The sequence below is a fragment of the Arvicanthis niloticus genome, chromosome 18 (genome assembly GCF_011762505.2).
Source record: "Arvicanthis niloticus isolate mArvNil1 chromosome 18, mArvNil1.pat.X, whole genome shotgun sequence".
Lineage (NCBI taxonomy): Eukaryota > Metazoa > Chordata > Mammalia > Rodentia > Muridae > Arvicanthis > Arvicanthis niloticus.
Genome location: NC_047675.1, coordinates 33,326,135 through 33,457,863, shown reverse-complemented (window position 1 = coordinate 33,457,863; position 131,729 = coordinate 33,326,135). Strand labels below are relative to the sequence as shown.

Here is a 131,729-nt window from a genome sequence, read left to right as displayed (position 1 = left end):
CTCTGTGTAGCCCTGGCTATCCTGGAACTCAGTCTGTAGACCAGGCTGGCCTCGAGCTCAGAAATCCGCCTGCCTCTGCCTCCCAAGTGCTGGGATTAAAGTCGTGCCACCACTGCCCAGCCATTTATTTATTTTTATTTTACATACATTGGTGTTTTGCCTGCATGTATGTCTGAAGGAGGGCTTTAGATTCTCCTGCAACAGGACTTAGAGTTGTGAGCTACCATCTGGGTGCTGGGATTTGAACCTGGATCCTCTGGAAGAGCAGCCAGGGCTTATAACCACTGAGCCATCTCTCCAGCTTCAACTTTTTTTTTTAAATTAAATTAATAAAAATTGACACAGGGTCTTTTTTTTTTTTTTTTTTTTTTTTTTTGTTTGTTTTTTGGTTTTTCGAGACAGGGTTTCTCTGTGTAGCCCTGGCTGTCCTGGAACTCACTCTGTAGACCAGGCTGGCCTCGAACTCAGAAATCCGCCTGCCTCTGCCTCCCAAGTGCTGGGATTAAAGGCGTGCGCCACCACCGCCAGGCTGACACAGGGTCTTATTATGTAGCCCTGGCTGGCCTGGAAGTCACTCAGAGTGACCCACCTGCTCTTACCGCCTGAGCACTGCTGGGATTGACGTGGTGAGCCATCATACCCAGCTGTCTCCTAAAGTCTTGAGTGAGTTGATGATTTGTGCTGGAGTCATGGCTATCCACAGCCACAGTGGGAGCATATGCAGAGTCATGCTGAGGTGGCGAGGACCAGAAGCCTGAGACAATAGCACCGATGGGGTGGCCTCATTCGTCCTTCTCCCTGGGGGCCGTTCATTAACTCACTGGGACCCAGGAGAGGAGCGGCTGACACTTGTTTTCTTTTTCAGAATAAGAAGACCTTGCTTTCCATCACCACTGGGGGCAGCAGCTCCATGTACTCTCTTCAGGGTATCCACGGGGACATGAACATCATTCTCTGGCCAATTCAGGTAGCTGCTTGTTGGTGAACTTCCAGAGGAGTTTGTTAGCTGAGTTTTCCTCAGAGTCCAAACCTCCAGATAGTAACTAAAAACTGACCTGAGGTGTGAGGAGAACAGCCTGGCAACAGGGCAGCCGCTCCTGAGCCTCCTTCAGGAGCTTGTGCGATGACCCAGGGCACATGGTCCAACAGTCTCTCCTAACTAATGTGCACAGGGGCCTCAGCGCGTGCAGCCAAGGCCTTGGCTTTCTCCAGTCCTCCTTAAATTGTATCTGCAACCCCAGAACATTTTAATAAAAAAATGTGTGTGTGTGCCTGTGTGTGTGTATGCATGCATGTGTGCACTTGTGTGCACATGTATATGTGTGCCTGTGCGATTGTGTGTGTGTGTGTGTGTGTGTGTGTGTGTGCATCAGAGGTTAACTTTTGGGAGTCTGCTCTCCCTTTCCACCTTGTTGATACCAGGATTTCCTTGTCTTTTGTAGTACTGTGTGGTCAAGGCTCACAGGCTTTGAGCTTCCGGGCAATTCTGTCTCTGCCTCTCATCTTGCCTTGGCATGCTGGGATTGCAGATTCATGCTGCTGTATATAGACATATACATACACATACATATGGATGAACACACACACACACACACACACACACACACACACACACACATATGATTTTTTGAGACAGGGTTTCCTTGTATATCTATATAGCTTTAGCTGTTCTGAAACTCATTCTGTAGACCAGCCTGGCCTCAAACTTGGAGATCCACCCACCTCTGCCTCCTGAGTGATAGGATTAAAGGCGTGCACCACCACCAACCAGCTGCATTCACTTTTTTACATAGGTTCTGGGCTCTCTCTCCATCGGGCTTACAAGGCTAGTACCTTTACTTTCTGAACCCTGTTTTTTTTTTAGGCGTGTAAGGGGGTTCATGTATAGTCCCAAGGTGGACTTGAACTTGTTCTCCTGCCTCAACCTGTTGGGTGGTGGGTTTAAAGGCATAGACTGCCATATCTGGCTCTCCAGGACAAGAATCAAGTTCATTGAGCTTAGAAGTGGGCTTCCGGGTCAGACCCCGAGGATTATGTCCACCCAGAACTTGGGGCTGCAGAGGAGAGTGAGCGAGCTGGAAGGGCCATTTGTAAAGACTGAGCTCATCACGTGGAGAGGCAGACAAGTGCACATCCACGCGCCCTCGCATGAGCCCGTGCCAAGGAGCAAACGGTCTCCCTAATGTAATACAATTTCCGGCTCTTTTGGCAGAGGATCCAGGTTGGCACAGTTTCAAGGTTTTTACTCATTCAAGCTCTGCCAAGGAGGCTGAGCCAGGTGACAGCCAGGGAGGGCGGGTGGAAGGTAAGAGAAGGACCTGTGTCGATTCCCCAGGGCACCTCAGGCCTCTGCCTGCACTTTCTCCCATTCACAAGCCCAAATCACCCTCTTAAAAGGTTTTTGTTTTTTTTTTTAATTTAAGTTTTATTTTATGAGTTGTGCCGACCGTCTGTGTACCGTGTGTATGCATTGTTCGTGGAGGCCAGAATTGCACACTGGATCCCCTGGAACAGCAGTTCTAGATGGTTGTGAGTCACCACGTGGGTCCTGGGAATCAAACTCAGGTCTTCTAGAAGAGAAGCCAAAGCTCTTAAAACACCAAGGCATCTCTCCAGCTGCAAGTTTTTTTTTTTTTTTTTTTTTTTTTTTTTAGATTTCTATTTATTTATTTTATTGCTCTGGGTGTGTATGCTACATTTATGTGGGTGCCTACAGAGGTCAGAAAAGGTCATTTAATCCCTTAGAACTGGGGTGACAGGTGAGTCCCTCCATATGGGTGCTGGGAACCAAGCTGGGTTCTCTGAAAGAGCAGTAAGTCTTAACCGTTGAGCCAGCTCTCCATCCCCTAGATCAACTTCTGACGCCCATTTATAGTTCAGACTTAACTCCTGTGACTCATCTGTGTTCTGTTTCTCTCCAGAGTGGCATCCTACATTTCTGTGGCTTCCAGGTCTTAGAACCTCAGCTGGTCTATGGCATTGGCCACACCCCGCCAGATGCCCGCACACAGATCCTGGAAGGATGGAAGAGACGTCTGGAGACTGTCTGGGAGGAGACACCACTCTATTTTGCTCCAAGCAGCTTGTTTGACCTAAACTTCCAGGCAGGATTCTTACTGAAACAAGAGGTTCAAGATGAGCAGAAAAATAACAAGTTTGGCCTCTCTGTGGGCCATCACTTGGGCAAGTCCATTCCGGCTGACAACCAGATCAAAGCTAAAAAATAAGATTTTTTTTTTTTCTAACATGTAGTTAGACCCAGGTTTCATTTTTCCCAGCTTGCCTAACTTGCTTTCATTTTTTCCCCTTTGCTCCACCAGGATAGGAAAAGGAGTATTTCGCTTCATGCATTTTTGGATAGTTCTCCTGTGGCTGTGACAGCAAAATGAACCAAGTCAGATTAGGGGCCTCAGGTGGCCTGGGAAATGAATCAGGGAGAGGTGTAGAAGCGTGCTGGAAAATACTCTTCTAAGTCATTTATGCCATATGTGCCCTTTTCTTATGGCTAGCCCTGGCTAGATGGCACCCAATCCTCCATCGGTTGGTTGCCTTTAATTACCTCTCTGTGGTTTAGTGCAGAAGGGAATTGCTCAAAGAAAACAATGGCTAAGGGAGTAACTTGTTTAGCAGTTAGCACTTAGCTAAAGCCTGTTTACATACACCATGGTTTCAATTACTGTGCAGTGACTGACATGCCGCCCAGGGGGATTGCTCTCCAGCTCCTCTGTCTTGTACACAGCACACCCAGGGCCTGGGAACTGAATACTAAAACAGGTCTCCCGCTCACTCTTTCTATTTTTTTTTTTGTCAAAATAAATGAATATATTATACATCAAATGGTGGTGCATGCCTTTAAGCCCTACAATGCTTAAAAACAATAGCCCCCTACTGACCCAGAGAGGTGGCTTCAGCAGCTGAGTGCAAGTTGGTGTTCTAGCAGAAAACCTCCATAAAGGCTAACAGCGGGTTCTAACTCCAGTTCCAAAGGATCCAGTGCCCTCTTCTGGCTTCTTCAGGCACTGCATGCACACAGTGCACAGACAGACATGCAGTCAAATAAATAAATAAAACAGGTAGACACATAAAAATAAGTCCTAAATGTCAAAATGAAAACCAGTAGCCTTCTACCAAAGCAAAAATACAAATGCATGTCCGGAAGGTAATATTGCAAAACCAATGACATGCCTTTTGTTTGTTTGTTTTAAAATATCTGTTTTATTTTTGATTCTGTGGGGTGTGTGTCCCTGAGTGTTTGTGGATATGTGTGGGCAAGTGCCCACAGACTCCAGAAGAGGGCCTTCTAGCACCCAGAGCTGGAGTTCTAGGTGGTTGTGAGCCACTCGAAGTGTGTGCTGGGAAACCAAACTCAGGTCTTCTGCAAGAGCAGCAACTGCTCCTAGCTATGAAACCATCTCTCCAGCCCTGATAATTACATTCAGTTTAATGAAATGTGTGGATATCTTGTAGGTCTTATAGTAAATAATTTTAAGACTCTCTCTGTGTGTGTGTGTGTGTGTGTGTGTGTGTGTGTGTGTGTGTGTGTGTTGGTGTCTAACAAACAGTCTTATAAATGTGATACAAGCACCCTACTGTTGGACTACATTCTTAGTTCCCGATTTTGGCATGAAATTAAGTTTTATTTAGGTGTGTACACGCAGGTGAGTGTGGCATGCCTGTGGAGAATAGAAGATGGAGTCACATCCTGGCTGGAATTACGGGCGCTTGTAACCCCACTGATGGAAGCGCTCAGAACTGAACTCCACTTGGGTCCTCTGCTAGAACAGCAAGGGCTTCTAAATATTGAGCCACCTCTCTCTAGTTGCTTAATTTAAAATTTTGAAATGCACACTGGGCATGATGGTGGGACTATCATCCCAGCACTCAGGAGACCGAGGCAGGAAGGTAAGAAATTTAAGACTATCCTGAGCTACATAGTGAATTTGAGACCATCTTGGGCTACATGAGACCCTGTCTCTAGAAACAAACAAGCCTTGAAGTGTAGTATCTCCACTCTGTGTGCAATCCAAGGAGATGTCAATAGTGCGCCCTCTTGTGGCAAATGGGAAGAAAGTATACAAAACTAGGTGGCCAGAAAATTTGCAGACCTGACAATGCTGGCTGCTTTGAAATTCATTTTAGCAAATCAACTCACTTCTTCTGGTACCAGGCTGATTAAGTCAGAGTTATCTAGAGGAGCAGAATTTATAGAAGGAATCTAGATAGATAGATAGATAGATAGATAGATAGATAGATGATGGACAGACAGAAAGTGGATGTGTTAGATTGGTTTGCAGGCTGTGTCCAGCTTCTCCAACAATAACTGTCTACCAAAAGAAGGTCCAAGAATCCAGTTGAATTTTTGTCCATGATATTAGATATTGTTAGTCCCATGGGTTGAGAATAAAACCACTGTCACAATCTTTCAGCCAAATTTGAAGCAAGCTTTAATTAAATACTTGGCTAGGAGGATGGACTCTGGCCAGGTCTACTTCAGGGTTTCCATGAAACGGCCATGAGTCACATTTTAAAGAGGCTTAAGAAGGCAACCCCCATAATGCCATTGTGTGATCTATCACGTGTGATCGAGCTCATCTGGTGCAGTCGAGTTAACTAAACTTGTTTAGGGGAGTGAAAACACGTGGCTTGTTATTGCTCAGACATAACAGCTTCTAGCATTTCAGGAAATGTCTGCCCTTGGGCAAAAGGCTTACAGGTTAGAGGCATTTTTGTTTCATGGATTTCTCTCTTTCTTTTTAAAATGATTTATTTTACTTATGAGTACACTGTAGCTGTGTTCAGACACACCAGAAGAGGACATCGGATCCCATTACAGATGGCTGTGAGCCACCATGTGGTTGCTGGGAATTGAACTCAGGACCTCTGGAAGAGCAGCCAGTGCTCTTAACCAGTGAGCCATCTCTCCAACCCTCATGGATCTCTTAGGAACAGTAAATTAAAATGTAATCTTGGCTCCCACAGTGTCTCAGCTGATCCTCAGTATACACCAGAATTCCAAAGAAGGAGGCTATTGTGCCAGAAGGAATGGATTTGCCAGTGAGAGTGAAGGCAAGCAGGCCAAGAAAGCACCAACTGTCCATGAAGTCCGTGCTTGTCAGATAGTCTAAGAGAGACTGGTTGTCAGGAGGATGAACACTCCAGACATGGGGATGTCTTTAATGAAGTTCAAGGAAGGGGAAATTAGGGACCAGGGCTACAGCAAAGAAACTGGGAGACTGCCAGGTCAGGTACTAACTGGGGCCAGAACAAAGGGGGCTGTGGGCTTTCCATAAGGAAAGACCCTGGAGGCTTTGAGCAGAGGTGTACTAAAGCTTGTTTGAAAAGGGGGAAATTCTGGTTGATAGGTGAGCAATTCTGGTTGATAGGTGAGGATGGGCTTGGCCTTCCCAGGATGTTGTTACAACAGTAAAGGGACCAGGCATGTTTGACCAGATCAAAGGTTAGGCTTAACAGGATTTAGTGATGTATCAGAAGTAGGTGGAGTCCACAACTGCAAAGGTCTATTGGCCTATTCAATTGGAAAGCAGAGATTCCATTTGCTGCAGTGAAGAAGGCTCTGGAAGGAGCATTTGGGATGGGGATGGGGATGGGGATGGGCATCGGTGGGACTAGCATTTGGCTTCCCTCATGTTATGTTTGAGGTGTCTGCTAAGACAGTTGACACACAAAGAAGAGCATCTCAGCAACATATGTAGAACTTAAGGAATTTGCTGGTTAGTGGGACACACAGAATGTTCTACAGAGATGGTCTTAAAGCTGTAGGAGACCCACTGACGCTCTCGAAGGCTCTTCTCTACTCGAGGTCAGGATGAGTTTGAAAAGAGGTTTGCACAAAACACAGCTCTCCCTCAAGTTTATTCTAGAGCCAAGTTTGAGTGACTATGGATTAAGGGTGTCTCAAACTCCCTGTTCCAATACACTTTCATTAAGTTATAAACTTTATGGTAACAGAACAAAGTTATAGAGCAAGGCACCTAAAAAATTCACTGGTGGAAACATCAGAGAGGCTGGCTACAGCCAGGCACAGGAATCTCAACTATAGGCCTCAGACGCTGTTAAATCTGTGTGCCAGTAAGGTTTTTGTTTTTGTTTTTGTTTTTTTCCAACCGGACACAAGTTAGAGTCCTCTGGGAAGAGGGAATTCAGTTGGGGAGTTGCCTCCTTCAGAGTGCCTCTTGGAAAGTTGGGAGGGGGGGAGGCCTGGACTAACATTTTGCATAATGATTGGTGTGTGAGGGGGCCCAACTCACTGTGGGTGATCCCACCCCTGGGCAGGTAGTCCTGGATCAGTTAAGAAAGGTAGCTGAGCTAGCCGGTAAGCATCTCTCTTCCATGGTCTCTGCTTTCCACTCCTGCTCTGGCTATCCCAGATGGATTACAACTGTAAACAGAAATTAACCCTTTCTGCTCCAACTTGCTCTTAGTTGTGGTGCTTTATCACAGCAACAGAAAGCAAGCCAAGGCATTTATCAGGATGTTTGATCTGACACAGAGGTGGGGTAAGAAATGGCTCTCTTTAGCGAGTTGAAGATAGTCCAAAAGAGACTAATTAGCCTCCTGACCTGCACCAGTCTCCACACTCACTGAAGTTTGTATTCAGACAGCCTTGGTAGACACAGGAATTCTTCTTCACACAAGGGAAGCAGAGAAGTAGACTTAGGCTGTCCTGAGAGCCAAGAGAAGAAAGTGCCAAGGAGGGAGGCATTGAGTGTGTCAAATACTATAGATAAGCTAAGTAAATGAGGTCTGAGGACAGACCACCAGGCTTGGTCACTCCTTAGTAATTTGGCCAAAGGCTATTTCAGTAGAGAGGTACTGGTAAGACTTATGCCAGGCAGGTCCAAGGAGATAGGAGAGAAAGTGAAAGCTGTATAGAAGATATGTGACCAAAGAGAATCACTCACCTAATGTTGAACCAGACTATCTTCCAAGTCAAACTATCACCATCTTCAATTCTGCTGGGCCAGCTTGCAAGAGAGTCTCCCAACCGGGCTTGTAGGCTATTTACCTTCTTTCATAGGACAGGCTAAGTGGAGTCATGGGACCCTCATCTGAGTATCTAGTTATTCCTCCCACACAACTGTAAGCGATTCTGACTTAACTGCACATGTTCCTGGAGAGGCTAGAGATACAGATAGGAAAGAATGAGGGGGGAGGGGCGGATTCACCTAATGCAGTCCTGGGGAAAGTGCTGCAGACCTTTCAGAGTGGCTACTTTACAGTCACTATACTCTTGACACCGTAACTCCTCACCCACTGCTCTGTAAGTAAGCCTCATAAACATTGATTGCCCTCAGTGAACCCCCAGGGAGTCACACATGCTAGGAACTCAGGAGAAGGGATGGGTGTTGTTGACACCTCACCAAGGAAGGGGGTTTTATTTATTTTTGATTGAGAGAAGTTTGTTATAGATTTCTAGATAGGGAAAGAGCAGTCAAACCATCTGAGTCTTGCATGGTAGTCAAGCTATGACTTGAGCTGCATGGCAAACGGGAGGGGAACTTCAGAGACAGTAAGGAAGCATAATAGGAAATATGGGAAATATGTATGCTTAGGCTCCAGGAGAAACAGGCAGAAGGAAAGCATATGCAAAAGTTCCACCTGAGTCAGGACTCAGAAAGGAGGCTGTGTTGGCACTAGTTCTTATGTTATCTTACCAGAGGATATTATCATTTGAAAGAAGGAACTGCAACAGAAAATACCACCAGAATGGCGAGGCAGGAAGCATGTGGTGCATTTTCTTACTTAGTGACTGATGTGAAGGACCCAGCCCACTGTGGGTGGTGCCATCCCCTAGGCTGGTGGGCCTGGGTTCTATAAGAAAGCAGGCTGAGCGAGCCAGTAAGCAGCACCCTCTCATGGCCTTTGTATCAGCTCCTGCCTCTTGGTTCCTGCTCTGCTTGAGTTCCTGCCCTAATTTCCCTCAGTGATGTACTATAAACTGTTGGCTGAAATAAACCCTTTTCTCCCTAAGTTACTTTTAGTCTAGTGTTTTATGACAGTGATAGGACCAAACAGAACTTGACTCCTGAGGGTTAGGGGATAGGAATTCTTTTCCTGATGTTTTAAGAAAATTGCACACCAATGAGATAAAAAGCCTTGGTGCTAAGGATAATTAAAGGACTATATCTTTTTAAACAAATAAACTTTATTCTTGGGAATTTCGTACACACATACAATGAAATATATCCACCCCAATGTTCCCCCCTCCAACTCCCTCTTCATATCCTCCAACAAGCCCCCCCTCACAATTTCCTGTCTTGCTCTATTTCTTTTTGTGATAACCCACTAAGTCCAACTAGTGCTGGTTTTGCATGGGTGCAGGGCCTTCCACTGGAGCACAAGAAATCTGCCAGGGAGCAGCTATCACCTGCTAATAGCAACACAGTAAGGGGTGAAGTCTGAAGAGCACTTCCCCCATCTATGCTAGAACTTTGGCTGGCTTGATCTTGTGTAGATCTTAGCTGCTGTGAGTTCACAGTTACTGTATCATAGGACTGGATCTTTCAATAAAGGAAAATGGTACCTAGTGTATGAGACATTAGAATAGGATGGCATCACTAGTAATGCTAACACTGTATTTACTGTGAACCAGGAACTAAGTAAAGTAATACACATTACTGGCTTAGCTCTGGTGACAGCCCTAAGGGGACAGTCTCTTTTACAGGAGTATTTGTGTACATACAAATTGGTGTATGGGTTGCAAAGTGTGGAAGTCAAGGCTCCATACAGGACTAAATTCAAGAGCCATTGCTTTTGTTTTGATATTTGTGTTGTGTGCACGCATGCAAGCTTTGCCATGATTCATTTCTGGAGGCCAGAGGACAACCGTACAGAGTCACTTCTCTTGTTCCATGGTTTTCTGGGTTCTGGGGATTGAACTCAGACTATCAGGCTTATGAGACAAGCACCTTTACCAGACAAATCATCATGGCGGTTCATATTTTTGTTTTTGAAAGACTAATTTTACTTATGCGTGTGTGTGAAGTTGACACTTGGAGTTTCTTTGGAAAGTTAGTTATGTCAAATGTTTTGCGGGGCACACAGGTCAAAGGATGTTTTGCTATAACAGACACAGGTGAAAGGATGTTCTGATAGAGCAAACATGTGAAAGTACCTGAAATGAAAAAGAAACATGACCCTCAGTGGGAAGACAAGCACTGAGCATTGATTTTTTTTTTTTTTTTTTTTGCTCCACCTCGCTTAGCGTTGTTGAGCTCAACCTGTAGTAGGCCAACTATTAAAACTTGCCCAAAAACTGCTCCTGCAGCAGCTTGCCACATCTGTGGCCCCTCCTCAGGCCAGTTGGGGCTTCTTCAGGATTGAACTACAGCTGCTGGTTCATGTATGATGTGTGCCTGCTGAGGGGACTGGATTGAAGTGGCAGGCTTATGTGTGGTATCTGCCTGCCTACAGGACTGGGTCTGCAGCTGCTGAGACATATTTGGTATTTGCTACGGGTCTAAACTGCTGCCAAAGAAGATCAAGCTCGTCCCCAAAGAACTGCTGCTTAACAGGTTCACTTCCCCCACCCTAGTAACTTTTCCATTACCTCTGCTGGGTAGTGGGCTAAAGGAGAGGTTCTTATTAAAAGTTGCAAAACATGTATGCCTACGTTATGTGTATATGCTTGAAAGTGCCTGCAGAGGCCAGAAAGGGGTGTCTGACTGCATGGAACTGGAGTTACTAGCAGTTATGGGGCAGGAACCAAACTCAGGTCCTCTGCAAAGAAGCATGAGCTCTTAACTGCTGAGCCATCTTCCCAGCCACCTTTTCATCTTGGTTATTATAACTTTTCAGCGCTGTTTAAGCTTATTAATGACAAATGTTTACATTTTCTGATTTTATGTGCACGTGTGGTGTTTGTACATCTCTGTGTGCATGTGTACATGCAGGTGCATCAATGTTTGTGTGTGGAGGGCAGAGGTTGACTTCAGGTCTGTTTTGATTGCTCTGTACCTCAATCCCTTATCAGGTTCTCCACTGAAGCTGGAGCTCAGAGATTCAGAGGCTGGTCAGTGAGCTCTTGGGAAACCGTTTCTACTTCCCCAGTTCTGGGGTTAGATGCTATCACATCTAGCTTTTTCTGAGGTGGCAGCATCTCAACTGAGTCCTCATCTTTGTTGGCACACACTCTACTGGCTTGCCTTGAAATCACAGAGATCTGCCTACTTCTGCCCACTATGCCCTGCTTAGGCAGTTCTTCATATACTATTTTCACAACATCCTTGTATCACCTATATTACTATCTTACTGTTTTTCTTTGATTCACCCTTTCCCACATCATCTGGTTAGTGGACATATTAATTCTTTTTTGAGATGCTGTGAACTGAACGCAGGGCTCTGCACCTGCTATGTAAGTGAGTACTTTAACCAGAGGCTCCATGCTGAGTCCCTCACACATGGTTCCCATCACTTCCCCAGCTGTTTCCAGTCTCCACCATTTCCCCACATTGCTGATACACTCAGGCTAACACAAAGTCTGAGGAGAAAAGATTGCCACCCACTGCAAAATGAAAACTTTCAATGTTTTATTTTTGACTGCAGCTGTTTACAGAAATATAATTGCGAGTATACAAATGTTCCAATAGAAGCAAAATATCTTTTTAATATTTAACAAGTTATCACAGATAGCTAAAAACATAGATGCAAATGAAATTCCCCCAGAGAACAAACTGAGAATATCGGGTGTCAGTGCTCTGAAACTCCAACTGTGAAGCCATATACACAATGTCACTCTTATGTCACTGCAGACAATACAAGAAGGCAGGTCAGTGGTTGATCAGTGTGCTCAAGCAGGTAAAATTAAACAAAAACTCAAAATGGCAGAATGGCAGCTAAATCACTTGAGAACATGTGAATGAAATATTCCAAGTTACTCATTAAAACAGGAAGTAAAAGCAGAGAGTGAAACTCAGTCAAGTTGCCAGGAAAGCAGCAGTCACTTGGAGCTTATCCTTAGAGGGAACAAAGTGAACAGATACATTCATTAGATAGAAGGGGTTAGCTCAATTGCACTGCAGAATGTCTCTAACGAGTGAAATTGTGATCACTTCAGTGCAGGACAGCTCTTTTTTCTTTTCTGTCTCTCTGTCTCCCTCTTTCTCTTTCTTTTTGGTACGGGGATTACACCTACCTTGGGCCTTGTGTATAAAAAAGCCCTACCGCTGAGCTCTAACTCCAACCAGGACGGTTTTTATTGGTCACAGAAGTTTGATTCTAAACTCACTCTCAAGCATCTGGGGTTATGTGTGAGTGTAAGCTTTCCTGAGGCTCACTAGCTAAAATAGTAACAGGCCACCCCTACAAACCATGCATATTATCACTGCTGGGCCGGGTTCTGGGTAGGAGAAGGAGCAATGTGAGAAAGCAGGTAGGGGTGACATGGGTTGAATGCAGGATCTTTAAAGGAGGTATTAGATACCTGGGTTAAATGACTTGTGTAGAATGCTCTGGATCCAGTGACAGAGGGGAAGGGAGGGTGTCTCTACAGCATCCCAACAGCTTGCCTACTTACTTTCCAGCACCAGTTTGTAGAGTAAGCCACTTAGACTGCTAGTGTGGGACAGATAGCAGTGATTCTCAGAAAGCAAGTATTCATTTAGTTTTATTCTGAAAAGTGAATCTCTCTTTCATGAGTTAACTCATCAGTGATTTGTAAACAGTGGAAAGAAGATTAATAATGGAAGTGCTGAATTCTAAAGGAAAAAAAAAAAAAAAAACCAAACTTGCTTAGCTTGTATTTATTAGGATGCACACAACTGAAAAGGGATATACCCAAATTATAAAATGCACTGTCTTATTATTTTGTTAAATACTTCACCTGAAGTGTGAGTTCCAAGGAGAACCATCACTTGACTACAGTGTTCAAATGTCAAGTAAGCTACCTGAAAAGAATCCTTATCTATTAAGAGAAGAAATTAAACAAGGTGCTATGTTGGCCTGGCCAGCCATCTATCTGAGGTCTCAGATACAAGAAAAATGGTATGGAATGGCAATTCTGTTCTGAGAGCTGGTCTAGCCAGAGCAAAACCGTGTTCTGCTGGTAAATTAAGAGGCAACAAAGAGAAAACTTGTATTACACTGCCCACAATGTACCCATGTTATGCATAAACAGGAGACTGTAGCACCCATCAATTATTTTTGCTAAGTAAATGTCACAACAATTAAAGAAATACAGAACATTGCACCTATATACTGAAATCAGTCAGTTAATGTAAACTTTTTAGTCAGTGGTAGGGAAATGCCAAACTAAGTTAAATGAATTATTAATAACTACACTATATATACAAAAAAAACACATGCATTTCTTAGGCAGTACTGAGAATAAATTATTATTGTTGATAAATGATCACAGACAACCAGGTAAGGCTGAATATACATAAAGAATAATTATCTCTTATAGAGTGGGAAAGGAATTCTCTAGCTTTCACTAGATAGAGCTCATACAAGTGGCTCTGAAGCTAAGGATGCATTGGACTCACCTGGGGACTTGGGGCAGACAGACTGCTGGGCCCCACTTCAGATCTAATTCAGTATCGCCTGGGCTAATGCCCAAGAATGTGCAGCTCTAACTAGCTCCCTGCTCATACTGATGCTAGCTGCTGGGTGGAGGGCCATACTGGTTTGCATAAACCACATAGGTAAAAACTATACACTGTAGCATTCTTATATAAGAGACATGAAATACACAGGAAGGGGAATGGTTCTAAGTAGCTCTCCAAGACACTCATCAGCCAGTCAAACATTTTACTATTTCTAAAATGGTCTGCAAAATGTAGTCATTTCCCTACAGCTACATTTCAAGGTCTTAAGTCCTTTAGAGAATAGTATTTCACACTTATTGTAAGTTCCTTTAAATAAGCAGGCACCTAACACACCAAGCCATCTATCCAAAATCAATGTGCAGTATTCTGAATAGTTAAGATGTATTCTTGGCTTTGTTTGGAATGATTAAAGTGCACATTAGAGTATTAAAATACTGCACACATATGCCATCTTCGGTCCACCAGCAGCTGCAGACATACCTGCATGGGAACACAGTTCTGTTCCCGAGTCTAAGTTACTACTGTCCTGAACTTGTGAATTTGTTGCTGATGGCCCTTTCTTCAAGCACCACCATAAGGAGCTGGATCAGAAACAAAAATGGACAAAACCAGGACACTCAATCCAACAGTATCTGACACCAAGACATTACCTTAGCTTTCCCATGACTCAAATGACTTCTAAGTTTTTTTCTGACATCAAGTTTTCCAAAGTCAAGTAACTAAAGCTCTGATAGAAAAGAAATAAACTACTTTGCCATGTTTAATTAGGGGGAAAAAAAAATCAATGTTTTTTTCATGCCTTACAAAACCTGTTTTAGTGACTGCTTTTTCCCCAGCCAATTAGGATCAAAGAAGAAGCTGAGAGTAGTGCCTTCATAACACTTAATACACATTTTTGTGCATGAAGTCTCACAGACAGCCAAATTTTTATTCTTATTCAGGTGAGACTCATCTATAATTTGTTGGGATGAGAAAATTAGACTTGATTCATACAAGCCTGAACAGTATGCACTTACTTTCCCAAGCAATTCTGCCAAAGCGCTTTCTCTGTTATTTTTAAGTCAAAGGAACTGACAAAGTCATCTTCTATGGTGACCAAGAAATGGAGAAAAGAATGACCACATGGAAGAAGTACAAGTTGGGACCTGATAAAACCAGTTGTTCACCATTTTGGCAATAGTGGAAGGTGGAGCTGTAAGAAGGGGGCACTGGCATGGTAAAAAGGCACTTTTCCATAACATTTAATCTACATATAAAATATTAATGTAAAAAATTGCCTGAAAGAGCAAGAGCAGTAAAAACAGAATTTTATTAATATATGAGGCTTAGAATGGCATGAAAACAGAGAGCTAAAAAGTAATTAGGGTATTGGGACAATTTACAAATGATACTGTAGAGAGTCAGTCTCCTACATCATGAATGTCACCTCCACAGTTTAACTCTAGTGACAAAAGCAGGCAGAAGGGGAAAGGTCTCAGTACGTGTGATGGATGGTGAGTGCTAATCCTCTTGCCAATGTGTATACCCAAGATATCTCTCTCTCTCTCTCTCTCTCTCTCTCTCTCTCTCTCTCTCTCTCTCTCTCTCTCTCTCTCCCTCCCTCCCTCCCTCCCTCCCTTTTGGTGGTGCTTGGGATCAAAATCAGAGCCTTGCACATGCCATGTAAACTCTCTACCTCTGAGCCACACCCCCAGGCCTGGGTTATTTCTCTGTCTACTGAATTAGTTCTTCTTTTTCACTGAGCCCCTCCAGGTAACCGAAAGCATGCAGATATAAAATGGCCATCTTGGCTCGAGATGGAGCCTGTGCTATAGATGCAAAGTAAAGCCACAAGGTTGCCTGTAACTTTCAACTAATTACACATCAGGAAATAGGGATAACAAAAATTTTAACTAGGAAGATGAAAAATTCTCAGGCTAGCCCTGTGAATAAGTATAACTCTGCTGAATTTAAGAATTATTCAGGGGCTGAAGAAATGGCTCAGCAGTTGAGAGAACTGACTGCGTTTCCAGAGGTCCTGAGTTCAATTCCCAGCAACCACATACTGACTCATAACCATTTGTAATAGGATCCGATGCCCTCTTCGGTATGTCTGAAGACAGTGACAGTCAATGTACAAAAAAATAAAAATAATAATAATAAAAAAGAACTATTCACTGTGGTTCTTATTTGCTGACAGATTTTATTTTCCCAAAACAAGCATTTATACTGGTTTAAAAGGGGGGTCCAGGTAAGGTGCTTCATACCAGTAGGCCCAGGACTTGGGCAGCATAGTGCAACCTTGCTGAAAAAATAAAAACAAACTCTCAAAAAGGTCAAAAGAAATTAATCCCTTTCATTCTGAAAGGACATATGCACAATTTCTTCCTTCTATTTTTTTCTGGGTACATTAGTCAAAATTCTGATAGGCAATAAATCTACTATAATGCAATTATAAACTATAACTCACAATATTATACAAAGAGGGGGCAAGGAAGGATGGAGAATGGGAGGGGAGGAAAGAGGCCTCTTGTTAATACTGCTTCTATAATAAAAGCCCTTTTAAACACTTGGTCTAAGGAGATGGGGTAAGACAGGTCTACATTGGCTAAATACCAAACAGCAACATGATGCTAAAATCAGAAAAGCCCACAGCAATGCTTAGGAACAAAGTATCTAATGTCTTCTCCTTGGTGTGAAATGACAAGAAGGAATAACTTGCACAGGCACATGCGCACATGCATACACACAGGTGTGTGTGTGTGTGTGTGTGTATGGAGAGAGGAAGAGAGGAAGAGAGGGAGAGAGGAAGGGAAGGAGGGAGAGGAGAAAGGGAGGGAATAAGAGAGAAAGAGGAGAATGAGAGAGAGAGAGGGAGGGAGGGAGGGAGGGAGGGAGGGAGGGAGGGAGAGAGAGAGAGAGAGAGAGAGAGAGAGAGAGAGAGAGAGAGAGAGAGAAAGCTCCAAGCATTTCTGTGAATTGCTGAAAGCAAGAGCCAAATGTAATGAAGGAATAAAATGTAGTTCACAGTTTATTTAGGTCCTTCTGCCAGATATAAATTTAATAAATCATGATTCCCAAGGCCTTTGTTGACTCACGGAGTCTTCCTGTTGGCAGCTGTAACTTGTAACAGTAACTGGGAAGCTGCATTCTTAGCACAAATATCAACCACTGAGCTAACTCTTCAATAAGAAGACAAATTCTTTTTGTAACTCAATCATATGTTCAGAACATTGTACTTAACATGGACCTTTAGGGGCAGGGAACATTCAACAATGTGAGAAAGCAAATAGGCTCCGTCCATTTGAGCAGAAAGATGGTAGCACAGCACAGCCCTTGTATAAATAACCACAGAAATGACGAGACTGAAAATGGGGTTTCTACCTCCACCCACTCAAAGCACTACAGTTCAGGTGATGTTCTGTTCTAAACTTAAAGATTATGAAACAGAAATTGGTCCCGGTGACTTGGCATTGCCAATCAGCATTTACAAGGGTAAGCTGCTAGTACAAACGAACAGAAGCCACCACACAAGCCAGGCTTCTTGCTGCCACATCATCCATGGCATGGTAGTATCAACCATTCTAATTTGACCTTGGCGAACAAACAGATTCCTGAGTCTCCTACATGATCTCAGAAAATAATTCAGAAAACTCAGAAGTAAATGTGGTTTTAAACTTTGACTTCTGTTTTTCTTAACATCTGCTAGGTCTGCTTTTTTATGACACTCCAGACAATAATCCAGTGTCTGTTTGACTTTTAAAAACTGAAGCACTGAATTGTGTGGCTGACCCTTGTTGTAACCCGAACTATGTTGGGTGATTTTTCCCTATAGGAACTGGGGGAGAAAGGAGATATTGAGGAAATACTTTTGGTTTAGAGAATTTATAAAGTAGTTCTGGATATTAAAAGATGGGGAAATGTTATTAAAATTACAAACATGTTTTTTTTTAGTGTCTTTATAAATAAAAGGCATAGGATACAGAAAGCCAATTAATAACAACAACAATAATAAAATATTAAATATATAGTGAACGAAGACAGAGTGGCTCATTCTTGTCAAACACCATTTGACACACTGTCTCAAATGAATTTCCTTGCTCTTTAACATCTTGCTGAGTGAAAGATCCAGCAAACACACAGTAAGTTGCCTTCAGCTCCCTAGTAACATCTAGGAACTGCCTGATGGAATGGCTACAGATAAACAGGCCATTTGCTTCAAAAGGTGCTTAAATACTCAAGAAAGACATAACAAACCCCCCTCACTGTTATCAGACGCCACGTTGTGGTAGAACATCAGACAAACTCACAAATTTACCACAAAAATGTGTGGCAAAAAAGAATAGTTTATATATGTATATATATATATATATATAAATTTCTATATTTATGCCAATGTACTCATTTAGTACAAATAGCAAAATAGTATACCATTTCCTAAATATAAAATATAGCTTTCCAAAAAAATGAAACACACATTAGATATAAACCATCCAAAACTTGAACGATTGAAAACTGTTTTCAAAATTAAATGACCAGAGTAGGTCTCTTTCTGGAAAGTTCCCTTCATATTGGCAAGAAGCCTGTACTACTGAAAACGTAATCCAATGCCTCTCAGAGAGAGAAAGGAAGGACCAGGGCAGAGGGAGAAGGACAAAGAGAAAAAGCAAATGACAAGAACCACAGTCAGGGGATCTGGCCATATAAACTAAACCAACACCAAGCTCCACACAATTCAACACATGCTGAGGATAGGGGGAACAAAAAATTAAAGGAAAACTAAGGAAAAAGGCAACAACCATGAACTGGCTGATTTTTAAAAGCTTAGAAAGTAAAAGAATTGAACATGAAACCAAAGCATATCAATATACAGAAGCTGCATACATGATGACCTAACGCTGCATTGACACTTTCCACATGCTGAAGATAACGAGACGTAAGCATGTGTCTGGATATAAGTGGTAGTGAGAAGCAAGCCCCCACGGGTGGCAAGAACACCCAAAACTCTACAACTAACGTTACAAATGCAAGTTCTGGAGTGTGTAACTTTGCTCTCTGTAGATGTAACATAAGTTAACTCTTCTTTAAATCAATGATATGACCCTGTAGAGCCCAAGGCTGTGGGAACCATCACATTAAGTGACCATTTCAACTGTAAAGCACTGAGGTGACTCGTGAATAGTCACTGCAGCTTGGGGACAAGTGAGAAATGCTTATTTGCCAAATTAAAATTTATACTATCATCAGAGGGAAAACTTTGAAGACTTCAGAACAGCACCGTTCATGGAAGAAAAAAAAAAAAGAGAATCGATTTTTCCCAGGAATTAAATCCCAATTAACTCCTAAAAGAGTATTCCTGGCCCTGTGCTGCTGACTGCCAGGTCACTGGATCAACTTGGCTGCCTTCTCTAATTACTACAGGGTCATAAAGCCAGTAGAATATTAATAAAACTACAAAGAAAAAATGAGGACAACAGTACAGGTGATGCACATAAGAAGGGAATACTAGCCTAACGCTGGGTAAGAAGAAAACAGGCTCAAAGTACTGTCAGTTTAAGCTACCGGAGGAGAATATAAGAGCATAATACGTCATATATTACCCCCTTCATTTTCATAGAACAAAATATTTTTATGCAGTTATGGCTAAATCCCTTAGTAGAAATACAGAGAACTAACAACTCTCTGAAAAATGAACTCAGTAACATACCAGCTGTACCCATTTTGTAAGCATATCATCTGCTTGTGTGTGTGCGGAGGAGTCCTCATATCTGCAGAGTTCTTAGTACAGCTTCTTTTCAGTAAATTACTCCTTCAGCTTCTCCATGAAAACTGAAAGAAACTCCTTCACTTTGGCCAACAGCCATGTTTTTTTCCATCAAGAAAAGCACAACCTTAGTCATTACTGAACTTTACTTTGTCCTAAGCCACTACTTGACTAAAATAATGCAGGAAAGGAAGTAAGAATGTAAGTAAACATGACAAATATGATTTCCTAATAGCAGTAATAACTGAGAGGCCCAGCCTTGCATTTAAAAACAGAGGACAAAAGCAACAATTCTGTCAGCTGGAAAAATCAAACAGTCTCTCAGTCATCACTGTTATTAGAAACAAAAAGCACATTGGTGGCAAATCACTGCAACAGGCAGCATATTCTTACAGCCAGGAAGTCTATCCATTTACTCAAACATAGTTCTTCATAATAGTTCAATAATCTTCATGGAACCACAAGTTCCCAGGACATCTCGGAATCATCATTCATAACTTTCTTCATGGAATTTCTGAAGAAAAAAAAAATCAGGATCTCATTAGGGAAAAAAATTTTGTAAAGTGTCTGTCACCAGGAATGACTCCAACTGTCCTATGTAGGAGCTTCGTCATAGTCAATCCTTCTTGCTTTTTTGATGGCATTGGGTACTGAACCTAGGGCGTCAAATATGCTGGGCAAATACCCAAGTAAGCTACAGTCCCAGATTCTAAGATGTAGTCTTGTACAGAATTGTCTTTCTTGCACTCCTTTTCTACTATGATTGGATCTGGAACTTTATAAGCTAGCCTGCTATTCTGTCACTCTAAAGAAGAGACGTTCTCAGCCAGAAGGAATGCCCAGTACTTCCTACCTAACCTATGCTATCATTCTGAGTCATTTACTCAAACTGAAAGTCCTCCTTTAACTAACCGTAAAGGCTAACAGTGCTATTAGCTCAAATCTGTTGTGAATAAAATTTAGTAATGTTCTTCACAGAGAGACCAAAGGTAATACTTACATGTCTCACTAAAAGGAGCCGGTTAAATTGTTCCCTTGGCTTTGCAATGAAACAAGCAAATCAATCTTTTCCATGTTCTGACTGCTATTCACAGAGGAGGCCAGTGGGGAAGTCTCTGGCATTTGCTGAGAAAGAAGTGTTACAGAAGATTGGCCCTCATTTTGTGGTTGGCCCGGCTGATTTATGGCCATCAGCTGATCTGGCAATGTAGCTGGTCCGGAAGTTAAAAGCTGACTACAATCTGAAAAGACAGCAAAATCAGAAACATCTGATTAGTTAAGATTTCTGAAAAAATACTTTTTAGCTGCCAGGGGAAATTTATTACTATGCTGATCTACATTACATTACTAAAACTAAAGTACTTGACAGTCTAACAAAATGGTTTTCACAGGACAACACTGGACTCTATCTTGGGATTCCCCTAAACATATATAAAAGTACTACTGAAATTGGGTATGATGGAGCACACCTTTAATCTTAGTATTTGGAAAGTAGAGCAAGTAAACCTTGTGAGTTCAAGGCCAGTTGGTCTACACAGTGAGTTCCAGAACAACCATGACTAAAATACTGAGGCCTTACCTCTAAATGCATACATACAAAATGCATACATACATACAAATAAAAGTATTACTTAATTTCTTGACATAACAGATGAAAACTGGGTGCCTAGTTCTTTAGAAACAACTTAATTGGCTAAGATATTTTCTGTAGTTCTTACTTCATTTTCCTTTCAAATTAATGTCATAAAACGGCACACACATTTTTACTCTTCATTTCATTTAACCCTCTCAACATCTTGGTGAGGTATAAAACTATCACTTTTTTTTGGTTTCTGTTTCTGAGATTAGGTCTCAGTACTCTCAGCTAGCCTCAAACACACTATGGAGCCACAAATGAGTCTGAATTCCTGATCCTCCTGCCTACACCTCTAAAGGGCTAGGACGACAGGCATGTACCATTATGATCAGTCTAAAGTGATTACTTTTGAAAAATATGGAAATTCAAGTAACTTGTCCAAGCCTCAGTCTGTAGCTGGTAGAATTCCACTTTGCTTTGAAACTACTGTGCTTTGGGCTTCCTTATAATGATCTGAACATTTCAACTGAGTACTGAAAAATATGGGTTCCTTACTATTTTGAATGCCAAATAAGAACATTCCTGAAGTCTGCTGGGATGAGCCAGGAGAATTTTGTAGTTGGCTTATTGTGCCTCCTGTAGTGTTGTGAAATAGAGTAGCCTGTGGCTGGGGTGAAGAAGTGCTTCCTTGGATTCCAGGGATGTTGTTCTGCGGGGAATAAAGAGGAGACTGCTGCATGTCTGGTTGGTTTATACTGCTTTGCAATGCAGACATGGATGCTGGAGAGAGGAAGAGTGTTACTTGCTGCTCTTGAGAACTAGGTGACCCTTGAACCAACTGGATCTGAGGAGAGCTATGAAACAAGGAGGTCTGTGGTGACTCAGACTGCGTAGGACCTGGGTTCTGAAGTGAGGAAACCGTAGGCTGATTCTGAAATTGCATGGGTTGCTGCTCTTGGTTCATTGGGGCCATATTACTTTGCTGGTGAAAAATTGACTGGTTCTGCTGCTCCTGACTAGCCACTGGGGTCTGGTTTGGGCTAAATATCATGTTTGGTGGTGGCTGCTTCTGGGAGGCCATTGTAGCCATGGCATTCTGATTACTGAATAAAATGCTCTGTTGTTGCTGTTGCTGCTGCTGTTGCTGCTGCTGTTGCTGCTGCTGCTCCTGGGATGGAGAGTTACTCTGCATGCCAACTATTGGGCGCTGTGTTTGGAAAATTGGGCCTTGCTGGTTCTGAGGCATTGGATTAGGAGGAAGGGAGCCAAGGGCCACTTGAGGCTGAAATAAACCTTGCTGAGAGGGTTGTGCCTGTTCCTGGGAAAGAATAGGGGTCTGGATGTGCGAGATTGGAGGCTGCTGTTGAAAAGCAGCTTGCTGCTCAGTGTTTGATGTTGACTGAAGTGGAGAAATTGAGTTCTGTGCTGCAAAAAATGAAATCTGCTCTTCTTGGGCTACCGTGTTAGTCTGAAGATTACTGATAGAACTTTGGGAAAGAAATATGTTGGGTGACTGCTGGTCTTGAGGAACTGAAGAGCCCTGTAATACAGTGATGGTATTCTGAGAGTGAAACATTGAAGGTTGCAGTTGTTCAGAGGATGCTGTGGAAGTCTGACTGTGGACAATAGGATTTGGACTATGAAAAATTGAACCTTGAGTTTCCTGGGAAAGGTTCTGAGCATCAGCAATAGGATTCTGAGGATGAAAGAGCTGAGCCTGTGAATGAGAAGACTGCTGTAAAAAGTTCCCAGACTGAAGTGACATCATCTCGCTCCCTTGCTGGAACAAGCTATTCCCTTGTTGCTGGGTACCATTATTCTGAACACTTATTATATTTTTTGTAGATGAAAAAAGGTTTACTTGAGGTTGGCTGTCCCCACTGTGCTGCATTTGGACCATTGTCTGAAAGACACTGTTCTGAATCTGTTTTGCTTGCGCTCCAGTTTCTTCTCCATCTCCTGAACTTGGTGTCTGAAACATAGTAGAGCCAGGGGTTGCAACCTGCGGTGTGGTGGTTGTGGAAGTTTCATTTCCAGAAACTGCAGGGGGAGAAGAGAACAACTCACACTGCATTTGCATGTCCTCATTGGTAGGCAGTGCACTCATTATGTGAGAAGACTGCTGGTAAACTGGAGACTGCTGAAGGCTTCCATTTGCTGAAGCAGCTGAAGGAAATAGTTCTGACTGAATCTGGGCTGCTGCTTGGCAAATGCTCTGCTGCATCTCCATCACCATTGCAGCGGATGACTCCATCACTTGCTGCTGCTGCTGCTGCTGCTGCTGATTAGACAGTGTATTTTCAGTCTGTTGATGGACACTGTCAGCCCTCCCAGGTAGTAAGTTATCTGGTCTGGTGTGAACTGCGGACTCTGTTGAGGAAAACATTCCAGGGCTTACACTATTTTGAATTTGACTGACTTGGAAAATGTCTGCATTAAGCTGTTCTTGAACATTCTCATTACCATCTGGAGTAGAAAACAGAACAGACGATAACTGTTGTTGTGCCTCTAAAACCTGCTGGACCAAGTCAACACTTCCACTGCTATCACCAGCACTGCTGCCTGTGAAACTTCCTGCTTGCAGCTGCTGAATCGTGCTCTGGAGTTGGCTCACACTATTTGGCGATGGAAAAATACTTGACGGTATCTGCTGTTGTAATGTCTGTGCTTGTTCTTGTAGTGGGGACTGCTGCTGCTGTGATGCCTCAGTCAACTGTGACAAGTTAACCACTGTGTCTGACTGTAGTGTGTCTCTGGACTGAGATTCTCTTGTCTGAAATGGTGCTGCCTGTTGCAGAAGTGCATCGCTGCTGGGCAGCTGACTAGGAGCAGAAACTGTTGGGAAAGTCCCGGGCTGTGAGATGTCTTGTGTTTGGATAGTTGTCAGGCTCTCTGGGTTGTACGCCTTGGGCTGAAGCTGCTGCTGATTTTCATTTTCAGGAGGTAAGTGGGAAGATGACGGTGACGAAAAGGATGCATTTCCCGCTATGTTAGAAATAGTTTCTAAAGTTTGCTGGGTTGATCCAATTGTCTTTGTAGTCTAAAAAATAAAAAGCCACAAACAATATGTACATATAAATATTAAGTAATCATATACATTACTCCAAAAATTATTTCTAAGGATACACGCAGAATAAGTTTTCTACTCTACATAATTAATAGAAGTCAGTGTAAGACTGACTCTTTATGACAATGTCTGACTCTCAGTATTGTAAATATAATCAAACAAGCAGAACAATCAGTTATTGATATGTTTAGCCAAATTAAGAATAATAAGAGAATATTAGTCTGATAGCTTGTGTGTAACCAAGCTCAAGACACTTCCATATTGTGGATCATCAGTAACACTGCAATGGGGAAAACAAGAGAAGAGAATTAAAATGTTTCTACTTCTGAAAATGCCAAAACTGGTGTTTTAATTAAATCAATTAATTTTGGGGGCACGGGCTTTCTCTGTAGCCCAGGTTGGCCTTAATCTCACATCTTTGATTCCTTAGTCCCCAAACTAACTTGTAGTACTTTTATAAATACACCTCATAGGAATGAATTCCTCCTCTTATCAAAATGTGTCCTGAAATTACTTTGCAAGCAATTTTACTGATCTATAAAGCATTTGCTCTCAAAAGCAAAATTTAACCATATCTGATGGAAAACAGATGCCAACAGAACAAGAAAGGGGAATACAGCAATTTTTCGTATGTGAGATAGATATAGGGCATTTGTTACATAACTCACCTGAAAAATTGGGGAAGATCTTTTCTCTGATGTTACTTCCATTGGAGTCACATCTTCAGTCTTAATCATACTGCTTGATATGAGTGGAGTGATCAGGGCATTAGGAAGGATGGGTACCTTATCTACGTTACATCCAGTTGTTTTCATTGCTACACACATAAAAAAGAAAAGTTGTAAACCATAAGAAACAATCTGTTTACTATAGGCCATGGTTTAAATTTAGTTTGTTTGTTTGAAGTAGTCTCTATACAGCCTAGGCTGGCCTCAAACTTGTCATCTTCTTACCTCAGCCCCTAAGAGCACAAAGTATATGTGTACTACACCCCCATACCTGGGTTAAATGTCTATTTTAGATAGATTATATCATGATTATAATACAGGATACATTTACTCCTACCCTATTTTTGAGAAACTCTCGTATAGTCCAGACTGGCCTCAAACTAGATATGTAATCTAGGATGACCTTAAATTTTCAATCCTCCTGTCTTCGCTTGGAATTACATATGTGGGCCACTATGCCTGCTATATGCAGAGACAATTAATGAGCCCGGGGGCTTAATGCATTCTAGGCAGGCATTCTGCCGACCGTGTTACATTCCTACTCCTACCTAACTTCCTTTTACTGAAGTGTGATTGGTCTGAAGATTCTTGGTATGGACTGAGAAGGCAGGCTTATTTATGTGGTACCATGCTGGGGAATGAAACATAGGGTCACCTGCAATCTAGAGGAGAGCTCCACCACTCAAGAAATACCTACATCTTATAGGTCAAGTTATAAACTAAACTGGTTCAGCTATCAGCTGTATCCCATAAGCCATATCTAAGTGTCTGGAGTTACACACCATGCAACAGGGATCATGTCTTAAGAGTATTTAGCATATAGATTGGTAATCTTCAGGAAGTTAAAAACTCAGGTATAATCCAGCATTCCAACTTTTTGAAGACTGAGATTACTGAAGTATTTCTCAGCAAGAATTCAAGAATACATAAAGTAATTTACAAATTTTGTTCTCTGAATCAGTGTTTTAGAAACTTGAACAATTTAAGGTGGTACATTAAATGCATTTCTAAACCATTTTCTACCTCTACCAACCACCTTCTTTTTTTCTTTTTCTTTCTTTGGTTTCTTGAGACAGGGTTTCTCTGTATAGCCCTGGCTGTCCTGGAACTCACTCTGTAGACCAGGCTGACCTCAAACTCAGAAATCCACCTGCCTCTGCCTCCCAAGTGCTAGGATTAAAGGCGTGCACCACCACCGCCTGGCTTCTTACAAACTTTCAAATGCTATTATTTTCATCTTTATTCAGTTTATTTCCAAATTTCCTTTTGATACCTCTGTTCTCTTTAACAAATAATTTATTTATTTTTACTTATACATATGAGTGTTCTGCCTGCTAGCAGGTATGTGCACCATGCAATCATAAATGTCAAGACAGGGTACTGGATCCCCTGGAACAGATGGTTGTGAGCTGCCATGAGTGGTGGAATGGAACCTGGATCCTCTGCAGGAGCAGCAAGTGCTCTTAATTATTAAGCCATCTCTTCAGCCACCTGCACTCTTCTTCGAGATAGACTCTCATGTTTTCCAAGGTGGCTTAAACTCAAATCCAAAGATAACCTTGAACTTCTGATACTCCTGCCTTTATTTTTCAAACCCCGGGATTACAGGTGCACAACAGCACACCTGATGTATGCAATGGTGGAGAGCCAACCCAAGGCCTCATGCTGTTTGTCAGCAAGCACTTTGCTTACTATAAGCCACATCCTCAGTTCAGAGCTCTCTCATTCCTGTTTTCTGAGTGCAGGATTAAAGCTGTGTGCTGTCACCATCACCAAGCTCAAAACTTCCTCTTAATGTGAAGATTTTCCTAGTCTCTTTATTACTGATTTCTTTTTTCACCCCCTCCCTTTCTGAGACACGGTCTATGAATTCACTATTAGATCAGCGTGCCCTCAACCTCACGGAGAGCCTCCTGTCTCTACCTTTATTGTCCATTTTTTACTTGATTCCACTATAAATTGGAAGACATCATTTCCTCCAGTTTCAATAAAATATAACTAGCAACAACAACAAAAAAATCTGTAGTTTTCTGTTCTGTAATTTCTATTTGGTTCTTTTATGGTTCCTAATATAACAAATGATTTAAAAACTTTCAAAGCCACATTGGATTTGTGTTAGGAGATGGAGTTCCACTTAAACTAATTTAAGCATGTTTAACATGCTAATCTTGTTTACGTGCACAGGTTCTGGCTTACCTAAGTACACTGTAGTTTTAGTGACAACTCAGTTCTATTTTGGGTTATCTGGTCTGGCTACTCCTAACTCTACCTGATCAGTGTTTGATGCTGCCTAACTAGTGGAAAGTACTTCCCTGGGCTACTGGTGTCTTTGGAGAAGTAAGGAAAGCATTTCTTCTGTATGTTTCTTTGGTATCACAGTGCCAGCAAGGCTTTCTAATCTATCACTGCTGGTGTTATTAGGGTAGAGAATCATCTACATGGGCTGCCTCTGCTACCTCTGGGTATGTGTCACAAACCGGGGTACTCATATCTAGTTGGCTTTCTGACACTAGGCTGGTATTTTTGTGTTTTTCTTTTAGAAGGGGTCTCTATAGAGTCCTCCCTGGCTGTCTTACTATGTAGACCAGGCAACTCACAAAGATCCACCTGCCTCTGCCTCACAAGTGCTGGCACTCCACACCCAGCTCTAGTTAGCTTAGACTGGCTTTTGTCAGTAAGTAGAGAGCTGTAAGATTCCCAGCTCAGATGTTCTACTTAGGTGGAGTGCTAGAAGCTGCTGGGCTGGGGAAGAGTAAGGAAATACTGAGCTTGCATGCACCATCAGTACAGAGAAGGCGGACTTGCTGGTGTGTGGTATGGCACAGGGATGATGCATTGAGATCCACTGTTGCCATTTCTGGAGGCAGACTGACTCATGAATTATAAAATTCTGCCATTATATAATCTATATCTTCATAGATAAAGGCATAAAGGCATCATTCAGCACATACTATAATTGTGGACCATAATCTGTCTTACCACATTGTAACAAACTTAAGTCTGTTTATAACCATTGCTTCTTTTGTACCTGGGTTTTTTGAGACAGTCTTAGTATAAAGGCTAGATGGGTCTTGAGCTCATGAAATTCCTGTCTCAGATACTAGAGCACTGACACTGTAGGCATGTACTATCACTCCTGGTTTTCACTGTTTTGTTGTTTTGTTTTATTAAATTGGTAGAGAAGTAAATAAGCATGTCAGACTTAGGAATGGTTAGATCCCAAAGTAACTCTTCAAACACCCGCAGTTCATATCTCAGTCTCTTCAGTGTCAGTATCAAGTACAAACCTTTAAAGAAGGAAGCATCATAATCTCTGCTTTATTCTTTTTGGCATGACTTATTCTCATTACTTTTATGGGATTTGGGCTTTATTTTTTTTTCTATTTATGTAATTGTATTGTGTGTATGTGTGGGTACCAAAATGCCATGGTATGTGTGAAGGTCAACAACTGTGGGAGCTGGTTCCCTTCTTCCATAATCCCCAGGTGTGTTTTGAGGATTAAACCCAGGTCATCAGGACTGGTGGCAAGTACCTTATCCACTGAGCCATCTTGAAGGCCCAAAAGGGTTAAACTGAAGAAACTGAAGAAATCAAACTCCTATACTCAAACATATTAGTTGGCATTTTGAGTTGTAGCCCTTGGTGATCTTGAACTCATGATCCCTTGAACTCATGTAATCCTAAGTATGCACCATCATGTCTGGTCTATTATGGGTTTTTGTTTAGTTTTTTTTTTTTTTTTTTTTTTTTTTTTTTAACTATACCTATATGCTAAATAAAGGAAAATATCAAGTTGAAAAATAAGTCTGCATCAGTAAAGTTAAACAAGTATTTATTTTATAATTTGGAAAACACCTTGCTAAGTAACATATTAGATCAGAGAAAACAAAACACTAAGGTTTTGCTAGTAAATACATAGAAGGGCAAAATTATTTTTTGAGAAGAATCAACTTGGTACCTTTCATGGCTTCTTCAAAAGAGCAAGGTCTTGCTGGACTAGATATCTCCTTTTTCACATTTACATTCAAAGCACCAGCTGCTGATATTAAAAATAAAAGTAAAATATTTTGTCCAATTTATTCATCCTAGTAAAATACATATTCTAATACTCTTTAATTGGAATAATTTCTCAGCATGTCATTGATTTGTTTACTAGAACCCTAGGTTAATTTTTTATAACCAGCAGACTACTTTCTAAAATATACTCACTTCCAAGTAGATAAAATATATAATCACTTACCAAAATAGAAAACTTTAAGAAACCTTTTAACACATGAATCAAGACTGACACCAAATATCAGACATTTAACACTTAAGGCTACATTAGAGCACTAGTAAGAAAAAAGGCTATCATTTACCTATAAAAGTTTATTAAAAAGTACAATCTGGAAAACATTTGTCAATATTTAAAGTAAATTAAAACACATGATGAACATACTAGGTCTCATATTATGACTATTCTTTCAGTAAAACTTTGAAAAAGAATCTTTGCTAGCACTAACAGAGAACTGCAAGGCTGCTATACCTAGTCATGTTGCTTAAATCTTCCATAACAGTTTCTGACTTAAGGAGCTGAAGAACAGAGATCATTTCTAATAATGTTAAACTGCAAATGAGTAGATTCTGCTTCAAATGATCATTATTTTTACTACTGTCATTTTTTAAATTTCATGGATACCCCTCCTTGTTTTTTGTCTTTGTTTTGAGATAAGGTTTCCTAAACCTGGTAGTTCTCAACCCATGGGTAGGGACCTTCACAGGGTCATATGTAAGATATTCTGTTTATCAGATATTTACATTATGATTCACAACAGTAGCGAAAATTACACTTAAGAAGTAGCAACAAAATAATTTTATAGTTGGAGGTCACCACCACATAAGGAACTGTATTAAAGGGTTGCAGCATTAGGAAAGTTGAGAACTACTGTGACCTAGCCCAACTAGAAGGTCATAGATTTAGTCAGCCTGGCCGGATAGTAAACTTCAGTCTCCATCTCCCCAGTGCAGTGATTACTACTGTACTTGTGTGAACCACAATGTAGGTGTTGGGAATTGAACCTGGGTTCTCTGCAAGAGCAACAAGTGCTCTTAACCTCTGTGCTGGCTAGTCTTATGTCAACTTGACACACAAACTAGAGTTATCTGAAAGGAAAAAAACCTCAATTGAGAAGATCCAGATGTAAGGCATTTTCCTAATTAGTGATTGATGGGAGAGGGCCCAGACCATTATGAGTAGTCCCATCCCTGGGCAGGTGATCCTGGGTTCTATAAGAAAGCAGGCTGAGCAAGCCAGGGGAAGCAAGCCAGTAAGTAGCACTCTTCCATGGGCTCCTGCCTCCAGGTTCCTGCCCTGTTTGAGTTTCTGTCCTGACTTCCTTTGCTGATCAACAGCAATATGGAAGTGTAAGCCAAATAAACCCTTTCCTCTCCAACTTGCATTTTGGTCGTAAAATTACATTTACTTATTGTTTATGTGCGTGCATACATATGTGGGGGTCAAATTGGTTCTCCTCTACCACACAGGTCTCAGGGGCTGAACTCAGGCTCCTAGGTCTTTACCATACTGAGCAATCTTGCTGAACCTAGCCTGCTACTTTTATCAAAAACACATTCTAATTTTTACTTGTCAAGGCTGGTTTGTTTTGTTATGAAGTAAAGTATTCCTATGTGGCCCAGGATGTCCTCAAACTGGCAATCTTAATGCATCAGGCTCCTGACTGCTGAGGTGACCAACTGGAATCACCCAGTCTGGCTTTCAGTGTTTTAAGCATTAAAAAAAATTACTAATGTGGGGATGAGCATGCCATGGTCCTCAACTTACTTATTTTGCATTCATAAACATATCCAAAATGAGATTTGAGCTGGTTTACATTTAATTCATTATTTCTCATAACAATAGCAGACAGTTATTTCCTTTTTTATTTTTGGGGTTTTTTTTGTTTTTTTTTTGTTTTTTGTTTTTTTGTTTTTTTTTTTTTTGATTTTTCGAGACAGGGTTTCTCTGTGTAGTTCTGGCTGTCCTAGAACTCACTCTGTAGACCAGGCTGGCCTCGAACTCAGAAATCCGCCTGCCTCTGCCTCCCAAGTGCTGGGATTAAAGGCGTGCGCCACCACTGCCCGGCTGACAGTTATTTCTAATTGAATAAAAAGAAAAAATTCAGAGCTGGAGAGATGACTTCCTGCTCTCACAGGGGACTCAAATTCAGTTCCCAGCATCTACATGGCCACTCCCAACCTATTGTCTATAACTCTAGTTTCAGGGGACCCAACACCCAGGCCAGGAAACTCTAATGATCTACTTGTCTCTGCCTCCCCAGAACTGGGGTCACAAGAGTCTTGGGCTTTTTATGTAGATTCTGGGAATTAACTCAAGCCCTTATCCTTACAAGGCAAGCACTTTCCAGTCTGAGCTATCTCTCCTCAGCTCTGCCCTCATTTTTTTTTTTTGGGTGCAGTAATATTTGGTAGTATTTGTCTTTTTATAAAATATTACTCATCTCAAAATTAGTCTAGACTTAAAACTTCCTCAATGAAATAGAATTTAATTATTCATTTAGTTCAGAACTGTTCATTTTGACATACCTGGATCTGGAGTGTAAGTAAATGGCTGGACATCATGAGATCTCCCAGCATTAGTCACAACATATATTCCCACTGATACAGGCAAAGTTATATGTTGGTCATGATATGGAGGAACTTTCACAATAAGATGATTCTAATTAAGGAAAAGTATAAGAATCAGAAAGAAAGTCAATGTTTAAGCAAAAAAAAACCTTAAGTACATTTCCTGTTATCTGAACAATTTAGAAGTTTGATTAGAAAAAACTACATTAGATTACATTAGATTTTGGAGTCAGGTCTTGCTATGGAGCTCAGACCTGCCTCAATCATACAACCACATGCTGAGATTAGGTGTGGGTCACTACAGCAAACACAAAAGGATGCTTTAAAGCTCAGGTTGATAAGCACATGTCATTCATATTAGTATGTTGTTCACGGTAAAGCCCTACTGTTTACAACAGTCTACAAAGTCCCTGCTTAGGCAACTTCATCTCATTCCTCCTCTCCCCAGGGTCCTTTTAATTACTAACCTCAGCTTTATCTCAGACTTGTTCTCTCCAACTATAGTATTTTCATCTTCTCAGATGGCAAGTTCCTTACCCATACCCAGGTCTCATACACAAATGCCACCTTCTCAGAGGCCTTCTTTTCCGTTCCCTGTGCATTCTTTATAGCAGCATTCTCCTCAGCCGACACATCATTTTCACAACAGTACTTTTAACCACATGAAATTACTGATTGCCTTTTGTCTTTCTTGAACAACAAAATAGAAGCTCCACAAAGATCTAGGGTGTTCTGTACTCATATGTCACTTGTGAACTCGTACCACCCTGGCCTGAAAGTCTTACTCCTGCTTCAACCTCTACATCCTGGGTTTCACAGGTGTGTGCACCACCATGCCCAATTCCAAAGTCTTGTTTATTTCAACACATTTTTCCTCTCTCTAATATTCATTGCTGTGTTCCATTTACTACAAGCTCTAGGTCAGATCTCCAGGATACCAGTTCTAATTCTATTTTAAGAAAATATTTCCCCAAAAGGCACAGAACCAATGACCTATTACACTATGATTTAGTTTGCTTATAAACTCATTTGCAAACAAAAAGTCCAAGTCTGGGCTGAGATGGCTCACTAGGTAAAAATGCTTGCTGAAAAGCACAATGACTTAGTTTGATCCCAGAACCTATACAAAGGTAGAAGGAGAACTGACTCCACAGAGTTGTCCTGTGACTACCACTGCACACACACACCACACACACCTACACTCTTACAATAAACAGACAAAACCAAACCGTCTAAGGACCTCTAGCATTACACTTGTCAAACAAACCTGATGACTTGAATTTGATACCTGGATCACATGGTAAAGAATACAGCCAAGTCTATAAATCTCTCTTGACTTATACACTACATGTCATATGTGCCTATACATACACATGATATATAAAACACTAATAGTAAATTAAAAATTTTTTTACTATTTATCATTATCTTATTTTAAATATATTATTTATATTATATAAGCATATCATAAATTTAATTGTTCAATTATTATTTCATTATTGGACTAAAGATGGATATAACTCAGTTGGCAGGGTGCTTGCTTAGCATGCATGAAGCCCTGAGTTTAATCCTCAGTACTGTAGAAACCAGGTTAATACATGTTTGTGATCCCAGCACTTGGGAAGCAGAGGCAAAACCTCACGGTCATGCTTGGCTATAGAGCGAGTTCACAACCAGACTAGACTACATGAGACCTTACATCAAAAGAAAAAAAAAAGGACATGGGGGTAGGTAACACCCTATTCCTCAGAAGAAAAATAGACAAATGGATAGAAGGGAAGGAGGGAGAAAAGAAACAAGTGGGAGGGAGAGATAAGAAAGGGCAATAAAGGGGAGAGAGTACTAAAATAAATTGAATTAATCTAACCAATGTGTCAGAACCCAAAACATGTACAAAGGGAGACCTGTCTAAATAGAAACAACAGCAAACTAAAGCACGTTCACAGCACACAAAAGTATCCTATGGAGTAATAGGGCTTTAATCGGCAGTGAAAATCGGTACTTAAGAAGTCAATTAGAATTAGGGGTTGTTGAAGTGCTCCCTGAAAGAACAGACTTGAGAGCAGAACTCCCTTCTCCCTCAGGGAGAATGGAGTAAGCTGGCAGCCTTCTGTGGGCATCTTCACAAGCCTGGTGTTGGGGTCTGACTGACAATAGTGCTCTAGAGGCCATGACTGCTGGTCATGCAGAGTGGGGTTACCCAATTATTTGAAGGAAAAAATAAATGTCAGTAACTGGAAGGAACCTCAAATAATTGAGCTAAGTTATCTGAACAAAAATGAATTAATTGCTGAGTAAAAAACAAAGATATTAAAAAGTTTAAATTATACCTGATGGAATAATTCCATGTCAATTTCAGCTTCTGATTTCCAAGAGTTTTCATCTGATAGAAATAAAAACAGTGACATAAATTTTTTTAACTTTTTCATTTTGTAGTTATAACTGTATTTTTATAACAAATGAAACATGGAACACTCTTTATCACTTATATGTCTACTTACCAGAAACATTTTCCTGGAAAATAACTTTTGTTCCTTTCAGAAAGTTCTTCCCAATTAAGAACACTTCTTCCTCTCCTTTCACTGAACAGCTATGCAAGCTTTTCTTTAAGATCTCAGGAACTCCTGCTGGCTGAGCTGTGGATATACATATGTAAGTTTTTCTTCCAAAAAAGAGCCACCAACCCTTAATTCTTATCTGAAAACAACTTGTAATCATGAATCCACTTTTATGAGTTGTTTTTGTAGATCATTAATTTTTGGGTTTTTTTTTATTATTATTATATTTTATTTATTTTAGACCACCTGTCTCTCTGTGTAAGTGTGCATGTACACAAACCACAGTGGGTGGGTGATCAGAGAACCTATGAGAATCAGTTCTTCACTTCCATTATCCAGAGTATAAAACTCAAGTTGTCAGGTTTAATTCCCAGCACCCACACAACAGTTCACAAACTCCTGTTCCAGGGAATCTGATGCTTTCTTCTGGCCTCTGGCTACCAGGCATGGTATGGTACACACACACACACACACACACACACACACACACACACACACTCTCTCTCTCTCTCTCTCTCTCTCTCTCTCTCTCTCTCTCTCTCTCTCTCTCAGGTAGAACACCCAAGCACACTAAATTAGATAAAAATCTATTTTAAAAAATTAGTGTGTTAGGCCTGGTGCGATGGCTCTGATGACCTGATTAGAGTTCCAGAATTCCCATTCATCACTACAATCTTCTAACTTCAGGTGTACACAGTGGCATACATACAACCAAACACAGACACACATGTACACATAAACACAGACACAAACACACACGTAAAATTTGGGTGTTTGCTAAGGTAAAGAATGACTGTAATAATTTGACAAAACTAATACAATTAAAAAAGAAAAGGTTTTAAATGACCAAGGAAGACTAGCAAGGTCATAGTATCTATAATAAGATAACAGGACATTCAACTGAATGGAACATCATCTTTTTTCTGTTTTGAAATCAAATATAAGGTATATTTAAAAAAACTACAAAAGTAAAAGGCACATAACACTATCATTGAACTTAAAGGCACACTTTCACTTGTTTTCTTTCTATACTAAGGTTAGGGGTAGGAGTTTGGTTTCTCATTCACAAGCATTGTGCTGTACAACCACAACTTAAAACAAGAAATATGACATGCCTTTCTTTACACAGTTTTTCCTCATTTTACTTCAGTATTCCAATAGCTCATGGGAGAGATGCTTGGAAACCCTAAAGCTTGGCAACTGACTTCTGGAATCCTATTTAAATGACTTATTTGAGGGGGATCCTGCTTGGAAACCAATCCAGGCCACTTTAAGTATCACAATCTCCAGGTCAAATTACATAAAATATTTAAAAATGACATTAAGGTTTATTTATTCAGTGTATGTACATCACACCTGTGGGAGTCAGTCCTCTCCGCCATGTGGGTTTCAAGGATCCAGCTTAGATCACCAGGTTTGGCAAAAAGTGCTTTTACTTGTTGAGCCATCTTGAAGCCCTCAAATTGCTTAAATTTTTTTAAAATTTAATTTTATATGTTTTGCCTGAATGTGTATCTGTGCACCATACATATGAAGTGCCCATGGAGATGGAACAGGGCATCAGATTCCCTAGGACTGAAATTACAGATACTTGTAAGCTGCCCTTTGGGTGCAAGGAATCAAATTTAGGTCCTCTAGAAGATTAACCAGTGCTCTTGTTTGTTTGTTTGTTTGTTTGTTTGTTTTTCGAGGCAGGGTTTCTCTGTGTAGCCCTGGCTGTCCTGGAACTCACTCTGTAGACCAGGCTAGCCTCAAACTCAGAAATCCGCCTGCCTCTGCCTCTCAAGTGCTGGGATTAAAGACGTATGCCACCACTGCCCGGCTTCAACCAGTGCTCTTAAACTATAAGCCATCTCTCTAGCCCTTAAATTACTTTTAAAATCAGTATATGACAAGAGGAAACTATAAATAGCAAAGTATCTTTCTAATGTTTTTTGATATCTTTATCTTCTGAGATGGATTTCCAGTAGCCCAGGCTGTCCTTAACCTCACTATATAGCTAAGGTAAGGATGACTTGCACTCCTGATCCTTTTGCCCCTACCTCACACAACTATTTCTTTTTTTCTTTTTTTTTTTTTTGTCAGTTTTCTGAGACAGATCTTGTTTTTCAGTGTAGGCTGGCCTACACTCATGGCAGTCTTCTTGTTTCTATTCCTAGTCACTAGGATTATAGTTTGTGCCACCATACCCAGCTGACTACAACTTTGCTTTGGTCAAAGAGATAGATTTGCTGTGTTCTCCTGCCTAGACTTTAACTCCTGGGTTCACATTATCTTCATGCCTTAGCTTTCCAAGTGGCTAGGAGCATAAGTACTTGCCACTTGTGTTCTCTTGGCTACAGCTTTAAAAATGTTTCAAGTTCAACATGACCATATAAGCTGAAGTATAAAACATTAAAATTTAAAGATATCTGAAAAACTGACATGATAAACTTAAGAACTCTTCATATATGTAGCATCTTCATATTTTCTTACTTACTGCATAAAATGGGGGAAGAAGGTGTCTGCAATGTCAGAGTAGAGCCATCTTTCCTTGTGATATTAACTCGAAAAACCAATCTGGCACGAGTGCTCTTTTTCTTAGAACCAGCAATTCCAATTCTGGCTTCAACATCTGCATTCCTCAGCTTCAATATTCCCACACAGTCCACCCTAAAACAGAAAATATACTGTTGTTGTATAATGTTTTCCGCCCCTGAAACATGGTTTCTTTGTATGGCCCTGTCCTAGACCTTCTTCTGCACACCAGGCTGGCTTCAAACACAGGAAGATCCACCTGCCTGTGCTTCCTGAGTGCTCGTATTATTCAAAGCCCCTAATCTTGTTGACTTTCTGTTTAGAATGGAAAAATCAGTAAACAAAATTATTTTTAAAATATGAACATAAATAATGGCCTATGATATGAATATAAGAATAAGACTTATTCTGTGCTTTTAAAAAAATATTTATTTTTGCCAGGCATGGTGTTGCACGCCTTTAATCCCAACACTCAGGAGGCAGAGGGATGAGGATCTGAATTTTGAGGCTAGACTGGTCAACATGATGAGTTCCAGGACACCTAGGCTATATATCGAGACTCTGTCTTTGAAAAAAAAAAAGTACATACTATATGCATTTATCATATATTAATTAACTAATTAATTGATTAACTTTATGTATATATTTGCTTACATGTGTGCCTGTGCACCATATGTGTGTCTAGTGTCCCTGGAGCTAGAGAAGGGCATCAGCTCTCTTGGAACTAGAGCTAAAGCCAACTATAAGCTGCCATGTAGGTGCTGGGACCTAAACCCTTGTCTTCTAGAAGAGTCATATATGTTTCTAACTGAGAAACTATCACTCTAGCCCCAATTCTGTAGCTTTTTTTTTTTTTAAAAGTCTTTCTTTTTGCAACTAATTAAAACAGATATTAAAACAGAATGAGGGGGTGGAGAGATGGTTCAGCAGTTAAAAGCAGGCTGCTCTTCCAGAGGACCCTGGTTCAGTTTCTAGCACCTATGTGAAAGCTCACAACTGTCTATAACTCCAGTTCCAGAGGATATGATGCCCTCTTCTAGCCTTTGTGGGTACCAGACATGCAAGTGGCACACAGACATACAGGCAAAACTTCCATACATATAAAGCAATTTTTATTTAAAAAAAAACCAGAATGGGTTATGCTTTATTTATTTTTTTTAATTTGCAACTAGTTCCTGCAATAGAATGTTATATAGGTATTTAAAAAATAGTAATAGTTAATAAAATTGTAAAACATTCCAAAATTAACTAAAAAGCAGATTATAAAATAATTAATATCTCAACTTTGTCAAAAAACAAAACCAAACAAAAACCTGGAAAGATAATTAAAATAGTAGTTTGCTGGTTATGACTGTGCACACCACCTTTAATTCCAACACTCTTTCTACATTGCCCTGGCTGTCCTAGAACTACTGTGTAGACCTCTGGACCACCCTCTGCCCCCTGAATCCTGGGATTTAAGGTGTGCACCACCACACCTGGCTCTTGGCAAATTTTAAAATAGATTTATTTTCCTTATGCGTATGTGTGTATTCCTATGTGAGTTTCTGTGCATTATGTGTATACAATTGCCCACAGAGACAAGAGGAAGATATTGGATCTCCTGAAACTAGAATGACCAACCTACATAGCTGCTAGGAACCCAACCAAGCAGTAAGTACTCGTAACCTCTGAGCCATCTCTCTTAGTGCCCCCCAATTTTTTTTTATTATACTTTTTTATGGTAATAATGAAAATATTGGGTTTCTCTGTATAGCCCTGGCTGTCCTAGAACTTACTTTGTAGACCAGACTGACCTCAAATTTATAGAGATGCACCTGCCCCTGCCATCTGAGTGCTGGGATTAAAGGTTTGCACCACCACTGCAGGCTGATTTTTGAGGGCCTTATTAAAATGTTTTAAATAGAACAATCTGTTCTTTTAGAAGGCTCCTACAGGACTATAGAGATGGCTCAGCCATTTACGGCTAGGATCACTCCAAAAAGACAAAAGGGCTTCTTCCAGAATGGTGACAGACTGAGTTGCATTCATATTTTGCTTTCCTAAAGAATTCCCAAGGCAGGGAAATAAAGGCCAAAGAACATGCTGGCTTTTTTGGAAGATAAGATCAAGACTTAACTGAAAAATTTAATATTAATACTAAAAATAAAAATTACATAGTCAGGGGTCTGGGGATATAGCTTAGTTGGCATAGTACTTGTCTAGTATGAGTAAGGCTCTAGGTTGGACTCCAGTGCCACATGACCTATGTGTGGTGGTGCATGTCTACAGCCCAAGCACTGAGGTGGAGGCAAGAGAACTAGAAGTTCAAGGTCATACTTGACTATGTAGCAAGTTTCAGACCCTGTTTCTAAAAGAAAACAGAAAAATATATATATATACTCTTCAAATTTTGGCCTGAGGCTAGAGAAATGGCTCAGAGGGTAAAGGCACCTGTCATCAAGCCTGATGACCTTGTTTTGATACTAGGACCAAATGGTAGATAGAAGAAGAGTACTGAGTCACAAAAGGTTGTCTTCTGAGCCCCATACATACTTTGCTGTGCATGCCCCCAACAATGGATGAATGAATGATGTTTTAAAAATTCTACAAATAGTAACTATTATACTGTTTGTTTGTTTGTTTTGAAACAGGCTCTCAAAAAAAGACAGACAGATAGATAGCCAGGGTCTCTCTGTGTAGACCATGATGGCCTTGAACTTACAGAGATCTTTCTGCCTCTACCTTCTGAGTGTTGGAATTAAAGGTGGTGTCATAACCAGCAAACTACTATTTTAATTATCTTTCCAGGTTTTTGTTTGGTTTTGTTTCTGACAAAGTTGAGATATTGTTTTATAATCTGCTTTTTAGTTAATTTAGGAATGTTTTACAATTTCATTAACTGTTATTATTATTTTTTTTAATACCTATATAACATTCTATTGCAGGAGCTAGTTGCAAATTTAAAACAAAACAAATAAACCCCAAAACAATAAAACCTCAATAAACAAACAATAAATGTAAATAAATAAAATATAAAAAGTAAATAAATAAAATATAAAATATAAAAAGGCACAGTGGCCCACATCTTTAATCCTACCATTCAGGTGACAGATCTCTGTGAATCTGAGAGGCCAGCCTGGTCTACACAAAAGGCTAATCAGAGTAACTTATAAAACCTTGTCTCAAAAAAAAAAAAAAAGGGAAGTGGGGGAGCTGGAGTAATAGTTCAGTGGTTAAAAGCACTGGCTGTTCTTCTAAAGGTCCTGAGTTCAATTCCCAGCAACAACATGGTGGCTCACAAACATCTATAGTGAGATCTGGTGTCCTCTTTTGGCCTGCAGGCATGTATGCAGGCAGAATGCTATATACATAAATTAATCTTAAACAAAAAGAAAGGGGGGAGGAGATTTATTAAATACTTACGCCAGTGTCATGTTGTTGCTAGGATCAAGACCAACTTCTATAACAGTGGTACCTTCAATGTCCACTTCTTTGCAGGGAGTTGTATTTCGCCCAGTTACTCTACAGGCCTGATAGAATCCGTGTGGTTTTACTCGACCAGAATCATTGCCCACAAATACCTGCAACACCACTGGTTCATTATGACCTTCCAGCTGGAAACAGATAACATGTACCATAAATACTAGTTAGCATTTCAAATAAACTCATTATGAACTAAACATTCAAAATCAAATCCTGTATTTAAAACTGGATGAAGAACTAATTTAAACATAAAAGAAAAGAGGTAAAATTTTCCTTTTCCTTCCTTCCTTTTTTTGTGCATTGAAGACTGAACCTAGGTGCTCACAAATGCTAGGCTAATACTCTACCCAAGCCACACACCCAGTCCAAATACTTTCTTATAAAGAAAACTGGAGTCAGGTGTGGTGGCATGCACCTTTAATTACAGGAGAGGCAGGTGGATCTTTGTGAGTTCCAGGACTATATAGAGTCCTGTCTCAAACAAGTAAACAAAAAAACCCATACAAAAATGAAAAAGAAGGAGAGGGGGGTTGGGGAGCACTGGAGACACGGCTCAATTAAAGGCTAGGCTCACAACAAAAATTAAAGAAAAACTGGGTCTTTAAAGAAAACTACTGTATTAGTTCTACAATAACTACATTTTAATTAATTTAGATGTACTAACACTAAACTGTTACATAACCTATTTGTATAAGATGGGAATAGATACACAACTGCCCAGAGAGTATATAGATTATTCAGGATCTGCTACCACCAGTGGATTGTGCTAATGGCAACATCTTCATCATCAATGAGAATATATATGATAGATTTGACTACTTAAGCAGTTTGAGAGAAAAGTATGCAGCCATATAAGTGATAGGAAGATGGAGTTCAAAGACTGGATCATTAAGTCCTGGGCTAGCACACCATCAGAAGTGCTTGCTTAAAGTAAGATATGTGATCATTATAGACCTCTAACAAACTCTCATAAATAAATGATAGTTCATATTCAGAATAATATTTATAATAGAAAATGTTTTTAATTTTGGTTCTTATTATATCTTACAGTAAACACACTAAAGCTGTTGATAAATGATGTAAGAAAAAAATTACAAAAAAAGTCACATCTTTTCTATCCCATTATATTAGCATATTTGTGTAAAGATGATCATAATCAGGCAAATAATTAAAGAAATAAGGAAGTGTATATCCACTGTGATCTCCTTCTACAAATGGATTATGTAATAGCTTAGCAGAGAACATGTAAAGTTTTAATGAAAATGTAGTTACTACAGAACTAGATGGCAGTACCTAGACTGGTCTCAGCACTTAAAACAAGTGTCTGTTGAGTGAATGAACAAATGTACTATTGAAGGCAGTCATTTCATCCCCTATCATAGTCAGGCAATTAATCAATAATATATGTAAATGTGTAAGTACTCAGACCAAGCACAACATAAAGGCAGGTAATCAGATTAAAAATACTGAATAAACTACGAAAATATCCAGCTAAATATACACAAAAAAAAAAAAAAAAAAAAAAACTTGAATTTCTCTCTTGTCTGTTACTTGTCTTGAGATTGTTACTGGACTTGAGGATTGGTTGCAAATGGATTAGTGTGTTAAGACAGGAACAAATGCTCAGAGACACATTTCAATCATGATTTCATTTAAGTATGAAATGAATGGCAGTTCATGTTTGTTTGTTTCTATTTTTAAACAATAATATTCTTTATAATAAAAGTACCAAGTAATAAAATTTTACTTTAGGTCAGAGTTCTGAAAAGGTAATTCTGATAATTTTAAGAATCTTATTTTCCAAGCTGAGCAATAGTGACACACACCTTTAATCCCAGTGCTTGGGAGACAGAGGTAGGTGACTCTCTAAGTTCGAGACCTGCCTAGTCTACAAGTAAGTTCCAGGACAGCCAGGGCAACACCAAGAAACCCTGTCTCAAAAAAAATCAAGAGAAAAAAAACCTTATTTCCATGTGCTATTTCCATTGAGACAAGTGCTCACCATGTAATTCTGGCTGGCCTGGAACTCTCTGTGCTCTCTGTGAAGACTATGATTGGCTTCTAACTTATATTAGAGCTTTCTGTCTCTGCCTCCTAAATGCTGGCATTAAAGGCATGTGCCACCATGCCTGGTGAAGTTCTTAGTAATTTCTACTATGTTTTTGCATTTACTTTAAAATTTCTTCTTAAATAAAACACTTTGGATGAATATACTATCACTATTAAACAAAGAAGGAAGATAATTAATGACCTGCAGATATTTTTTTTCTTTTCAGAACATATTCTCATATCTCAAACTGAAATTTACCCAGGCATGTTGGCTCACATCAGGAGCACTCAGGAGGCAGGAGGCTTGCCATGAACTCAAGGCTGATGTGGACTACGTATTGAGTTCCTGGTTAGCCTGAATTACAGTGAAACACATCTCAGAAAAACAAAATCAACCAACTAAATAAACAATTCAAATGTCACCTAAGTATTACTTGGCTTATGGCCCAATTAGACATTTGTTTTCTATTATACAAAGCTAATAATTCTATTCTTCTATTTCAGGAAGCTTTTCCTGAGCTTAAAATAATTAGTAAAATTGAAGGATAAGTATTATTTTTACATGTATTTGATGGTTATGCATGGGGAACCTGTATGTGGGGCATGTGTGTGCCATGGTGTGGTTGTGTGGAGGTCAGGACAACCACATAGAGACAGTTCTCTTCTCCCACCATTGACCAGGTTCTGGGGATAAACTTTCACCTACAAAGTCACCTCATGGGCCAGTCTTCATACATTACTAAATAAAATGAGTACCTTCACTGTCGGAAAGCCTTGCTGTGTTCTATCTTTTACGGAGCCCCGGCTGCCCTCTGTTAGGTACCGGGCTCGGTGTTGGGTTTCAGGCTGTACCACTATCTTCAGCTCCTTCCCCTCACTTTTAACCGGATACTGTCCACACAACATAGGACTCTTCTTTACTCCAGTTCCCTTTTGGTTGTCCAATGTTCTGAGAATCCAAAGCACAACATGAAGGAAATATCAAAAACAGTCTTCTATAAAAGTTATCTTAGATAAAGGAAGAAACAGAAAGGCAACAACACTGAAAACAACTGCTTAGCCTACGGATAAAAAAGAACACAGCCTAAAGGAGAAAGAAACATCCTTTATAACCAAAGTATCTTTAAAATATTTTTGAACCAAGTGTTAACTACATGCCATAAAAAAAAAAAAAAAAAAGCTGAACAGGAAAGAGAAAATACAGTTGGGTGGCAGGAGAAAGACAGTGAGATAAGTATTGTTTCTTCACTACAATTCAGTTAAAATAAAATGTAAAAATTACACACATCGGTCACATAAAACTAAAAGACTAATTATGATTACTTTTTAATCAGACTTGCAAAACAAAAGAAAAAAAAGGAATTATCAAAAACTACCAAACCAGCACAAAAAAGAATAAGCTAAAACTACCTAAAAGATTCAACAATGAAGGTACATGTGGTATATTCTTTTGGACTGTTTTCTCAGTAAATCAAAACGAGAAATTTATAATAAATCAGTGATTCAATTTTTATTGGGAAATGAGGTTTGGTAAATGAGTGTGATTTTTTTTTAATATTACTTTTATGTGTGACTGGTTAAATGACTAAAGTAAAGATCTTATAACCTGAGCTCTATAGTACTAGTCATTCTACTTGGTTTTGTTTTTTAATTGTGGAAGTTTTGCTTTGCTGTTTCTTGGAGACAGGGTCTCATATACCTTAGGCTGTCTTCAACCTGCTGTATAGCTGACAATGGCCTTAAGGTGCAGGTTCTCCAGTTGCCACACCTATTTGAGCAAGTGCCTGTCTAAAACTGTGTTAATTTAAGCATTTCTTTGTTTATAATACAAAATCCAAAATAGTGTTTAGGACTTCTATAAAATAGCTAATGTAATGCAAATACCTTATGAAAATAAGCAGAATAACCCCCACCCCCAGTAACATGAAATAGATTTAAAATTATCCATGTATGTTTTTGAAAAGTCAGGACCTATCATGCGTATTTTACGCACAGCAAGGTAACCAGATTCCCAGAGGAATATTATGATTTTAAAAACAGAAGAACAGCTTTAAACTTGGCCTTAAATTTTACCAATCCAGTTGTGACCAAGCTGTTGCCTCAATGATAAGAACAAAGGGAAGGCAGGCTGTCACTTAGCTGAAATGACTCCCTAGGAAAGGAGTGTGGAGGAAAGGACAACACTGATAACTGACGCAGGAATCCTGGGGACTGACAGGGCAAGTTTGTATGAAATATTTGCTGATGAAGGCAAACAGGAAGAAGAAGCAGACAAGGAGAGCAGAGAAGAAAAGGAGTTTTTGTAATGGTAAGAAGGGCAGGACCAGACCTTACTTGGACAAGAAATGCCATTCACATAAGTCTGACACAGTTAAGTCAGAGATAACCTGTATGTGTAAGTCATTTTAGAGGTGCTAGAGGACTAAATCTATGAACAAAAGTATCAGGCTAAAGTGGAATAATGGGAAAATAACATTTTTCTCTTTAACAGTAAATTTAAATATTTAGGATGAAGAATGTACAATTTCTTACACATAAAATTCTATAATAATCTGTTTTGTATTCATCTTATTACCAAAGTAAAAAAAGGTGCATTTAAACTATGTAAAAATATCTCCCACATGTATATACATAGGAACTTAAAAGATATTATAGTGTAATGACAATAGCAATTTACGTGAGTGACTAGATTATGGGTTATTTACTTTCTTATATTTTTCCAAATACTTATAATTCATATGTACTGATCATAATAAAAATGAAAAATTTGATATTGAAGCACTAAGAAAACTTGAATGACATGACAACTTATTTCATCAGGTGAGCCTTTTATAACTATTTATACTAATCAAGCTAATATTTTGAGAGTAAATCAAAATGATTCTTGTAAAACAAGTATCTTATTTGGAATGTTTGTTGAGTGAGTTGATATATATATATAAAATATATGCTAATGCATAATATATACTAATATATAATATATATGTGCACACACACACACACACGAAAGACTACAAGGAATTAAATAATTCCTAAAATACTGAAAATGTTCCTGCTGGGACATTTTTTTGGGCGGGGGGTAGCAGTGGTGGATTCTTACCACATAGCCCAAACTAGTCTTGAACTCACTACAGGCCAGGCTGATCTCCCTCTCACAAACCCATAGCCTCAGCTTCCCAAGTGCTGGGCTTACATGAGTTTACCACCTACCATGCCTGGCTCTGAAACTATATTCTAAAAATCTCTTTATTCTCTAAGTTTAAATGTAGACGTGGTGAAATGTATATTTATATCTACAGACATGTAAAACAATGAAATCATCAACTAATTCTTAGAAAAGTAGTAATTCAATTTATAAATTGTTAAGGTAAAACAGCTTCAGAAAAAGTAAGGAAATAGTTCATTACATGGGGATTAGTTGATTTATTTTTGCAGGGCTGGGTATCAAAGCCAGGGCTTCCTCATGTTAGAAAGAGACTTCATTACTGGAGTTTTACATCTAAATGACAACTACCACAGACAATGTATTGTGGCATATTCCACTTAGAAGTCTTAGAATGACATTCACGTTCTTTTGTGCTAGATATTCCTCCAGGTTTTCTGTCAAAAAAGTAATTTTAACTACAGAAAGGCCTAAAATGACTTCCATATTCATATGATATCATATCTAAATGTCTAGAACTTTAAAAGAAATAGGGCTGCTGATTCCCAGGGCATTAGTGAAGAATTTAAGATTGATATGGTCAGCAATACTGACATACAAAGAGGCTTTAAAAAAGATGTTTCCTTAATAAGCCCTAACTTTTTAGTTGTAAAAATAATTATCTTTCTGTTCATCAGTTATCAAAACTTCAGGCATCACAAAGATAAATGAACTGCTATATGCACCACATCACAAGTTCATTTAATAAATATTTAGCATTATATAACCTTCAAATTGTGTCACATCATATTGAAGACTATAACTTATCTCTCAATACATTTCAAAATTTCATGTTTCTAACATCTCTCTCATTGTTAAAAAAAAAAAAAGGCAATTAGCTAGAACTGAAGGTTGTTTAAGAATGTTGGCTGTCCATATAATTTACATTTGGTTTCATCTTTTCCTCAATATATCTTATAAATTCAAAATTTAAACTTCTTTATCATTTCCATATACTATTGTTAAATAATTTTTCATTACCTAAGAAGATGGGCATTTCTTCTGCTGCTTGATGGAGTTTCTGCTTCATGAATTATTTCATGAAAGTTTTTTCTTGACCAATGTCATTATACTTTCCCTGGTAACCTCAAACCATTTCTAAGATATATCTATCATACAAAAGCAGAAGCAGAAAAAATGTAGGTCAAGAAATCTCTTTAATCAGTAACAGTAAATCACTGTTTGACTATCCCCAAGTCAAAACTTTACTGTTCTTAACTGGAAACTTTAATAACGATTTCAGTACAAATAGAAAAATATCTTCCACTGTAACTTTCCACTATATATAGACCCTTTCCACTGCAGCCCAAATAAGCCCGCATATATTTACTGCCATGCACACACCTTTCCAATCTGTACTATCAGTTATACTTCTTTATGTGACTTGGAGTGTACAGCACATTTCAGAGTCTTAATCTTCATCTTATCTTTGAATACATATTCCTTTCTAGAGTTCCAGAGTGTTAAGCTGTGACATACTAGGAAAGGCTGGCTGTATCTTGTTTTCTTTTGGAAACTGCCTAATCTAGACTTTTTGAAACTGTAAAGCATTTAAATTATTTAATTATAGCATTCTAAAGGAGTTTTAATGAAAGTATAAAGAAAAAGAGTAGACTAATTTTTTTCAAGTTCATTTTCAGGTTAGACTATAAGGACATGAGTTTCATTATAGGATTTTATACATTTGAATATAGACTTGCTAATTTTAAAATGTGCACAGAAAATATTTAAGGACACATTTAATCTTTATTATTATAAACAGAATACAGAATTGGACATTTTAATGTAACAAATCAAAGATGTCATCACAAAGTGTACCAATCTACACTTTCAGACCATTTCTTTTGTGACAGGAGGAAAGTGCAAATGATCCTGTATTACCTAGAGAGTCACACTTAGTACCTCCTCAGAAACGAATTCTCAAAATCTAGTGGGTTAAATTTTACTGAATATATTGTAGAAAATTTTGCTTTCAGAAGTCTAGCAACTAAATACTACAATTAAAATACTAAAGGAATCCTAAGCTGGGCAGTGATGGTGCACACCTTTAATCCCAGCACTCGGGAGGCAGAGGTAAGTGATCTCTGAGTTAGAGAGGTCAGCCTGGTCTACAAAGCAAGTTCCAGGACAGCCAGGGCTATAGAGAGAAACTCTTGTCTCAAAAATACCAAAAACCAAAAACCAAAACAACAACAACAAAAAGACCCCCCTCAAAAAAAACCCCAAAAAAACCCCAAAGCCCCACAAAACCCCAAAAAAACTAAAGGAATCCTAAAGTATATCATATTAATCTATTTATAGCATGGAATAGTGCACTATTGGCACAGATGAAAAGAAAGCTCAAATGTGTATCACAATCCTGTTTCATTATCCTTCAAATAAGAAACAGAATCATAGGGGGAAAAAAAGAGTAATAATTTTTTTTTAAGTTCTAAACTGGCATACTGTATCAAAGGGAAAAAAAGCTTCAAGCACATGAACCTAAATGAGAATTGAGTCATCTCTTTTGTTTTCTCATTTTCATCAAGTAAAGATGAAAAGCAAAAATAAAATGTAAAATTTTCTGAAAAATCTAAGGGAAGAAACATGAAACAAACTGCTAGAAGAGCAAATCGGCCTCTGGAGAACATTTAAGGTATTTTAGCTAGCATCATTATACTGTTCCTTATTTCTGCAGGTAAAAATATTTTTTAAATTTTTTTAAAATATAAGTTCATTTGAAGTTTAAGTTATTTCAAAACAGATTATCTTTTCTACTATACCTAACTATACACATAATAAAATTCCTTTGCATAATCTACTGCTATTTTTATATTATTTTTCTAGTAAAATTTGATTATTTTAAGTTAAAATTCTCATGTCCTTCAAGGATAAAATTAGCATTTTTTTTTTTTTTTTTTTTTTTTTTGCTTTATATGCAAACTTAAGCTGAGAATTAAGAAAATTTGGGAATGATTTACTTTTTTGTTTTGCATTATGGTGATAGAACTTTAAAAAATGTGGATACCAACCCATTTCCAGCTTTTGAGTTGCCTTTGTTGTCCGTGGTAAGCTGAGAAAGCACATAGTGAGGTGCTTTGGCACTGTCGGCATCAAATATATCCATATTAGATTCTTCACAATCTCGTCGTTTGACCCCCGGCCTCTGCTTTGGATTTCGTTTTCGTGATTTACGAGGTACCTCAGTGTTATCATTGTAGGAACTGGTGCTCATGTTACTGAAGTTGGAGGGGGAATCCTCCATCCACATACTGCAGCTCTGCTCAGATTCCAATCCACACCCCTCATCCTGGCAGGACATCCGACTGTTATCCAGCAAGTCCTCAGGTGGTGGTGAGATGTACAAAACTGTGTGCCTCTTCGGGGTTGATGGACGCTGCTGAACTGTGTTACCGGTTAACTGCTTTTCACTTACCCCTCTGTTACTTACCCCCACGGCTGAGGAGCAGCTCTCCACTTGCATAGCCTTGCTGTCGGTGACTGAGGTAGAATAAATGGTAGGGCTGGAAGAGGTGGTAAAGGAGCTGCAAGCACCGCCCATGGAGGAAGAGGAGGGAGCTGAAGAAGCATCTGCAGTGTATAATCCAAGAGTAAATACACTATACATGTTCTCACCTGGCTGGCTAGCAGTCCCAATGAAAATACGATTTGTGAACTGATTGTTTTCCCCAAAATGAATAATTGGAATTTGGTTTAAGTTTTAGAATATAAATGCTTTAAGCAATACAAAGCCTAGAAATATAATTTTTGAAAAATGCCCAAATAGCGTTATTTTACTTTTGTTATAATTGATAGATTTTTAAAAAAATCTAATTTAGTGTTTTAAGCTGTAAAGCAAGAATAAAGCTTTTATTGCCTCAGCTGAATGTTCTGTTGAATTTTAATCATTTAAAGTAATACAGAAAACCCCAATATGAAACATATGTTTGTGGTCCACATTCAATGCCAATTAAATAATTCATTATAGAATTTGAAAAGTGGGACTGTGCTTAGCCACAAAATATTAAAATAAGTTTCTAACCTATGAAGCAGAGAACTACAGGTCATTTTTAATGCAGACACTCCCTGCTTCAGAGGCAAATCCTGGAATAAAAATATGAGAAAATAAATGAGAAAAGAGCTGCTGATTATTCCAGATACCAATTATAAAATGAAAAATAGAGAAAAAATATAGATAATCAACTGAACTGGAGGCAAAATGGAACTGGTACCATCGCTAGAACTGATTGTAAAATCAGAGTGAAGGTGAGAAAGGCTTGGTGTGGGTCAGGCTTGCTTACAGGTTGGCCACTGAAAATCTCAAAGTTGGAAATAGCAGATCAAATCCACAAGTAACCAAAAATCCATCCTTTATGAATGAATGAAAAGCAAAACCAGGGTGGCTACTAGATGAACTTTTCCTATAAAGTTCTCATGTGCTCAAAAATTGGCTATCCCCGACCATTACTGCTTGTTTTAAAAGGCCTGCTTAGTTTCCTAGTATGGTAGTGAATAGTAAATCTTACTGTCCAAAGCCTAAAAAATTAAGCAAAAAATTAAGCATGAAATTTTCTGGAACATCAGAATTCCTATAAAAACATTTTCAATTAAATCATTTATCAAGCAGGAAAAAAGCAAATTTAAGCAAATCTCTGTAGACTAGACTGTATAGTAAACTAGCAGTAGCAGTAGCTGAGAACACTGCTACTTTAGTCCTTAAATGCATCACCTCAGCCACACAACTTTGTTTAGGATGGAAGTTATCTGTAATTTCACAAATACTATTTTATCATGTTTAAGATATAATGTACACATAAGTAAAGATTGGTAAGGCTTAAATTTAATTTGTATCTTCAACCATTTATGCCACAGTTTTGAAACTGCACAATAAAATTTTAAATTATTGAGATGACAATATTCATTGTCAATTATAGAGCTAAAATGTAAGAAAGTCTGTGTTTGGATAATAAAAAGCTGTGCTATAAATTAACTGGACCCAACTGAAAGCATGTATCAAAACATGTAAATTACTTGAAATAACAAAAAATGCTCATTGTTGCCAAGGTTGAAGAGCACAGTCATGTTAGCCATCCATAATGTGATCTATATAAAACCACACTCTAAATTTTTCTCCTAACTACCATAAGTCAAAGAACCTGAAGGAGTAGATAATACCAGTTCCACTTTTTTTTTTAGTTTGTATCCTTGTCAAATGCAGTAGCTGAAATTAGAAAATTCAGTCATTTTTAAACTGCATTCCAATTTAAAGAAAAATTTATTAATTTGTATCATGCATTAATGCAATGTTTTCTTAGTAAATATTTTTAAAGATCTGTAAAAACTACAAAGTCTAGATGCTAATGTCAATGACAGTTTAGGAGCTGATTTGTAGCCACTTTGGGTTTAAATATAGCTTTTTCTTTTCTTCTTTTCTTTTTTTCTTTTAAATACTACAATGATCATTTTGGACAAAATAGGAAAGATATATCTAATGTTCCTCCATCTGTTCCAATTATTGGCCAAAATAAAACTAAAATTTGTGTTTGTGTGTGTACATTCTTGATTTTCAGAGAAACACTAGTAGATAGCATGCATTGTTTGCAGTGGATCACACAAAGCATGCAGAATGAATGCTGTGAACTTGTATTTCTAGAAAGGATTTCCCCAACCCCTCCTTTCTGAGTCTAAGTACCATGCACACCAGAATACAGAATATGAACCATCTCAGGGATCCCTACCAATGACAGTGAAAAAGTATATGTGCAAAGCCATAATGAAGTCAAGAACAAGTTATGTAGTTATGGTAGTTTGATATGTATTTATTTTGTTTGATCCAGGGTTCTAAACTTACATCTCCTAGCAACTTCCTAGGTTGAACAGAGCAATATGTATCTGTGGCTAAAATTTTGGTCTTCTGCTTCATAGTGATAAAGGTGAAGGACAGGTTTTGTTTATTTATTTATTTATTAGACAGGGTCTTTCTTATTTTTTAGTTTTAATTTATAACAAGCATATTCAACCACCTGAGACTATTAATAAGGTAATTTGGAGAAAGTTGCTAAATAACACAAGATGGGGGAAAGGGGCTGGTTGCCACAAGAATCAACCATGTCCTCAAAGGGTTAGTGTGCACAGCTCCATCCTCCCACTTCCAAGGAGCAGAGGAGCTGGAGTTTAGGTTGATAAACAACAGCCAATGCTTTAATCAATCATATTGATATAATGAAGTCTCCTTAAAATTTTTTTCTATATAAAAATTCAAACAAACTTAATTCAGGTGTCTAGGAAGGTGAACAAAACCACCACATGCCAATAAGGAGGCACAGTCAAACTCCCACTGGAGGCTGAGGCTTCTAGATCTTGTCCTGTGTGTTACCTCATTGGGCTATTCATTTCTATGCTTTAATATACTATTTATTATGAACCAGTAAGTGTTTTCTGAGTTCTGTGAGTTGTTGTACTAGTAAAATAACTGAACTTAAGGAGGGGATCATGGGAAGTTTAATTATAAGCAGTCAGATGAACATTGAATTCTATTAAGTTAAACTGGCAAATAAATGGGGTTAGAGATTTAAAAAGGATTTTAGTATTTAAAATGTGAAATGCTTAGATTGTATAGCTCTAAGAACAGCAGTACCTAATACAGGTAAATTACTGAGAGTTTAGAGATAACTACTTGCAATTTCCCCCAGAGAATTCTACAACAGTCTTTCCTAATACATACGTGTGTGTGTGTGTGTGTGTGTGTGTGTGTGTGTGTGTGTGTGTGTGTGTGTATTTGGGGGGTGTGATGTGTCTGAAGCAAGTACTATGTATCTCTTGCTGGCCTGGAACTCACAGAGACCTGTCTGCTCTGCCTCTTCAGTGGTGGGATTAAAGGATGCTTCACTGCCCTCCCACTGGTTGGTTTTCTGAGGCCAGGTCTTGCCACATAGTCCAGGTTGGTCTTGGATTCATAGCACTCTTCTTGCCGCCTTCTTCTGAGTGCTGAGACTGCAGGTGTGTACGACCATCCTGGCCTTTGTTATTCATTTTTATTTATAAGTTTGTGTGAATGAAATATAGTTACCTACTACCCTAACCTGTTTTCAGTGCAAAGTCTCTATTTTTAATCTGTCAGGAATGTTCAATCTCTGTGTAACTGCTGCATATTAAAAATACAGAAACCCCCAAATAAAAGTGTTTTTAAAAGATTTATTTTTATTTTAAGTGTATGGGTGTTTTGGCTGTAAGAATGTCATTGTACCAGGTGCCTGAAGTGCCTACAAAGGGCATTGTGCTGTGTGAAACTGGAGTTACAGAGTGTTTCAAGCCGCTTTGTGAGTGCCAGGAATCAAACTCTAGTTCCCTAGAAGACCACTCTGCTTTTATTTCTTTATAGAGAAAAAATAGTTATAAGGTATTTCCATGATTAACTGTATCATTTTATTTGTTCCTTGAGTCTCTTACTCATCTTTTATAATGGAAGTTTTTCTGAAAATTATTTTCTCATCTAAGTAGCATGTAAACACATTTTTGTTTTCTTTTATAAAATAACTGTTTGAATTTAGCTTAATTTATATATGCAAACTATTTTCTACAACACTTTCTGTGACCACAAAGAATATCTCAAACCAATAGGAAAACTTTTACCAGTCCATAAATTACTACTGAAAATTGCTAACATCAGAAGACTATATTAATTTTAAAATGTAAAAATGAAGGGAATATGGGTATAGCAGTATATGCCTTTAATCTCAAAACTTGGAAGGCAGTGGTAGAGGCAGAGGCAGGTCGATCTCTGTGAATTCAAGGACAGCCAGGGCGATGTAGAATGACTTTCAAAAAACAAAGAACAAAACAAAACAAAAAAAAAAGGGGGGGGGAATATCAACATCATGCCTATAATTCTATTCTTTGAAAATTAAATGCCAGCCAGTGAACTGGATATATGGCTTATTTTTCTTAAAGTTAAGATTTATTTTGCTATATTTATTTACCTATTTACGTATTCTATATGTGTTATGTGTATGCTCACATGCCATTGCGTACATGTATAGACCACATGACAAATTGTGTGAGTTGGTTCTCTTTGTCTGCCATGTGGGTTCCAGGAATCCAACTCAAGTTGTCAGGTGTGATAACAGTTTCTCTACTTACTGAACCATCTCACTGGCCCTGTATGGCTTCTTTTAATTATTGATGAAGGACATTAAGATTATTGCTTAGTGGCAAAGCAATGCCTACCACTCATGAGGCCCTAGTTTCACTACCCACTTCACTACTAAGAGAACTGACATATCACTAAAGCCCATTATGAATTTTCAAAGTTCTTGGGATAAAAAGATTGTCAGATAATATGCCAAAACGCATAAATGTTTAATTTGTTAAAAAATAAATAAATAAAAACTGAGCCAGAGGTGGTGGTGCATACCTTTAGACTCAGTGCTTGGGAGGCAAGGCAGGCAGATCTCTGTGAGTTTGAGGCCAGCCTGGTCTACAGAGTGAGTCTCAGGACACCAAGAGTTACATAGTGAGTCTCTGCCTCAAAACACACACACTGGACTTTACATTTTATCACATAGAGAAACCTATGGGTATTTTACATATTCCTTGCTTAAACTACACTTTAAGATGGAGAAGTTAGTTCTAGATGAGTAATGTCAACTACAAATTATTTAATGACCATAATATTTTAGTGCTTAAAATGACATTAAAAAGAGCTTATATTTTATCTGGATCTAATACTTAAAGAGAGTTCTGAAATCAGAACTATTCTTTAAGGTCCTCAAAACAAATAAACATGTTTCACTAAATTAAAACACATTTCATAAATGATATTTAACTAAGACCCTGAGTTCAGATCTGATACTAGCAATAAAATGTACATGTGTATTTATACATTTCAATTATCTGCAATAGCCTATTATCTAAATTATCTAAAAAGTCACTATAGCAAAACCCATGGACTTCTGTAGTGCAATATGTGAGCCAATAGTGGAACAGAGAAGGAGGCTACTGCCTACCCAGAAATACTCTTAAAAACCAACAAAGGCACTTGGTACAGTTTCTGACCTAAAATATATTGAGACTTGACCGTTCTTCATGAGGAGTAATATTTGTCTTACTGGTAACAGTAAATTCAAAACTAAACATTTTTGTCTGATAAAAGTCATCATATAAGAACATATTTTCAGATCATAGAAGAAACTCAAAAAAATTTAGGAACAACATTTGTATTGCCAATAGACTGAAACGTGGAAGACACAAAGTGGCTGCAAACCTGCTTTGTCAACACCTTACATGCCAAACTTCATTTTCTACATTTCTTCTTATTCTAACACTAATGTAAAGTTTAAAACTTTACAAACAGATTTAGTTTTAATCAGTATCAACCCACTATTCAAAAACAAAAACAGAAAAAACAAAAGGAAGGAAGGAAGGAAGAAAGGAAAATAAGACTTATGAAGAAGTCTGAAAACGAGACCGACCTAGACCCTGGGTGAGATTGGATGGGTCAAGTGTCTCTGGTACTATTTGTCTTCACTATTGACAGACACTGTCACACAACCCACCACACGATGCCTGTCTCTGAATGGCGAAGCTAGAATGCAAGTTAAGTGTATTAATAGAAAAACAACTAGCACCCCAGCATATAAAATAAGCAATCCAGATTACAAAAAAACAGAAACAAAAAATTGAAGGATTGATCAATTTACATGTTTAAAACAGTTTCAATTTCCCAAATGTACTTTTTCCACCCAAAATAACTTTACATGCTACAATAATCAATGTAAGATAAACTTTAAAAATTTAATTATTAATAGCAGACAAATGCATGTAAGAAAATTTTTTTACTCAAAACTTTGGTTAACTCATATTCACCAATTTATTTCACTGTTTATAAATGCAATCTAATCCATAAGCCAGAATACTCTCTTTTATATTTGTTTTATTGCTGTTTTTTTTTTAATTTTAAGCTGTGCCTTTATCCAAATATTAAGAAGTAGGAGGAGACATATTCTGAACAAAGCACAAACAACCCATCCCCCAAATCCCTATCTTTAATTACTCTGTCGCATCAGTGGCCACATACTTCCTTATATACCCCTTTATAAAGTAACCAACTTGGTGTGGTGGTTGATTCCTATAATTCCAGCATTTCAGAGGCTGAGGCAGGAGGATTGCTAAGAGTTAAATCCCAAACTAGGCTACAGAGTGAGTTCTAGGTCAGCCTGATATAGTGTGAAAGGGTCTCAACAAAACAACTGGAGTTCAGAGTTCAAGAGACTAAGGCCTGCAGACCTCTGCGACTACAAGGCTAGCCTAAGATCCATAGTAAGACCCTATCTCAGAAATTAATGCTGAAGGACTGGAGAGATGGCTCAGTGGTTAAAAACACTGACTGTTCTTCTAGGGGTCCTGAGTTCAATTCTCAGCAACCACATGGTGGCTCACAACTATCTGTAATAGGATCTGATGCCCTCTTCTGGTGTATCTGAAGACAGCTATGGTGTACTTGATTCATAAAATAAATAAATAATTTAAAAAATAATGCTGAAACAGAGGTTGTTAGTTCTGTGAATAAAACAGTTTAAAGACTTTTTAACTGTTCAGTCAACTTTGCAAAACTATCATTTTTTTTTTTAAAAAGAGATGGATGTCTTATTGTAGCCCAGGCTAGCCTTGAACTCATTGTGTACTAAGGGTGACCTTGAATTTCTAATCCTGACCTCCACCTCCAAAATTGTGGGATTACAGGAATATGCCACTATGCCTAGTTTATGCGGTATAGGGATTAAACCCAGGGCCTTGAGCATACTAAATAAGTCCTCTACTGAACTAAAATATAAAAATAGCCTTAAAATAAATTTAAGTTATCAGTAAATTTTTGCACTTAGTATATATAATTTGTTCATGTATCTATATAAAGTTGAATAAAAAATTTCTCTTCAGTCTATCATGGATATGAGTGAAAAAAGAAACTCTGTCCTAGCATCAAGAAAGACAAAAGGTAATTGGAGCTAGAAGGGTTGAGATGTAACACACATTGCTCAATACAATTCTAACATTTTTTTCGGGGTTGGGGATTTAGCTCAGTGGTAGAGCGCTTGCCTAGCAAGCGCAAGGCCCTGGGTTCAATCCTCAGCTCTGAAAAAAAAAAAAAAAAAAAAAAAAAAAAAAAAGACAAAATAACATTTTTTCTTCCTCTTTCCACTGTTCTGTTTTCTTTCTTTATTTTTGGTACTGAATACTGATCTCAGATCCACGTGTATGCTAGGTATAAAATGGACCACTGAGTTCCATGTCACTCTTATTTTTATTGTTTAACAGTCTTACATGTAAGTTGGCCTTGAATTTGAGATTCTCCTGTCTTCACCTCCCAATTACAGGTTTATGCCAGGATGTCGGATGGACAGCTGATTAAACAAATTCCTTTTTTTTTTTTCCCAGAGACAGAATCTCTCCGTGTTGACCAGGCTAGCCTCAAAGATCCATAAAGATATGTCTCACCACTGCCCAAATTCCTATGGTTTTAATTTAGATGACTAATAGGTCAAAAGTGAATTAAAGCATAGCTGTTCTCTAGTTACAGACCTTTGATTTTCTACTGTCTTATATCAAAGGTAACATTCACTCAACAGGTTGCTTCAATGTAGAAAATATGTGTTAGCTACTTGAAATTTCCGTAGTATAGAATTCTTTTCTTTTTTCTTTTTCTTTTTTTTTTTTGGTTTTTGAGACAGGGTTTCTCTGTGTAGCCCTGGCTGTCCTGGAACTCACTCTGTAGACCAGGCTGGCCTTGAACTCAGAAATCCGCCTGCCTCTGTCTCCCAAGTAAGTGCTGGGATTAAAGGCGTGTGCCACCACTGCCTGGTCCCGTAGTATAGAATTCAAAGCACTATCTAGTAAGGTTCTTTTAAAAAAGTTTATTTTGTAAATATTATATAAAGTTACAAACTTAAATTACACACACTCTGACCCTTTCCATGACACTGCCTAATCAGATGAGATAGAGGGTCATGAGCATTCAAAACTCTGCTTCTTCAATAGCTCTCCACCACGGCTGAGGAAGGCACTGGAGATGTGATGGATGTCAGCATTGCTTCATCAGAGGAGCTGAAGACTGTCCTCATCATAAGAGCATGATTTGTCAAAGCCTTTAAAGCCTCAGACAAGGGCCAAAGCCCACCTCTGTGTGCTAACATACAACTGTGATGAACCTATGCATGTCAAGTTGGTGGAGGCCCTTTATATTTAGAACCAAATAAATCTCATTAAGGTTGATGTCAAGAAACTCGGGGAATGGGTAGGCCTCTTCAAAACTGATCAAGAGTAAAAACCCATAAAGTGGTTGGTTGAAGTTGTGTAGGGCTTAAGAATTTCACAAGCCGAGAATTTCAAATATAAAAAATAAACAAATAAATAAATAAACAACAACAACAACAAACCCCTTTGGCCTCTGCTAAGGACCATATATGTATGGGAAAGAAGGTACATTCACTCATGTGGGAATGTATGGAGAGCAGTTGTTGACATCAGGATTATCTTCCTCAATCATTTCACCTTATTATTTTTTTGAGACCTTAAAAAAAAAAACTGAACCTGAAATTTGCTGTTTTTGACTATACTGGTTGGACATGGAGCCTCTGAGAAATCCACATATCTGTGCACGTCCTAGGGCCAGGGCTATAGACACTTACCACTGTACCATGGGCTCTGCAGATCTGAACTCAGGGCTTCAAGCACTTTACTATCTCCCCGGGCCTCAACAGATTCTACTGTATACGTTTTATGAGTGTAGCTACCCATACATGTTTTAAAAAGCTGCCTTAGGTATTAGTATACTGGGACTATATTGATTCTAAAAAAGACAAACTTGTAATTCCAGAATTTGTGAGGCCTCTGTCATAGCTATTTATAGAGCCTGGAACACTGTTTAAAAAGTTTTTATTTCTGAATCTATCATTCATTGACATTGTGAACTTCAAATTCTTAACTATTTTCCCAAGAGAATTCTTAAAAATACACAGGTGGACAAATTTCAAACTAATAAAAGATTCTGACCTTGTCTTCATATACAAGAGAAACTGTGCCTCCTGCCCTCATCTTTATCCTAACCTTGGGACTCACAGAGCAGAAAGAGTATGGAAAGGTGTAATAACATAAAAACCGAAATCCTAACAATTTAAAAGGGGGCTGAGAGGCTCTTTTACCCAGGATTCTGGATTGTGGATCAGCAGCGGCTCATTTAGTCATGCCCTCGGTGACAATGGGAGGCGGGGGCGGGGCTACATTGGTGAATTTGAGAAACACATTTTTAATAATTAAATAACTAAAAATGTCATGAACATACATATTCCCAATCTCTAAATTGTTTTTTGTTTTTTGTTTTTTAAATTTAAACTGATTTAAAATTTGTGACACAAACCTTTATGGCAGAACTAGAAGTCTGTTCCCACCAGGCCCTCATACCTGATAGCAGCCAATCCAGCTCCTTCAAAACTCTGAAGAATTAACTATATCAAAAGTCATCATTTTTATGCATTTCACATGTAAACAGCAAATGCTACAGATTTTTGTTTTTTAAAAAATCAGATATTTAAATTAATGTCCATTTCCTTTGGCCTTTGGCCAGAAGCCAAACTTGGTAAAATACTCCCAGTTTTTCTTATTGACAGTTTTATCACCAAGGCTATCAATCTGATAAATAAAAATGTGACTCCAATGATACGTATTGTTGCCCTTACAATCATTACTCTAAAACTTAAACTCTTATCTGTTAGAGTATATAATAAAGGAGTTTTTTCTATTAATAAGACATTGGAAAATAGAATAAACTAGGCTGGTTACTAAAAAAGTAGATATGTAAATTAAAAGATTATTAATTACTAGGATCACAGAAACTTTCTGTGAGAAGAAAACTTTAAAAGTTGCCTTTTTACTCTCTTTACTGTTTTTATAATGTCAATGATTTCAAGATAATAAGACTTTACTGGGATGCAGATATGTCTTGGTGGTAGAGCACCTGCCTATCATATATGAGGCCTTAAGTTCAATCCTCAATGACACAAATATAAATACATTTATGTACACATATAGATAGCTTTAGAATATTTCCTTTGGTCAAATTTTCTATTTTCATGTTTCAACTCATAGCTCTTAATCTAATTTACCTGTAAAAACTTTCTCAACTACACAAGAAGGGCAAAACTTTTCATTAGTGACCCCAAATCAAGGACTTTAAATATTTATAGATAAGAATTTCTAAAACAAGTGGTATTATTTAAAGGGAAGTATTCTTTTTCTAAACTTAGCTATGACTTTTTTCAGCTTTTAAAAGGAACTGGATCTACTGTAAACAGATGTTAAAAAGTACAGAAGAAACAGACTTGTAGTTCTATGCAGATTAAACATGTCCTTTCAGAAACAATCTCAAGATACAAAAGGAATCAGTTAGTCAATTTTTATATGTGGATTTAAAGTGAAACAATACTTCTTAAAAAATATTTTCTATTTTATTATATGATTCAGTCTTTAAAAACTAGATTTAAAGCTCCAAATTCCCCAAAAATATTCAGAGCCACTCTAGAATCTGATAGATATGAGGTGAACCAGATTATCTTATCAATTTGATTATGAAAAGCTCACTAATTCACAGTTAAATCCACAGAAGCTGTTAGAAAATGTCTGGCCACACATGAACAGTGAGGGGGGGCCAATATTTCTTTGTCATGTTTAAAGTTTTCCTGCCCACAAGCAAGAAGGCTTCATACTGCACTCTTCAGCGCGTTAATGGCATACAGATTAATGTATATAAGAAATTAAACACTTGAAGCTAGAACGCAGTACCAATACTGTCATTTAGACTATAGCCTTCTCTTTTGATTTCTCTTGGTGAAATGAAAAGAACTTACTGGAAATGATGTTTTGATGGACTTTAAATACCATTTTAAAAGATGATAAGTATCATGAGGCAAGAAACCTTTATAGGACAGATAAAACTTCAGAAAATGGACATAATGTATTCATTTTTCTAAAGCAAATACATTTAGTAACCTATAATCCCAACTTTAAAAACAAGGTTCTATAGTTGGGCAAGCTATTATTGTGGAAAGCATTCACACTAAATTATTACTAATCAAGACTTTTTCTATTAGTTTCTATTAGTTTGTCAATTTTTTATTGTAATTCAAAGTAAAAGTATGAACCAATTTAAAAAATGTATTTACAAAGTGTATGATTTGAGAGCTGAGTGAAAATAAACTTAATAAATTTCAAATATTATTTTTAATATGATTCATTATTACAACAGACTAGAAAAGAATGTATTTCATAAAGATTATATTCAACTTGGCCACTATTTTTCATGAATTTAAAATAAGTATCAGGCTATACACACACATACACACACACACACACGTGTGTGTGTGTGTGTGTGTGGGCGCCTGCGTGTGTACCACATCAATATGTAGCTCTGGCCATGCCACATTTATTTTTTTTAATTGTAGGGAAAATGTTATAGTTAAATGCTATAAAGAGAAGAGAGACTTGAGAACTTGAGTCCTTTTTTAGATCATATAACATTTTCCCCTTTGGGTAAATCTTTAAAAATATTTGTTAATGGCTGGAGAAACTATAGGGGTTAAGAGCACTGACTGCTCTTCTAGAGGTCCTGAGTTCAATTCCCAGCAACCACATGGTGGCTCACAACCATCTGTAATGGGATCTAGCGCCCTCTTCTGGTGTGTTTGAAGACAGCTACAGTGTACTCATATATATATATAATAAGTAAATAATTCTTTTAAAAAATTGTTAAATAAAAGGTCAAATATAATTTTCTAGCCAAAGCTTGGTGTTTATCTTTTTTATGTGCACTCAACAAAGTCACTTTAAACTGGGTCTCATATTTCAAGACAAGGTCCACTTTAGAAGACAGCATTTACAAATGGACCAAAATTTGATATATATATATATATATATATATATATATATTTGATATATATATATATGTATATAAATATATATACATATTTATATTTATGTATATATATACACATATATATCATAGATATATATCAATATATATCAAAGATATATCAATATATATCTATGATATATATAAATATGTATGCATGCATATTTTAAGAAACCACTGAAAACCTTTCAATGTAAGGGTAAAGTCTTTAAACCCATCTAAAACCCTCAAATCATACTCTTTTTGATATAAACTTTACCAATACTGTTCATGTTGGCCAGATAGTACCCTAGTTTTCATTAATGAAGTAAAATGAAATGCATACCAGCAGCAACTACAGCTGGAGGAGGCGAGCCTGCCTCACCACCGCTTGTCTGACTCATTGATGCTACAGATGTTTCTCTAGGTGGAGGTAACTGTAACTCCTTTGGGAGAAGATCATAGACAGATTCTGTAGGGAGGAAAAAAAAAATTTGAAGGAAAGTCGGTCAATAACATGTTCAAGAAATGAGTATGTTATTTTTTTCGTTGAAAATTTTATTTTCACAAAAATAACTGCATCATGAAGGTGTGAATACCTATTAGCAAGTATTTGTTCTTTTATTATATAATCATTTTTAAAAATTAATTTATTGTCTCACATTCTGGCCGCAGTTTCCCTTCCTCCCTCTGCCTCCCACCTTTCCTATCTGCGCCCTCATCTCCTACATCAGAGGTCTGCACAGAAGCTATAACACTAGAGGGCGCCAAATAACAACACTGTTATGGCTCGCTTGCTGCCACCTCACTGCTGTCAAACACCAAAGCTCAGCACACAAAGTGCTTCTCCTTAGCTACTTAAGATTTCTACCAAGGTAAAGACAAAAGGTCCCCCAGTCAGATGACTGGTACCAGAGCACAAGAAAGAAAATCAGCAGAACAGGGAGCATATTCAGAGGACTAAGAATTTGCTGTAAGAACCCAGACTAACTGGAATGAAATCAGCATTTTCAGGTACTCAAAATAATGTCTCTCATTACAAAGGCAACAATGTTGTTCTACAAATTCTAATCGATCCACTTTTGTTACTGATTATTTCTGGGTCAATTCAGTTCTTTATTCTTCAATGCTGCTGTGAAGGAGTTGAAGAACTTTCACCACAGTGCATATCAAGCTCAAAATAGAAAGCCTACCCTGAGGCATACACAGAAAGAGGGGAAGAAAAACTGTGGTTTTGTTTGTTTATTGAGACAATATTGCCCCTGGCTGTCATGGAACTCACTATGTAGATGATGGTAACCTTGAACTCACAGAGATCCACCTGCCTTTATCTTTCAAGTGCTGGGATCAAAGGAATGAACCACCATGCCTCTCTGAAATTGTGGTTTGTAAAATGGTGTGTGTGTGTGTGTGTGTGTGTGTGTGTGTGTGTGTGTGTGTGTGTGTGTGCTATGTGCATATAAGAGCCCACCAAAGTCAGAAGAGGGCATTGGGATTCCCTGGAAGTAGAGTTACAGATGATTGTGAGTCACCTTGTGGGTACTGTGACCTGAACTCAGGTCCTTGAAAGGAAAACATTTGTAATTTACAAGTGCACTTCTTTCCCCTTCCTAGGTGGGCATTCTGTGCCCTAAGTATCACTGTCTACAGCTTTAGTTGGTTATTACTCTTTTCAGAAAAAGACATGTCTCCAAACCTCATATCCCCCCCCCCCCTCTAGTTGAAAACATAGCTGGATAACAACAGATTAGCCAAACATTAGAAGTGACCGCGGGGGCACACACTTTAAGTCCAGTGCTCGGGAGGCAGAGGCAGGTGGATCTCTGAGTACAAAGCCGGCCTGGTCTGTATACAGAGCAAGTTCCAGGACTGCCAGGCCCACACAAAGAGACCCTGCTTCGAAAAAGAAACAAATAGGTAAGTGATGAAGCAAAGGGAAATGGTGATAAAAATCTAGGACAGTAGACTTTCCCTGATAAGAAACACGGAGATAGGACAAAGGAACAACAATAAAAAACAAACTAGACTCATTTGTGTTCTTTTCAGGAGATCATATTGAATAAATACACACAATAAAGGTCGTATGTGAGGATGGAGCATAGCTCACAGAAAAGGTGCAGTTTAAACAGGAAGATCTGTTCTTAAGAACTAGATTATTCCTCTTTGGATTATTAGTCTCCACTTTGACTTTACTGACCTCAGGAATTCAACTGTTTTGGGGTTAGACTAAACTCCAAAATTGTCAGAAAGTTCATTTCCTTTGTAACTTTTCTCAAGAATCTCTGATTTACTTTCAGGTAATCAAGTTGAACAGAACTAATGTTGACTTATGTCTATGAAGAAATGAAAAAGGAAAAAAAAAAAAAAAAAAGCACAGTTTCTGTGAAGTGTTTCTGACCAGAAGGGCATGCACACATACATGCACACACACACACGCATTTTTGTTTAATTGTCAAGCAAGCAACTAAATAAAACACTTGTAGTAGAAAGGATGAAAAAGCAGGGAGCTCTCTGAGTTAAGAGTCACCCTGGTCTGTATAGCAAGTTCAGGACAGCCAGGGCTGCAAAGTGAGAATTTGTCTTAAAACAGGGTCTCTCTGTTGTGTAGTTCTTGCTATTCTAGAACTGGCTATATAGGCAAGTATGGCCTTGACCTCATTGAAATCCATCTACCTCTGCCTTCTGAGTGCTGGGATTAAAGGTGTATGCCACCGTATCAAGCAAAGATGAGACTTTGTGTTGAGAGTACTTGAAAAATATGACCAAGAGAGATGCCTCAATGGGTAAGAGCACTGACTGTTTTTACAGAGGACCAGGGTTCAATTTCCAGCACCCCATGGCAGCTCACAACAGTCTTTAACTCCCGTTCCAGAGGACACAATGCTTTCTTCTGGCTTCTTCAGGAACCAGGGCACATGTGCTCAGACATACATTCAGGCAAAAAACCCATACACATAAAAATTTTAATGTAGCAAAGCCAGGCAATGGTGGCACACCTCTTTAATCCCAGCACTTAGGAAGCAGAGGCAGACAAAGCTCTATGACTTTGAGACTGGCCTGGTCTACAGGGCTAGTCTAAGAAAGCCAAGGCTACAGAGAACCTGCCTTGAAAAACAACCAAACAACCAAAAACAAAACAAAACAAAACAAAAACCCTTTCCCAAAAGCAACAAGCATGAATTAACGCCCCAAGCAGGTACTATTATACAAATAATAGAAGTTCTCATAGTAGAAGTTCTTTGGTTATCAGGTATAGACACTGCTATGCCACCTCAAAAGCCCAATCATCAGGTATAGATACCACACTGAAAAAAATCTACTTGAAAACCCTTTCACTTTGTTAAAATACAAAAACAAAAATAACACTTGCCATTCTTGTAAATATGAAACTACCATTAAGCATAGAAAGTTTCCTTAACACACACCCCCTTCAAAAAATGCTTAGGAAATATTTGTCTTACTCTTCCCCTTCTCCACTGCCTCAATAAGCAGGTGAAGCTCCAAGCTAAGAGTTCATATCAGACACTCTGACAAAGTCTTAACATCTCCAGTGTGCCAACACTGTTCTACATTGAAGAGTTAGCATTCATTTTGTTTAAAAACAAGAAACACTTCACCCTTGACAGTGATCATATTTGGCAGCTCCACTGGAAAAAACATACTGGCTGCAGGTCCACTGGATATTTTGTTTCTCAAAGATTATAGAGTCCAAGAATAACTGGTAGGTGATACTCTGTTTTAATATTTTTCTCAGTTTTGAAGTATAAGACAACTTACTAATTTGCTATCAATTATGTATTTATTCATATTAATTTCCAGATTGTATTGTTTTCCCCAAACATACTAGTGTCAATCTCCAAGGCAGAATAAACCTGGCTGGTGACACTCCCATAATTCCAGCACTCTGGAAGTAGAAGCAGGAGATTCAGGAGTTCAAGCTCATCCTTGGCTACTCAGAGAGTTCAAAAGCCAGCCTAGACTAGAAAATTGTGCCAAAAGACGAGAGAGAGAGAGAGAGAGAGAGAGAGAGAGAGAGAGAGAGAGAGAGATAGATTTAAAAATTTAAAGCCTACACTTTAAATCTGTTGTGCTCAGTGAAGGTGGAGGAGAGGTTATATGTGTTCACATGTGTCTGTGGACCTGTGGAGGCAGAGGTCAGGTCAATGTTGGGTGTCTTCTTCATTTGCTCTCCATCTTGATTTTTATTTATTACATTTAATTATTTTGTATGTATGTGTGTGACACATCTTGATGAGTGTGTGAAAGTCAGAGGACAATTTTTGTGAATTAGTTATCTCCTTCTATCTTGTGGGTTCTTAGGATTGAACTCAGGTTATCAGGCTTGGTGTTTATAGACTGAGTCATCTAGTTGGCTCCTTCATCTTTCACTAATTTAACCTGGAGCTCCCTGATTCCCATTCCACTAGGCTGGTTAGCAAGTGAATCCCAAGAATCTACCTTCTCTGTCTACATACTACTAGGATTACAGGCCCATGTTATCACACCCAGCTTTTTATGTTGGAGATCAAACTTAAATCTGTATGCTGTGTGGAAAGCACTTTCCCAATCGCAAGTCACCAGGCCCCTTTATTTATTTATTTTTTTGACTTAAGTTTGTACCAGAAGAAACAAAACTCTTCATTAATAAAGTCATAAAATGACTTATCAAACATTTAAGTCTTAGTTATAATTCCTAAAAGTCTTGCATAGGTACTTTTGAAAGATTGTTCAAACTATAAACTGTGCATGGTAGTGCATGCCTATAATCCCAGCATTCAGCTAGCTGAGACAGGAAATCAAGAATGCTAAGTCAGGACTACTATGTGGCAATACTCTGCCTTAGAAAAGAACAACCCTGCCCTCAAACAATAAAGCCAAGCTAGAGTGAAGCAGAGTCCAAAAAAGGGCCAGAGAACCCAGAAAAGATATCAGAAACTTAGTAGGGAGAGGAAAGTATCTGTGGGGGTTAGATCCTAGCGTTTTCAAAGCCTAAGCTAGAAGAAGAAAGCATAACTGAGAAGGGAAAAGAGAGGAGAGACATCCAGGTACAGAGACTACATAATGTGAAGCAATGTCTGTATAAGAGGTCAGTGTGTGTAGTGGGAATGGGGTAAGAACCCAAGCAGAATGAATCTTTATAGATGATTCAAATGGATACTGGACTCCAATACCTAAGCAGCATGAGAAGGAAATACGTGGGAGTGAGTGTGAAAAGCCCAGCATGGATATCAAAGATAAAACAGCATTAGGAAGCTCTTAATCTCTTATTCTCTCTTGCCTCTTGCTTCTCCCTGTCCCCTTACCCCTTCTCCCACTCTCTCCATGTGCTCATGGCTGGCTTCTACTCCTCTAACTTCATCTCCCCCACCCCACTCCCCACCCCCGCCTCTACTACCCTCCTGGCTCCCCTCCCCATGCCCTGAATAAACTCTCTTCTATACTTAAAAAAAAAAGAAAAAGAAAAAGAAAAAGAAAAAGAAAAAGAAAAACAGCATTAGGAGGTATGAATGTTGGGAGCACCTTACATACAGCACCAGAGCCTAGACAGTAATAAAGATACCCACATAGAAAGTTGCTCAAGACTAAGTATTAAGAGCTATGAAGATTGAGCCCATGTGAGATCAGTAAAATGTAGCATGGAGAGCTACAATATACACAATTACAGAAGCGTTTATCTAAGACTATAGATCCTGAGCAGAATGGGTAGGGCATCTGTACAAGAAGTGCAGCACATGTAGGATTATCAGAGATTGGTTATATGCCCAATAGGGCTGTCCAAAGTAAGAAGTAAGAATAAAAGTAAGGCTGAATGACACCCACAGGTGAGCAGGAGGTTTGCTCTGAGTTTTAAGAGCTTCCATATTAGGAAACACAATGTTCAAGTTGGGTAATTAATGTGTTAGAAGGGGAAAGGCAGTAGCAGTGACTAATAACATGGAGACTGACCAAGTTAGCAAACTATTAAGATCAAAGGGAGCCAACCTAAGCTACATGATAAGAGAAAACCAGTCTCAAAGCAAATCAATGAATCAAAAGAAGCAAAATTTAAAATGTCTCCGAATTTGAATATCTGGCCATCAAAAATAATCTACAGGCTAGAGTTAACTCACTTGGTAAAGTGTTTGATGCACAAGCACTTGACTTAAATTGGATATCTAGCACTCAAGGAAAAAGTCAGATGTGGTGGCATACAACTGTAATCTCTGTTCTGGAAAGGCAGAGAAGGCAGATCCATTGCAGCTTACTAGCCAGATAGACTAAAAGATCAGTAAGCCCCAGGTCCTGGTGAGAGAGCCTGTCTCAAGAAACAAGACAGACAGCTCCTGAGGCTGACACTAAAGGTTGACTTCTGTCCTCCACTCTCACATATACAAATATGCCCATAAAAAAGCCCTTACATTGTTCTTTCATTTCTTTGTCACAATATCTGCTTAAAATAAAATCCTACAAAATTAAATACTTTGGTGGAAAAATGTATCAAGTTTTAGCTTAAGAAGAAAAGTGGTGTTCAAGAAATGGCTCAGTGCTTTAGATCACTTGTTGCTCTTGTAGATAACCCAGGTTCAGTTCTCTGTGTCCATCATCAGGAAGCTTACAGCCACCTATAACTCCAGTTCCAGAGAATCAGATGCCATCTTCTGGCACCCATGGCACCTGAAAACCTTTGATGCAAATACATATATATTCAGGTGCATGTGCACCTGAGCACACACACACACACACACACACAAATTAAATAAAAAATGAACTGAATTCCATATTCTGGCCTCTGAAGGTACCAGGTACTACGTATGGTACACAGATAGACATTCAGACAAAACATTCATATCAATAAAAAATTAATTATCTCTTGATCAATTTGTTTGCCATATCCTTAGGCTCAGCATATTTCATAATGTGTCATCTCTTTCTTACTCTCATCTGTAATCTGACAGAATATAGCTTAAACATTAAACTAGCTGAGACAGGGCATACATATAAAAGAAAATCTTAGATTTAAAAAAAAAAAGTACTATTTAAAATAATAAACCCAGCTCATGAGTGGGAAGATAGGAAGAACATGAGTTTGAAGTCAATCCTGACTACATAGGGAATTGGAGGTCAGGTACAAAAAGAAAGAGTGGAAGGAAAGGAGGCAAGGAGGAGGCAATCATACAGTAGTGGGCAAAATAAGGAACTCAAGACACTAAAACCTTGCTTTGATTGCTCCTAACAACAGTGAAGATTGGGCTATTAAATTCTATAATTAGGTTGACAATATAGCTGTATAGCTAATTAAATATTTGTTGAGTATTCACTTACAATGCCTGTCCTTTCCTTTCCATTTTCGCCTTTCTCCCTACTCACCAAGATACAATGATTTTCAATTCTTCATCCATGTATTCTTACCTTTGCAAATGTTTTGTTTTTGCTTGAAACAAAGATACTTCCCCCCATATCCCCTTTAAACCAATTCATTCTTTTCAAGTGGCTCTTCCTGAGCACCTCAATCTCTGACAGTCTCACTGTGTAGGCAAGGCTCACATTTTAGGCTATACTGACCTCCAACTTGTGTTAATCTTTTTGCATCCCAGTATGCTGATATTAGAGGTATGTGCCACCATGTCAGATTCCCTTCAATTTCATTACTTTAGTTCTATTTGTCTTACCATGATACTTATGGCACCTTAATAACTGACAGTTTACTGACATACATTTCTTATTAGGCTACACACATCATGGGGACAGTGGCTGGGCCAGTCTCATCCATACTGTCTCAACAAAGGCATGGCGCTTGACACAAATAAGTACCCCTTTTATAAGTGCATTAATAATACAGACTGGGAAGACATAAGATTCCTAATGGTACATAAGAAAAGACAGTAAGACTTCAAGATAATTGCGTAGGTACGCTGCCAAACCTGGTGACTTGAATTTGATTCCTGAAACCAACATAAAGTTGAAAGGAAACTTACTCCACACAGTTCTTCTCTGACTTTCACATGGGCATTGTGGCACACACACCTCCATATATACACATCATGTACCACACATAATAAATTTAAAAAATTTTAACTATGTAGACAGGTATGAATAAAAAAAAGCTACAGGGGTGGGAAAGTCATAGACAGGAAAAAACTTCAAGAATATAGAATCAAGAGCTGAGAGTGGTGGTGCACAGATTTAATCCCAGCATTCAGTAGGCAGACAGAGGGAGGTGGATTTTTGTGAGTTTGAGGTCAGTGTTTTCTACATAGTAAGTTTCAGGAGAGCCAGGGCTACAGAGACTCTGTCTCAATAACAAACAAATGAAATAATAATAATAAATATAAATATCACAGATAAAAAATGTCAAAAAGAATGTTGAGGACTTCCAAATGTGAAAAAGTCTCCGCTCAAGGAAGAAAGAATCTGAAAGAATTCACTTATTTGATGTGGAAAAAGGTACTTCCTGTTACTTTTGCCAAAGGGAAAGATTAAGACAGAAGCCAAAAGGCAGAGCTGAAGTCCAAGTAGAAGTGAGAAAATAAGTGGAAGGTAAGTTGAAACAAAACTACTATTCCATAACCTTTCCAAAGAGAAGGAAAAGGATACTAGAGAAGACAAGGCTACAGATGAAAGTTTTGTTTTATTCTACTTGGTGAAAAAAGATTGCATATGCTTTGTATATACTTGACAGTATAAAGAAAAGTACTAGCTAATAAGAAAAAGCCTGAGATACCAGAAAGAAGAACTTCATTTAAGAAAACAAAATCAAGCTACCACTGTGGCATTTGATTGGAATCCCAACTATTCAGGAAACCAACCAACCGTTAATTTACTTACTAATGGTTCCAATGGGTAAGAATAATGACAATGGCAATTTTACTACAGTAACAGTATATTTTTAATCATTTTGCTTTTATTATTAGATATTTTTGCTAATCTCTTATACTGACAAGTTTGTACATTTCTCTCTCTTTCTCTCTCAAGATTTATTTTATTTATATGAGTGCTCTGTCTGCATGTAAATTTGCATGCCAGAAGAGGGCATTGGATCCTATTATAGATGTTTGTATAGCCACCCACCGTGTGGTTGCTAGGGATTGAACTCAAGACCTCTGGAAGAGCAGGCAGTGCTCTTAACCCCTGAGCCATCTCTCTAACCCTCAAGTTTGTAAAAAAAAAAAATTTTTTTTGAGAGACCGAATCCCCCTATGCATTCCAGGCTTGACTTAAAAAAAAAAAAAAAAAATTTACAACATGGACCAAGCTGTTCTTGAACTTAAGAGTAATTGATCCTCTTGCATCTAACTCCTGAGCATTTGGACTTCCAGGCATGTGGCATCACACATGGCCATATAAACTAGTTTTATCATGAGTATGTACATATAGGAAAAACATACCATGGAGGAAACAGCACTATCAGTGGTTTCAACCACCCAATGAAAACCCTGGATTTGGGGCAATTGGAGGCATTGCTGTATACCAGCATCATTCTAATAATTAAGTGGCAGGCAGCACTGTAACCTTATGCAAGTTACTCAAAAGATGAAGACTTATTTTAAGTAATTAAAACAGTGGTAATACCTATCTGCCTTGAGGAGTTGTGGGAGCTAGCAGTGATGTAAAAGACACCCAAAACTATTATTATGTAGTAACTGCAGCTTCTAGGAACAAATGGAAGCTACAGTTCCTGCCCTTAAAAGAGTATGCAACAAGAAGGGTATGCAATAAAAAGGGTATATAATAAGAAGGTGCTATTGAGATACTATTTAGACTCTTTTACTGTAAAAGTAATCATGTAAATATCTTATGTCCATTCCAAATGATTTTAATTTCATGTTAAAATACATAGCTTTCCTTACTATAGATCTTAGATTTCCTAACTAGACTTGCTAGCTAGCCAGTCAAGATGAATTGGTGAGCTCCAGGTTCAGAAAGAAACCTCAAAAAAGAAGGTGGAAAGCAATAGAAGAAAAGTACCTGGTGTTAATCTCAGGCTTGGGCAAGCACATCTTCACATACACATGCACACTGCACACACATGCATACAATTCACACACACACACACACACACACACACACACACACACACAAATAAGAACTGTTCTGCTTGGCCTTTACAGCGTTTGCCAATATTAATACCAAACAAAAATACAGACTTTTGGCTTCTCTTGAAAAACCATAAGATCTGACCAAATCAAACATATTTATTATACAGCTGCCTGATCTCTTAAGAGTGTTCGGTTGCAAAAAGTACCATTCAGCCAATCTCAATGATTTGCATTACACAGGTGGTGCCCATTTTGCACCTGAGTTTTCAATCCCAGCACCAGGGTTGCAAGATTGAGGTATTTTTGTGGAACAGGAGAAAAGAAAGACAAAAGATTTCTTCCCCAAAGCTTAAAGACCAAGAGAGTAAATGAGTGGTCTTAATTTTCTTGATTAAACACCTTTTGCCACAGGCAAAATTCAAAAGATACTGCTATGGGCTGTAAGTACTTCTATTATCTTCAACACAAGAACAAAAATGCTCCCTGTTTTTAAAAAAAATGAATAAACTTTCACAGACTTATCAGGTTCTTGAGAGTTTTGAAGATTTTAATAACAGCTTTTTTTTTTTTTTTAAAGCTAAATGTGGTGGCTCAGACCTGTAACCCCAGAACTTGGGAAGCAGAGGCAGGAGGATCAGGAGTTCAAGGTAATCTCTGGCTGCACTGACAGTTTCATCCTAGATTACATGACACCCTGTTTCAAAAATTAAAACAAAGCCCTTTTTATATTTAAGAATATTAAAATTTGGTACTCAAATTAGCTAAGCCTGATGGCTCAGGCCTAAAATACCAGCTGCTAAAGGAGTTCAAATAGGAAAATAACAAATTCAGGTTCTACCTGGGCTATATAGCATAAGTTAAATAAAGGCCCACCTGGAAAACTTAGTAAGACTCCATCAAAAAATAGAATGGATTAGGGCTATAGCTCAGTGGCTCAGTAGTAAAGCACTTAGTCTAACAGGTGCTAGGCCCTAGATTCAATACCTAGCACTGCTTCTCCCTGTCCCCAAGTATGTGTACACACATGTTCAAAGCATATGGTTAGCAGCATTATTTACAATAGCCAAAGGAAAGGAACTCAAATACCACCAAGAAGCAAATGGTAAGGTCCACATGATGATTCAATTATTCAACTACAAAAAGGAATGAAATACTAAATAAATCTTACAACATGGATAGACCTCAAAAAGAACATTCTGGATTGAGGGTATAGATCACACAGGAACACTTGTCTAGCATAATGTTCAAGGTCTTGGGTTTAGTCCTTAGAATAAACAGATAAATAAAAGAAGGTTCACTGGTAAGGGATCAGGTAAGAGTTTGCAGTATCAACCCTCTGACAGCCACACAACAACTAACACATGTGTGTATGGTCACTTTGAACAAATGGTGTTCATTTAGTTTTGCTTGAGAAAGTTTGGTTACACATGTGGATGATGGTAGCCTTAAACTCTCTTGCCTCAGCCTCAGTAGTGCTGGGATTACAGATGTGCCATCACACCCGACTAAATACACTGTTTTTAACAGTCACAGTAATTAATCTATGAAAGTTTATTAAATAAAAGACAACAATGAAGATTCCTCTTTCCTTACGATAAATAATTCAACTATGGCACTGTTGCAGTAAATCTCTTGCCCATAGGAAGTCCATAGAAGAAAAGACACAAGTCAATAAATATCAAATGAATGCTGCATGCCTAGATCGGGCAGATTTACCATTAAACTACACTATTCCCCGGCTAAGAGAGCTCTTAACAACTTGCGGTTTCCTAGGTCAAGGTCTTCTTCGTCTTCTCTCCTTCCACCAACTGCCCTCTCCTCCAATGGCTCTTCTCCTCTTCTCCTCTTTTCCTGCCTCTGGCTCCTCCCACTCCTCTTCTACTGCCCAATCACTGGCTGTAGCCTTTATTTAACAAATTTGATTGGACAGAAGGTTTACAAGATTCACTCCTCCTTCCCAGCCCCTCCCAGGAGTGGAATTACCATGACAACAAGAGGCTAGGGCTATCCACCACATGCCATGAAGGATTTTAATTAGCTAAATAAAACATTATTATTATCATGATTACCACGACTACCACTACCACTACTACCACCACTACTACTACTACTGTTACACATGTATGCATGAAGTGTGCACCAGTGGTACAGAAGCTACACTTGCCCATGTGAGGTCAGAGGACAACTTTGTAGAGTCAGCTCGCCTTTCACCTTTATATGGGCCCCAGAGCTTATTGCCAAGATTGTCCAGAAAATGTCCTTACCTGTTGAGCTATTTTGTGGGTCCAATAAAACTTTTGCATGATCAGCAGCATTACTCTTCATAGGAAATAACCACACAGTGTTCATAATGGTGATTTGTAAATATATTAAAAATTACTTAGGAAGTCTTAAGATGGGGAAAATCAGTGGTAAGAGGAGAGCTGTGGATCATGCCTATTACTCTCAATATGTAGGAGCTAAGGCAAGAGAACTACCACAATTCTGAAGCCACTTTAGCCTACAGTGGGGAAACTGTCAAAAAAGAGATGGATGAATGGAAGAGATAAGGGAGGCAGGTTGGCAATGTAGCTCAGCTGGAGGAGTGCTTGTTTAACATACATGGAGCCTGGGTTCATTTCAAAAGAATACACAAACTGGGGATAGTGGCCAACAACATGGAGGTAGAGCAGTTGTGAAGCACAAGGATCACAAATTCAAGGTCATGAGAATGTTGCAAAAAAGCAAAGCAAAACAAGAACCAGTCTCCATCACATACAGGAAAAAGGAAGGAGGTAGAGAAAGGTGAGAAGGCAATGACTGAAGATAAGATGAAATATAAGCTCATGTCCTGAAGTACACTCCTTCACTCTGTCCATCCTGCTTTCCATCCTGCTAATAATGCCCAATCCTAGAAAACTAACCACTCATCTTCAACATTCCTAAATCCAGCTTCAAAGTTTTGATGCAGAAAAATCAAAGCATACAGACTACAACTTCTATGAACTCATAACCTTCCTCCAAAGCAACATAGAAGCCTTTCATAAAAAGGTATTCTTTGTTCTCGTCAGCTTTCCTAGCAATTCCTCACAAGCTATCTGCCTCTTGTTAACTAAGCCTGAACTCAGAACTTCATACATGCTATGCATGCTTTTACAATATGTAAGTGTGTTTGTGTGTGGAGGGGGGAGGGGGGAGAGACTCATTAAATAATCTTAGCGGAAGTTACATTTTTTTTCTTTTTCCCTTTTCATTCATTCATTCTTTCTTTCATTCATTCATTCTTATTTGTTTTTCAAGACAGGGCTTCTCTATGTAGTCCTATAACTTGCTTTATAGATCAGGCTGGCCTTGAACTCAGAGATCCTCCTGCTTCTGCCTCCACCATCCAGCTCTTTCTTCCTTCTTTCTTTCTTTCCTTCCTCCTTTCTATCTTTCCTTTTGCTTTTTTTTTTTTTTTTTTTTAAGACAGGATCTTACTATGTAGCTCTGGCTAGCCTAGAACTGGCTTTGTAGACCAGGCTAACCTCACTCACACTTGTGTCTTGTGTTCCCAAATTCCTTCTGCTGTTGTATTTCCCAGTACATAGTGCTGACTTGTATCTTTTAGCTTTATTTAGGGAAGATAGTACATAAATAAGATAAATTGTATGTTAATAGATGAGACCACACCAAGATCATTTTTTAGTTATAAGTAGAAAAGTTTAAGAAGTCTTAATCTAAACAATCCTACTTGTTAATACAAAGTAACTTTTTTCAAATCAAAATCAACTCATTAGGCAGATACACTAGCAACCAAATTCCAGCTCTTGACAGTTTCAACTAACAAGTGATAAATTTCTGTGAACTTGCTAAAGTAGTCAAGTACAAATAAGTTAATAAATAACTAGAAAGACTGAAGTAAATTCAGTACTACATTAATTATAACTAAAATCAGCATCTAGAGAGAAAAAATGGCTCTAATAAGAGACTAGGTTACAATAGAAATTTCTGACTTCAGTTTGATCTCCAGATGTAACATAAAAGAAGGAAAGAATTTATTTCAAAACACTGTCTTCTGACTTCCACATGTGTGTCATGGCACAGCCGCCCCCTGCCATCATACACATAATAATAATAATAACAATAACAACAACAACAACAACAACAACAACAACAACAACAACGATTTTACTTTTCAAAGCCTTTTGTTTGTGACAAAGTTTCATACAACTCAGGCTGCTCTCAAACTGACTATGTAGTTGAGGATAACCTTGAACTCCTGATTTTCCTGCTTCTGCTGGGATAATAGGCATGAATCATGAAGCTTGGAAAGCTTGTGTTCTTTCACTATACAAAATGTAATGTTTTGAGGATTGGAAAATGGCTCAATAATTACTTACTTAATTGTTTTTCCTGAGGACCTAGGTTCAATTCCCAGCACCCTGGTGGCTTATAATCATCTGTAACTCTAGTTCCAGAGGATCTAAAGCCCTCTTCTGGCTTCTTGCAGGCACCGTATGTATATGGCACACAGACTTACATGCAGGCAAAATGCTCATACATATAATTTAATGGTGTATTTTCTTCCAATAATGAACTTATATCAATTTACCATCTTTCGTCCCCATCTCTACATACTAGTCAGTTTTAGGATCAAACCAGTCTTATATTCTCAGAATTACTGGTGGCATTAATAGAATCCTGGATACTATAGTGGTGGAAACAGGAGTATTTAAAAGTTTAAGGCCTAGCACTTGTGAGGCAGAGGCAAGCGGATTTCTGAGTTCGAGGCCAGCCTGGTCTACAGAGTGAGTTCCAGGACAGCCAGGGCTATACAGAGAAACCCTGTCTCGAAAAACCAAAAAACCAAACCAAAAAAAAAAAAAAAAAAAAAACAACAAAACAAAAACAACAACAACAACAACAACAACAACAACAAACAAAAACAACAAAAAGTTTAAGGCCTGACTAGGAGAGCATGGACAATCCACTAAGACTGTCTCAGAATAACAAGTGAAAGGAAAGGTGGCACGTAAGTCAGGGGAAGCACTCACAGTAGTTACAGGAGCTGTGACCATAATACAAGTGGTGAGTCAAGTTATCTAATTGGCAAATGTCATTTCATTTCAGCTCCCTCCTCAGATAATTTACTATAACATGGGAAGAGAGGACTAGGCAAAGGTCTTATTTTTTTTTTTTTAGTAGTTGATCAATAAAATAACTAACATTTGTCAATTATTCCATGCATCCATATTTAGGAAGTACACATATACAATCTTCAAACTGTATCAAAATCTAGAATTTGTTTGGTATGGGCAAAAATATAACTAGAAAAATATATATTTGAACCTGGAATTTTCTTTTCCTTTTTGTTTTGTTCAATGGTCTCATTCAACAGCTGACACTCTCAGGGAATTCACTGTTAGGCCAGGCTGGCCTTAAACTTTAAATCCTACTGCTTCAGTCTCCTGAGCAGCTGTATTTAAAATTTATGCCACCAGATCTAGCCATTTATAAATACAGTTAAATACACATGTAAAACTGCTCTCTACAGCACTGTTTAAAAAGAGAACTGCAAACACCCTAAATGTAAATGTCGTCAATGTAAGAGTGGTAAATAATGACTCAAACATGTCATGATAGAATGCAGTCATTACAAACACAGATTTGGACCACATCAATTGTCCACACTGTAACAAACTGTTTAGTAAAGCAGGCTATAAACAGTGTAAAATTATTACAAAAAAAAAACCCAACCAAACAAACAAAAACCCTAGGGCTGGAAAGATGACTTGCAGGCTAAGAGTACTTGAACCACGTACAACTAGCTCTATCAGAAAACCAACTTCAGTTCCCAGTTGGGCATCTCATAACCATGTTAACTCCAGCCCTAGGGGATCTGACTTGCCCTTCTGGCCCCCAGTGACACCTGCACACACATTCATGAACCTCCACTTCCCACACATACATGTAATCAAATATAAAATAAACCTTTTTTTTTTTTTTTTTTAATTCTATTTAGCAGACAGCCAGGGCTACACAGAGAAACCCTGTCTCAAAAAAAGCTCAGCCACTATCCCAGCACTAGGGAAGCAGAGGCAGGAGGGTCACTACAAGTTCAAGTTCAACCTGGTCTACACAGTGAATTACAAGCCAGCAAGGACAATATGAGATCCTGTCTCAAAAAGAAAACAAGAATCCTATTTATGTAAGATATAGATTGTGTGTGTGTAGAAAGAATATATTTGAGAAGAAATTTTTACTTTTTTCTTAATATGTTCTTATTGCCTAAAGACTGTTTTGTCTTGTACTGAGACTGGGTCTCAATATGCAGCTCTTACTGGCCTACAACTGCTTTATAGACCAGGCTAGCAAAACTCAGAGTCTGCCTGTCTCTGCCTCCCAAATGCTAGGATTAAAGGTATATGCTAGCATGCCTAACACATCTAAAGATCTATAATAAGTATCTTCCTTTTAGTAAAAAGTACAGTTAAGTTATGCTCCATTTATAAACTAGAGGATGTTCAAATGTACAAGGAAGGAAAAAAAACAGCTTTTAGAATTCAGTTATTTTGAGGGATGTGGGGCTACCCACCCACCTCAAAAATATTAATTCCTCCTGTCAAAAGGAAATACAAGAACAAAAAGTGAAGCAGAGACTGAAGGAAAGACCATCCAGAGACTGCCCCACCTAGGGATCCATCCCATCTGCAGACACCAAACCCAGACACTATTGCTGGTGCCCAGAAGTGCTTACTAACAGGAGCCTGGTATAGCTGTCCCCTGAGAGGCTCTGCCAGAGCCTGACCAATACAGATGCAGATACTCATAGCCAACCACTGAACTGAGCCCAGTGACCCAATGTAAGAGTTAGGGGAAAGACTGAAGGAGCTGAAGGGGTTTGCAACCCCATAGGAAGAACAACAATATCAACCAACCAGACCCCCCAGAGCTCCCAAGGACTAAATCACCAACCAAAAGAGTACAGATGGTGGGACCCATGGCTCCAGCTGCATATGTAGCAGAGGATTGCCTTATATGGCATCAATGGGAAGGGAGGCCCTTGGTCCTGTGAAGGCTTGATGCCCCAGTGGAGGGGAATGCTAGAGCAGTGAGGCAGGAGTGGGTGGGTAGTTGAAGGGGGGCACCCTCATGGAAGCAGGGGGGAGGGGCAAGGGTGGGGGTTTGCCAAGGGGAAACTGAGAAGAGAAATAACATTTGAAAGGTAAATAAATAAAATAACCAATTAAAAAAATAGGAAAACAAAGGAGAATTCAGTTAAGTATACAGCCATTAGTGAGCAGAGATGAAGGTATAAAATGACTTATCACATAAAAATGTTAACAATGGTTATTTCTATGTGACAGGATTATATATTGTCTCTTCTACTTTTTATACTTTATAATTTTCACAGTAATCTTTCTGCAATAAAACAAAATGCAAAACTTGAGAAGCTGAAGCAGGAGGACAGTCTCCAAAGAAACAAAACTAGGCTGGGGATACAGCTCAGTGGTAGCCTGCTTAGCAGGCACAAGGCCCTAAATTCAGCCCCCAGTACCAAAATAGAAACAAACAAAAAGTCCTAAGTTCAATTCCTAGCAATATTCTGCCCCACACACAAATTTTCTTGGGGTTGAGAATATAAGTAGTAGAAGCATAAACCTAGCACATCTAAGGTTTTAGGTTCAATTCCAAGCATACACATTTAAAATTTTAATTTGGGGACTGGAGAGATAGGTCAGAGATTAACAGCACTGGCTATTCTTCCAGAAGACCCTGGTTCTATTCCCAGCACCCATGTGGCAACTCACAACTGTCTGTAACTCCAGTTACACTCTCACACAGACATACATGCAAACAAAATAGCAATACACATAAAAAAAGGAATCATAAAAAAGAGCTTAATTTTGTTATGATCTAAAAAATAAGCTTTAATTTTTTTCAAAGACTTTTCTGTTAAAAATATTAACTCAAAATAACTTCCCCCCCAAATTGTATTTCCTTTGAATAGATTCAACTTTTCTTTGCAATGCTCAAAGCAAAATATATTCACTTAAAAAATATTTATAGGCATTAGCACAATGAAAAAAAATTATATATTTCAGACATAGTAGCACAAACTTGTAATCTTAGCACTTACATGAGACTAAAGCAGAAGGGCCATGAGTTAAGAAAGAGGGCCAGCCTGAGCGAAAAAGTGAGGCCCTGTCTCTAAAAGAAACAAAAATTCATATAAACCCTCATATAAAATTATCTCATATAAATTAAACAAAAATTTTATTGTTCGTATAAAACAAGCATTAAACCACCCAACAGTGCCCTTTAACCAAGGCCTTCAATAAATATAATTATAGCTCAATTTAATTTAACAATTATCCAAGGTCCTCATTAACCACATCAATGTCTAATTAATGATATAAATACAAGCACAAGAACACCTTTTCGAGACTCAGTAGAGCCTGAAGTTTCCATAGCTACAAAAGTATATCTCACTTCACTAATGTAGATTTTCTTCTTTCTGGCTCACTGTCACAATTCTGTGACATTTATTAGATAACTGCAAACCTCCTGCTATTATTAAATATAAACATTTGCTTTCTACAAATCAACAAAATGAATCAACCATGCAATAGTGAAAAAATTACTTTATCCCATCTAAATGAGGCTAATACACCTACTCATAAATTTTTCATAAAGTCATCTAAATGGCTTCTCAGATTTTAGTTTTGATTATTAAGTATGTAGTACAGTAACCAGGGTTCATGCCTGAAATCCCAAAAGTGAGGAGGCAAGAGTCAGGAGGATCAAAAGCTTAAAGTTATCCTTATAAATAGTGAATCTGAGATCAGCCTGGGCTACCTGAAACTCAGTCTCAAAAAAAAAAAGATGAAGAAGAAGAAGAAGAAAAAATAAAAAGGAGAATCAGTATGTCTCACTTAAAGCTTAAAAATTATGAACATTTTTTATGGTAAGATATGTATTAAATTTATACTATCTTAGCCGTTTTTAAGTGCACAATTCAATGGCATTAAGTAACTTCACAGTAATATACAAACATAACTTTTAGCCATACTTTGTCTCTGTTTGGCTTGTTTCACTTTGATTTTTGTTTCTTTTGGTTTTCCGGGGCAAGACCTTATGTAGCCAAAGCTGATCTTGAATTTCTGATCCTCTTCCTGTGTCCAACTCCTAAGTGCTGGGTTTATAGACATATGCCATTACTGGCTTACTTTCTATGTTTTCAAAGTTAGTATACAATGTGGGAAGAATCAAAATTTCCCTTCTGTTTTAGGGTAAATAATACTCGACTATTCTCATATGGAACATACTTTGTTTAGCCATTACATGTATTCACAGATATCAGTTGTTTCCATCTTTATTTTTAATTTTGAGCCAGTCTTACTTTGTAGTACAGACTGGCTTCAAACTCATATTGATTTTCTAGCCTACTGAGATTACAGGTTATGTGCTACCCTGCCAGGCTTTCTGTTTGAGTGAATGAACTAGGGGCTTGTATATGCTTGGCAGGCACTCTACCACTGAGCTACATTCCCACCCTTTTCATCTTTTAATTATTATAAAAAATGTTGGTAGTATACAAGTATTTACTTTAAATTTCTGTTCTCATGTGTAACCACAAGTAGAATAGATGCACTGTCTGAGAATTATGCTTAACCTGTTGGACTGCCTGTTGTATATAGCAGCTGCATCAGTCTACATTCCCACAGTCAAAGTAATTTATATTCCACAATTAATATTTTATTATTAGAGCTAGCCTTCTACAAAAAAGTATATAAATCCTATTGTTTTGATCACAATATTTTAACTTTTCCTATACATGTTATGCATATATGTGTGCAGTGATATAATTCATATACTATAAAAAATTCACCTATTTATTTGGGATTTTATTAATCATTTTATTTGTTCACATTTCAAATGCTATCCCCTTCCCAGTTACATTTCAAATGTTATCCCCCTTCCTGGTTCCCCCTTCCCCCAACTCTCCCATCCTACCCCCTCTCTTCCCCCCTCCCCTTTGCCTCTATATGGGTGCTCCTCCACCCATTCACCCACTCCTGCCTCACCCCTCTAGCACCCCCCTATGCTGGGGCATCAAGTCTCCCTCCCGTTAATATCAGGTAAGGCCATCTTCTGCTACATATGTATCTGAAGTCCTGGCTCCCTCCATGTATATTCTTTGGTTGATGGTTTAGTCCCTGGGAGCTCTGGGTGGTTCAGTTAGTTGATATTGTTCTTCTTATGGGGTTGTTATCCCCTTCAGCTCCTTCAGTCCTTCCCCTAGCTCTTCCATTGGGGTCCCCAAGCTCAGTCCGATGGTTGGCTATAAGTATCTGCATCTGTATTGGTCAAGTGCTCTCAGGAACAGCCATATCAGGCTCCTGTCAGCAAGCAATTATTATGGGGGTTTAGTGTCTGCAGATGAGATGGATCTCTAGGTGGGGTGGTCTTTGGATGGCCTTTCCTTCAGTCCCTGTTTCATTTTTTGTCCCTGTCTTTCCTTTGGACATGAACATTTCTGGATTAAAATATTTGAGATGCATGGGTGGCCTCATCCCTCTACTGAGGGTCCTGCCTAGCTACTGGAGGTGGTTTCTACAGGTTGTATCTCCCCTTCGTTGAGTATTTCAGCTGAAGTCATCACCATCAGCTCCTGGGAGCCTCTCGTTTACCTGGAGTCTGAGACTTTCTAATGGCTACCCTAGTTCTCTATCTCCCTCTGCTACATGTTTCTATTCAATTTTCTGATCCTCTGTACTTCTCTCCTGTCCTGGTCTACAAAACAAGTTCCCGGACAGCCAAAATTATACAGAGAAACTCTGTCTTGAAAAACAAAAACAGGCTAGCCTAGTCTACAGAGTGAGTTCCAGGACAGCCAGGGCTACACAGAGAAACCCTGTCTGGAAAAACAAAAAAAACAAAACAAAACAAAACAAAAAACAACAACAAAAAAACAAAACAAAAAAGAAAAACAAAACAAATAAACAACAAAAAATGTATTCTTATTTCACATGTATGAGTGTTTTGCCTATATGTATGTCTGTACCACATGTGTGCTTGGTGCCTCTGGAGGTCAGAAGAGGGTGTCAAATCCCCTTAACTGGAGTTACAGATGGTACTGAGCTGCCATGTGGGTGCTGGAAAACAAACCCAAGTCATCTGAAAGAGCAGTCAGTGAGTGTTCTTAACCACTGAGCTACCTATCTAATCATGTTTAACTTTTTGAGGAAATAGCCAGATTTTTTACAATGGTAACTTCATAATTTTATACTCCCACCAGTAGTGTATACATCTCCACATGTATCTTTTGTTGTTGCTGTTGCTGTTGTTGTTGTTGTCATCGTTTTTTCTGATTCTTTGAGACAAGGTCTTATTATGTTAATAAGACCTTATTATTATTATAATTATATTAACACAATTATTATAATATTATATTATTTAATTATATATATTTTTTTATTTTAAATTATATTATAAATTTAAATTTATATATTTTTATTTTATAATAAAAATTATAATATAAAATATAAAATATAAATAAAATATAAATTAAATTTATATATATATTTTATTTTAAATTATATTATAATTTAATATATAATATAATAATATATATTATTAATATAATATTATATTAATTAACATAATTATTATAATATTATGTTAATAAGACCTTATAATAATAGTAATTATTATTATTATTATTATTATTATTATTATTGAATCCAAGCTGATTCAAACTCCTGAGTTCAAGCAATCTTCCTACCTCAGTCTCCTGTATAGCTGAGACTACAAGTATGTACCACAATGCTTGCTTGGCTCATCTTTTTGACCACAGCCATCCTTGGAAGGGAAAGTTGTTTCTGGTGATTTTAATTATTTCCCAATGTTACTGATGCAGAATATCTCACATATATGTATTAGACAATTTATATACTTTGTTGGAATTTTTGTGCTAAAATATTTATACTTAGCAATATTTATGAATAACTATTAAAATCAGTATGCCCTTAAATATAAGTAGTTTATTAGTACTAAAGTCAATGTGTCCCTAAATAAAAAGTACACTGACTAGTACAAGTAGGATTTTGATGCCTTACTATATAGAAATAGTTCTCCTAATCAATGAAACAAAGTAGTCAGACTTTACTCACTCTGTATTGATAAATGCTTGCTTCATTTGACTCACATTTTATTTTTAATAGGATTAATTCCTAGGGTGCAGCTCAGTGGTGGAATATATGCTGAACATGCAAATATGAGAACTTTGGTTCAATATGGAGCAACACAAAATATCAAGTAAGTTTCTTCAGGTTACTTTCTTACATGTATTCTGTGGCACGCCTGCCCACATAGATACACAATTAGTTAGTGTAAATAGAAACAACATATCCCAAGACTTCTCATCACTACCCCATTGTAAATAACAGCAACTTGTTAGCTTAAGCCTACATTTGGTTTACAGCCACTGCCACAGGGCACACTTAAACATGTCCTATCTTATTAATTTATAGAAATGACTGTAATGAAGCTTTAAAATAAACATACTTGTGTAATAAAGCCTCTATGGACAGGCATGGTAGTGCATGCCTTTAATTCACTTGGGAGGCAGAGGCAGTTAGATCTCAGTGATTTCAAGGCAAGGCTGGTGAGTACACCAAGATAACCAGGGATATGTAGAGACCCTGTCTCAAAATAAATAGACAGATAGGTAGATGGCTCGATACATAGACAGGCAGAGCCTTTACCAAAAAACTTGGGGTTTTTTTCCATATTGTTAAAAAGCATTTTAATGCCTAACATCCTAACTAGCAGTATAGAATTTAGTATGTATGACTATTAATCAAATTTTTATTTTATTCAAGATCAGAATTTTCTACATACAGTTAAGCAAAATATTGTAAGTACACATGTAAGGAGAAAAGAACTCATATTCTGTGCTGAAAATTTAGGCCAGTCAGTGCAATGTGTGCTTAGCTTGCACAGGGCCCTGAGTTTGTTCCCCAGTACTGCATAAAAGTAGGTATAGGGGGCATAGACCTATAACCCCAGAACTTGGGAGGTAGAGACAGAAGAATCAGGGTTAAGTTCAAGGTCATCCTCAACTACATAACAAGTTCAAAGCAAACCTGGACTATAAGATATCCTGATTCAAACAAAAATTCTTCCTATTGTTTTACCTTTATGAAAAGGAGAAGTAACTTAACTCCAAAGAAAATACCCTAAATGTTTATAGTAAAGAAAACTGCTGTGATTTCCCTCAGGTAGGTTCTCAGAGCCACAGTAGCATATTCTAATAAAGTTCAGAGAACTTTCAGGAGTTCAGGAAACAAACAAACAAACAAAAGACCCAGAAAGAAAAAGAACTACTTTCTGAGGCTTCTATTCTGTTGCGCATCTCTTCTCAATTTCATTTTGTCTCTGACACATACCAGCAGAAATAAGAAGCAGAAACAGATCCCTATGATGCTGTAAAAGTACTGCCAAAGAAATCAAGTGCCCTGGCTCAGCAAGACTAACAGCTAGGTGATGTGAGTTCCATCCCTGAAACCCATGGTGGAAAGAGAATCAACTCCAGAAAGTTGTATCCCAGTCTACACAAGTATGGTAAACAATGCATCTACATCATCTTCATATACGGAGACAACAATAAAATTAAAGTTAGAGAAAGAGACACACACACAGAGAGAGAGAGAGAGAGAGAGAGAGAGAGAGAACTCAAGTGCCTTAAGCATTCCCCATTTCTAAATGTCTCTATAGGAGATAGCTTCTGCTTATTTCTTTTCCTGCTTTTTCACTTCTAAGCCTGATTTCTAATTTGCATATATTCTTACCTTTCTTATTCTATTATTTTCTATCATGTTTTAAACCTCTACTATACAACTAGGACAATCTTATTCTTCTTTTGTTTTGTTTTTGTTTTTCTGTTTGGGTTTTTTTTTTTTTTTTTTTTTCGAGACAGGGTTTCTCTGTGTAGCCCTGGCTGTCCTGGAACTCACTAGCCCAGGCTGGCCTCGAACTCAGAAATTCACCTGCCTCTGCCTCCCAAGTGCTGGGATTAAAGGTGTGCGCCACCACCACCCGGCTTTTCTGGTTTTTTTTTTTTTTTTTTTTTGGTTTTTTTTGTTTGTTTGTTTGTTTGTTTTGTTTTTTGTTTTTTGTTTTTGTTTTTGTTTTTGGAGACAAGGTTTCTCTCCATAGCCCTGGCTGTCCTGGAACTCTGTAGACTAAGCTGACATCGAACTTACAGAGATTCTCTTGCCTCAGCCTCCCAAGTGCTGGGATCAAAGGTGTGAGCCATCACACCCACCTTCACCTCTTTCTTAATCTGTTCTTTCATTTCTTAGATGTTTTGTTTGTACTGAACGTTGAACCTACAACCTTGAAAACACTGTACTAATGTAATGATACACTCCCAGCTCATCTCTCAGACTTTTATTTTGAGACAATGTTTCATAAAGTTGTTCAGGTTGGCTTTGTCATCTTCCTGCCTCAGCCTCACAAATAATCTATACTACCAAGGCTGGCTATTCATTTTATTTGGCAAACAAGACATATCAAAACAAATGTCTTGGAAATAGTGTACAGAATGTCTAAGAAATAGTGCCTTTTTGCTTAGATGATTCTTTTTTTTTTTTTTTTCTTTTCCTTCTTTTTTTTCCTTTGGATGGAAATCATGTGCAAAACAGTGCCCTGGAGACCATGAGGGGATGTGAGGTCTCCTGGAACTGGAATTACAGGTGGTTGTAATCCACTTTATAGGTGCTGAGAATGGAGCTCCCTATCCTGTGCAAGAACAGTAAGTACTCTTAATTGGTGTGTTCGTGTGGGGGTGGGGAGAGAAAGATATTTAAAAATAACATGATTTCTAGTTAGGGGGCTGAGTTTGAATATAAAGTGAATTTTAAGATAGCCAGGACTACACAGAGATTCACAATTGCAGATTTTATAACTTGTTTTCTTAAAAACTTAAACTGGCTGGACATGGTGGGGAACACCTGTCATCCCAGCACTGAGAGACTGAGGCAGAAGGGCTAAAAGTCTGAGACAAGCAAAAGAGGAAAAGTAACAGCAGCAACAGAAGCATGACTCTACAACTGATTAACTATGTGATTCTAGGTAAGTTATTAATGTCTATATGCCTCCATTTCCTCATCTCTCACCTGGGATAATTGCTACTTAACATCTCAAAGGGTTATACAAATTCTATAAGTCTACTGGGATTCCGTGGCTAGCTAGCACTCTAATCCCAGCACTCAAAAGAATGAGACAAGAGAACCAAAAGTTCAAGAATAACCTTGGCTGTGGGATCACGCCTCAAAAAAAGAAAAGCTGGAGAAGACAGCTCAGTAGTTAAGAGTACTACTGGCTGCTCTTCCAGAGAACCCAGGTTCAGTTTCCAGCAACCATATGGTGGCTAACAGTCATCTGTAAATCCAGCTCCAGAGGATCTGATACCCTCTTCTGGCTGCCTCATGCACTACATGTATGTGATGAATAAGGCATTCATGCAGGCAAAACACCCATTCATGTAAGATAAAAATGATTTATATCTCAAAAAAAAATGTTTAGAGAGAGAAATAAATGAACATGAGTGGATTTAGTGGCTGGGGAACTGACTCTATAAGTGCTTTTTATGTAAGCATGAAGACCTAAGTTCAAAGACCCAGCAGCACCCACTTAAAAAATTACATGTGCCTATAATCCCAGCACCAGAGAGGCAGTCAGCCTAGGCAATTTAGTAAATTTTAGGTTCAGTGACTTTCAACAGGAAAGTAGGACTGAGGAACTTCTGGGCTCTATACAGAGATACACACATGCATATATACACACTCATGCACACACACAAAGAGAAAAGAATTCAGTGAATCATGAGGCCAGTAAGGTGGTTTAGCAGGTAAAGGTACTTGCCACCAAACCTGTCAGCTTGATTGTGATTCCCTAGAATCACATGGTAGAGTCACATGGTAGAGAGCAAGAACTGATTTATGAAAACTGTTCTTGGAACTCCACAGAGGTACTATGGAACACATGCCTATACAATATATAATAAGTAAATGTTTTAAAAAGAATTCAGTGGCAAGCTCTTAACATACAATACTCTATAAAAATTTATGTTCAACAATTTTTCCCACTGTAAATTTTTTTTTAATTTACAATCTGTAGCCTGAAACTCATTAGCTTTGTTTCCATCTCTGCAACCTTCCTGCCTCACCTACTTGCTTGGACTGCAATTTTAGTGCAGATTACAAAATACTTATACACCAGAAACAACAGCCTCCTAGTATATTCCATCTTGCAAAGACAGCAAAGGAAAATCGAAAGAATAAAGAAATTAACTAGAATATATACTTCAGAGTATTCCAAAAATTAATTCAAAGCTGGGTGGTGGCAGCTCATTCCTCTAAGAGGCAGAGGCAGACAAATCTCTGTGTGTTCAAGGCAAGCCTTGAACTCTGGTCTACAGAGTGAGTTCCTGGATAGCCAAGGCTATACAGAGAAACCCTGTTTGGAAAAACCAAAACAAAATAAAAAACATTAATACAAGAAACCAGGGCAGGTAGAATATGCCTTTAAGGCCAGCACTCAGGAGGCAGAGGCAGGGCAATCTCTTGAGTTCAAAGCCAGCCTGGTCTACATAGTGAATTCCAGGCCAGCCAACACTACATAGTAAAACCCTATCTTAAAACAACAACAACAACAACAACAACAACAACAACAAAAAGAAGAAGAAGAAGAAGAAGAAGAAGAAGAAGAAGAAGAAGAAGAAGAAGAAGAAGAAGAAGAAGAAGAAGAAGAAGAAGAAACGGAGGAGGAAGAGGAAGAAGAAGAGAAGAAAGAGGAAGGGAGGAAGGAAGAAAGAGGAGGAGGAAGAAGAGGAAGGGAGGAAGGAAGAAAGTGGAGGAGGAGGAAGAAAGTCAAAGAGGGGAAAAAAGAGAAGAGGGAAGAGGGAAGAGGGAAGAAGAGGGAAGAGGGAAGAAGAGGGAAGAGGGAAGAGGGAAGAGGGGAGGGGAGGGGAGGTCAAGTCACCAAGAGGCTGGAGATAGCTCAGTAGTTGAAAGTACTAGCTGTTCTTCCAAAGGAGCAGAATTAGTACCCCAGAACACATGTACATCACATGGCTCACAATTACTTTTAACTAGCTCCAGATTTGATGCCCTCTTCTGGTCTCCTTAGGTACCCACAAGCACATCTGCTTACTCGTACACACTTAAGTAAAAATGTCTTAAAAATAAATAAAATCTTGGAGTTAGAGAGATGGCTCTGAAGATAAGAGCACCTGCTATTTTTGCAGAGGACTGGGTTGGATTCCCAGCACCCACATGGTGCCCTCATCTAACCTATGAGAGTACTACACACACAGTGTAGAGAGATAGAACATGCAAGCAAGATACTCATGCACATTAAGTATATCTTTTATGTTAATAATAATAATAATAAACAAAATCATTTTAAAAAGAAAGAGTTTACCATAATGTGAAAGTGTTTATGTGTGAAATAATTACAATATTTGGCATTTATTTTTAATAACCCATTTATTTTTATGTTTAGGAAACAGAAGGTAAAAAGAAGACACTGAAAACTGTTAGAGTTTGGTGATGGGTATACAAAGACTCAGCATCTTATTGTCTCTGCTTTTATACATTATATAAGATGTATTTCTTATAGGCCAAGACAGCTCTATAGGTAAAGGCACCTGCCACAAGGCCAGACTACTTGAATTAAAATTTCATGTGGTGGAGAGAACTAAATACAATTGCTCTCTGACCTCCATGGCAATGCATGTATATGTATATGTGAATATACACAAATAAATGTAAAATTTCTAAAATTAAAAGCTAAAGTTAACAATGGGCAATATAGATGTTAAATATTGTTTAAAAATATTAAACAAGCAAATTCATGATATATTTAGTCAAAAATCCAATATATATAGCTGGTAATTAAATATTATCTGTTGGCCTGGCGGTGGTGGCGCACGCCTTTAATCCCAGCACTTGGGAGGCAGAGGCAGGCGGATTTCTAAGTTCGAGGCCAGCCTGGTCTACAGAGTGAGTTCCAGGACAGCCAGAACTACACACAGAGAAACCCTGTCTCGAAAAACCAAAATAAATAAATAAATAAATAAATAAATAACCAAAAAAAAAAATATCTGTAAAAGGGTGATCCTTTGAAGACATCTTGTCAACTTAAGTTAAAAATTAACATACAGGTACAAGCATGTAATATGCATATTAAATGGCTGTATTTCTATAAACTCATTAAAAATATCTCCTTAAAGTTGGACAGTGATCAGGTGGTGGCAGCAGTGGTGGCAGCAGCAGCACATGCTTTTAACACCAGCATTTGGGAGGCAGAGACAGAACTCTCTGTGAACTCCAAGGCAGCCTGGTCTATGGTGTGAATTCTAAAACAGCCAGGGCTACACAGAGAAACCTGTCCCCGGCCCCCGCCCCCCCCCCAAAAAAAGCCTACTTCCTTCTTAAATAATTAACATATATTTTTCCTATTTTCATCCTGCCTTCTATCTTTCTGATTATGATACTCTCCAGGTTTGTAAACTAGGAAAGATAGGACAGTGCAGACATACATGGTCTCATATTAGCCACACTTCTACATGCCTGTAATCCAGCACTTGCAAGACAGAGGCTGGTGGATCTCTGTGAGTTTGAGGCCAGCTTAGTCTACAGAGTGAGTTCTATGACAGCTGGGGTCACACAGTGAGACTGTCTCAAAACAAAGCAAAACAAAAAAACCACAAACAACAACAACAAAATACTAGTCTTGAAAAACAAAAACAAAAATAGAAAACTTCTAAAAATGTCTCTTCTATTTGGATTGTACTTTTATAAAAGTATCTTCACACTAATTCTCTCTCTCTCTCTCTCTCTCTCTCTCTCTCTCTCTCTCACACACACACACACACACACGTACAAATATAACCAATAAATATTTGAGAATATTTTATATGTTCTAAATCATACTGTTGAAACAATATGACTGATGCTAAAGTAAAAAAAAAAAAAAAAACTTTTAGGGGGACTAGAGAGACTGGCTGCTCTTCTAGAGGACTTAAGCTTGACAGCTCACAACCATCTGTAACTCCAGTCTCTGGGGATTCAACACAGATCTTTCTGAGATCTGTGAGCACAAAGTACACACATGCTACACAGACATACAGGCAAGCTAAACACTCATACACATAAAAACAACAAAAACAAACCCCCTAACATTTATAAAATAGCTTCTTAAATAAGTAACACATTTACAGTATGTTTCTACTTCCTAACAATCTCTGATTATGATATCCCCTGCTAAGGCTCAGTGATACAACACTTGCCCCATTTTTGAAGCCCCAGGTTAAGTCCCCAGTACTGCTAGGCAGGCATTGTGGCAGACCCCTCAATCTCTGCACTCAAAGAAGAGGCAGGCAGATCTAAGTTCCAGACCAGTATACATAGGGAGTTCCAGGCCAGAGGTACATAGTAAGACCCTGTCTCAAAAACCAAAAATAAGTAAATAAATAAGTCCCTAGTACTGCTCAAAAATATAATAAATAAATAAATAAAGCCAAACACTGTAACTAAGCATTTTAATACACATTAGCTAATTAAGGAGATACCTACCTTTGTAGAAAGAATAATAAAGTTTAGGATAGTAAAATCACTTGCCCCAGGTCACAGTGCTGAAGAAGTTGCTAAACTGGTATTCAAACCTAAGCTGAATTACAACACCCACTTCCTCCACTGTATCTACAGGTCTACCTATCTCTAAGGGAGAAAAAAGCTATACTGAAGTGCTATGAAAATATTTAAAGCCTTTTTCAAAGAGATCATAAAGTACTTGTTATGTTACTGGATACATATATTTCATAGTAGCACTTGGCTTTTCAGTAAGTAGTACTGAATAAGACACAGAAAGCATTGTTCCTGCTGATGTTGAACTTTCCCCCCACACCTCTTACTTTCAGCTTGTTTCTCAGCTCTATACAGTGGAGAAATTAAATTAATATCCTTGATATCTAATACCAAGACCCTAAAATTCAAAGATGCTAAGTGTAAAGTCTAAAAAATAAATCTATCAAAACAACGTGGAGTAAAAATATTTACTACAACAAAGAAAATGTTTTTTAAAGCAACTGTCATCTGTTTAAGGTACATATCCTATTAACTTCCCCAGAACTTTCTTGGAGCCTTTTTTTTTTTCTAAACATCATTCCTGTTAAGTAGTTTTTTTTATCCTTACATATAACAAAATAGAAATAACATCAATACTTGGTAAATAAATTATGTATCATTTTAAAATTTACAACATCCAAAAGTTTTCTGTTTGGAATTTTAAAACTAAGTATGTGTTTGGTGTCACTGCTGTATTTATTAACTTATCATCTTTATATTTGAATCTTTTCAAATTTAGTTTGTGTTTAAGAACAATTTAACTGAAATACTAAAGTAGAACACCCAACACATAATTTTAAGTGATCCTAAGGGATTTTCCCAAGGCCTCTCAAATCAGATACAATGGCCTGCAAGCAATTCGTACACAGTAATGAAATCCACTGAAACATTTAGCTGCTCTAAAAGAAGGATCAGGCTCCTTAGCAAAAAAAAAAAAAAAAAAAAAACTACATTGTGTGAGTCTGCAAAGTTTCCCACTCTCCCACTTCAACTCTGTCTCAGAGAAGGCCTTTGCACACTAACACAATATGCTGTAAAATGGCACTTTGCTGACCTTCCAATAGTCCAGCTCTATGAAAATTCTGTGATGGGTGTAACTTCAGAGAATCTGAAAAACACAAAAAGCATTAAGTACTTTTTATGCTGAATGAGAAAAAAATGCCAAGGATAGCATACATCTCTTACATAACTATTATGTATTTTTAAGAGCCTAAGCTCATATTAGTTTAGTCTGTTCCCTGCAAAAGGAAGGTTGGGTTGCTTCTACGCTGGTCTCTAAAGCTAAACTTAGATTTTGATAAAGCATTTGTTTCATGGAAAATTATCTGATGATTACTGCCCAAATGGTATTACTGTCTTGACTATTTTTAGCATCCAATTGTGCACTAGCCCTATTCTAAGGATCATCTCTTGATATTTTCTCTTCCTTCTGACACTTCAAACTATAATATTTCTAAGCTACTTCAGGTAATATCTGAAAAACATTCTACAGGATAGTGACTGCCAACTAAATTCATCAAAGCAACAGAAAATGGCTTAACAGTTATTAAATAGGACTCTGTGTACAAATTCAACAGTCTATAAAGTCTAGCACCTTCCGGGGTAAACCATATCCCTCTTATTCACTTAATACAAATATATTAATGCAAGGCTAAAGTCCTTCTCTACTCCAAAAAGGTGACATTTTTCTGGTTGGTTTGTAATGCCAAAAATAAGAGAAATGCTGGATTTCTCGGGAAAAAAGGTTCACATGGTATATTTTTTAAAAGAACTGTCCTTTGCCTCCTTCCACTGGTATAAGAAATAGCGATGAGCACAGATGGGGGGGGGTATTTTTGATTTGATACCCCTTGTAAAGGAAACCTGTTCTGACACATTCTTGTGGTGTCCAGTGTAGGAATTTAACCCCAGCAGAGATCACCTCAAGTATTAATGTTTTAGATGCTGGGAATCCCCTGCAGGCCTTAGCCAAAATAGTTTTAAATGGGAATCTCTGTTCACTGCCTCCTCTCTGCACGAAGCCCTTGAACAGCAAAGAAGAGAATTTTTCTCAAAGGGCAGGACTGTGCCGGAGCCTGGTACTCCAGGGAGAGGAATACAAGTAATCCAGGGAGGGCACCCCTAGCTTTGTAAAAGACAAGTAATTAGAATGTCACGGAGGTGGAAAGAGAGAAAAAAGACTGGGGCCTTTTCCAGGCAAGAAGATGACGAGGAAAGGAAGAACGCCTGGCCGAGGGGGGCCGTCCCGACATGGGGAGGGAGTGGACTAGGCCGGGGAGGGGGGGGGGGTAGAACGACCGCGCACAAACAAGACCAGAAGGAGAAAAAAAATGGTGACCCTGAGCTCGAGAGCCCCTTGGGGCCACGCAGCCGGGCGTGGGGCAACTTTGCCAAGGAGGAGAGTCCGGGGGACACGAGCCGCGACACCTCGACACCCCCCCCCCTCGGCGGCTCCAGCAGCCGGACCAGTGGGGTGATTCCCTTGCCAGGGGAGGACTGGGCCGGCAGTCCGCCGAGGGTGGTGGAGTCCGGACCCGCCGACCGGCAGGTTGCGAACCTCCGGGGCCGCAGAGGACTCGGGGGGCGCGCGGACCCTGAGCCCCCCGCCGCCTCACGCTGCGCCGGGGAGGGGGCGCCGCTCGGCAGCTCCGAGATCACCCCGGGCCCTCCGCGGCCAGCCCAGGACTCTCGTGAGGGGCAACCCCGCCGGAACCCGGCCCCGACGGGGACCCCCCGGGACTCCGCGCGCTCGCGCTCCCCGCCCCCACGCCCCACCCCCCACCCGACTCACCTCGAGAGTACAGGGACTTGGGCGATTCCAGGTCTAGGTCCGCGCTGAGCAATGAGATGAAGTCCGAGGGCATCGCAGCTCGACCCAGCCCGGCCCGAGGGCAGCGGGAGGGGGGGAGCGGCGGTGGCGGCGGCACCTCCTCTCCGGGATCCGCGGGCACCGAACCGGGGGCGGCGAGACGAGGGCGGCAGCCGCTGCCTCCTCCTCGAGGGCAGTCACTTCCCACCCGGCCGAGCGACGAGAAGGGCGGCGGAGTGGAGAACAACTCTGCGGAGTGGTGAACTGACTCCCGGTGAGTCCGGAGAGAAGAAGGTTCGGACGGGGAAGGGGAGAGGGAGAGCCAGCGGGTCCGTTTCGGGCTTCTCCTCAGCGCACACTGACGGCCACCGCCACCGCCGCCGCCGCTGACAGGAATCTGAGCCCCGCCCCCTCGTGAGGCACTGCGCACGCGCGGAGGGGGGGAGCGCCAGGAGCCCGGAAGAGCCGGGCGGCCGACGGAGGGCGGACAGGCGCGCCACAGAACAGCATCAACAAGGGCTTCGCTTCCTGCCGTCGCTGCCGCGGCTGCTGCTGATCCCGGGCTGGGAAAGGGCCCCGCCAGCAGGGAGGGAGGAGGGAGGCGGCCTGGCTTCTGGGGCCCTGAGAAGGGAAAAGATTTTTACCACGACCTGGTGGCGGCGAGCCTGAGGCGGCCAGCCCTCTGCACCGTGGTGTACGTAAGAGGGCTACAGACCCTGGGGGACCTAGATGTCTGCAAGGAGGGGAAAAGACCTCCAGAGACTTGCAGCGATCGAGGCCCGCACGCTTGAGCTCGCACAGGGGAATGGAGTTCCACGGCATGGACAGCAACCCAGCCCTTCGGGGTTTTTCATAGCAGTCTCTGCAGTGAGCTGGCCAAGGGACTATCAGACTCACTTTTTAATTAACAAAGGACAAACCATACTCTTAACACACCCGCACCACGAGTTATTCAGTTTTGTGTGTGGATTTTTTTGTTGTTGTTGTTCTTCTTCTTCGTGTTTTGACTTTCGTTGGCCCTCTCTGGCCTGGAGCTCACTATGTAGATCAGGCTGGCCTCAAACTCACAGAATTGTGCTTGCCTCTGCCAGGCATTGGTTCTTTTTAATTCAAATATTTCCCTCAGGTTACCCACACCATATTTATGGCGACTGCATTTACCTATTTAGACACGTGATTTTGTTATGTAGGTCTAGTTGGCCTACAATTCACCATTTAGATTTAGACTGGCCTCAAATTTAGGGCAGTTCTCCTGACTCAGCCTTCCAGATGCTGGGATTACAGGAGAGTATCACCATGCCTGGCTTTGATTTTTTTTTTTTCTTTTTTTTTCATTTTATGTATAGTGAATGCCCAAATTTACTCCAAAGTAGAAAATAAAAGACAATTTGAAAATTGGATTGTGTGATTCCACCTGACTGTGAGTGTGTGTGTGTGTGTGTGTGTGTGTGAGAGAGAGAGAGAGAGAGAGAGAGAGAGAGAGAGAGAAACAGAAACGTACTCTTCCAAACAGGTTTTCACTTTTCACTGTACTGAGGGAGAATGGAGGAAAAACATGTAAATGAGGTTTTTTGGCTGCTCTGTTCATGGGGGCTAAAAGTTTCCGCTGCAAAAACAAATCCTCACCTACACCACAGACTGTTTCCTGACTCTAATAGACTTCTGGGAAATTTTTAATCGAGTTATTAAAATATCAATTGGAGCACAGGGTGCGCGTCTTGGAAAATAATTTTTAATTTTATGTGGGATGTTTTGATGCCAGCAGCCACATGGGCAGTGTTTTTGAGGTATTCAAGATGGCTCGATTTGTGTTACTGTGTCTACAAAGCTGGTCACAAATCCTAAAACCCTGCTGATTTATATCTATAAATCTTTAACAAAGTTTTGCCTCTGAATTTGGGCACTTCAGTGGGACTTGGAATACTGGTATTGGGGAAGAGTCTCTGAGCAAGGGAGGCCCCAGTGCAGGCATCTCTGGGGTGAGCCCTTTACAAAGTTTAACCTGCAGACCTAGAATTTACATTTGTGTTCTCAGAAACCACCTATCCTGTCATCTGAACATCTGTTACAGGTTGCCCAATTATCTTCAGTGAATTCTTAGTGATAATTAATGAACCCTGTGAACATTTTTATCTGTCAAAGGTAAGAAAGGTTTTTAGAGCCACACCAAGTCAGAGCAGAGCAAAACAGGAAACTACCCTCAAATTTCTATGGCCACTATACTCTGTTGTAATAAGTCCCAAGGGAAGTCCCTTCATAACTGGTAAGAGCCCCACTCATTTGATAAGAGAAGATTCAAACCTCTTAGTGTCCAATATGCTAAAGCCAATTGAAATTCTATAGCTTTTGAGTTGGAGTACAACATTGGTTGGTGACCTAGCCCTTCCGTGAGTCACTACATAATACATGAAGAGGAAATTACAATGTACCAGGCTGAGCCTCAGTACTGAGAAAGCGAGGTGAAGCACTGAGTGTATCCCTTTCGCCAAAGCTATGAGATTGAAACACATTTAGGGTATAGGAAATCCCCTTTTTGACCCTAATTAACAAGTCAAGAAAGGCCAAGGCCTCTTCCCCTTTCTTTCAGCTCTTCTCTGCCCTTTACTGAATTTTTTTTTCCATCATGCTTTCTCATTGATCAGATTTCCTCTGTTTAGAGAATAGCAAAATGGAGAGGGATCCTCCAAAGTGTGTCTAAGTGTGGCTTGGCTTTGACAGTTATTCTCTAGACTGGCATTCTGCAGGCCCAGGACCTACCACCCCAGCAGTTCCTACACTGAATACTGTGTGTGTGTGTGTGTGTGTGTGTGCGCGCGTGTGTGTGCCCGTGTGTGCCCGTGTGTGCATGTGTGTAAAATTTTTGAGACAGACTCTCTCTGTAGCCTAGGTTGGACTACCATTTCAGTATGTAGATCAGGTTGTCCTCAAACACCCAGTGATCCTCCTGTCTCAGCCTCTAAGTGCTGAGCCACCACGCACAGCAAACATTTGTTATAACTAAATGAATGAAGCTCCAAAGCGCCTCCTTCCACAGACACATTCAATTGAATCTTTACGTTGTATGTGTTGCTGTACGGAGACATGCTTACACGTTGACAGATGAGCCCTGGTGCACATTTTGAGTCAAAGGAGAACCTTGTGAGATGAGTTCTCTCCTTCCACCTTTACGTTGAGTTTCAAGGATCATTGAGCAACTCCCCAGCCCTGAAAAACTATTTAGAATTTTTGTGTCCATGCTTTGCAGCAATGTAGAAACCTAGATTTATACCAAACACGTTGGCCCATACCTATAACACAAACACAAAGCAGGAGAATCAATGTGAACTGGAGGTTACAGTTAGACTACAGTTTGAGACCTCGTCTCAAACAACAACAAAAGCAAACAAACAAACAAAAAATTAGATTTTCATTGTATTCTTTTCAACTCCAGTGACTTAACACAAATGAGCCAAGATTGGTGACTCATGCCTATAATCTTACCACAGAGGAATGCTGAGCAAGAATATTGACAAGTTTTCAAAGACGGCTTGTGCTGTGTAGCGAGTTCGAGGCCAGCCTGAACTATATAGAGAGATCTTGTCTCAAAAACAAAACAACAAAAGACTACTGTAGCTCAGTTAAGGGTTTGCCTGGCATGGGTGAAGCCCTGGTTTCAATTTGCCAGCTCTGCAAACACTGTGATGACATGCGCTTACAACTTCAGTAGAGGCAAGAGGAACAGTGGTTCAAGATCACACGTGGTTATATGCCCAGCATAACCCTAACAGGATACAGGAGCCCCTGTCTCAAGTAAGTAAATAAATAGTGATCTGAATGCAGGGTACAGGCCTGTAACCCCAACACTCAGGAGGTGTAAGCAGGAGACTCAGAAGTACACGGGATTCTGTATCAAGAAGAACAAGTGGGGGGAGGAGGAGGAAAAGAAGGAAGAGGAGAAAGAAGAAGAGAAAAGTTGGAAGAGGAGGAAGAAGAGGAAGAGAAGGAGGAGGAGAAGGGTGACAAAAAACCCAGGTAGATATGGAGGTATATGTTGTCACCCCAATGCTTGGGAGACAAGCAGGAGTTCAAGACCACACTGAGCTACATGAAACTGTGCCTCAAAACGACAAAATCAAAAGCAGCTGGATGGGATGGTGTCTGCCTTTGAGCCCTACACTTGAGAGGCAGGGCGAACAGATCTCTGTGAGTTCCGGGCCAGACTATGTATTGAGATTTTGTCTCCAAAAAAAATAAATAATTTTTTTGATCATTATATATTTTGTAAATTAAATATGACTTCTGATTCTCACGGTATTTCCCTGCGTGTTCATTAATGTCTCAATCCCGTTCCCCTTTATCTGTAATTTATATAATGATATATTTTAGACACAATCCACTGTCAGTACTTCTTCATAAAATAGTGAAGACAAGCAAGAGTGGCAAAAAATAAATCATTTAAACATCTAGAATTTGGAAATTGCTTCTTGTAAAAAAAAAAATCTCAATAGGTTCATGGAACAAAATGCACAGATGTGGCAGTATATATAGTTCTTTTATATTACGTTCCAATCGAATACCATATTCCCTAGTCATTTGATAATTTCACCATAGCCCAGATTCAACTCCAAGTTGGACAGATTACATAACAGAGTGGCGGTTTTTATATCAGCAGTCGTTCTTTAACCCCTCCTGAACCTGCTTAGGCACTTTTATGAGCAGTGTAGCCGGATCTACTGTAAATGAAAGAGGTTCAAATATCAGCCACTGAAAAGAAATTAAATAAACTCATACAGAACAGAAGAATGTGTTGTCACAAGACCTACGGAACCATTGCCCTTGTAATACAATTAAGGCTGTTAAAATGATTTTAGTCACACATATATTGTAAGGAATCTGGCTAAACAAACACAAAACCTGAAAGGAAATTTTCCAGAGCGATTTAAGTAATCGGCCAAAGAAAGTTTGGACCACAGATCCTTTTGCCCCTCCCGGAGAACACTCCTTTATAATAATAAAAGAGAGGCGATAGTGGTGGGAAATAGCAATGACCTCATTGTGCTGAAATTCTAATTAAATTTATATTTGGTTATGTCTATGTGTCAGTATCACACTGAAAACATGTTCTAGCAAATATTCCTGAAGGCGAAATTAGACCATACTATTTGCATCAGGTCTAGAATATTCCCCTATCTTCCAAAATGCCTTCATCTTATTATAACCAGACATTTAATTCTATAAAATACTTCTGTCAGTTGTTATGAGTTTGTACAAGTCAGTTTAGATCTGATGCCTTTTATAGAGCTCAGTCAAGTCTATCAAGATTTTGCAGGGATGTCCAGCCTTTTGACACTGAATCACAAGGTCATCACCTACAACACTGAGGCTCAGGGGTAGGGAATAGAGGCCTCCATGAGTGAAACGCTTGCTATAGCAAGCATGAGGGCTCAAGCTCTGATTCTCAACATCCCCTTTGAAGACTGAACACCCTGCATGAGTAACCGAAGTGTGAGTGGCAGACACAGAAAGATCTGCAGAACGTACTGGCCAACCAGTCTAGCAAAGAGGGAGAGCTTAACCATCACTGAGAGACCCTATCTCAAAAAAATAAGATGAGAGGCAACAGAAGAATCCAAAATGCCAGTCTCTGGCTGGCCAGCACACACACATCCTTGTTCACTTTGTCACGTTGTCACATCCTATCCTTGTTGCTATCCTTTAGGACCTTGCCTAGTAGAGACTAATTCTAAGTCTGGAGATACAATTGAATCAACTTGAATCTAAAAGGCAAATGAACAATGAAAAAAAAAAAAGTGCTCAAGCAATACAAAGGATGGATTGGGCGTGGGGGGAAGGAAATTTCAATGAGAAAGTAGAAACTCAGAGGGGGAATTCGAGGGGGGGGATGTGGGAGTGGGGGGTAGGTGGGGGCACATCCTCATAGAAGCATGAGGAGGGGGGGATGGGATAGGAGGTTCCTGGGTGGTGGGGGGAAGGGGGGTTAGGGGTAAAATCTGAAATGTAAATATAATATCCAATAAAAATAAATAAAAAAAAAAAAAAAAGAAAGAAAGAAAGTAGAAACTCCTGGACTCATTAAGCCAAGAAAGGAAATAATGTCTTTAAATCCTCCCAACTCCAGGCTAGTCAAACATATGCAAATTGCAAACAAGTCCTCATTCCCCCAGGGTTTGAAATGGCCTTTCCACCTCTGATAATTCACTGAATCTAGCTAGTACCTGCCCACCTCTAGCTAGCAGTACTTTAGTTTGACCAAGCTTACCAACTGGTAGAGGTTTTACAATTTCTTGTTACTCCTCTTTCTCCAGAGGTCCACTGGTTTACTTCAGGGTATTGGTCAGCTCTCTAAACTGGTATGTGATTTTCTACAACCTTGTACCTGTTAGGTCTCAAACCCAGGACGAAAGGCAAAGGTGCTCATTTAACAAATCAAAGCCGACCCAGCCAACAGGTTTTCCCAGCATCCCTCAGTCCCTACCAGTTATAGGGTGTAGCTGGCGTACCCTGCCCCTATCCCGAACTCTTCCATCGCAGGGGTTGGGCTGCTTTACCCCAACAGTTCTTCCCCATATAATTCAGACATTCTGGCTTTGCCAGTCCCTTTTACTCTTTACCCTCCTGGCCTCTTGGTCTTCTGCACGCCCCCTCCCCAAACCCTCAAGCCTTGTGCTCCCCTCTCACCTCAATGACCTGGCTTAGTGTCGGTCATGCTCACTCTAGACTCTCTCTGATGTCTCTACCTCTGGCTATGCTCTCCCTTTTTATCCATAATTAATCCGCTCCTCCACCATACCTAGGTGCAGCCATGTCCTCCTTTCCTTTTTTCTTCCTTCCTTCCGTCTTCCTTCCTTCTTTTTCTTTCCTTTTCTTTTTATTCAGTACGTTTATGCATCCTTCCCTTAAGAAACAAAGGTTAAAAGTTGAACCGTCATAAACTTTCTGCAAGAAAGATATATAATCCAGAAAATACATATGTTAAAAAAATCCCTCTATATGAAACAAATCTATTCTTTTTGTTCCACATATGGATTGTCAGGGCCATAGTAGGGTGGGAGATGACAAAGATCTAAGAAGCAAACTTAACCTAGACGTTTATCCTGTAAACAAATCTGAGCACTTCGATAAGTACTAGGCAAGGAATCCTTACTGGCATCTACACATAAATTATGTTTGTTCTTCTGTCCATTTGATAAAGAGATAAAGAAAAGAATGCAGTCTCCGCACACACTGTTTTCTCTACCATAGCATAGGTACATCTTTTCATTCCAACAGCAGCTGTCTGAGGAGGAGTGAAAAAGCAAGGTATGCACAGGGCAAAGTCCCTGCTCACTCAGCTCACTCGTGTCGGCCATGTAATGCACCAGAGCTATGATGTGTTGATGCAAATATTCCGAGAAATACCTGAGCTTCATTGGACTTTGTCATCAGATGGTAAAAAAAAAAAAAAAAGAAAAAGAAAAAGAAAAAGAAACAGGTGTCTTTGTTTCAGTTTATTGAGGATTATGGGCTAAAAGCTCAGGTTAAGGATGCAATGATAAAATAGTTGAATTGGTCATCCACAACTAAGCTCCATTTTAAGGGCTGAATTGAAGTTATTGGATAAACCGGACTTTCTTTAGAAATCACATATTCTGCCTGAGAGGCGTTTGTTTCAGCTGAGTAAAAAATTTAAGAAACCGAGACTGCCTCAAACATGGGAAGAGATTCACAGAAGATCTGTAAGTAGTGTCAGAATTTCATTATAAAACAGGAAACTTGGAATCTTGTTATTTATTCATTCACCTTCTCCACCTATTAAAAAAAAAAATACCTTCTGCACTCAAAGTCCAGTTGAAGTAAAATGTCCTACATATATTCATCCTGGACTCTTCAGTGTTTTAAAACATCTTATGTATTTTTTTTAACTTTTTTTTTTTTTTCAAGACAGGGTTTCTTTGTATAGCCTTGGCTGTCCTGGAACTTACTCTGTAGACTAGGCTGGCCTCAAACTCAGAAATCCACCTGCCTCTGCCTCCCAAGTGCTGGTATTAAAGGCGTGTGCCACCACTGCCTGGCTTTGTTTTGGTTTTTGAGACAGGATGTCTCTGCCTGACCTGTAACTCACTATGTAGACCAGGCTGACCTTGAGAGCACAGAGCTCCATCTGCCTCTGTTTTCCCAAGTGCTGGGATTAAAGACATGGGCCACCACACTCGGTCATTTTATTTGTGTGTGTGCATGTGTGCATGTGCATGTGTGTGTGTTTGTTCTCACATGTTTATATGTGCCCACATGCTGTGGCACAGGAGGACAACTTTGTGGAGACAATTCTCTTCTTTCACCTTCTTATGGGTTCTCAAGATTGAACTCAAGTTGTCAGGTCTGTGTGGCAAGCACCTCTATTTAGATGCTGAGCCAATACACACACACACACACACACACACACACACACACTCACTCACTCACACACACTTTTTTTTTTTTTTTTTTTTTTTGAGACAAAGTCTTATTATTAGCCCAGGCTGGCCTTAAACTTGACAAAATCCTTTCTCACCTCAGCCTCAAAAGTGCTAGAATTACAGGTATGAGCTATCAGACCTGGCTTTTGAGGATGTTAATCTTTCTGTCTGATGGATTTCTGTAAGACTGCATTCAAATTGCTGGCATATCAGCATATATACATACACCCTTCAGGTGGGGAAAATAGATGAAAAACCGGTCTGAAGGTCAAGAGGCTCAGTGGAAGAGTACATGCCTAGCATACTCAAAGTCCTGGGACAAACTTAGCATCAAAAAAGTAATAATAATAATGGTAAACAACCCTTTTCTTAAATAGCTTATAATTGATGGTGAGTGAGCACATGCCTTCAGAACCCAGGCAGAATAAAATAAGTCCTCGACTAGCCATGTGTTGACATTTTGGTCAGAATTTAATACTGGGGCCAGCCGATGTAGCTCAGTTGGTAGTGTGCTGGCTTAGCATTCACAAAACTTTAGGCTCTATTCCTAGCACCCCCCAAACTGAGGAAGAGGCTCATGCCTGTAATCCCATCAAAAGTTCAGGGTCAACCTTGATGAAGTCGTTGAGTTTGAGACTAGCCTGAGATATATGAGACCCTGTATCAGGAGGCAGAAAGGAAGAGAGAAAGAAAGAGAGAGAGAAAGAGAGAGAGAGAGAGAGAGAGAGAGAGAGAGAGAGAGAGAGAGAGAATTTCTATTGGGTAAGAGATTGCTAGACTGGAAGAAGGCAAGGAGGTGAGAGAGATCCTGAGGAGAAGGCTTGGACACCATGTCAAGGATTTTGTTTCTTATCCTAGAAGCCCTGGGGAAACAAGCCCCTGAAGGTTTTTCAAAAGGCAAGGGCTGGCTACACTTACATTTTTAAAAAGTAATAGCGGTGACTCTATGGAACAAAGACTAATAGTTTCAGGCTTAAAATGAGCAATGAAGCCCTGTAATAAAGAGGGGAAAATGGGAAAAAGACATTTTATATACAAGACATTATAGAAGTAATATTGAAATAATTCAGTAACTGCCCACGTGCTGAGAGAGGGAGGGAAGAAAGTCTGAGAAACTAAGGATTCTCTTCAATGGAATCCAGTCGCTTAACCTGCCTCCCTCCCCCACCCCAAAAAAGAGCAGAAAAGCAAATAATGAAGGTGAATCCTCCAAGAGACTTTCCCACTGTTATCTGGGATGATAAAGACTAAAGGGAAAAGAAGGGATCTTGGACCTACTCCTTACCAGTAGGAAACCCAAGTAAACACCGTTGGCTGCAAACCAGGAAAAGAATAGGTTGATAAGAAAGAAGATAAGAAAGAAGAATATTCAGACATGAACGCTCAGTGTTCAGACCAGGCCTGCTCCGGCATTAATGTTTAAGCCAATCCATACCTGTTTTTCTTAATAAACTGAATGGGGGTGGGGAGATGCATGAATTCTAAAGACTAATAATTCTTATGAAAACTGGGGGTAGGATCAGAAAGCTAGCAGGAAGAAAACAGGGCTGTGGTGACTTCCAAAAGGATCTACAAGTGTGCAAACCCTTGAGGGAAGACTTAGGCAGCAATGAAACCTAGGCTGACTCTGTAAGCCCAGACCAAGAATCAGTGTATATAGAAAGGTACAAAACAGGCTGAGAAACTGTGAACTTAGCCCTCCGAGCTGCTGAAGTAAAGTTGTAAGGAATGAACAGACCATCTCTATGAGCTGTGTCCCTATTAAAACTGTGTTTTGTTTTGAGGACAGAGTCTCAAGTAGCACAGGCTAGTTAGCGTGGGCCACCTCAGCCAGCCATGTTGGTCTTCAGGAGCCTTCAGGTACAACTCGCTCTTCAGGAGCCTGTGTACACCCATAGAGCAGGTACCTTTGCTTTCATAGGGTTTTTCTTTTCAGGGAGAGGTTGAGACAGACTCTCCTGTAGCCCTGGCTGGCCTCCTGATGTAGCCAAGCATGACTTGAATTCCTGATCTTTCTCCCTCTGCACTTCCTAAGAGCTGAACTTGTAGGTACGTGCACCATTATTGGGAAACAAACAAACAAACAACTAAACAAAAATCCCTTAACTTGATACAGTCTGCACACAGGTTTAGGAACTTGATTGGGTCAGTCTCTTCTCTATGAAATAAGTAAGCAGGTTAGGTTACGTTTGGCCTCAAATAACAAACACCAGTGGCTCATAGGTTTGTGTTTTTCTCCTGCAAATCTAGAATTCATCTCGTAACTCCACCATGCCATCAGACACATAGGCGTTCTCCATTCCCACCTTTAGTGACTGCCTTCTTTCCACAGGAAGACAGTCGTTGCCTCCAGGCACCTGTCTGCAGTCTAGACAAGAGGAGGCAGAAAGGACAAGAGACAAAGGGGACAGCTCTACACAGTGGCTTCAATTTTGGTCTCATTATCCAGGATTTAATCATTCCGTCTAAAAAGGATGGCTGGGTGTTGCGGGGGGGTGGGGGGGTGTATTTCAAGCTCTAAATAAAACGGGGAGTTAGTTGGCTAGGAAATGGGAAAACAGACGTTGAGTAGATGGTTATACTATTAGCCAAAGCTGCATCATAATAAGAGGTACCTTCCTTTCTGAATTTTGGTGATTATAGTCTTATTTTCATTCTCTCTCTCTCTCTCTCTCTCTCTCTCTCTCTCTCTCTCTCTCTCTCTCGTGCTCACTTGCTCCCTCACTCACTCAGAATTAAATAAAGGTCATGCAGATGATAGGCAAGTACTCTACCATTAAACCACACCTCCCAAACTCCCCAATAGGCTGACCTCAAACTCACAAGAGATCTTCCTGCCTCTGTCCCCCAAGTACTGGGATCAATCCTGTACACCACCTTGCTTGGCTAAAAATCCTTTTTTTTTCGTGTGTGTGTGTGTGTGTGTGTGTAAAATGTGCATGCAAGTATATAAGCATGCTTGCATGAGTGGTGGTTTACGTGTGTGTGTGTGTGTGTGTGTGTGTGTGTGTGTGTGTGTGTGTACACGCGCACCCACTTGCAGATGCAGGTGTACAGACACATGGTGGCCCAACACTGATCCTGGGAATCCTTCTTCATGGTTCTTCCTTCTTATTCTTTCAATACAATCCAGAACATACAAACATGACTACTCTCACTAGCCAGCTTGCTGGGGAAGAAGGGAAAGGTAAGATAAGATCCCTGGAAATTCTATCTTCCCAGACTGGTATCACAGGCAAGCCACAATGTGTACCTGGCATCTAGGTGGGTTCTGGGGATTTGAACTCTGGTTCTCATGCATGCACAGCAGGCATTTTAACAGCTGAGTCATCATCCTAGTCCTCTTTCTAAAAAAAAAAAAAAGAAAGAAAGAAAGAAAGAAAAAAAGAAAAAAAGATGTATATTGGTATTTTGCCTGCATGTATATTTCTAAATGTCACTTGTGTCCCTGGTGCCTTTAGAAGCCAGAAGAAGACATCAGAGCTCCTGGAACTGGAATAACATAAAAGGATTTGAGGAAACATGTGGGTGCTGGAAATCAAACTAGAGTTCTCTGAAAGAGATGCCTGTGTTCTAATGACTCAGGCATCTCTCCATCCACCCCCTCTCCTTTTCTTTCCTATTAAGACAGGGTCTCTCTATGTGGTCCTGGCTGTCCTGGAGCTCACTGTGTAGCCCAGACTGGCCTTGCACTCACAGAGATCCTTTTGCCTCTGCCTTCTGAGTACTGGGATTAAATGTGGGCTATCATGCCTGCCTCCTTACTTTCTATCTTTAAAATAGAAGATTTATTTTGGGGCTGGAGAGATGGCTCAGTGGTTAAGAGCACTGACTGCTCTTCCAGAGGTCCTGAGTTCAATTCCCAGCAACCATATGGTGGCTCACAACCATCTGTAATGGGATCCCATGCCCTCTTCTGGTGTGTCTGAAGACAGCTACAGTGGACTCATATACATAAAACAAACAAATAATTCTTTTAAAAAAGATTTCTTTTGTGTGTATAAGTGTTTTGGAATGGAGTTATAGATGGCTGTGAGCTACCACACAAGTGCTAGGAACTAAACCCAGGACCTCTGGAAGAACAACAAATGCTCTTAACCACTGACTGATCTCTCAAGCCCTTAAACTTTTCATTATTATTTTATATGTATAGGTGTTTTGCCTATGTGAATGTCTCCTTTCATTTTTTTAAATAATTCATTATTTTTATTTTACATATAGGTGTTTGTATGTTTGTCTGTATGAGGGTGTCGGATCTACTAGAACTGGAGTTACAGGCAGTTGGTGTAGGGAATTGAACTTAGGTCCTCTGAAAGAGCACCAAGTGCTCTTAACCACTGAGCCATCTCTCCAACCCCTCACCTTCTTCTTCTTCTTCTCCTTTTTTTTTTTTTTTTTTAAAGATTATTACGTTTTTATTTTGTGTGTGGTTGTGTCTGTGCAGTTGTGTGATGTCAGAGGACAAATTTGTGGTTGTCAGTTTTCACCATTCACCATGTGGGTCTCGAACTCAGGTTGTCAGGTTTGATAGCAGCACTATAATCCTGATGAACCATCTTCTGGGCCACAAACCCATTTCTTAAGTTTTAAAGTTCCAATCTTCAGGAAGTTTATTTTCCTCAATCCCAGATAGCCGGGTTCTGCCTTTGGGTGAAGGCACTTGACTTCCAAAGTGATTTCATATGCTGGTTTCCTGTCTCCTGACAGAACTGTAAACTTGTCAAAGGTAAAGCCAGGCACTTTGCACAATGCTGGATTTGTAATGAGTAATCAATAACGTGTGAATAATGAATGAATGAACGATTCAAATCTGAGTTTCTATTTCTTCCCTCCCCTCAGAACCCCATCTTCACATGTGTTAACTGACTGCCTCTCAGTCAATACCAAGGCAATTTGTATCCCAGGTAGCCAGCTGGAGAAAACCTTTTATTTTCCACCTCCAAATCCTCTCCACTTTATTATACTTTGCATACTGCCCAGCTGAGTCTGCCCTGGCTGTTTCCTTTCCTATTTTAATGGATTAAAAGTCTTACCTCCGAGAAATTCTTCTATGTCTAAATTAAATTCCGGACACAACCATTTTCTTCTCTTCTTTGCTCCTTAAGTTGACAGCATGCAGCAGGTGACATGTTCACCAATGCTTTATAAAAGTCTGGGTGGTACGTAAACGTTGCAGGGAGACATGTGGGAAGACTTTCAGAGGAGTGGGAATGGGGATCAGAGAGAGTAATTAGGGTGATCATATGTATATAAAGTTGTCGAATGATAAATTAAAAAAATGTAAGAGGGAAGGGTAGCTAGGCGTGGTGGTGCACATCTTTAATCCCAACACTCAAGAGCTAGAGGCAGAATTTATATCTTTATCTTGATATTAATTATACAGATTTCTACTAATAGGTTATGGCTATGCAATTAACCCCTAGCTAATCCTCTCTATTCCCACAAAACCACTACTTTTCCCTAGACAGACAGTCCAACATTTACCACCTTAGTCCCCAAGCCCAGGGAATAGAGGCGCTGACTCTTCATTAGCTTCTTCAAGCTGATTATGGGCATTGAGATATTAGAAGAGGAGTGGGGGGAAGAGCAAATTGACAATCCTCTGATGCTGTGTCTTCACTGCCTCCAGATGGAATTCCCGGGCCTCAGAGGTTTGAGCAGGTCTGCCCAGCTTGCTTGTTGAGTAGATACACCAAGGCTGATCATTCTGCAATATACAATTCTCAAAACAAATTTTAGTATCAAGATAGTTTTGTTACTCTCATAGGCATTGTACCAGTATAACACATTTAGGAATACAAAGCTTAGACCCAGTCCTTCTTTAACTTTTTTTTAACTGATTTGAGATGGTCAGCCTGTGAGTTAAGGGACTATAGCAAATTCATGACTTGGAGTTTATTATAAGGGTGTTCTCTATGTTTTATTTAGAAATAGCTGAGTGGAGTTAACAGGCAATAGTCCAGATTACCTTACATGGATAGTTGGTTTTCAAAACATCAGAAATCCTTAGAATTGACATGACAAACATTTCAGTATTAATGTTCATTTTCATTAGAGACCTGTCTGCTCCGGACAGCTTCCTATATTGAATTCTAAGAAGAAATTGAGCATCCTTGGAGTTACTCCAGTTGTGGTGAGACAGCCACTAGGCAAGAATTGCCACTTTCCTTCTACAGACAAATTACTGTCCAGAAAAGGACACACTTGCAGAATAGTCGACTGATTATAACTGCCTAGACAGAGTAATCAGCCCTTAATAATTCTGCAGCACTAAGGTCTGTCAGATGATCCTGGGCCAGAAGGCAGAAGAACAGATGCTCCAACGTTTTGAAGTAGAGCGAGTGTCCAGGTGTTCAGAGGTCTCTATAAATTGGCTAAGTTTTAGAAGCTATGCTTTGTGCTTCCCACAATTATAGTTAACCCAGTCATTCTGGATTTCTGATGGGGTTGAAAACTTATAGCTATTTACCTTAAGAGAAAAGATTTGAGTGGATGGTCGTCAGCTGACATTCATCCTAAAGCCAGGTTCAGAACTAAATGTTTTAGTTAGGATAGATGACAGAGGTGCTGGTTAGTCAACAAAATGATGGACTGGGTATTAGGACTATCTTGTACCTCACTGGTACAAATTGGCATAATTATGCTCTAATTGTATTTTGAGAGAAAAGTTTCATTTTAACAGGAAGGGTGATGTGTAGGAGGAGCTAAGGTAGGAGGAGTACTGAGAGGAAGAAAAGGAGTAAGAAGAGGAGAAGAAGAAGGAGAGGAGAAGCTAGGTGATGAAAGAGAGAAAGAGGGGGGAGACAGGGAGGCAGATATTAATGTATCTCCACCAGTCAAAGATAGTTGTTATATCTAGGTTGGTCAGTGGGTTACACCTCTGATTGAACAATTCCAAACTTATAAAGCCTATGATTAACATTATTTAAAAAAAATGTATAAATGCAAAAAGGAAAAGGGGGTATGGGATAGGGGTTTTCTAAGGGGGGTGGAATGGGGAAAGGGGATGGCATCTGAAGTGTAAATAAAATATCTAATAATAAAAAAAAAAAAGAGCTAGAGGTAGGCAGATGTCAGTGAGTTCAAAGCCACCCTTGTCTACATAATGAGTTCCAGGCCAGCTAAGGTACATAGGGAGGCTTTCTTAGTTAGGGTTTCCATTGCTGTAAAGAGACACCATGACCAAGGCAACTCTTACAAAGGACAACATTTAATTGGGTCTGGCTTACAGGTTCAGAGGTTCAGTCTATTATCATCAAAGCAGGGGCATGGCAGCTTCCAGGAAGGCACGGTGCAGGAGAAGCTGAGAGTTCTACATCTTGTTCCGAAGGCCAACAGAAGACTGGTTTCCAGGCAGTTAGGAGGAGGGTTCCAACCAGCCCACACTTACTCCAATAAGGCCACACCTCCTTATAGTACCTCTCCCTGGGCCAAGCATATTCAAACTACCACAGAGGCCCTGTCTCATACATAAACAAACAAACAATGATGACAAACCACCCTGCTTTGTAAATACTACTGGAATGAACATCTTTGCAGATAAATCTGTACTTATGGTCTTTTAAAAGTCACTTCCTTAGCAGATGTGTATGAGTTCAAGGCTAGCCTGGGCTACCTAGTGAGTTCCGGATAGCCAGAGCTACACAATAAGACCCTGTCTCAATAAACAAAAACAAACAAACAAACAAACAAAAACAACGTTACTGTCTTTGCAATCTACACACATTCCCTTTATATACAGTCCTCAGTAAGGTTGACTTTGATGACCAGTAGAGAGGTCATCAAAGTGTGTGTGTGTGTGTGTGTGTGTGTGTGTGTGTGTATCAGATGAAATAGGAAGGCTTAGAGAGGCTTAAGAGGAGTTGGGATATAGCTCAATTAGTAGTGCTTGCTTGGCAGGCACAAAGCTTGATCCCCAAAACCACATCCATAAGCTTGGTGGCCTATACTTGAAATCTTAGCACTTGGGAAGTGAAGGCCAAAGGGCCACTAGTTCAAGGCTATCCTCCCACACATAGTGAGTTTGAGACCAGCTTGAGAGACATGAGAAATCTACCTCAAAATGAATGTTTTATTATTATTTTAATAATAATAATATCAAAATTATTATTATTATCCAGTGGTAGAATACTTTCTTAGCATGTATAGGGCCCTGGGTTCAACCCTAGTATCACACACACACACACACACACACACACACACACACAAAGGCAATGGAAAGGCAGGCTTAATCTGAATGGTTCCTGCCTATAATCCCAGCAATTACAAGGCAAAGAAAAGAAAATCTGTACAAGTTTGAAGCCAGTCTGATCTACAAGGCAAGTTCTAGGCCATTCAGGGTTGCATAAGGAGACACAGGCTCAACAGAACAGCACACGTATCGATAGGGGATAGAGCAAGCTCACAAGAGAGCTTTGCTGCGGTTGGGACCTAAAATGCATTAGGCTTGCAGGTTCCCAGGCTTACTCAGCAGAGCCCAATGTTAAAAATGTAATTTCCATAGCGCAACACCTGGAAACTGGAGCTCTCCACAGAACATTTCGGAAACGCTGATGCTAAAACTTTAAAAAAGAAAATCACAGAACACAGAACTTCATGCTAACTTAGATGCTATCCTACCCCTCGGTAGCTGACTCAGACCAGCACAAGATGCCTAAGAGGAAGTCAGCAGAGCACAGTTGATCAGCAAGAAAGTTTGATCCAGTAAGTATCGCTGTGGTATTAAGTGGTAAGTATTAAGTGGTAGCTTGGAAGCTACCACTGGAAGAAGCCAGCACCTACAGTTCAAAATAAGACCCTGTCTCATACATCAAAACAGTTCGGTGAAAAGGCAAACCTTTGAGTTTTGAGCCCTCTCTTCCTCTCTCCCTCCCTCCTTGCCTTTCTCTCCTCTCTCTGTCAGGACTGAGGACCAAGCTCTGCCCTCGGGCTCTGAACATTGGCAATCTGTTACCCAGCTACTTCCCCTGAGTTACCCCCCTCATCCCAAAATCTCTCCATTGCTCTGAATTCCAATCCCCTCCTCCGGAAAGTGGTTTTAATAACAGGACTTTCTGTCTTTAGGAGGAAAATAAAAAAGAGCTAAATTGTGAGAAGACATTTGGTAAAGTGGAATTCTGTGGCACAGGTGTCTTCAGTTGTTGCTACTCTGATGAAATAGTAATAATTCCAGCCTTTCCTTATACCCAGCTTAGCTCAAAGATTGGAAAGCGTGTCTGCAAACCTAAATATAATGATGCAACCAGGTGGGCTGGGAGCGTCACTCAGATGGGACAGGGCTTGCCTGGCATTCAGAAGGCTCTGGGTTTAATCCCCAGTCTACATAAAACCAGGAATGCTTTAAATAATAATGCTAATACCTGGGAGATGTAGGCAAAGCCCTCCTGCACTATCTGGTGGGTTTGAGGCCAGCCTTGGATGCCTCAAAGCATTCATACATACATTCATATAGACATACATACATATCTTTTTAAAATTTTTGAGACACAGGTTCTCTGTGTAGCCTAGACATTCATACTTTAATCATAAAAATATCTTTTTAAATTTAAGGCCAGGTATGGTGGTACACACCCGTTTCTCCAGCACTCAAAAGGAAGAGGCAGAAAGACCTCTTCAGTTCAGGGTTGTTCAGGGTTGGCTTTATCTGTATAGCAAGTACCAGGCCAGTGAGCTTTATAGCAGTGGTTCTCAACCTGTGGGTGGATTTCAACCTATGAATAGACTTTGGGAGTCTATATCCCTTTTACAGGAATCAACTAAGACCATTGGGAAAACACAGATGTTTATATTACAATTCTTAACACTAGTAAATTTACAGTTAGGAAGTAGCAACAATAATAATTGTGTGCTTGGGGAGGGGTCACCATAACATGAGGAACTGTATTAAAGGGTCGCAGCATCAGGAAGGCCGAGAAACACTGATTTATAGGGAGACCCTGTACCAACTAAGCAAAACCAAACAAAGCAGAATTTAGTGATCTGAGAGCATTCAGCAAAACTGATCATCAAATAAAAACCCTATAGAAACAAATGCTTGGGTCATCCTAAAAGATTGTCCTAGGACCGAGGTGAAAGGGGACCAATTCTCTGTATTTCATTGTCATATGTAAATTTTCATATGTGGAGACTTAAAGTGACCTGAACTTTAAAAGTGTTGGGTTTGTTGTTGGTGATGATGTTTTGTGTGATTTTATTTTATTTTATTTTTTTGTATTTTTGTTTGGTTGGTTTTTAGAGATAGGGTTTCTCTGTGTAGTCCTGGCTATCCTGGACTTTGCTTTGTAGACCAGGCTGGCCTCAAACTTAAGATCTTTCTGCTTCTGTCTCCCAAGTGCTGGAGCTACAGGTGTGCACCACCACTGCCCAGCTTTTGGCTTTGTTTTTTTTGGGGGGGTTTTTTTGTTTGGTTGGGTTTTTTTTTTTTTTTTTTTTTTTTTTTGTTTTTTCGAGACAGGGTTTCTCTATATAGCCCTGGCTGTCCTGGAACTCACTCTGTAGACCAGGCTGGCCTCAAACTCAGAAATCCGCCTGCCTCTGTCCCCCAAGTGCTGGGATTAAAGGCGTGTGCCACCACTGCCCAGCTAAATTTTTTAAAATTTTTATTAGTATGGGTATTTTGCTGCATGTATGTATGTGCGCCATATATGTGCCTGGTGCCTATGGAGGCCAGAAGTGGGTGTCAAATCCCCTGGAAGTAGAGTTGCAGATGGTTATGAGCCACCTTCTGGGTGTTTGGGGGGGGAATTTGGTCCATCAGCTAAGCGTAGTTATCATATAGTCTTATTTTTTTTATTAATTAAATTATGTATTTACATCCTGATCAAGCTTCTTCTCCCTCCTCTTCTTCCAGTCTCCCCTCACCCCACATACACACATACACACCCTGTCTTATTTCTTTTAATGAGTTATTTGTTGAGGGACAGACAAATAGCCCAAGGAGCAGATAGACCAGAAACAGCTTAAATACACATGAGAACTTGTCATAAAACAGAAACAGCACTATAAATCAGTGGGGAAAGATGAAAGATGCAGGGGTTCTGGAACTATTAGCTTTTAAAACAACATAAATAAATTAAATTAAATGAATTAGTTTCCTACTTGTAGATAAAAAGAAATCCAATTAGAAAAATACTCAGAACAGCCGTGACTCTGTACATATCGTAGTTGGCAAAGTGCTTGCCTGCACGCACAAAGACATTCCTCTGATCCATCCTGCACACCACTCGGTGTGATGCTGGAAAGATCACCCTCGGCTACACAGCAAGTTTGAGGTCAGCCTGCACTATCTATGACTCTGTCTCAAAGAAGAAAAAGAGTACAAATCATAAGGAAACCGATTTGACTACATTAAATTAAGAATATCTATGTCCAGATGTCTCAGTCAGTAGAGCGCTGGCTGTACAAGCATTATGATCTTGGGACCTGAGTTTGATCCCCAGAACTCATGTGGTTTTCTTGGTTGTTATTGTTTTGTTTTGTTTTGTTTTTTTAAAAAAAAAAAAAAAAAAAAAAAAAAAAAAGCCAGGCATGAAGGCATGAAGCCACGAAGGCATGTCCTTGCAACCCAGCTCTGTGGAGCGGGCCACAGGAGGATCTTTTGCCAGGCAGCCTAAGCTAAATGGTGAACATTAGGTTCCAGTGAGAGACCCTGTTTCAGGAAACAAGGTAGACAGCTCCTGGGGAAGAGCAACCATGTTGACTTCACACAATTCACACACACACACACACACACACATGGGGTTGGGGGCCGGGGACACCCCTATACAAAGGCCATACAAACACAAAAATGTCTGATACAAAACATCACAGAAACCATTAACACTTAACCTGTACTTTTGTCGTTTGCAGCTCAATTATCCAACGAAAGATTAATACTCTAGATACAAACCATTTGTAATTTTTTTTATTACAGTTTTTATTTAATGAGTGTTTGCATATGTGTGCACAGGTATGGGTCAGGGCACACGTGAGAAGGTCAGAAAAAAAAAATCGGTTCTCCTTACTATGTGGGCCCCTGGGATTGAACCAGGATCTTCAGGCTTGCACCAGCTGAGCCATTCTGTCGATCAAAGTAGTCTGTCAGAATGAGAAAACTCAAGACTGGAGAGATGGTTTCCGAGTTAAAAATATTTCCTGCTCTTCCAGAGGACCCAAGTAGAGTCCCCAGTACCCAAGTCAGATGCTCACAACCCTCTGAACTCCAGCTCCAGAAGCTCTGACTCCCTCTTCAGGCTTGAAAAGCCACCCACAGACATGTGGCCTACACAGAAAAGGCACACATACATTTACACATAAATAAAAAATACATCTGCGTTGTAATGGACAGACAGAAGATCTTCACGTAGTGACGTGTGTGTAATCTTATCTATAAAAATAAGGGGAAAGGAAAATAAATGTAAATTTTCTTATTTTTTAAAAAAAATATTTATTTATTCTTTTATGTGTATGGCTATTTTGCCTGCATGTATAGTCCATGCATAACATGTATGCCTGGTGCCCAAGCTGACCAAAAGACGGTGGTATCAGATTCTCTGGAGCTGGAGTTACTTGTAACTGTGAGTAGCCATCTGGATTCTGGGAATCGAATTCAGGTCCTCTGGAAAAGCTGAGCCATTTCTCCAGCCCTGTTTCATACAGTCTTGATGCTCGAAGAATTGTAAATAGGGAATCTTGCATGTGACCACCACAGCAGTGGTGCCTTTAAGAACTGAAGGAGCCATCTTTTCCTAGAGGTTTCTAAATAGCCGGGAAAATTGGAAATGCCTGTCTCCTTGACCGGGAAGGTCTATTTCTAGGCCTGAGGAACTTTTACCCGCACGTACAGGATGACGTGCTAATTATTGCAGCATCATGTGTAATATAGAAACTGGAAAACGGAACGGGAGATGGCATGGTTTATGACTCTGAGTCCATTTGCTTCTGGGAGAGCTTGTTGCAATTGTCAAACGGATTGGATTAGACAGCCCCAGTGGTGTGGATGAGGCAACTTTGGGGCGTGTCTGTGAAGGCTTTCCAGAGAGGATTGACTAGGGGAAGGACTAGCCTGACTGCAGAAGGCACCATCTGACCATTTGGGGGCCCAGAACGACTCAAAAGGGGGAAAGCTACTGTACAGCCATTGTTTCTCTTTTCTCGGCTTCTCGGCCCCCTAAGACGGTAAAAAGTAGCTTCATAGTCCGGCTGCTCGGCTGCAAACCTAACTCTGGAATTGTGATGGACTGCACCCTCAAGCCAAGCGAGCCCCTCCCACAGTGCCTGAAATGGGATACATTTCCCAGCGGCCCAGAACTCTCCAGATAAAAATTATGTCCTAAGCCTGTTTGAGATGATTTTGCTGTCATTGGCAACTTTACTCGTCCTGTCTGTTGGATTAGAGATTATCATCACATTAATCTAAATCCACATACAGTTTTCTTTCTTTTTTTTTTTTTTAAATTCAGCCTTAGGGTTCAAAGCAGGGCTTGCCTCTACCACCAAACTATATTCCCAGCCCTCCCAGTTTTTATCTATCTATCTATCTATCTATCTATCTATCTATCTATCTATCTATCTTAAAGGTAAAAGGCACAGTGCAAAAGCCTTCCTGTTTGCACTCTAGGCCCTAGAGGCCAATCAAATCACACTATCCAACGTGGACTGAGCATTTAGGGAAGTTGGTGACTCAAAACACGAAACTAGCCAATGAAAGAAATGACAGAATACTTAAGCTAGTGGTATTTAGTGTGTCAATCTTTACAAAAGCTTACGGCCCTCTTATTCACCCTAAGTGAGGTTGTTTCCCCCCCCCTGTTCTTTTTATTTTAAAAGAGAAATATTTCAAGTATACTGGAAAAAAAAGATGTCATTTCCCCACTACCCAAATTTGATAGAAATATTGCATACTTTCATACTTTTACTTTTTAAAGATTACATTGGAAGAGAGGGAGGGAGGGAGGGGAGGGGAGGGAGGAGAGACAGAGGGAGGGAGAGAGAAAGAGGGAGGGAGGGAGAAAGAGGGAGGGAGGGAGGTGTCTAGGTGCGCATGTGTGTGTGTGTGTCTGTGTGTGTGTGTCTGTGTGAAAGAGAGAGATCTGCATAATAAATACAAGAAAGGGGGTTTCAAAGGGGTCAGGCGTATGACTCAAGATTGCGTAATAAGTAGAACTACAGTCTCAGTGGTCTCAGAGGCAGGGAGGGGGGCACAGAAAGACTTCCTAGTCCTATTCTCATTTCCTGTACACCACCACACCTGGCCGATCTTCTGATATAAACAAGGCAGTATCACTACACCACACATCTAAACACCACTACCCATCACTGTCCATCCAAGCAACAACTACAAAGAAGGGTTTAGAACAAACAAACCCGTAAAGCCACTGCACGGCATTTCCTCTGGCTGTGATGAAATACTCTGACAAAAAGGAGAAAAGATTTGTTTGGGCCCACACCTGGGAGCACTGTACCTCAGGACAGGGACAACATGAATGCTGGAGCTTAGAGCAGATGGTCACATTGTGTCTGTACACAAGGAGATGAGAATGGTGGGCAGTGTGCTCAGCTCATCTTTAACTTACTATGTAGACCAGGTTAGTTTTAACTCATAGAAATCCACCTGCCTCAGCCTCCCAAGAGCTGGGGTTAATGGCATGTGTCGCCATTCTCTGCCCTAAATAGATTATCATCCTAGCACTATTTCTCTACCCTGACAAATGAGCTAGAATCTTCTCATGAGATTCAGATCATGTGGCCATGAGTCACGGCCAGGATGGCAAGTCTACTGTATCTTTCAGTCTTAAGAAATAGAATATACGTTTTTCCTTCACGTGTTCACATTCTGAGGCACTGAGTTGTGCTTCCTGCTCAAAGAGGACTGGCGTATTTAAATCTCAAAATGAGGTCATGACTGGAATTACATAGGGGTTCTCTTACAGCTGGAGGTCTCATACACTACCTCTTCGATAAAGCTGGGCAGGAGCAGGTGTGAACGGGTAAAATGATCCCACATCAGTCACGTGGGGGAAGTCGGAAGAAGTGTGCATAATGTGGAAACATTTTTACTTTTGTAACAGAGAGAGAGAGAGAGAGAGAAGTTTGGATTTCCAAGTCTGGTGATAGATTTATTTTAATGAAATTGAGTAACTGGAGTTTTCCACTGGCCAAAATCTTTGATTCACTTCATTACTTAGAGGATTAAATGAACATCTGATCTTATGTGCTTTTATGAAGTTTTCTCTTCCCAGGGACTTGGGAGAGGGTAGAACTCTCTCTCAGGTAACCCTGGATAATACCTGTTTCCGCTGTGTCTGAGAGTAGTGTAGACTATGTTTAAGCCAAGAGCTTAAAGTTAGCCTCTGTTACTCCAGAAGGATGCCTTTTAACACTGTGTGAAGAAACTTTAGAAACCATTGGATCTCAGTCCTTTAACAGCAGAATAAATTAGAGCATGATTTCATCAGGAAATGGTGAAATTAAGGTTACGTGTGCGCTGTGACCCAGCAATCCTCTGGAGAGGAGCCTAGAGAGCAGAGAGGGTCGCCAAGACATTGTTTACATTATGAACATTTCAAAATGTTCCTCTCCAATTCAAATTCAATTAAATTAGCCAATTAAATCATGAAAGCCAACATACAGAATACCTCTATGTAGTAGATTAAAAACCAGGCTTCAGAATCTATGCGTGCATATGTAAGCAAAAACTCCCATGGTATTATTTTTATATGGGTACAGTATATGGGAGAGGACAGTGAATATACAGCTCTTCTAAAAGGCTGCTCTTCCATGAACTCACTACCAGCCACTGGCTATAGTGGCATTAGCCATTTTTCTCTTTTTGTCTGTCTTTGTTGCTGTCATCGTAGGGGTACTGGTGACTGGATACATAAAATTTCCGTAACTGCATTCAGGTTCAGAAAAAGACTTGTCAAATTCATAAAATCACTTAGCTGGGCAGGTAAAACCAAAACTGGTTTCCAAAGACCACTGCTGAGGTGTCTGTTGACATGAGAGCAAGGATGGCGGGCGGTGGTGGCGCACGCCTTTAATCCCAGCACTTGGGAGGCAGAGGCAGGCGGATTTCTGAGTTCAAGGCCAGCCTGGTCTACAGAGTGAGTTCCAGGACAGCCCGGGCTATACAGAGAAACCCTGTCTTGAAAAAAAAAAAAAAAGAAAAAAAAGAAAAAGAAAAAGAAAAAGAAAAAAAAAAAAAAAAGAGAGAGCAAGGATGAATGGAAGAATTGGTGACTCGATGTGTCCACTCAGACATTCACAAGTTCTTCATGAATCGTGGATCTATTCACTGTATATTGAGCTCTGATTCAGCGCTTGAGAAACAACAAGCTTTGGTTAGTATAGCACTTTGTAGGCTAGAGCACAGAGTTGTGAGCTTGAGGCCAGCCTGGGCTACACAGGGGCACTTTCACTAAATAAATAAATAAATAAATAAATAAATAACTGTAGATTTGGTGAAGAACATTCAATTCAATGCTATCAAAGTCTCCAATGGACAGGTTTTTATTATAGGCAAGTGTCATTTCTCAGTCCCATACCAAATGTCTTTTCTATGGCAGATGCAATGAGAATTTTGTAGTTAGTGTTGAAGAGCTAGACCTGTCCTTCAAAGCTTCAAGATCCTCACCAGAGTTTCTCAAAACTATAGATATTGTGTGTGTATGTGTGTGTACATGTGTTTACCTTATTGAATGATTGATTGGTTGGTTGTGTGTTGTATGCATGTGTGTATGTACATGCCATAGCATTTGAGTTGAGGACAGGAGATAACTTGTGAGAGTCTCTCTTTCAACCATGTGGGTCCCAGGGATCAAATTCAAATTGATGAGTTTGGTTGCTAGTTGCTAGTACCTTTACCCACTGAGCCATCTCTCTACCACTCAAAACTGTAGATATTAAAAAATTGTTTTTGTTTTGTTTTGCTTTGTTTGTTTGTTTGTGTGGCCTTGGTTATCTTGGAACTTGCTCTGTATACTGGACTGGCCTGGAATTCACAGAGATTTCCTTGCCCTTGCCTCCCTAATGCTGGGATTAAAGACATGTACCACCACTGCTCCATGTATTATTTTTAATTGTGTGTGTGTGTGTACATTAGCACAGGTGCCCCCAGAAGAGGACATAGGACCCCCAGGAGCTGAAATTACAGATGGTTGTGAGCCACCCAACTTGGGTGAACCTGAACTGAATTGAATTTTGGTCATGACAACCAAAAATATGTTATGACATGGCCAAAGATTCCCAGAAGCACAAAACTGGCTTCACTGAGACCCACAAAGAAAGACAGGAATTAACGGAATGACATTAAGTAGTTCAGAAGAGTCAATAGTCTCTCCCCTGTAAATGGAACACAAGAGATATTTGAAAACATTTACCAGGAACCTCACATGACCACTTCAGGGGCAGACAAGGAAAGGTTCTCTGAGGATATGACAACATAATCTCTCCGAGCCAAACACAGGCAGAAGCAGCCTGCCACCGACAGAATTCTGAATAAACAGGTTCAGGTCAACAGTCCTGGGGAAAGGAAGTCAGATGTCAGGTTCCTTTTGGGAAACAAAGGTGGGCTGGAGGGATGTTTGTGTGTGTGTGTGTAGTTTTGGTGCTGGAGGCTGAATCCAAGACCTCACATATGCTAAGGTCATGACCTCGCTGTGCTGCAGCCCCCAGCACGGTAGACTGGGTTTGGTAGGGTAATTATCCATTTCAGACCCTGCTATCTAAAGCTCACTCAAGTGGCACAGCCTGGGCAAGGTGCCACAAACTTCAGACTAAAACAGCTAGTTAAAATCAGAGCCCAGCCTCAGATCCTATCTTCCACCCACACCAGAGGTCTGCAGGTCACAAGTCACAGAGAACACTTATCATCTGCTCCGTCTTAAAGAATTTGCATATCTCTTCCCTGCCCCCAAAACCCCTCTTCCCCGCTGCACTCAAGCGTCCCTCTAAGCCTCTAACAAGGATAAATGCTAGTGGAGAGGAATGGAAAAGACCTTCCAGATCCCCAAATACCTCCATCCCCAGTGGCTGTGGTAGTCAGGAGTCCCCAGTTGGAAGATGTGGCTAGATTTTTAGCTTAATGAGGCCAACGGGGACTTGTAGGTGCTATGACATCTATTTTAATATTTTGAGAATTCTCTTTTAAAATCACCCCTGAGCCAGGCAGTGGTGGCATACACCTTTAATCCTAGCACTCGGGAGACAGAGACAGGAAGGTCTCTGAGCCAGCCTTGTCTACAGATTGGGTTCCAAGACATCCAAGGCTACACAGAAAAAGCCTGTCTTAAAAAAAAAAAAATTAGTTTTGCACAGTAGCATAGATTCCATATCCTTTCCTCTCTACAAAACACTAGAACTGAGCTGTGAGAGAGATCTTCCCTGGTCACTGGTTCTTATTATTAGTTTGTTTTTGAGACAGGATCTCATTTAGCAATCATAACTTTTAATCCCTGATCCTTCTGTCTCCAAATCTCATATGTTGGGATTGCAGTCATGGGCCACACATCTGATTTACCAACTTCTTTACTAACAGGATTATGGAGTTCCAAGTATTATGATGAAAGTTGCATAGCTATAAAAGTCAGAGTCATCCTCAAACTTCCTGGGTTTTTTTTTTTTACCTTTTGGGAACAAAAGCTATATGATATATTATTTAATATATTACACACACACACACACACACACACACGTATTACAAGTATATCCTAATGTAATGTGGTATAAAGGAATAGAAAAATGGCATTAGTGGAAAGAACCAATGACATTTTCAATTAGATTAATAATATACTCTATTGGGTTTTTTAGTATAGTTTTGTTTACTTTTGTTGTTCTTGTAACTGTTGCTGTTTGTTTGTTTGGTTGGTTAGTTGTTTGAGTCTCACTGTGTAGCCCAAGCTAGCCTTGAACTTGAAATCCTTCTTCCTTAGCCTCCTATGTACTGGAATGATAGATGAGTTTTGTTTAGCTGGCTTCTTTGTTTTGACAAATGTTATATAAGATATTAACATAGAGGATCCAGATAAGAGATTGTGTGTGTGTATGTGTGTGTGTGTGTGTGTGTGTGTGTGTGTGTGAGAGAGAGAGAGAGAGAGAGAGAGAGAGAAAGAGAGAGAGAGAGAGAGAGATTTTGTATTGCTATTATAGATACAAAATTACTCTAAAGTCATTGGTTTTTTTTTTTTTAAGGTCACATTAAAATAATTCAAAAAGGCTGGAGAGATGGCTCAGTGGTTAAGAGCACTGGCTGCTTTGGTAAAGAGCTAGGATCAGTTCCCAGCACCTACCTGGTATCCTACAACAATCATCAACTCCAGTTCCAGGGTATCTGGCACCCTCTTCTGGCCTCCTCAGGTACCAGGCATACAGTGTACATATACAGAAGTAAAACATTCATATACATAAAACAAAAATAATAATAAATCTTTTGAAAGAAAAATACAAACAAATAAGAAGTGCTTATAAGGACTCAAGGGATGGCTCAGTGGTTAGGGCCATTTACTGCTTGCTCTTCTGAAAGATGAGAGTTGGTTCCCAGCAGCCATGTTAGAAAGCTTACAACCATCCTGTACCTGCAGCTCGACAAAATCTCACTTCCTCTTCTGGTTTCTAAGGGTAACTCATGTGCTTGAACACACACACACACACACACACACACACACACACACACAAATAAAAAAATTTTTTTAAATGGGAGAATGTATTGAGACAGTCTTCTCTATGTAGCACTGGCCTGCCTGGAACTTTCTATGTAGACCAGGTTGGACCCTAACTCACAAAGACCTTGTGCTCCTGCCTCCTCAGTGCTGGATTAAAGGAGAAGGCCTTCACATTTGGCTTAAAGTTTTTTTAAAAAATAAAAGAGTTAAAAATCTCTCCTTTCTGGAGGCTGGAGAGATGACTTACCAGTTATGAGCACTGACTGTTCTTCCAGAGACTGTGGCTTCAATTCCCAGCACCCACATAGAGGCTCACAACCATCTATATACAACTGAACTCCCATGGGCTCAGATATCCTCTTTAGATGTGCAGATATACATGCAAACAAAACATTCATATACATAAAATACATAAATAAATCTTACCAAAACAAAATAAAACAAAACAATGAACCTCTCTTTTCTGCGTTGCTATCCTGTCCTTAAACTTGAACTTCATTTGTCTCTTTCTAGAGTATATTTATTCAAACAGAAGAAAAGCACTTGCTGCCAAGCCTGATGACCTGTGTCTGATCCCACGAGTCCAAGGATGGAAGGAGAGAACAGACTCTTGAAAGTTGTTCTCTAGCCTTCATATCCATACATGCCATGACACAACTATGCCCACATACATACACACAAAAAGTACCTAAATGAATGTAATAAGAATCTAAAGAATGTTGTACCTCATTAAACCTGTCCAACAATGGTATGAAAGCAGTGTTACAAGCAAATGGGGTAACTAAGACTCAGAGAGATTCAGGAAACGGTCCAAGGTCACAGCTAGGAAACGGTAAGTCCATGCTGTTCCCAGGATGCCCCAGGCTTAGGAGGCAGGAGAGTAGAGGCCTGTATGTTCTCTGTATATCAGATACTGGGAAGGGCTGAATCTGGGATGGGGAGTGAGGGTGGGGGGCTCCTTTGCTTGGCACAAGGCTCTCACAAGTGAGTGTCAGCCTCCCTCTCTTCCTCTAGTCTATGCCAAGAGGAAAGCGGTGCAGGCAATAGCCATGATTGCCTAGGAAATCACGAATGTGATTCTAGATTTGTTTTAGGTTGCCATTGGCATCAGATGGGAGGGATATACTATGTAGATTTATCAGGAAACACAGGGTGTGCCCCAGTGCACAAGTAGAGGTCAGAGGACAGCTTGCAGGGAGCAGTTCTCTTATCACGTGGGTTCTGTTAGGTCTCAAACCCAGGACAAATGGCTAACTGAAGTGCCTATTTAACAAATCAAAGCCAACGTGGCTGCCAGGTTCTCCCAGCATCCTTCAGACCTATCTGTTACAGGGTGTGGCTAGCATACCCCATTCTCTACCTTAAATTCTCCAGCCCAGAGGTTGGGCTACCTTTCCCTCTAACTGCTCCTCCCTATATAATCCAGCCATTTTGGCTATGCTGGTCCTTTTTACCCTTCATCAAGCTGGCTTTTTGGTCTGGCTCTCACCCTCTCTGATCCCCTATCTCCTCACATGACCTGGCTCAGGACTCTGGACTCTCTCCCTGATGTCTCTGCCTATGGCTATGCTCCTTCTTTTATCTATAATAAACCTTTTCCTCCACCAAACTATGAACAGCCATTTCTTTCTCTCTTTCTTTCTTCCTTCCTTTCTTTCTTTCTTTCTTTCTTTCTTTCTTTCTTTCTTTCTTTCTGTCTTTCTTTCTTTCTTAAATTGAAGTTCAAAGAATTGGGTTCAGGTCATCGGGTTTGGTGGCAAGTGCCTTTGCCTGTGAGCCATCTTACCTTCTCTGGTATTTTGTAAATACAACCCATGTGATGGGCAGGGATACTGAGTCTTCGGAATTCACCCAATACAAAATTCCCAACACAAAATAACACTCGGGCCTCTTCTCAAAGCAATGTGATGTGATCCACTTGCCAGGAATGGAATTTTCACACCTTAAGTGGTCGGAGTGAATTTTGGGAGGGAGAGTTCTCGGTGAATCATAAAGCCAGCCATCTCTTGTAGGGACTCTGAATGGGAGGAAACAGGAACAATACTCCAAGGTTTCCAGCTCAGGCTGGTTGGCAGTTCAGGATACAGGGCCCTGTTGTGACCTTCTCAACTGAACCACACCCCCAGACAAACAAATAAATACCCTCTCCTACACCCCCCCCCAAAAAAAAACCCCAGAAAACTCTCACCTCTGTACCCACCAGCAGAGTTGTAAACTGGATACTGCCTCGGGCAACACAAAGGGACTCAGTATACATGCCCATCACACGGGTTTGCTGCCTGAGCCACACTCTCCATCATGTGCTCTTATGGAACCTACACATGGCTGAGGGATATGCTCAACCCCGTCTTCCAGTCCAAGAAACTGAATACCCAAAAGAGAGCTGTTGCATCCAAACGTCACATTCGTGGAATTCATGGAATCAATTAATGTAAAATTTAAGGTTTCTGGTCTCAGAGTTAGATTTTGAAAAAAATTAAACACAGTCAAGATGAAAGAATTCTGTGGGGCAAACTCAAATATACTCACCCTCTAGGTTCTCAAATTACTATTTCACTACGTTGGGACCAAGGAGATGGCTCAGTGGGTAAAAACAACGCTGAACAAGCCTGAAAGTCTGACCATGCCCTCCCTATATCAGATGTACACAGCACACTCCAAAATGTTGTCTTTTCACACACACACACACACACACACACGCATGTACACATGCACACACTCCAGAAAAAAAACAATAACAAAAACACACTTTACTACATTGCCTAAAAATCTGTTTATTATTATTTGATGTGTGATGTGGTGGTGGGGTGCCACAACATAAGTTCAAAGGTCAGAAGACAGCTTGGTGGAGTCGGTTCTCTTCTACCTTTATGTAGGTTCTGGGGATCGAACCCAGGTGGCTAGGTTTGTACAGTAGATACCTTTGTATGCTGAGCCAGTCCTGCTTAAGACTTTTTTTTTGTTGTCTTCTCAAATGTGCCAGGAATTTTCATGGATAATCTCACTTAATCCTGAAAAGACTCCTCTTTGAAGTTGGTAGCATCATCACTCCCGTTTAAAGGTGAGGAGATTGAAGATTAAAGGCTTGGGATGAGAGCCAACCCGAACTGAATTCAGTGGAATTTGACCAGTTCTGTTTATGTTGGAGAGTTATTTTCTGAATCAGAGGAAGGAGTTTCCAGGTGTAAAAACTGTAAAATTCAGTTTAAAGAGTCTGCATGTTAAGCAAGAGAGAATTTGTTCTTTCAGATTCCAAAGATAGATCTTCATCTGGGAGAAATAAAAAGCCTAAGAAGGAGTGTGTGTGTGTGTGTGTGTGGTGAGAGAGAGAGAGAGAGAGAGAGAGAGAGAGAGAGAGAGAGAGAGATGTTTATTGCAGTACTATTTTAAAGTGGAAGCTAGGTATGTTGGCTTCTGCCTATAATTACAGAAATCAAGGGGCTGAGGCAGGAGGATTTTGTGGAGTTCTAGGCTAGCCAGGGTCTCAAAGAAAGAGCCTGTATCTAGATATAGATAGATAGATAGATAAACAGACAGACAGATAGACTGAACCAAGTGGGCTGGAGAGATGGCTCTGTAGTTCAAAGTACTGGCTTCTTGTCCAGAGTACTCAGGTTCCATTCCTAGCATCCACATGGCAACTGTAACTCCAGTCCTGGAAATCTAAGCACAGACATACCCACAAGCAAAACACCCATACACAATGGTGGAAGAAATGAATTCCAAATTGTGGGCAATGCAATCCGAGTATTGTCCTGTCTGTTTCCTGCATAGATTCAAATAACTAGTTTAGAAAAGACTAAACTAGTACTAGTACTTAGCAATGGAATGTAGGAGAATTGCTACAAGTACAAGGCCACCTTGAGCTACATAGAGAACTTGGCCAGGCATGGGCACACAGCAAGACCTATCTCAAGCAAATTAAAACAAAGTATCTCCTGTATCTTCTATCTAAAACCAGTGCTTCCCAACTATACCCCCCCCCCCCCCAAAGCAGGTAACATTTGGTAATACCTGCAGTTTTGAATGCCAAACCAAAACTGGCCTGGTGGTGAGGGCTGGGAGGGGAGATTGCTCTGGCATCTGGTAGACAGAGGTCAAGGAGCTGATAAACATCCTCTAAAGCATAGAACGAGAAATGGTCTGATGAGCCAGAACACAGCTTTAATCCCAGCACTGGGGAGGCAGAGGCAGTGGATGTCTGAATTCAAGACTAGCCTGGTCTACAAAATTAGTTCCAGGACAGCTGGGGGGGGGGGTTGGGGGAGAGAGAGAGAGAGAGAGAGAGAGAGAGAGAGAGAGAGAGAGAGAGAGAGAGAGATTATCTGGCTTGAATACCAGGTGTTGTGCTGGTCCTCAAGATTTCTTAGGGACTTTTTCTCTCTTTCTTGGGAGTCTGAGAGAAGCAACCTACCAAGGAAAGTATACATCGGAAGACAAGGACTGTGGCCCAGGAGCCACGTGGATGCAGAGAGAAAAGATTCACCTGTGTGATTGCAGAGGTTGTTAGGGAAAATTATGGAGAGAGAAAGTCCCAATTTCCTGAGTCTCCTACTGCAAAAGTTAATTTGTAAAGCATTTCCTTGGCATACCTTGGCTCCCCTCCCTGCCTCCCTACAGAAGGAGACCATATGGTAAAAATGAAAACCATAGGGGCTAAAATCAGATCTGGATTGAGTCCCAACTTTGTGAGAATTAATTTTTCTCCCCCTTTGAGACAGGGTCTTGTGCATCCCAGGCTGGCCTTCTACTCACTATGTAGCCAGAGTGACCTTGATCTTCTGATCCTCCTGCTTCTACTTCCCATGATGGGAGTTACAGGCACACTTCTCCACACCTGGTTTTATGCAGTGCTAGCAATGGAAGCCAACACTTTGTGCACGCTAGCCAGCCAGCTGAACTACATCTCCAGCCCAAGAATTCAACATAGAGCTTCAGTTTTTACATCTGAGGAACAGGGGGTGGAAAGATTACACTCTGCCCCTGAGAGGGCAACAGGTGTGTGAATACATTTGGCTTCCTGTAGAGCAGTGGTTTTTCAACCTGTGGGTCACAACCCCTTCGGAGTCACCTAAAGCCTCAGAAAACACAGATATTTGCATTATCGTTTAGAACAGCCAGTGGCAAAATTACAGATATGTAGTAGCAATGACAATGATTTTATGGTTGGGGGGGGCGTCACCACAACATGAGGAACGTGTGGTATTAAAGGGCTGAAGCGTCATGTCATCGGTCATGACAACCGATGCTGTAGAGGCTCAAGTTTTGCTCGGACATTTTTACTGGCTTTTTTTTTTTTTCATTCACAATGTACCATGAAATGAGAAGAGTTATAAAGAAGTATGTATTATATATGCCCAATTTTTGTTCAATATTACACAAAGTGGCTAGCACATATCCTTGAGCAGGGAAACCCCCCAGGAAGCACACAACAGAAACTGAATATATTACCTTTGAAATCAGACAGAATATGTATGTTTCTGTAGAGCTTTATGGGGGAGGGGGGTGACAGGGGTAGCAAGGTCTCATGGAGCCTACACTGGCCTAGATCTCACTCTGGAGCTAAGGACGACCTTGATTTCCCCAACTCCTGGCCCTCCTGTCTCCACTTCCCCAGGGATGGAGTCATAGGTGCTTAAATCACATTGGATACCACTGTAGCTCTTGAAAGCTATCTTTCCCAAAGGGTATTTTATGACACACACCTAGGCTTTAACTCAAGCAAAAACTAAAGAAAGAAAACGAAATGACTTGTACTGTCTGCCAAGGTACCACCAGTCCAGGTTGCTAGGATACCACCAGCCCAGGTTGCTATTGAGCATCTGACATGTCTTATACCTGAGATATACAAACAAGGAAGTATATCATTGAACATTTTATATTGATTGACTGCAATACAGTGAAAACTTTTGGGATATGTTGATCTACATATATACTAAGTGCACGTGTTTCTCTTTCTTTGCTTTTTTCTTTTTGTTTTCTTTTGAGACAAGGTCTCACTATGCAACTCTGGCTATCCTGAAACTCAGTGGGTAGACCAGGGTGACCTTGAACTCACAAATCTGTCTGTCTCTGCCTCTGAAGTACTGAGACTGGCTTGTGGTCATGACTGGCTAGTTTGCATTTTCTTTAATAATGAGCCTACTGTGAACCACTTTCAATTACCTGTGTGGTTCATATCTGTTGTTTCATTCATCCTTTAAAAAAAAATACAAGGTGTCATACAGCCCAGGCTAGCCCTGAACTCACTATATACCTAAGGATGACCTTGAACTCCCAATCCCCCCTCCCCAATCCTGTCTCTAATTCCCAAGTTCACATCTTTTGAATAGTATTTATACATATAACACAAACTTGGCTGGGATGAAATGTGAGTGAAAAAAAAATCAAGCGGAAAAATACCCAGGCAAATCTTATGATTGAGTCTGGATAACAGAATTATGGGTGAGTTTTTCAGTTTCTTGTCACTCTTCTGTGCCTTCCCAATGTCTTGTGGGGTACAGATATCCGTGTGATAATTCAGAGGAGGACACAAGGCTTCCAAGGTCCCTGTACCCCAGTTAAAAGCTGAACTTTCTTCTAAAGAGTGGATCTTAGTGTCTTTATTTTCTGGAATTCAAATTTGAGGGTTCCAACTAACTGAGTTCTCCTTTGAAACTGGATGCGGAGGGTACAGTGGGATGCCCTGGTCCCTCTCCTTGTAGAGCAGAGAGGAATCCACAGAGAGGGAACCTGTGAGAAGCAGCCCTGGCTCAGAGCATCCCTGGGCAAGGAAGTGAGTCACCGTGTGAGTCAGACCCACCACCCTGCTTTCATTCTTGGTATTGTTCCATATGGCTGCTCCTCTCTGTCACCTTTCTCCCCTGAACCACATTTGTGGCCTTGAGGTGGCCCCTGTACACCTTCTGGAGGAAGGCTTCTGGGGGCTGATAGTGTAAAGTTCATCCTCCATGGCGCCTCCTTGGATTATCCAGATGGTCTCCTCTCTGCTCCCATTAGTCATAGGGTTTATCAGCAATCCTATTTCACAAAGGGGAAAACAGACTCCCAGAGGCCAAATACTCGGCCCAGAGCTCACAGCAAAGAAGCAGCTGACACTTAAATTCAGGCAGGCCTATCTCCAAAGCCTAGCCTCAGACACAGCTGGATTCTCCTGGTTTGTATTTCCTGGAGTTCTCATCCAGGTCTGGCCCAGACTAGAATAGGAAGAAACAGACTCTGTCTCCCATGCTTTGTCACCTTAATATTCATCTCTCCAGGATCTTCGTCTAGCCTTCTTGATCTCTCACAAAAATGTGTTTTGGGATAGAGACTCTAAGAGTCTTATCTCTGGGGCTAGGGATGTAGATCAATCAGCAGAACATTTGCCTGGCATGTGTCAGACTCTGACAGACATTTACACTAACCTGTGAATTTAGGTCTATCTCATCTCCTTGAGGAAGGACCTGCAGGTAAAGTTCTTCCCAGTGGCAGGGTGAGAGACTAAACAGAATTTCTGCCATTGAGAAACAAGCAGGGGAGAGTGTCCTCACTTCTGCCTCCCCCTCCCCCCCCAAACCAGCCTGCAAGCCACTCTTGGCCTTTTCCCTGGGAGCCCAGACATGCTTTCAGTTTATTAGCTAAGGTGGGTGGAGCCAGGACCGAGTAAGCAGCCGATCCTGTGGTGTGGCTGCCCCAAGAATGCCACCCCCTCACAGATGCCACCAGCCCAGAGTCACGCCTGGGGATTAAACGCCCTCCCCCCCCCCCTTCATTTTAAGCTTGCTTTTTTTTTTGTAATACAATATTTTACGAATCATACAGTCATATGAATCAAAAGTGACATACATTACACACATATACGCTAACTGAAAAATAGTTCTTTCTAAGGTTTTTCATATCCAGTTCCTACCCCCACCTCTAGTCTCCACTCTTCAGTATGTTTTAAGTTTGTGTGTGTGTGTTTGTGTGTGTTACACACACACACATGTACCCACAACAATTCTCTTCTTTTGAATTTAATTTATTTGTTTTACATTATGTTTTACACATGTCTGTGTAAGAGCAGGTGCATATGAACGTGGGTACCTGTGGAGGCCAAAACAACCTGTCAGAGCATGTGACACTGCAGCTACACATGATTCCCAGTGTAGATTCTGGGAAGCAAACTCCAGTCCTCTACAAGAGGAGTGAGCTGCAAAGCAACATCTCCAGCCTCTACCACATTTCATTAAAAAAAAAAAAAAAAACAAAGTAGGGGTTGGGGATTTAGCTCAGTGGTAGAGCACTTGCCTAGCAAGCACAAGGCCCTGGGTTCGATCCTCAGTTCTGAAAAAAAAAAAAAAAAAATCAAAGTTCTGGGATATTTTGCAAAGGTTAAGATGCTTATTGTTAAAAGTGAATTGTTACTAACTCCAGTACTAAGTATTTTTTTAATTTAAAAACATCTTTAGTTTTTGTGTTTTCCTTTTCGTGTGTGTGTGTGTGTGTGTGTGTGTGTGTGTGTGTGTGTGTGTGTTTGGGACATGGTCTCACTCTGTAGCCCTGAGGAGCCTGGAACTCAGTGTGTTCCTTTAATCCCCACTTTTAGGAAGGCAGAGGCAGATGACTTTGAGTTTGAAGTCAGCCTGGTCTATGTAGTGATTTCTAAGCCAGCTAGGACTGCATGGTGAAACCCTGTCTAAAAAACAAAAAACATGCTGTGGGGAATAAGCCAGGAAGCAGTGTTCTCCTGTGGCCTCTGCGTCAGTTCCTACCTGTAGCAGGAAGTCCTGCCTTGGCTTCCTGCCCTGATGTGCTGTAAGCTGTTTAAAATGAAATAAATCCTTCCACCAAGCTGCTTTCAGTTACTGTTTTGTCACAGTAATAGAAATCACACTAGGATGGGTACGCATATCTGTAATCCCAGCACTTGAAAAGCTGAGGAAGATCATTAATTTGAAGTTAGCCTGAACTACATAGAAAGACCTGGCCTCAAAAACAAAACCAAAAACAATAAACAATAAAATATAGTTGGTTCTTTTATAGTTTTATTTATTTATTTTAGGTTTATTTATTTTTGTCACACACACATAGTTGGTTTCCTGCATATGTATCTGATGTCCACAGAGGTAGAAGAAAGGGTCAGATCTCCTGGAACTGGAGTTAAGTATGATTTTGTGTCACACTGTGTGTACTGAGAACCACACTCAGGTCCTCTGAAAGAACAAGTGCTCTTAACTGCTGAGCCATCTCTTCAGCCTCTCTTTCTTTTTAATGATGTCTTATATATCCCAGGCTGATCTCAACCCTGATAGATAGCCAAGGATGACTGTATGGCTCTACTTTTGAAGAGCTAGGCTCTGGGTGTGTACCATATCTGGTTTTTTGTTGTGCTGGGGTTAAAACCCAGGCCTTTATACTAGGAAAGCACCCTGCTGTAACTGAGCTACATCCCAGTCCAAGTCTTGGCTTTTTGTTTTGAGCTAGACTTTCTCTATATAACCCAAGCTGACCCCTAACTCATTGTAATCCTCCTGCTTCAGTCTCCCAAGTGATAGGATTGTGTGTGCAACCAAACTTGTCAGATGATGTCCTTTAAATGTGGACAGATGTCACATTTACTTACTGCAAAAACCCTAGGACTTTGAGGAGATGAAAAAGGAAGACCATATGCTCAGGGCATACATGGATTTTGAGCAAGGACTCTTCTGTTTTGTTTTCCTTCATGCAGCCAAGGATGACTTGTGCGCAATGGAGTCACAATAGGAGGTTGTTTGAATACATGAGCATAGGATCGCTTTGTGGTAGTGGAGGGCCAACTCCATTGTACCCAGTTCTTTTGCCTTCACAGTCATCCATGGCCTCTGCCTGCTGGTTATCTTCCTGGAGAGGAAAGAGTTTCACGAAACAGTTTCAGTGGCTGGATTTTCTACTTCACTGGGCAGATAAGTAGCAGACACGGGATTCAAACTCAGGTCTGAAAACAAAACCTCTCCCTTGGGTTCTGCAGCGTGACTTGACTTCTTGCCAGAATGTTCAAATTCAAGGAGGCCAAAGACACCTATATGGCGAGAGCCAAAGGAATGAATAAAATAAAAACCTTCCCTTCTGACTTGGGCACCCTTCCAAGAATTCTGACTTGTGCTGAGAGGCAAGCCTAGAGGGGGCCCCTTTGGGGGAGGCCCTTTTATGCCCTGTTA

General features: G+C 39.8%; 2 protein-coding genes across 9 annotated transcripts in view; one reads left to right on the top strand and one right to left on the bottom strand.

Moving 5' to 3' along the window:
- The window catches only part of Nqo1 (NAD(P)H quinone dehydrogenase 1), a 14,717-nt gene extending 10,880 nt beyond the window's left edge, over positions 1-3,837 (top strand). The window contains exons 5-6 of the mRNA XM_034523080.2: positions 866-967; positions 2,922-3,837. Coding sequence (XP_034378971.1) covers positions 866-967; positions 2,922-3,227 — 408 coding nt within the window. The 3' untranslated portion in view covers positions 3,228-3,837. The remainder of the gene's footprint in view (positions 1-865; positions 968-2,921) is intronic.
- Positions 3,838-16,562: 12,725 nt separating this feature from the next.
- On the bottom strand, positions 16,563-93,893 carry Nfat5 (nuclear factor of activated T cells 5). 8 transcript variants are annotated; one of them, XM_076915838.1, is made up of 16 exons: positions 93,480-93,893; positions 91,743-91,796; positions 61,358-61,483; positions 48,526-48,665; positions 48,107-48,384; positions 42,650-42,842; positions 39,785-39,975; positions 36,342-36,514; positions 33,806-33,940; positions 33,635-33,687; positions 31,263-31,395; positions 28,639-28,719; positions 24,620-24,768; positions 21,440-23,924; positions 20,309-20,549; positions 16,563-19,822 (listed from the first exon to the last, which is right to left on the bottom strand). In XM_076915838.1, exons 1-15 carry the CDS (start codon positions 93,550-93,552, stop codon positions 20,317-20,319), a joined length of 4,497 nt encoding a protein of 1,498 aa, XP_076771953.1. In that variant the 5' UTR covers positions 93,553-93,893; the 3' UTR covers positions 16,563-19,822; positions 20,309-20,316. The 8 variants fall into 8 exon arrangements, with proteins under 8 accessions (XP_076771953.1, XP_034378117.1, XP_034378118.1 ...); XM_034522226.2 differs by having other exon boundaries at positions 48,107-48,665; XM_034522227.2 differs by having other exon boundaries at positions 28,639-28,716; positions 48,107-48,665.
- Positions 93,894-131,729: the final 37,836 nt, after the last annotated feature.

What these genes read in the sequence shown, in the direction of transcription:
- Nfat5 (XM_034522226.2), bottom strand. Translation starts at nt 93,552, where the DNA reads ATGCCCTCGGACTTCATCTCATTGCTCAGCGCGGACCTAGACCTGGAA. An exon ending in TTTCCAGGAAAATGTTTCTG is followed by an intron (nt 33,688 to 33,805) that starts GTAAGTAGACAT and finishes TATTTCTATCAG; the next exon opens with ATGAAAACTCTTGGAAATCA. An exon ending in TTTTGAAGAAGCCATGAAAG is followed by an intron (nt 24,769 to 28,638) that starts GTACCAAGTTGA and finishes TTATGTGTGTAG; the next exon opens with CAATGAAAACAACTGGATGT.